This window comes from Takifugu rubripes, chromosome 6 (assembly GCF_901000725.2).
Source record: "Takifugu rubripes chromosome 6, fTakRub1.2, whole genome shotgun sequence".
NCBI lineage: Eukaryota > Metazoa > Chordata > Actinopteri > Tetraodontiformes > Tetraodontidae > Takifugu > Takifugu rubripes.
Window position 1 is genome coordinate 1,653,026 of NC_042290.1, and position 111,488 is coordinate 1,764,513.

At 45.6% G+C, this 111,488-nt stretch overlaps 15 protein-coding genes and 1 long non-coding RNA gene across 24 annotated transcripts in view; 7 read left to right on the forward strand and 9 right to left on the reverse strand.

Moving 5' to 3' along the window:
* Window positions 1–2,388: 2,388 nt before the first annotated feature.
* Window positions 2,389–5,078, reverse strand: lyz (lysozyme). Its single transcript, NM_001032742.1, has 4 exons — window positions 4,952–5,078; window positions 3,744–3,902; window positions 2,551–2,629; window positions 2,389–2,455 (listed from the first exon to the last, which is right to left on the reverse strand). The coding sequence occupies exons 1-4, from the start codon at window positions 5,076–5,078 to the stop codon at window positions 2,389–2,391; spliced, it is 432 nt and encodes a 143-aa protein (NP_001027914.1).
* A 12,844-nt stretch (window positions 5,079–17,922) lies between these two features.
* mbd2 (methyl-CpG binding domain protein 2) lies at window positions 17,923–24,538 on the reverse strand. 2 transcript variants are annotated; one of them, XM_003965067.3, is made up of 7 exons: window positions 24,398–24,538; window positions 23,040–23,199; window positions 22,664–22,804; window positions 22,182–22,272; window positions 21,920–22,097; window positions 21,560–21,693; window positions 17,923–18,399 (listed from the first exon to the last, which is right to left on the reverse strand). In XM_003965067.3, exons 1-6 carry the CDS (start codon window positions 24,505–24,507, stop codon window positions 21,576–21,578), a joined length of 798 nt encoding a protein of 265 aa, XP_003965116.1. In that variant the 5' UTR covers window positions 24,508–24,538; the 3' UTR covers window positions 17,923–18,399; window positions 21,560–21,575. The 2 variants fall into 2 exon arrangements, with proteins under 2 accessions (XP_003965116.1, XP_011602696.1); XM_011604394.2 differs by lacking the exon at window positions 17,923–18,399 and adding an exon at window positions 19,090–19,713.
* Window positions 24,539–24,693: 155 nt separating this feature from the next.
* Window positions 24,694–30,192, forward strand: c6h18orf54 (chromosome 6 C18orf54 homolog). Of its 5 annotated transcripts, none has more exons than XM_029837658.1 (16): window positions 24,694–24,830; window positions 26,057–26,198; window positions 26,270–26,417; window positions 26,625–26,781; window positions 26,936–27,103; window positions 27,197–27,332; window positions 27,492–27,507; window positions 27,592–27,790; window positions 28,107–28,186; window positions 28,335–28,443; window positions 28,528–28,650; window positions 28,874–28,943; window positions 29,034–29,085; window positions 29,189–29,356; window positions 29,431–29,474; window positions 29,639–30,192. In XM_029837658.1, the coding sequence occupies exons 3-16, from the start codon at window positions 26,283–26,285 to the stop codon at window positions 29,781–29,783; spliced, it is 1,602 nt and encodes a 533-aa protein (XP_029693518.1). In that variant the 5' UTR covers window positions 24,694–24,830; window positions 26,057–26,198; window positions 26,270–26,282; the 3' UTR covers window positions 29,784–30,192. The 5 variants fall into 5 exon arrangements, with proteins under 5 accessions (XP_029693518.1, XP_029693519.1, XP_029693515.1 ...); XM_029837659.1 differs by lacking the exon at window positions 24,694–24,830 and adding an exon at window positions 25,114–25,247 and having other exon boundaries at window positions 28,877–28,943; XM_029837655.1 differs by lacking the exon at window positions 24,694–24,830 and adding an exon at window positions 25,115–25,247.
* A 1,418-nt stretch (window positions 30,193–31,610) lies between these two features.
* On the forward strand, window positions 31,611–35,522 carry pdzph1 (PDZ and pleckstrin homology domains 1). Its single transcript, XM_029838026.1, has 9 exons — window positions 31,611–31,863; window positions 32,197–33,903; window positions 33,975–34,121; window positions 34,320–34,475; window positions 34,594–34,695; window positions 34,794–34,904; window positions 34,986–35,164; window positions 35,232–35,389; window positions 35,468–35,522. Exons 1-9 carry the CDS (start codon window positions 31,809–31,811, stop codon window positions 35,520–35,522), a joined length of 2,670 nt encoding a protein of 889 aa, XP_029693886.1. The 5' UTR covers window positions 31,611–31,808.
* Window positions 35,523–35,748: 226 nt separating this feature from the next.
* Window positions 35,749–37,135, forward strand: LOC115250163 (uncharacterized). Its single transcript, XR_003888732.1, has 3 exons — window positions 35,749–35,932; window positions 36,006–36,141; window positions 36,285–37,135. It is a non-coding gene; the product is annotated as an uncharacterized lncRNA (long non-coding RNA).
* A 168-nt stretch (window positions 37,136–37,303) lies between these two features.
* Window positions 37,304–40,735, reverse strand: macir (macrophage immunometabolism regulator). The gene is made up of 4 exons (XM_011604402.2): window positions 40,518–40,735; window positions 39,873–39,933; window positions 39,590–39,660; window positions 37,304–38,849 (listed from the first exon to the last, which is right to left on the reverse strand). Exon 4 carries the CDS (start codon window positions 38,837–38,839, stop codon window positions 38,231–38,233), a length of 609 nt encoding a protein of 202 aa, XP_011602704.1. The 5' UTR covers window positions 38,840–38,849; window positions 39,590–39,660; window positions 39,873–39,933; window positions 40,518–40,735; the 3' UTR covers window positions 37,304–38,230.
* Window positions 40,736–40,840: 105 nt separating this feature from the next.
* ythdc2 (YTH domain containing 2) lies at window positions 40,841–56,294 on the reverse strand. Of its 2 annotated transcripts, none has more exons than XM_029837589.1 (31): window positions 56,163–56,294; window positions 54,991–55,153; window positions 54,805–54,895; window positions 53,891–54,087; window positions 53,617–53,819; window positions 53,132–53,298; window positions 52,324–52,426; window positions 52,059–52,215; window positions 51,517–51,624; window positions 51,284–51,429; window positions 49,703–49,838; window positions 49,239–49,365; window positions 49,100–49,165; window positions 48,684–48,853; window positions 48,508–48,604; window positions 48,162–48,249; window positions 47,957–48,037; window positions 47,760–47,842; window positions 47,580–47,685; window positions 46,995–47,114; window positions 46,143–46,415; window positions 45,742–45,868; window positions 45,354–45,559; window positions 44,787–44,976; window positions 44,496–44,593; window positions 44,244–44,363; window positions 43,997–44,160; window positions 42,822–42,903; window positions 42,531–42,737; window positions 42,251–42,433; window positions 40,841–41,340 (listed from the first exon to the last, which is right to left on the reverse strand). In XM_029837589.1, exons 2-31 carry the CDS (start codon window positions 55,145–55,147, stop codon window positions 41,269–41,271), a joined length of 4,125 nt encoding a protein of 1,374 aa, XP_029693449.1. In that variant the 5' UTR covers window positions 55,148–55,153; window positions 56,163–56,294; the 3' UTR covers window positions 40,841–41,268. The 2 variants fall into 2 exon arrangements, with proteins under 2 accessions (XP_029693449.1, XP_029693450.1); XM_029837590.1 differs by lacking the exon at window positions 56,163–56,294 and adding an exon at window positions 55,232–56,124.
* Window positions 56,295–56,561: 267 nt separating this feature from the next.
* On the reverse strand, window positions 56,562–58,649 carry cenpa (histone H3-like centromeric protein A). 3 transcript variants are annotated; one of them, XM_011604404.2, is made up of 6 exons: window positions 58,487–58,649; window positions 58,102–58,188; window positions 57,787–57,919; window positions 57,396–57,514; window positions 56,996–57,070; window positions 56,562–56,864 (listed from the first exon to the last, which is right to left on the reverse strand). In XM_011604404.2, the coding sequence occupies exons 2-6, from the start codon at window positions 58,180–58,182 to the stop codon at window positions 56,736–56,738; spliced, it is 537 nt and encodes a 178-aa protein (XP_011602706.1). In that variant the 5' UTR covers window positions 58,183–58,188; window positions 58,487–58,649; the 3' UTR covers window positions 56,562–56,735. The 3 variants fall into 3 exon arrangements, with proteins under 3 accessions (XP_011602706.1, XP_003965120.1, XP_011602708.1); XM_003965071.3 differs by lacking the exon at window positions 58,102–58,188 and having other exon boundaries at window positions 58,487–58,647; XM_011604406.2 differs by lacking the exons at window positions 58,102–58,188; window positions 58,487–58,649 and adding an exon at window positions 58,296–58,450.
* A 2,209-nt stretch (window positions 58,650–60,858) lies between these two features.
* On the reverse strand, window positions 60,859–63,713 carry psmb10 (proteasome 20S subunit beta 10). Its single transcript, XM_003965045.3, has 8 exons — window positions 63,561–63,713; window positions 62,919–63,012; window positions 62,554–62,651; window positions 62,280–62,420; window positions 62,094–62,209; window positions 61,666–61,724; window positions 61,210–61,361; window positions 60,859–61,076 (listed from the first exon to the last, which is right to left on the reverse strand). Exons 1-8 carry the CDS (start codon window positions 63,623–63,625, stop codon window positions 60,965–60,967), a joined length of 837 nt encoding a protein of 278 aa, XP_003965094.1. The 5' UTR covers window positions 63,626–63,713; the 3' UTR covers window positions 60,859–60,964.
* Window positions 63,714–64,452: 739 nt separating this feature from the next.
* Window positions 64,453–69,773, forward strand: LOC101061942 (very long-chain acyl-CoA synthetase). Its single transcript, XM_003965072.3, has 10 exons — window positions 64,453–65,084; window positions 65,303–65,503; window positions 66,006–66,164; window positions 66,643–66,767; window positions 66,979–67,173; window positions 67,687–67,777; window positions 68,115–68,313; window positions 68,533–68,630; window positions 69,064–69,194; window positions 69,268–69,773. The coding sequence occupies exons 1-10, from the start codon at window positions 64,601–64,603 to the stop codon at window positions 69,442–69,444; spliced, it is 1,860 nt and encodes a 619-aa protein (XP_003965121.1). The 5' UTR covers window positions 64,453–64,600; the 3' UTR covers window positions 69,445–69,773.
* Window positions 69,774–69,841: 68 nt separating this feature from the next.
* prrc1 (proline-rich coiled-coil 1) lies at window positions 69,842–74,088 on the forward strand. The gene is made up of 9 exons (XM_003965046.3): window positions 69,842–69,903; window positions 70,458–70,579; window positions 70,828–71,199; window positions 71,550–71,695; window positions 71,776–71,878; window positions 71,958–72,121; window positions 72,220–72,323; window positions 72,514–72,616; window positions 72,820–74,088. Exons 2-9 carry the CDS (start codon window positions 70,495–70,497, stop codon window positions 73,027–73,029), a joined length of 1,287 nt encoding a protein of 428 aa, XP_003965095.1. The 5' UTR covers window positions 69,842–69,903; window positions 70,458–70,494; the 3' UTR covers window positions 73,030–74,088.
* A 1,440-nt stretch (window positions 74,089–75,528) lies between these two features.
* LOC101075365 (stromelysin-3-like) lies at window positions 75,529–82,874 on the forward strand. The gene is made up of 8 exons (XM_003965047.3): window positions 75,529–75,712; window positions 78,569–78,789; window positions 79,056–79,199; window positions 79,381–79,514; window positions 80,467–80,681; window positions 80,770–80,974; window positions 81,142–81,402; window positions 81,599–82,874. The coding sequence occupies exons 1-8, from the start codon at window positions 75,596–75,598 to the stop codon at window positions 81,724–81,726; spliced, it is 1,425 nt and encodes a 474-aa protein (XP_003965096.2). The 5' UTR covers window positions 75,529–75,595; the 3' UTR covers window positions 81,727–82,874.
* Window positions 82,875–85,292: 2,418 nt separating this feature from the next.
* fpgs (folylpolyglutamate synthase) lies at window positions 85,293–91,490 on the reverse strand. The gene is made up of 15 exons (XM_011604407.2): window positions 91,324–91,490; window positions 90,248–90,376; window positions 90,096–90,149; window positions 89,892–89,956; window positions 88,900–89,014; window positions 88,484–88,561; window positions 88,352–88,413; window positions 88,151–88,253; window positions 87,933–88,010; window positions 87,686–87,833; window positions 87,521–87,601; window positions 87,287–87,437; window positions 86,979–87,054; window positions 86,438–86,504; window positions 85,293–86,312 (listed from the first exon to the last, which is right to left on the reverse strand). Exons 1-15 carry the CDS (start codon window positions 91,468–91,470, stop codon window positions 85,948–85,950), a joined length of 1,719 nt encoding a protein of 572 aa, XP_011602709.2. The 5' UTR covers window positions 91,471–91,490; the 3' UTR covers window positions 85,293–85,947.
* A 3,600-nt stretch (window positions 91,491–95,090) lies between these two features.
* Window positions 95,091–98,469, forward strand: cdk9 (cyclin-dependent kinase 9 (CDC2-related kinase)). The gene is made up of 8 exons (XM_003965048.3): window positions 95,091–95,243; window positions 95,374–95,487; window positions 95,625–95,706; window positions 96,189–96,279; window positions 96,357–96,523; window positions 96,740–96,911; window positions 97,247–97,395; window positions 97,464–98,469. The coding sequence occupies exons 1-8, from the start codon at window positions 95,203–95,205 to the stop codon at window positions 97,824–97,826; spliced, it is 1,179 nt and encodes a 392-aa protein (XP_003965097.1). The 5' UTR covers window positions 95,091–95,202; the 3' UTR covers window positions 97,827–98,469.
* Window positions 98,470–107,535: 9,066 nt separating this feature from the next.
* On the reverse strand, window positions 107,536–110,840 carry LOC101062394 (LIM domain transcription factor LMO4.1-like). Its single transcript, XM_029837606.1, has 5 exons — window positions 110,686–110,840; window positions 109,206–109,447; window positions 108,638–108,734; window positions 108,408–108,566; window positions 107,536–108,319 (listed from the first exon to the last, which is right to left on the reverse strand). The coding sequence occupies exons 2-5, from the start codon at window positions 109,439–109,441 to the stop codon at window positions 108,311–108,313; spliced, it is 501 nt and encodes a 166-aa protein (XP_029693466.1). The 5' UTR covers window positions 109,442–109,447; window positions 110,686–110,840; the 3' UTR covers window positions 107,536–108,310.
* Window positions 110,841–111,478: 638 nt separating this feature from the next.
* pam (peptidylglycine alpha-amidating monooxygenase) overlaps window positions 111,479–111,488 on the reverse strand; it is a 19,568-nt gene continuing 19,558 nt past the window's right edge. Inside the window, exon 27 of the mRNA XM_029837562.1 lies at window positions 111,479–111,488. This exon is cut by the window's right edge and continues 1,223 nt beyond it. The gene's annotated coding sequence lies outside the window, so the exon portion shown is untranslated.

Below are 111,488 nucleotides of genomic sequence, written 5' to 3' on the forward strand. Positions count from 1 at the left end.
AATAAAAGGGATTAGACCTAACATAGATCAAGAAATGTGCTAAAAATTACACAAGGAATGAAGCTAAAATGAGGGGTCAAAAACCCAAAATGAGGGCAGAGAATGTTGAGACAGCAAAGTTAAACGTGCTGCTGCACCATTGGACCAAATTTTGATTTAAAAGCAGGAGCCTGATTACACTCAATACAAAGAGCGATTCTTAAATTTACACTATGGATCGTGCAGAAAGGCCCCCGGACTGCTCAGCTAAGCAGCAACTTCCTGTTTGCAGGACTGGAAAAATAACAGGACAAAAAGATGTGATTTCTTGAACACAGCTGTAGGAGACGTTAACTGAATTTAAGCTGTTTAACTGCTGCCTGGCCAATAAAAAAGCGAGCAGGCCAGAAGCTCCTGTTGGATAATTACTGATGGTTTGATGATCTTTCAACTGGCATCAAGTTATTTAAGCCCAACTGATGCAACGAGCGGCTTCTCATTTCTTAAACAACCGTGTCAAAGACTCATTTTGTGGTCCCAGAGAAGCTAATCAGTTTGTGAAGGAGCAAATTATTGTCCTTCATCCAGGAGAGGAAACATCTAAGGAGATTAAAGAAACTACCAACACTGGGTCCAGAACCAGCCAACATTTTTTGGAAACTGGAAGAATAATGAGGACCCCCATCTTAGAGGAAAGGGAGAGGAGAGGAAAACAAATCCCGATTGAGTAAGAAGATTTGCACACACAGAAGTGAAAGAAGTGATGGGTCTGAACAGCTGTGAGCCTTCAGAAACCCACTAATCAGGGAGGCAGATGGGGGGAAAGGATTCAGTTTGCTCCGGAGCAATGGAAGAAGCTCATGTGGTCTCATGAGTCCAGATTTACCCAGAGTGATGGGGCATCAGGGCAGAAAGAAGTGATGCACTCAGACATGCACACAGAAGAACACAGAAGGTGCAGAGCGACCTTTAACAATGGTGTGAGTGGTGATCAGGCTGCAAGCAGCTAATCGTGGTTCACTGCTGCCGTCACCTGTTTGCTCATATTTCTTTGTGAAGGATTGTCCAACAGTGTTTTACTTTGCAGTGGATCTTTGAAATATATACAAAGTTTATGCCTCAAATAAACATTTACTCTACATAATAGACCATATAGCTTTATTTATTATTTATTATTTCATCCTTTAAGAGCATGTTCCTCTTTTACAATAGATATATTTCCTGATTAATTAGTGGCCATTTCTGCGAAGGTTCTCACAGATTTCTAACTTTAAGTTGCTGAGACTGAACCTAAATGGACTTTGGTTCATTTCTCAAAGATGTTTGAAATTTTTAAACCAGAAAATTTAACCAACAGTTTTTCCATGACGGGGGCCTTTTGCAAATGTAGGCATTATCCATGTGATAAATATGAAAATATATATTATTTTGGGGTGAAAGCTCAGTCTGTAGGGGGCTGGGTTCTTTGTTGAAAATGTTATGGTCCTGTGTTTGGTGGGTTGCTTTTGGCATTTGTTTTCATGTGTTTTTTCTGTGCTTTCCCTAGGGGGCGTGCTTGAGCCTCTCTTTTTGTTCAACCCCAGCCCCATTTTATCTGCCAGACCAAAGGGTGTGGCTGTCCGCAAAGGCCCTTCCTCTACAAGTGGACTCACAAAAATTGGCTCAGGGCTTCATTAGGCCCTTAGAGATGAAGTGGATTGGACCCCCCCCCCCCCCCCCCCCCCTTAAGTTGCCCTCTTCTCTCAAGATGCATACCACCTTCCATGTGACCCTGAAGCCACTTTCCTAGTCAGATGTGTTCCTGCTTCCAAGCCCCCCATGTTCTTGAGCCACACTGGCAACCACCACACCTACAGCTGATCAGGTCCTTTGAGCAGCTGACAACGGCTCACCAGCATCAGATCGTTTCCATCTCTACCAGCGGTTTCATTAGACTGAAAATGTTACTGTTCATTTCAATTAACTCCTGCTTGTTTTTTCTTCCTTTCCTGCCAAGGTCACCACATCTCCCCATGGAAGAACACCATTTTCGTTTTTGCTTCTTTGGCTCGCTGGTCTTCACAGCTCATTTGAGTCACACCTGCACCTTTTTGCTCTTCTGTGTAAATAAACTTTTTACCCCGTGTTCTGTCTCCTTTCTGCATTTCCAGGTCCCATCTTGTGTTTTTGATTGAATCCTAACTGAAAATCTCTTGTAGCCAAAACTTGGGAGGTGTTCTGGTCGTAGTCGCAGTACCCTTGAGCATGCTAAAAGTGTTGAAATCAAAGGAGATGATTTTAACTGTAACATCTTTAATGGGATGTTTATTAGGTGTGCAGGGATTTCCTGGGCAAAACAGGTTTAAACCACTTCAGGAGAAGACAGGAGAAGGTTACTGTGCTGGCACCAGTTGAGTTCTCCTGCACTGATCAAAGACCACATCCTGCAATGTAGGCACTCAGATCACGGTTTTGGCAGTGTCGATTCCAGGCAACCCTGCAGTCAACAAGACAGATATAAATCATCCCTCCAAAATGTCATAGTTTGTGTAATGAATTTATCTCTGCATCAGCCACAAGATCAGATTTTACCAGGCCCGGATGCCTTGAGGGTCACTGACAACACGTTTTGCACAATTGATCGCCACGGTGACATCATCAGTCTGAAGTGCTGTCAAGGCACAAAAGCAGAGTTTATGACAGAAACTTTGACACAAGGGTACTAAAAGTCTGTTAGGTCTCCTGAGATATCTATCTATCTATCTATCTATCTATCTATCTATCTATCTATCTATCTATCTATCTATCTATCTATCTATCTATCTATCTATCTATCTATCTATCTATCTATCTATCTATCTATCTATCTATCTATCTATCTATCCATCCATCCATCCATCCATCCATCCATCCATCCATCCCTCTGTCGGTCCATACGTCCGTCTGTCTGTCTGTCTGGCTACATGACTGTTTTTTTATGTGAGCAATGTCTTTTTGAGTGAGCTGTTTGCTAAAGTTTTCTAATTAAACTGAAAATGGGTGTAAATATAAGCAGTGCATGTTGCCCCTCTTTGCTTGTTGGGACCTAAACTCAGGACGGTGGTATGCAGAAGCATCCATCGTGAACCTTATCTAGGTAGGAAATGTCTTCACGTTGCCAAGAGGCTAAACAGAAGTATCACCAGGCATTAAGGAATTCATCATCTTTTTGATGCACTTATTGATCTTTTCTGTTGGATCCTGAATATTGGCTGTGATACTCGTGAGTCTTCGGTCCTCCCTCTTACCATTTCCTTGTTGCCGAAAGGTGCTGTACTTGGGGTGGAATCCCCAATGAATTGAGAGGAAACTGCTTGTTCTTATAACAGTGACCTGTATCTCCACCTTTTGCCATTTTATTTTACCAGTATCATATCTAATGACAGGCAAGTCAAAGGTTTTTATTACATGGGCACTGGTTCCTTCCTTTCAGTAGCTATGTTCTTGATACCTGTAATGTTCCCATCGTGCAGTCTATCTCCTTCAGTCCTGACCACCTGTCCTCTCTTTGTTACCATTCTAACACACTTGTTAAGAACAAATAGCATTCCATTATAATTGCTGTAGACTGTGGCGGTGAGGCACAGATAAACAGTGTAATAAGATTATTGGACCCCAGGCGAGAGTAGTGATGGGAAAGTTGGCAAGAAGTCCTCCCTAATAATGTCCTATTGATTAACAAAAGCCATTGATGCCTGTAGGTGTGTTGGAAGAGTTTGTGTGTGTTACGTTAAGTCAAGACTGACCACTACACTTGATGTTGCATGCATTGCGCGTCGGGATGCGATCATCGTTGCACCACCAGCGGCTATTGATCTGAAAGATGCCATAGTCAGTGGAACCATCGGTGTTGTGGTTGATCGCATTGGTGTTGTATTGTGACTCCCACTTGGACAGACAGACCCCTGCAGAGAAAGAAACAGTAGACCCACATTTTAGGGTAAGTATACCTACGGCATGCAGTATCGTCCATTGTGTTCGACAGTTCTATTAGGGACTTTTTGTTTGAACCATTCACCAACCAGGTTGTTATGAATGACGGGTGTACCATTTTTTGTACAAACTAGACAGCATTGATGAATACAAATGGAGCCTTTTATTACCCTCAGAGGATTGTCAAGATTAGTGTTCTATATTAAAAGTGTCTAAGAGTATTTTAAGGCTGTAAATCAGTGGGTCTGGTTCAAGTTTGGACCTTTAGCCTGAGCATTTGTTTGACCATTTCTCTGTGCGCTGTTCATTTGGTCAATGCTCCCCTGTGGAAATGGTCAGAAATAAAAGCAATGATATTTGATTTTATTTCAATAACATTTTTATTAGTGGCACTAGTAGTAGCACAGGTAGTATTAGTAGTGGTATTAGTACATATTATTATTTTTACTATCTACATTTCCCAATCAGGGAATTTTCAGGATTTATATTTACTGTCAGATGATGCCACTTCAGATAAAGTGGTTAATTCATTAAAAAAAAGAAAAATGAATACTGGTCAAAAACATGAGCTTTCTGGGGTTCTTTGGTTCTTGAGTGGACCAGGAGAAGAGCTTTTTGCTCTTTGGCAGAACTTTCTTTGACTAAGGGAGAGTGAAAGTGATGAAGCAAATGTCTTAAAATGAGACAACTTCACTTCAACAATGATTATTTAATATAGAAACACAATTAAAAGGGTGAGTTGGAAAAAAAGAGGATGAAGAAATCATATTAGAAGTTAAAGCTGGCAAAATGACCCACTTGCAGCCAGCATAAAGGAAGTTGTGTCTCACATTTAAAGTCATTTTAAAGTGAAGGAGCTGAGGGCTGTATGTTGGTCAGTCATTGATATTCACACTTGTTGAGGAACAAAAATTTAACAGTAAAACTGTAAAGTAAACAGTAAAAACAAAGAATAACACAAGATGTAGAATTTTAAATGTAACGTTAAACAGCATTAAACAGTATTGGCCAACAAACTCACAGTCAGCCAGGCTAATTCCACGATAGCCGTCCATCCCGCGTGCCTTCAGCACTCGAGCCCATTCACAGCGCTGGAAGACTTTAGCGTTGGCCAAAGCCAAAAGAAGCAGAAACACTGGAATCTTCATAGTAAAAGAATGTTTCCCTGCAGCTGCTAAGATGTTTCTTATAGACCCCAAACTTTCTGCAACTGTTTATAGGTGCTGTTCATGGAGATTTATGCAAATGCAGGTTTGTTGATTTGAACTTTCTGCTTTATCAGACTGATAAGCAGAAATCTAAACTGTTGGGTAATAAACTAACAACCACAGATGTGATCCCAGATTATCTCAAACCATTGCCCTTTAGTCCTCCATTATCTGGGTGAATAAAATAGGCACACTTGGTTCTTTGCAATAGAAAGTTACATTATTTATCACAACTTGTAATAGTAACAAAATATGTTTATTTTTGGATAGGTTTTAAAATTCTGTCCCAAACTCTAAAATCTGTCTATTTAGCATCCTTCTACAAGTGAGTCCCTCAACCAGAAGTTGGAACACAATGTTCTGGTCAACAGGATCAAAGGCCTTTGAAAAATCAATAAAAGTGATGCACAATGTTGTTTCTTGTGCCACAGAAATGGCATGTGCTACCTTTGTTGCAGCAGCGATTTAAGCACTGCTTTACCTGCTCAATCATAAGAGATGTAAGATTTTTAGCTAGTGCCAATAAATTGGGTGTTGGTCTATAAAATGGCTGCATCACTCCCTTTATATACAGGATTTACAAAAAACTAGACTCCCAAACAATATTCGGATTTGAAAGACGAGCGTTTGTTTCTTAATTGTCTGTAAAGAAGCCAATCAGAGGGCACATCTACCCTCTTACCCTGTTTCGCTGTCTGTTTACCATCTCCATAAGACCATCCTTCAAGTATGTCCAAGGTTTTACATCAGAGATCAGGACAATTCTTTTCCAATCAAAGTTAGACAAATCATAGTGACGGGCTGGTTCGCTAAAGTGTTTAAGTTCCCTCAAATGCTACATTAAGACTAGAATTGACTTCAAATGCAAAAATTGACGGACACATACAGTTGGGAGAGAAAAACAGAAAACACAGACTTCCAGCAGACTTCCCCCTCCCCAAACACTTCCTCCAGCTCTTCGGGGATTATTCCAAGGCGTTCCGAGGCCAGCTGAGAGACGTAGTCTCTTCAGTGTGTCAGAGAAGAGAGAATATAGCTCAAACTCTTCTTTAGTGTCCTGAAGCAGCTTCTGAGCTCTCAGTGACCAGATCTTGGTTTTCATTCTGCCCAGAGACAAAGTAATACTGAAAAGACAAACAGGCTAGATGATTCTGTTGGGTCCAAGGTTAGCATCTTCTGTTTGGGCTAGCTAGCTAAAGACAGACTGGCTCCATCCATGGATGATGCTAGCCAGGAACCTTCCATCTGCCTGATGAACCTCTGGGTATGACTGCCTCACCAGAACTGGTGCTGGTGCTGCATGATGACCTGTTGCGGTGTTGTTGTCACTTCCCCTCATTTCAACACAAGTCTCAACCTGAGTCTCCTGTGTGTAACTTCCACAACCTCCAGAATGTCCACAACAATAAGGGGTAGGACCGTAAAAAAAGATTTCCCTTCTCCCTGCCCTTTTTTATTGAATATTTAATTTTACTTTGTTAGATTTTTCTTTATTTGTGAAAATTGAATAAATAAATCAAATCATTTTATTTATTCAAACATCTTTTTACCGCTTGTAGACTAAGAAACCATAGGAGTCAGGTTGGTGTAGACTAGAGCCAATCCATCAGATGTCCATCACTTGTATTAGGTAGATCTTCCTACCGATCCCTCTCCTCCTCCTCCATGGCATCATCTTACAGCAGTAAAGTCTGAAAACGTGCACTGCCATCTCCTTCAATTCTCAGACATTTTATCATACCAAGCTGTAATCACCCTCATGATGCAGCTACAGGATTTACTGCTCCACGTCTTCAATCCCTCACTCCTCATCAGAACACCCTTACTCACTTTCCTCTTCTCTCCCAGCCTCATCCCAGCCCTGAGGCACAGGCAGGGATCCCAATTAATCATCTGGAGGAGTGAGGACATGTCGATCAATTAAGATGTAGGAGGGGAGAGATGATAAAGCATCTGTCCCAGTCTGAGAGGGGCTGGTATGATGAGACACTGACATGACGGGAGTGTAAACTGTGTCGTTGCTGTTAAATGAAGAGATTGATCCATAATCAAATCTAGGTTTGATTGGTTTTGTTTATTTTCAAGGTTTTTACACTCAGCTCTAGCATCACCTCAGAGATGTCGATGATAAACTCTAGCAGTCAAACTAACATTTCTACTTAACTACTAATAATTATCATATTTTTATAATAAAGGTTGTTTAATATTAGTATTTAAAACTCTACTTACTGCATGAAAGAGGTGATCATTAATATCATTGTGAATCTGAAGGCCTCACAGTCATCATGCAGATGTTTAATGATAAAAATGTGAAACCAACAATTCAACCTTTCTAACATTTAAAATTAAACCCACTGACTGAGCAGGTAATAGCACATGTGACAAGCTGTTAGGTTCAAACTGTTCATATAACAATGCTGTAACTACTTATTATCCTTCCTGACCAGAACCCTGACCTACTTTAGCTGATGTTTTGATCACCTCGGGATAGCAGGGGACAACCTGAACATCCTGTGACACTCCATCCCCCATTTTCTTATATGTTCCTTTTGTATATCATGCTTTATTTTATCATGTGATGCTTACGCTTTATCATATGACGCTTACACTTCCGCTTATTGTAATCTTACATGTTTGTGTGCTAGTATAAGAATAAACCTCACCAGGGCCCACACTTGTAGCCCACACTGCAGACGTGTGGTTTCCCTTGCAGCAAGTAAACTGAAGCTTCCGTCTCATTCCTCTGATGGCAACAGCACGGGAAGAAAACTGATCACTTTCTCCCCAACACAAGCCATGAATGGGTAAATTACTCAACCTTGAGACGTTACACTGACCTCTGCTGGAGAGGTTCAAGGCTGCGTGTGCGCGCGCACACGTGCACACGAACATTGAGGTACATTTGAGGCTCAATGAATAAGGCTGATTAGCAGTTTTTGGATTTAGTTAAGTTCCTTTACTTTTCTGACAATCTCTGCACATTTCAAACCCACTCCTGGTGTCTCCAAACATGAAGCTTCTCCTGCTGGTTTAAACAGATAAGGGCACAGCTTCTGCTGGTTCAGCCATTACGCCAGTAGGGCTTCTCTCCTATGCAGTGGTGGACCAGTCAAGCAGAATCCCTTCCCCCTTGCCACAAGAGCATCTCTGTCCAGTTTCCAAAAGGGTCCCATGGGAAACGTGAGATCTTCGGTTCCGGAACTTTCAGTTAGTATTTCTTTTGTCCTGCATGTCATTAATGAAGTCGTTATTACATGAGGAGGATGGAGGAAGAGTTGATGGTGCTGCTTGGGCTGATGTGAAGAGCTGACCCTCTGCAGGTGTGTCCAGTGGTCTGTTGGATCCAGCAGTGTTGGAGCAGGGTCACTGTTGCCTGATGCAGCAGCTGTTTCACACCTCTAAGGACAGAGGTCTCATGTCTGTCCACCCCCATTGACGGCCTCCCAAGTTCCCGTTAGTGTCCACCTCCTGCTGGTTTGGACTACTTTTGTACATCATGTCACATATGTGAGCATCACAAGCTAAAGAGCATGTTACTGTCAGAGCAGCATTTGTCCAGAGAACTTCACAGAACAGGTTCTGGTTGTGGTTAGTTAATGTGAGCTAGTTCTTTAAAGCCGCTACAACTCAGTAAGAGTGTGCATGTGGACCTCAGACAGTCCTCCCAGAAGAAAAAAAATCAGAAGAGTCCTGTAGCCACTCATTCAATATGAAATCATGGTTAGAAAACCATTTATTTAACTGGGACTGTGTTTGGTTTCCAACACAAATCAGCATCTCCATGAATTCAATGGACAGAAGTATGAAATGATGCAGTGTCTCTAACAAGATGCCGATCAAATGAGGGATGTTGCTCCTCCAAGTTGCAGGTCCCTCTAAGTCAGAGTTTGGGGCTCTATCTAGCATCATCACAGACAATGAGGGCACCCTTTTAGTGAGTGTGCATCTACACTCATGGGCGTACAATCACAACACCTGCAGAACCAGTAGGGCTGTGCAGCACTGGGAAGCCCAAAGGACAGGAAATAATGGAAAATCAAGGTGAAACAGAGATGTTCTGCTGTTTCCCAGGCAACTGGAATCAGCTACAGGCATCAGGCTTCTAGGGGAAGCTGTAGTAGTAGCAGTAGTAGCAGCAACAGCAGCAGCATCAGTAGTTGCAACAGTAGCAGCAGTAGTAGTAGTTGCAGCAGCTGTAACAGCAGCAGCAGAAGTAGCAGCAACAGCAGCTGTAGCAGCAGCAGCAGAAATAGCAGCAGCATCAGTAGTTGCAACAGTAGCAGCAGTAGTAGTAGTAGCAGCAGCAGCATCAGTAGTTGCAGCAGTAGCAGCAGTAGTAGTAGTAGCAGCAGCTGTAGCAGTAGCAGCAGCAGAAGTAGCAACAGCAGCAGCAGTAATATCAGCAGCAACAGTACTAGCAGCAACAGTAGTAGCAGCAGCAGCATCAGTAGTTGCAGCAGTATCAGCAGCAGTAGTAGTAGCAGCTGTAGCAGCAGTAACAGCAGCAGCAGAAGTAGCAGCAACAGCATCAGTAGTTGCAACAGTAGCAGCAGTAGTAGTAGCAGCAGCAGCAGAAGTAGCAACAGCAGCAGTAGTAGCAGCAGCAGCATCAGTAGTTGCAACAGTAGCAGCAGTAGTAGTAGCAGCAGCAGCAGAAGTAGCAACAGCAGCAGCAGTAGTAGCAGCAGCAGCATCAGTAGTGGCAGCAGCAGCAGCAACAGCAGCAGCAGCAGCAGCAGCAGCAGTAGTGGCAGCAGTAGTAGTAGCAGCAGCAACAGTAGTAGCAGCAGCAGCAGCAACAGCAGTAGCAGTAGCAGCAGCAGCAGCAGCAGCAGCAGTAGCAGCAACAGCAACAGTAGTAGTAGCAGCAGCAGTAACGGAGGAAGAGGTGGAAAACATTCTTGCAGTGTTTTCCAGGTGTTTGGACTCATTTCTGCATCCGTCCGTTCGGCTGTTGAGGTCAGAGACCTGACAACAACCTTATAAACACTCATTTCCTTTGATCAAAACTTCCTCCGCTCCAAACACACGCAGCCCCACAGTTGTGAGTGTGAATGCTAATTCTGGGGCAGGTGCCCGCAAGTCTTGAGCTGAATACATATCAGATCATTTGTATTTGAAATAATATTTCTTCCTGGTGTTGTGATCCAAGGATCCAATTTATGACCCAAGCTGATCTCCACCGTTCGGTTCATTTTAATGCTGAGAAAAGATTCTGCAGCAAATTTTGTGGTCATAAATAGTTTGCAAATACACAATTTAGCCCAACTATAGGCAACAGGAGGAGCTGCTCTTTTTCTGTTTTCCTGTTTTACACGTATGCCTTTGGTTGAAGTTGTTTTTTATAAAAAAGTTCAGTTTGTCTCATATCTCATTGTTCAGCATTCTAGTTTATTCCCAGTTGTTTTCCACCTCTGGGTGATGCTCACACATGACTTATCGGATACATAAACTGGATTTCCTATCAGGGGATATGTTCTGTAAATGCACACTGCCAGGTGTTTTTATTTATTCAGATCATGTTGAAAAAACATGCAGAAAAATCCCAAACCTGCCTCCTCGGTGCTGCCCCCTGTTGGACAGTTGAGTGTGATGCAGCCGAACTGAGCTGGCTGCCTGAACCAGCATGAGGGAGGAAGGTTGAGACAGGAGCTTCGCATTAATCTTCATTAAGAGTTTGGACAATGTGGCAACAGTCAGCATCCCAACGCTGTGTGTGTGTGTGTGTGTGTGTGTGTGTGTGTGTGTGTGTGTGTGTGTGTGTGTGTGTGTGTGTGTGTGCGTGTGTGCGTGTGTGCGTGTGTGCGTGTGTGTGTGGTCTGTTGGTAGCAATCAAACACACACCCAGTCCTCCAATCCAGTTCAGTTCTGCCCCCCCTCAATCTCTCTGAGGAGCTATTCATGACACTGTGTGTGTGCGTGTGTGTGTGTGTGTGTGTGCGTGTGTGTGTGTGTGTGTGTGTGTGTGTGTGTGTGTGTGTGTGTGTGAGCACAAAGCTGTTTCCTACTGTCACTTTGATGCTCTCCTCTTAGCTCTCTTGGTGATCTGGAGTCCACCTAAATAATGTCATTTACATTATACAATTAATTCATCTGTAAATGAAGGTCTGAGCTGCAGCTTGAGCTCTTGTTAACATTGACGATGCAATAATTATCAAGGTCGATCTAATGGACTTTTTTGTGTTGCCTTCAGCCCTTTTCCCCAGGCACCTCTGTCCTAACCTAGCTGCAGTTCCATAATTTAGTTCATAATTATATTTATTCCATAAATAATATATTTTAAAAGGACACCACTAAAGCATGAAACAGGGAATAACAGGGAAATGAAACAAGAGTTCTGACTGAAAATAAGGACTGTGTAGCGTTTAAAAGAGCCTTGTTCACGTTATGTAATGAATAATCCCCTTTTTGGTGTATTTCCTATTTCACTGTGTTATGGCATCGAACCATCTGCATATTGTGCAATGAAAACTAAATAAGGAAGTCAAGAACTGGAACCAACCTTCACAATAAAAGATGTACGTTTTGAAGCAAAATAAATGAAAATGCACCACAAAATCATCAACATCACTCATAAATGATAATAATATTTTGGCTATGGTGATATTTTAGCTATAGTAGCACAACTGAGAAGGATTCTCGGGGAGTTTCGCAATCAGAGCAATGATCTAGTGTCTGATACAACCAAATCTGTCTCTAGGAGCTTTGAAGGAACCCACACACACCCCCTCCAACAAGCTACAGTGGCAGGAAGAGAAAGAAACCTTAGTTAGTAGAGGTAAAGCATGTGAAATCTGTTACAATGAGCAAAAAGATGCTTAGAAATTAGAACAATAATTCAGTCACTGTCTAGTGGGACCTGGAGTCTGCTGCGTTGAGGTAAAGACTGACAGCAGGTTCCAGGCTACAGCCCTCAGACCACTGAAGTTCATGTCGTGGTCCTGGTCTTCTGTGGTTCCGGTGTTGTCCCTCTCCTTTTGTCCCCATTAGGCTCACCTGGGCAGGTGATTGGTGGAACACCTGAACCAGCTGCAACAGTCAGCTCTCCTTAAAGGACTGCCCCCAAGCTGCCCCCTCAGGGCAAGATAATTCCACATTAGTGTGAGCCAGCCCCAGAGCAGCATCTCCTGTTAGGTCTCTGTGTGTTTTCTCTATTGAGGGTCAATGCGTTCATCTCCTGTTTTCTCTCTCTTCCCTCCATGAGAACCACTGTCATAGCTATTTGGATTTCTTCTCTTGACCCTGGAGTTTTGGAGTTTTTCATTTTACATTTATTTCAGCCCGTGAACTTACCTCACTGATGAGTTTTATTTTTTCAAATGGACTCAACCAACCACCAGAACATGAGGGAAACTATAATGGAGAACACATCATGGCTCAGGGCCTTTCAGGATGTCCCTGGCTACTGACAGGCTGACGTCCGCCACTGTCCTGCCCTGGTGTCCGGCACTTTGGACATCCTTTAGGTCTGGTCAGCAGCAGAGCTCAGTGCTGGAAGAAGACTTTCCAGCTCAGCTGTCATGACTGAACACAAGGAAGATGACAGATGTATTTAACAAAGCACTGCTCCTGCATTCATGTAATCCGGAAATAAACATCCTGAATTATTAACATCTTTGTTAGTAGCTAAAAATGATGTAATGCTGTTAAAACAGTAGTCAGAAAATGCCTTGATTGCTGTTCAGGCCTGTTCAGAACAGCTGGCAGCGGTGTACACCGACATCTTCAGCTCCTCTCTCTTACAGTCCCACAGGCCTTGAAGTCATCTGTACCCACAGTGAATGATTTCAGACCTGTGGCTCTCACAGTCCTGATGCTTGGCTTCTACTTTGGGATTACAGCTCCATCTTCAACACAATCAAGACAATAAAGCTGAGCACAATGCCGGTAGACTCAGGTGTACCAACACCCAGGTGTGTTGCAGCAGCACGTGCCTTGATGACGACCAGAAGGCAGCAGCCCATCACACCCATTTTAAACTCTTTGTTGTTCCTTGTGCAGAGTTTAAGGTTCTTTTACCAATTTTTAAGTGTCTTAAAAGTCTTGGGTCTTATTGCTCTGACCTATATTTATAGTACGAACCCCCGTAGACCCTGAGGTCCTTTGCTTCCTGCCTATTAATTATTACACATTTGGACAAAAACCCACAGTTGCCTGCCAGAGAGTCTGAGGCCCACAGAGAGTCGAGGCTTCTTAAAAAAGGCCTCAAATCTAACCTAGTTAATCTAAATGAGCCTTTACATTTCTTAAATTATCAGTGGTGTTTTCATCAACATCATCATCATCATCATCATCCTCTTCCGCCGCTTATCCGGGGTCGGGTCGCGGGGGGATCCCCAGGCATTCCCAGACCAGCCGAGAGACATACTGTAATTTCCAGACTACAGAGCACACCTGATTAAAAGCCGCATAATCTAATTTTAGAAAGAAAATCAATTTTGTGCTTATACAAGCCGAACCGGATTTTAAGCCGCAGGTATCCCACATAGTAATATGAAAAATTAGATCAAAAACATTCAGTACCGGTAGATGTTTTTATTACCGTAAGAGACGAGTCACTGACAAGAGACAAACAGACAGGTCAGAAACAACAGCCACTCTTTTCACTTGTATGTTTATACAGAGACCCTGACAGACCGGAGGCTCCACACCAAGGCACAGAGCCGTCCACGGGACAGCACCCCCAGCGGTAGACCGGAAACATCTCCCAGCCTGTATTGTAACGTGTCAATAAACTCTATTAACTGATGGTGTCTTCATTCTTAGTGTTCAGTTTTTAGATTGTCACATGGATCTTTTGACTCAGAAATATTAAATAAATGTTGTGTACAGATTCAGCATTGTTTTAGGAACATATTAACATCTCAACATCTACTATTTAAATTAGGTGCAGGTCAGCTGATACAACATGTGTTACATCAGCAACAGCTGCCAGAATCATTAAATACAGTCTCACAAACTCCTTGGGTCTCTCATCATCGTGGACTTTGTTGCTAGTCTTCCCCCAACACAAGGTTAAGGTCGTGGATAGCTTCTCTAAGTCTGTACGTTGTGTTGCTCTGCTCACAGCATGTCTGACATCCCAGTGAGCCACAGTGAGCCTGTGGTTACCATCCACAGGCAACCAGTCAAATGGAAGGAGCCAACCTAGACCTGGAGGCAGCTCTTTGCTCTGTTGGTTCCATCATCCATCACCCTGGAGTTCACAGCTACATTGGATTGCTTGTCCAGTACCTCCACAGGTACCTTCCCTGCTCTGGAGGATGAGGCCCCCGTTCCCAGGCCACCTTTTAACCATGCAGGGAAAAGGTTTCAAAGAGCAACATTTGACAAATAAACACATTTTCCTTTCAGTTATGATGTGTGGACTCCACCAGTCACACTCCTATAACAACTATAATTCTTCCAGTCCAACAAGAACCTAATGTAGTAATTATTTAATATTTAAAAGAATTCCTAAATAATCCAGACATGGGTTAGGATCAGATGGTCCATGATTACATTAGAAACATAAACATCTTCCTCCAGAAATGAATGAACACAGTAAAAATTTCACCATTTCCAAATATCAAACACCGGTTGGAGAACATTGGTCCTCTCTCCCCTGCCTTCATCTCCATCTCTTCCACCACTCCTCCATCTCATCCACCCATCATCCTGTCGTCTTCCTCTCCACCACGTCCTTCGTCTCCACCTCTTAGCTTGTGTGGGTCTCAGCTAACTGGACACATAGATGAAAATAAAGCAACATACGTGATAATCCACTAAAATGTTCTTCTCAGCGGGAGTCAGCGGGATAAACGGGGTCCTCAGGGATGTATCTGGCCATGCTGTTGCCTGATTTAATTTGGGGTTCTGAGGGAGTTAGCAGAAACCGAGTTCACAAGTATGACAGGAAGATTTTTAGTGAGATTAGTGTTTGACATTCATTCATTTCATCTGCATATCGATAATGCTCCTTTTTATTTCAAGTATCCCCATTTTCTTTTACTTTTTGAGCTGATACTGTGGCATTGGCTGAGGATAAATCCAATAAGTTGGACCTTCTAACCACAGATCATTCATGTAAATATATTTTGACAAAAAATTATAATTGTGTGGGAAAAGTAGCATCAGTTTCTTGAGTTTTTTATGTAGGACATAATTTCCTCTCAAGAATAAGTCTTTTAACTACCGTTTATATTTTTTAATCATTCCACTTCATAGTGTTCAAACAAACAAACAAACTAAAAGTGATATTTTAAATTCAAAAAACACTAAGCTCTTAACAGTTATTTGGTATTCCCATGCTCGCTTTAAATTATGCAAAGTGATTCAAAATTCTTTGAAAGCAGCAGTTTGAAGTCTGATTACCAGGACTGGCATCGGTCAGAGATCTGTCATAACAATTAACTCATGGCCAGCAGCAGCTTCAGGCCACGAGCTTAACCTCAACTGCTCCTTTGTGATGCGACACATGACATGATTAGTGCAGCTATGATGGACTGGAAGTGTGAATCTCTGGATGAGGGTTTGGAGGGGCATCAGAAAGCTGGCTTCATGCAGCCATTAGCTAATGCAAATTAGAGCAGAGCTGGCAGGATGCTGGGTCTCCAAGTGCTCACAAAGTCACACAACTGACACGTCCAACATCTGAGCCCAGAGCTGGTTTGTGCCAAATATCCGGCTTAAAAGAGAAGACTTAGATATTCTTGGAATTGTCAGAGCAGTCAAGATATAAATGAAAGTAATATAGAAGTTATGAGGTCACTTATGAGGTTCATCTCCTGCAGAATCAATAACTGATGTGACAGTTTGGACAAGCTGTCCATCTTATCTGTATTGACAATGATCTCTCTCTCTCCTCTCGTCTTTTTAACCGTGTTATCTCTTTCAGGGTCACGGGGAGGGGGCACGTATGGGCAAATGCAGGTCCACCAGTTCATCGCAGGGCCCTATGTGAACCTCCCCTACTACCAGAACACCTTCCATGTTTTGTCTGCACTGGGGGTCAAACCAAGAACCCTCCGCAGCTCAGCCTGTTGGGAACTGGGCTGAGCGGCCACCACCCACTCATAGCAAATAAGTTCACAAATTAGTTCTCTAGTGCTTGTTTGGTGAAGCAGTGGTAGAGTGAAAAACGTTGGATACTTCGATGTGAAGTCCAGGATATTATCTGTATCTTTAATCACCACACATCATGACCAAAATAAGCAACCATCATGGACATGAAAAGACCCCCTAAGTATGATCATTTGTCTGTCTATGATAATAACTGGAACTACAGAATTAGTAACAATAAGCTTTTTCAAAGAGGTAGGTTTTAAGCCTTGTGAATATATTAGTGATTATACACTTGTGATTATATTAGTGATAGCACTTAATTAATCAATCAATCAATCTTTATTTATATAGGTCTGTTACAATCAGAATTGTTTCAAGGCGCTTTCCAGAATCCCAGGCCCTAACCCCAGACAAGCAACAGTGGCAGGAAAAACTCCCCTTTAACAGGATAAGGAGAATAGGTAAAACACAGAAATACATTATAATAATTAAAATAAGCTGCCGGTAGAGTCGGGTTGGGTGGGTCAGCGGGGTCGGAGGTCAGGGAATATATTAGTGACAGCACTTGTGAATATAGTAGTGATTATGCACTTGTGATTATATTAGTGATAGCACTTGTGCTACACTAGGAATTATGCTTCTGCCAGACACAGCTGAGGCCTCAGCATAGAGAAGACAAGAGTTTTGTGTAGTCTGATAACTAAAGCTTGTACCAGAGATGTTACATCAAAGAGCCGTTTGGCCCCTCGCCTCCAAACCCAATCCTGCCCTCTGATTGGCTGAAACACCTTGTAGTGGTTTTCGGAGCAGGTAGGTTCATGCCCGTCTGTTTGTTTCTCAGAGTCTACACGGACAGTAGAGGGCGACAGTGAGCAGAGTCCTCTCACCTGTTACTGAGGACGGCCCCAGACACTGATCATCAACACGTTCCTCTCCTTTTGTCTCATCTGAGTCCTGACATGTGTGAGACTCCGGAGTCTTTGGTTAAAATGTCGCTACACATGTACAGTTCGAGCGTTTCAAAGATGTTCGTGTCTGCACAGGTTGAAACAGGCTGGGTTCATTAAGAAATCATGGTTTCGCATTTACTTTTTTGGTGGAGCATTTGTAAATTTGAATCTATTATTTACCTATATTTTTGAACCCTCCTCTTCTTTTCCTCATAATTTTTGGTAGTTTTTTGGGAAGGCATCATTTGACTTTTATCTGTTTATTTTATCCAGATGTGCTGTGACAAACCATACTTGAAGGCATCGTTTTGCTCCTCTTTGTCCCCAGAACTCATTTATTAGCTGAAAACAAGTCAGTTCGTGTGGATCTGATCCAGATCAAAGCTTTCTGCAGGCCTGAGTAACAGAAGAACGCCACTGTTGCTCTCCACAACCCTAATCCTCAAACCCACAACCTTCTTGCTGTGAGCCAGCGGTTGTAACCCCTCCACCACCGTGCTGCCAACAGCTGTCTCAGTTTTCAGGCTTTGCTCTCTACAACTGCTACATCTGAACTTATTCATGCTGATTTCATCCCAAGATCAATCAATCAATCAGACAAGAGTTTCTGACTGTCTTGGGTTTGTCTAATGACTGTCACGTGTAACATGTTCAACACTAAAACAATAGCATCTCATCAAGATGTTTCGCAGAAAGATTTGACTTTTTATCAATATTTTTGTTTATATTGCTGCACAAAGACAATATCAGAGAGATCAGCCTTTCATCATCAAATAAAAACAACCAGTATGTGTAAATATAATATTTCATTTATTGAAGTTCAGAAAATGTACACATTCTTTCAAGGTATAAAATTTTGCCTTATATAAGCAATTGTTACATTTCATAATTATTTAAATTATTATTGAAAACCCCTGAAGAACCTTCATGGAATCTGATGACAAAAACCACCAACATCAAAGAGCTCATTAGAGTTAAAGTTAGCAAAAGCCGCCCAGCAGTTTGCAATTTTTACTTTAATATTGTCGTTAAAACTCTCCCAATCATGTGTAAAAGTGAAACAGGAGCGAGGAGAGAGGAAGGCTTTGGTTGCACTGGTCATTGCATTGTTAGACGTTGCTGAGTATTGCTGCTGTCAGAGCTCCTGTTGATGCTTCACTGTCCACGTGGTGACGAAATCCTGAGAAGAGCTTTTAGAAGGCTGAGCATGGTCTGTTCACGTTCTGGCGGATGAGGAAGGGAAAACGGACACGGATGGACAGATGGACCTTGGACAGAGGGACAGAGGCACATTCGAACATTACAACTCGCTTTACATATTTACTGCTCATGCTACAAAGCTAGCAAATACTGGACAAGAGGTAAAACCTTTATAGCAAAGCTGGCCATCAGCAGCTCCTGTACAAGGATATTAGCATGCAGTGATCCAGGAACCCACTGGTCCACATCACCAGGATCTACCGCAGTGAAACCAGGAAGAAGTTCTCACTAGAAGGCATTCAACTACCAGAAGGAAGATAGCAGCAGTCCGGTACCCTGAGACACTAAGAGAATGGATGGAGGCCAAGCTCCAAGGCTTTCAGAACCATTATCCAAGATTAACAAACAGAAGATCCAAGAGAGGCCTTCAGATGAGGGGATGCAGCAAAGGATGAGAGTGAGATCTTGGTAGAAGGACAGACCCCAAAAATCCATCCCAAGACGGTAACATGGAAGGAAGCGGAGAAGCTCCAGGAACAGGAGGGATGTGAGGAGGAGCCAGGGGAGGTGTTGGGAGAGAACAAACAGACTCAAAACCACTTGTGAAATGAAAAAAACTGAGCAACAAACTTCCGCTTTAACATCTAAAAAGGAGAAAAAATGTCAACGCCTTCCTTCTCTGGTGATACAAAAATGATGTAAAATGTTTTCTCAAACCAAAATGAACATTTTATCAATTACTGAGATGCCAAAATAACTTTTTTTTGAGAATTTGAGATATGTTTATTTTAAAACAACAAACCCTGAGCCAGAGCAGAGTAGAACATTAGAATATTAACAGAATCTTCATCAAACAGCTTCTTTGCTCCGTGGCAGGAGGGAACATTAACATTTGTAATTACTACAGAAGCCTTCAGCCTAATAGTTAGCACCTCCATTAATCCCTGGACTCCTCATCCTCCCCCCAGCATTAATGAGGGAGGAGCAGCTCCTGGGTGGAACACTAAACATTTCATTTATGCACGAGACGCAATGAAGGACAATAGCATCTCCCCCTCTTATTCCTCCCCCTCCTTCCTCCTCTTCCTTGTCTAGCCCCCCACCACCACCATGAAGAAGAGGTTCTACATTAATAAAATAGTGCGGATAATGTGCTGGATATGAGAAGTCTTTTAAGCGTATGCACTCCAACGATGTGGTTGGGAATTGTTGCGGTGATGAATCCATCAGTCCAAAAAGGCTGTTTCATCATGTTGTTGTCAGTGTTTTAATGTCTCTGAGGGTCTGAATGCTCCTTTTCAGTTCCACATCTTCCTGTTTTATTCTCCTAATCCTCCATTAGTGCTTCATAATTACAAACCCCAGATAATCTGCTGTTCAATCTGGAACACACACACACACACACACACACACACACACACACAGACACTTATCAGCTATATGAATAACTTGGCAGAAGACAATTATCTGTGCCTGAACATTAATTAACAGCAGCGGAAAATGAGTCTGAAACAGCCCCTTTGGAAATTTCAATATATGGAGGAAATAATCACACACACACACCCACCCACACACCTAGACAAACACACACACACTTTTGTCTGGATCAGATAAAACTTGCAGTCTGAATATTTAAAGAGCCAAAGCATCCACGGAAGCTTCATCCTACTGGAATAAAAGGGCAGTGCTGGTTTAAATCCAGGGCTAAATAGATTCCAGCTTCTAGAAGACGGTGCAGTGGGGCTCCTTCATCAAGCTAACGAGTGTCCCACACGTCACTTTGAACAAAGCTGCACAAACCCAAAGGAGAATTCTGCCCCTGTGATGTGCTCTTCAAATCAGCATGATTCCAGGTACAACCATCACATCTTAGACGAAAACTTCCTTGTTTCCCCCGGTGTGGTTTATTTTACACCAGCATTCATCCTGGTGATTCCTCCTAGAAACATTATTTTGTGTCTTTATTAGGCTGCCCATCACAGATCTGGCATCCTGGCTAAAGTATTTAAAATGCAATAAATAGTTGTAAAGAGCAGCTGTAAAGAGCCTGCGTGTGCATGCACGCTCATTTCCCTCCGTCCAGCTGTAAACATCCTTGACTCTTTTCATCCAAATCACTCTCATTCAGCCAATCTGCATAAATCTACATTAATGGCTGATTTAGCCTCAAAGGACATCAAATGTGTTCTTACGAGCTCGTCTTGTGACTCAGAGGAAGAGACAACCACACTACTGAGGAGGGCCACTTTAAGGCAGGACGGGAACAACAAGCACTGATGACGTTTGGAGCTGCAGCTTTCAGATTTCAGCTTTTACACGATACATCCGTCAAGCTGCCACCAGAGGGTGATGAGACACCACTGCCCGAGGCTCTGCTCCTCAGCCTGTCTGGTGCTGCAGAAACATTAAAGACCTTTTCACCTGCTTACACACCCATCATGGGACTCTAGTCCAGGGGAAGCAACTCTGACTTCCTCTCCTAGCTTTTATTCTTAAAGGTTCTGTCTTTGTGGCACATTGCTGTCTGCTGACACAGCAGTGCTGCTCATTGTTTGGTCATTTAGAAACACTTACAGCTGTAGTTGTCATTGACAGCATCTCATGTTCACACTCATGGACTTTTATACTGTTACTGTTAGCAATTATTTTGCTTTTTCTTAAATCATCCTGTGCGATAAAGATAAAAAAATTACCGGTTAAACCAATTAAACGGGTTAGGGTTACGTAAAAAAGTGATTCGTAAACGTACATGTGCGTGCCGAACAAACGGCCTTCAAACACACAGCTAAACAGCTACTGTTAAAACTCATGAGGAATCAAAGTCTGCAGCGCTGCACCTTTGCCTTAATGCTTCTGAAGCCTGAAGCTTTGGACCTGCGTTCTGAAGCTAATCATTATTTGTTTTCAACTATCTGCAAACACTCATTTCTTTTGAATTATTTCAGCATAAACTAGAGCAGGGCAGTGACGGTCATGCAGTCATGTTGTCTGAACACTTACAAGGCATATCACAATGATTTGATCTCATTTTAATGCCGTCATTTGATTGATCGAAGCAGAACTATAGGTTTCCTGTGTTTCCTGAGCTTTCTGCACTGCCGCCTTCAGCCACCAGGGGTCGTGATCCGCCCTCATCAGCCTCAGTTTTACAGTATTTATTTTGAGATGCACCAATGATATTCTTGACTACCCAGAAGAGCCCTGCTCTTCATGAAGAACCCTCCTAACCTGGTTCGTGTGTTCATCAGGCCATCTGACCCTCAAGCAGTGCCTGAGTGTTTTCAGCCATCCTCGCCATGCTGTCAGCTGTCAGGGCCTCCTCCAAACTCCTCCTGGCCTGGTACACTTTCAGTTCCTGTTCCCTGCACACATCAGCAGAGAGGAGTCACACACATGGCATTAACAGTAATGGTATTACACATTAATAACAACAACTCCACCAATAACATGACATATTTCCTCAACTGATCTGACTGGACCACTTCAATAAAGAAAGGATAGCTCTTTAGAAAAGAAGGAGACCATCCATCCACCCATCCAACATCCACCCATCCATCCATCCACACACAGAGGATGTGTGTGTCTCACCGAATGTGCTCCTCAGTCACCGTGAAGGCCTTGCACAGTGGCTGGCATGTGTTTAGCCAGATGACTGGGTTCTTCTCAGCAGCAACTGAAGTCTGTCCTGTGACGGGTGCAGACGTCATGTGCAGAGCGCTGGCGATGGACGAGAGCAAAGTCTCATTGCTGATGTCTGGACCAACGCCTGCAGGAGACACAAGAAGGAGCCGAGTCAGACCTGCAGCAGCAGGCCTCTGGAGCTTCTGGAAGTGTCAGGATGGAGACTCACTCTGAAGTCCTTTCGGTAAGTCCATGGTCCGCAGGACTTGCTCTGTGACATCCAAGGAGTGCAGACCTTTTAAGCGCCTCTCCCAAAACAGCTGTGAGCACACAGAGCAGAGATTAGTTCAAACACATACACACTGACTTTTTAGCAATAAACTGATTTGTTTGGGTTTTGTGCTTCAAATTGGACCCTGGAGTTGACTGAAGAGGAGACAAAAGGAGCTTCTGGGAGCAGAGGTGCAGCCCATCGGCTCACATGAAGCTCAGACGAGATCAAGATGTTAGCCACAGCAAGTAGAGCTGTCAGCAGATGTTGTGCAGCTACTCTACGTGACCTGCTGTTCCCTACACATCCAATGTGTTTACATGGTGCATCAGCGCCACCTGCCGGCCGATTCCATCATGACTACATAGTGGTTCGTAACCGGCCTGATCACGTGGTCGAGCTTCACCCCTCCCCCCCCTTGACATGTGTGACTTTCTCACCTGTTTGGGCTGGTCAAAGGCTCTTTGGGAGTCCATCTTCACCTTGTTGCCCGGGTGACTCGTAACCTTGGTAACAGGCTGTTTAAAGATGGAGGCGGTCTGTCTAATTGGCAGAGCTGTGTTAAGGTCCGGTTTACCTCCCTGAGCGGGACAGAAAGAAGATGTGTGACGGTCTTTCCTTACTCTGCTGGGGTAAATGAGCCTGTGTGGATTAAGATGTTCTGATCGCTGCATTTACGTGATGTTTTACTCAGATTCAGGCGTATTTTATGCAGATTATATGTCCATGTACGCACAGCTTGTGTCTTCTTGTCTGTTCATTGTCTCTCTCACACACACACACACACACACACACACACACAGAGACCAGCGTCACCTTGGCCAGGCTGAGGGGATCATGTCTGAACCGCTGTTTGTTCTTCTGCAATTTCCCTGGCATCATTTTCCCTGTGCGGAAGTCGAAACATCCCAAATCCACTGCGTTTCCAAGGTAACGGGAAAGCTGAGGTTTACTCCTGAACTTCTTTCCTGAAGGGCTGAACAAATCATACCAGTCAGTCTTTATCTAGAGTTTAAGAAATTTAAAATATTTATCCAGCCATCCATCCTTCTTCCACTGCTTCTCCCTCAACAGGGTCATGGTGGCCTCCAGGTCCCGGACTCCCCGGACACCAAGGACACAAGCAGCTCCTCGCAGGGCTAACACACTCACATTCACACCTAGGGTCAATTTAAATTCAGCAAAATGAAAACTCTAACTTGCAGCTTTTTAATGGGTGGTCCTGGTAGATTACTGCAATCTGCCCCCTCACAGCTGGGAGCAGATCATGGCTCAACATGTCTGTGGAACATCTAAGCAAAGCTCCTGAGTATTTGGAAGGTGCAAAGATGGCAGCCGCTAGAGAGCATTAGCACTGTTGCAGTGAGTACGGTAAACGTGCTCTTCTTCCTAGAAACGATGACTCAGACAGTAAAACCCTGCGCTGATCTCTCGGGCTCTTCCGTGTTCAGGATGTGACAAGGCTCAAATGCTTCTGACTCTGAGCTGTTAATCTTATTGAGACACTGAGCAACAGGAAGTGAGATCAGCCTTTGAATACAGACGGCCGCTCTGCAGCATCAGCCTCACCACAGACGTGCACCTATAGCACGACATTTCCTCTACCCGGTCCAACAGAGGCAAAGATCTACAAAAGTGCAAGCTAATCACAAGCTAAAAGGAATGTGAAAGTATCTTAGGAAGAGGAAAGAAGGCAGCTAAGCAACCAGGCTTTACTGCCCTCTTGTTGTGGGCAGAACCCCCAGAGAACCAACTGTTGCTGCTACACAACCGGCTGCAGACTGATGCATCTGCAGTATCTACAGGCTCAGAGCTGTTCTGCTGACTGATGATTGACGGACCCAAGAACCCTTTCAAAGGAGTCATTTCAGCCAAAGGGGACTGTGTCCCAGAGGACAGTGTGTCCCCCCGGGTCCCTCGGGATCTTTATTTAAAGAGTCAGACAAGCTGAACTCTGCTGTTGCTCTGTAGTAATATCACTTTCTTCTCCAAAGACACATTAAAATAAGGTTATTTGCGTCCAGTTCCCATTCGTACCACCCAAGTTCAATCAACCGTGTCCCTGAGGCATCTTTACTGGTTTGAGACCGATGGGCTGCAGAAACCGTTCCCCTCTGTTCCCAGTCAGTGTTGGTGCTGGTGTACAGGTCATAGTGGGCCAACAAGTGTTCTACCTGTAGTAGTAGACGTCGCTCTTTCCAGCACTGAGTCCGGACTTCCTGATCACTTCTTCTTTCTTCCAACCGGGCGGCAGAGCGGGACAGTCCGACTTCTTTCTCTCCATCACTTTACACTTATCGAGACCGGGTCAGGGGGCGCGGATCCGTTCTAAGGCTGACTGGTAACCGCGGCGCACAGCCAGCAGAGCCCGGTGGATCAGAGTGGCGGGGCGGTCTGGGAGGACCGACCGACCGACCGACGACCGTCGCCTTTCAGCAGCTCCCGCCTGGGTCCAGGCTGCTTCCGGTGTCTGCGATAGTCTGGCCCGGCTCAGAATGTGATCAGGACGTCCAGGGTTAAGGTCCCAAACTAACCCGCTTCGGTGCTGGAGAGAGAAAAGAAACTAACTGATCTTAACTGGACCGACGTCAGGGTGTGACGTCTACGGTACAACACCCGCGCGCGTCAACACACACGCACGCACGCTTACGGAAGCCGAGAGCTGCCTAGTTTGTTTTGGTTAATGACTAAACTTGTCACTTTAGTAATAAACAGTCTATTACACGTGCTGTTTGTCCTGTATAAATGTGATTACGACTAGACTCGAACGAAATAGGGGCGCATTACTAAAACACGTGATCACGAGTGACCCCCTTTGGTTCGGGCCAGATTGATTAGAAAAGTGCATTAACGATCAACAGGTTCTGTGCGAATGTTTCACTGGATCCGCTCAGCCGTGACGTCACGAATCGGGTCGAATCCAGTTCCGTGATTTTAGCTCGACTCTGGCTGGAGTTTTGGAAGGGACTTCCAGCAGACGCGTCTCACCAAAGATGTGATTTTGTGTGGATTTCAACACAAATCGTGAATATAATTTTACTTTATTGCATGTGTGCACGAAACGACTCAACTTTCTGTAGAAATTTACTGTTGTAAAGTTGGACTTAACGCTGTGTATAACGTGGACACCGAATAGTTAACTTTAACTACTATAGCTAAACGTAATTGTTATTGACGAGAATCTAGCGGTTTAAAGATGGTGTATGGAAAGCTGTAAACATCTGATATTTGAATATAACCGTAGAAGACTATTCTAAAGTGCTCTGGTTTGCTTAGGCTTGGTAGTTTAGCTACTTAGCAGTTAGCTAAAGCCAGACGTTCAACATGGGGTTCGTAGGCCTCTCGATATTAAAACAAGTTGATCGGTGATGAATAATTCTATTAAAATACGGAGCGATCAACTCGGAATGGGTTAGAAACCATAACAACTCGAGAGTTTGTAGGGTGGTTGTTGGCGTCTGTGCCCGATCTGAACGCGGAAACCGCTCTGTTAACGCTTCTAACCTTTGCGCATGCGCAGATTTTATACGGCTTGGTTCCTTCCTGGAGTCAAAGAAGAATACGACAAAAACAAATAGCTAGAAGCTAGATAGAAAGGGAAAATATAAATGAATATCGCATCAAGATTCAATTTCGGGGGAGGCTTAGTTATTCATAAAAGACTGCCTTCATCAAGTCATAAAGGACATCAAAGGATTTAGCCTCGCCCCCTCCCTTTTATCTCATCAAAGTGTCTTGGCTTTCATCAAAGTGTTCATGGCATCAGTTAATAATTGCAAATGCAGCTTTGATCCTCATGAATTTGATCATTTCAATAATAGTTCCTCTACTAGGCAGCATGAAGAGCCACCTGGCGTGACAAGACCCAGAGATACGCAGCTGCTCTGCTCCCAAAGACGCAGGATGTGTGGTCCGAAGGTGAAAACTTGAGGTTACTGGGGACCGGTTCTGCACCCAACAGCCTCTTACCACAGTGTAAGTAGGAGAGGCTCGTGAACATGTATTGGCCCACAGTTGTTTGTTGCAACCCGTCTTTCTTTCTGCAGCTTTAACAACAGCATGGAGTCCAGCAGCTTGGATGGTGCCTTTTTGTCTCCAGAGTCAACAGTAACCTCCCTGCTTTCAAGCTCAGGTCACCTCAGAAGCTGTCTGGAGGTTCCTGAACACAACACCACCTTCAGATACAAATATAAGGTCAAGCTCTCATCTTTAGACACAGAAACCATAAATGTCAAAATGTTTACTTCTTTCTGGATTCCTCAAAGCTTTAAGGAAACCAAATTACATTTATCAGAAGCAAAGCACTGTACATGCTCTTCACATACATTCTTTTGAGAAATCTTCGTACAGACAAGGTGCTCACTGTCAGTGTTTTCTGTGGTTTGTGTCTGATGGTTGCAGCTCTATGACTCAGCTTCTGCAGCGTTGAACGCTTACATTGCAGACTTTAACAACAGTCATCTGAAAGAGAAGCTGCTAACAGGAAACCTCAATGCGTCGCATCATTTTCCCTCCACGGCCAGCAGACCCAGGGTGGCCAGGCTCAAGAACCATGATGGTTAGTCCCAACACAGCCACTCAAAACCTGTCAAAACCCTTTAATGAATTACTGCTATATTTACTTTTCTACCCCTAACACTCTGTGCGTGTGTGCGTGCATGTGTGTGTACTGTATATATAATATGAGATTTGTGTCTGTTCCCTCTCCATAGTTCTCAGGGAACATTTGACGGACAGAGAGCTGGACTTCCTGCGCCTGCCTGACAACTCCCATCTTCAAAGTGTCAACCAAGACAGAGTCTCCATGACAACAGATGAGCTGCTTTCTATACCATACGATGGCTCTATGCCTGTGACCCACACGTCTGCCTTCATTCAAGGTCTTTGAACGCATCGTTCTGAGTCTGTTTCAATGAGGAGTAACCTGAGAAGAGTCTTGTGACCGTTCCCCTCTGACCTGTTGTGTAATCCAGGCCTCTTCTCCCAGTTGCTGGACAGCCAGCCCAGCGCCTCCTCCAGACCAGCAAACAGAAGCTGGAACAGATCCCACAGCATGCCCACCGTTCCAGAGCTGAGCCAACAACACGCGTCTCCAACCAGAAGCTTCAGGTCAGCAACCGTAGAGAAAACAGCACGATCTTTAAATAGAGTTCTTCACGGTGTCCTGCAGTTCTATTAAAATGACGGGTGGTGTCGAATGTCCCATGTCTGAACACATTAATGGTTATTTTGAAAAAGAAAAACTAAGAGCATTGTTTGTCTCCCCAGGAGTAGAAGACCACAGGTGAGCTTCAGTGGGGGTTCTCCCTCCAGTAGCTTCTCTATGGACACTCTAAGCTGCATCTGCCTTACTGGTTTTCTTTCTCAGTCTCCCCACGTGGTGGCGAGGTCAGACAGGATGGAGCCATCTTCGTCTCTTCATCTTCCTCACTGGCTCACCAGCAATAACTCTGACATGGACTCTTCTGAAGTCAGTGTGCCGAGGCTGAAATATCCACCCTGGATCCAGTGCTGCGATGTCAGCGAGCCGGCCGGAGCCTCAGAGGCGGAGCTCTGGGACCGCCACGGTACAGCCATCCCATACTACTGTGTTATGCTGCATCCAACAATAGAAGCGTTTTAATGGTGAACATGTTTTTAGAATCAGCTTTTATTGTGAGTTATTAAACCATCCAGATCTGCAGTGGAGGGCTGCTCATCTTTTTCTTGTCTGAGATCACAAAAACCACTGAGGGACATGTCAGCTTGGCACTGGCTAACTGGTTATTTAGCAGATGCGTTCATGCTGTCTGAAGGGGGCAGACGCCTCCACGGTTGTTCAGAGGTTTGAGCTTTGCTCTGCTGAGCTCTTAGTGTTTGACAAGAAGGAGTGTTGATGTTCAGCTGCAGCTTCAAGACTTCAAGCTCCGTCCTGGGTGGCAGAGCTGGAGGATGAAGAGGATCCGGACGGCACAATCTCACAGGTAACGGCTTTCGTTGAGACTCCTGAGATGTTCGTCCGGGCTGTGAGGGCTGAGCATCCACCACCGATGCGTCATCATCAGATTCACAGTTGCTGCTCACCCGTTTGTTCTTGCCAAGTTCCATTCGTTTGGGCGTCTGTGTTTTTAGGTCAATGGTCAGCAGACCCTCAGAAATCTGAGGCTCCAGTTTGCTGAACAGATTTCTCTACTTGCTGCGGAGAGAAGCAGCTCCAGCATGAAGGAGACACTTTTGAGAGGTTGTGAAGCATCTGCGAGCGTGTTATGAGGTCAGCCGAGGCGGTCGTTGAGGACTCCTGTTTGAGCCGCGTCTCTTCTGTCAGACAACAGGATGGAGCTTCTCATTCAGAAGGCTGATCAGGTGTTGAACTCTCTGTCTCGGGGTTGTGGAGCAGCAGAACGTCCTCCTGATCCAGCTGACACGAGCACTCAGCCCTTCACACAAGGTTTACATACTTTAGAGTGTTGAAGTATTTTGCAAAACGTCAACATCCAATGATAAAAAGATAGGAAGTACAAAGATAAGAGATTGTTGGGAGAGTTTAGTCCTGACTACACAGGTGTGACACCTGGCTTCAAAAATACAACATCTACTAATGGATTAATAGGAGAATCATTAAATAATGTCCCCGGTAAGATTTGGTGGTTTTCTTTGATGTTGTGTTGCAGCAGACGTTCCTCCACCAGACACACACCCGCCGCTGTGCTTTTCTTCATCACATTGCCAACAAGATTCTTCGTAAGACATTTCAAATCTCCCTTCTCTTTGACTGCCTGCGATCAGTGTCTACACACCGTTTATATCAGGTTAAGCATGGTCAACTTACAGGGAGGTGGCAGCAGGGGGCACCACGACACCTCTGGAGGTCAGAGAACTTCAGGTACTTACTGCATCCTGAGCCCTTTAATACTCAGCACTGATCTAGCAATGGCCAGTAAATAAAACATATGTCTATACTTGGTGCTCTCTCCTGTCCTACCCAGGCCCAACCACACTACAGTCACCATGGAAACAATCTTCTGAAGCAGCCTGGTCCAGCAGAGGCCTTAAAGCAGGTCCTCTTCAGGCTGCAGGCTGTGGAAGCAGAGCTCCAGCATCACCAGCGGCCAAAGGCATCCTTGTCTCCGTCTGTTGACGGTCCGCTGCAGCAGGTGGGGATCAAGAGTAACAGCAGCATCAGCAACAACAGCCTCAACCTTTAAATGTGGCTGTTTTGATCTTGCAGGAGGCTGAACCAGAGCCCAGACCTGATGGACTGTCGCTGCAGAGGTAACTACACCGCAGTCAGTCGTCCTTCCATTCACACTGGGACTCAGATACAATTAACTCTCCATTAGCTCTAGAAATGACTCCAAATTTTTAGAAGTTTCTCCTGATTTTGGTCTCCTGTATTATTTTAATGAGGGTTTTCTCACCAAACCTTCCATCCTCAGAGCTCTGCATCATTTGACCCACTTGAAAGCTCTGGTGGAGGAACCCAGAAAGGAACCTGGGAAGAATGACAAGGAGGAAGTGGAGAAGGATGAAGATGAGGGTCGCTACTCCTCTTTATCCACTGATGGCTTCAGATGTATTTAGCAGGAATATTTGTGATCATTCTACCACATTCACAGTTTGCCTTTAGTCTCTCTTATTCTCTTATTATTACAACGGGCATCTGAGGAGCATAAAGATGCTGTCTCAGTGTCTCTAGCCTGAGTCCAGCTCCTTGTCCAGGACCATCAGTCCACTCTACATCTGCATCTTCAGCGAGTTTCTCAGTTTAACAGTATTTTAAATATATTCCTTGAAAGAAAGCCAGTTTTTACATCTTTGCCTGTTCCAGTTTCTAAGTTTATTTCACTCTGACGCAGAGCTACAGTAGAATCTTTCTGATTGCTGCACTCAACTAACTTGCTTAAATATTTTTATTATTATATTCTACTCATATTGTTGTATTTAACAGAGAATAAAGAGTAACAGAAGCCGTCGGTTTTATAAAATACCATTTTTGCATCCTCATATGTCTAATTTCACATGGATACACTGATATTGAGATTAAATGTCTCTTTCATTGCCAGATATTAAGATTAAGATGTACTTTATTCATCCCCGTGAGGAAATTGAATTGTAGTAGCAACCTATACAAAGTATAGAAACAGAATAAGTAATACAGATAAGATTAGAACGTTATAAGCATATATACAGCATATATTATAAGCATATATATATAATATATACACATAAGCATATATGCATAAATATAGAATAAAATAGAAATAAAATTACAACATAAATGTTGCTAATATTGCTGAAATGACACCACATCACACCCACCTCTGCTGCCCTGACCAGGCCTGCCCACAGGGACCCTCAACCCTGGTGGACACCCCCACTGGCCCGTGACTTGTAGCCAGAAGCAAAAGATGTCTCTGGATCTCCCACTGCTGGATGATTCCACAGCACCAGCATCCACCAGCGTGCTGGGGCTTCCTCATTTAGCGAGTCTTTTTTTTTGTCCCAGCCCCCAGCACAGCTCAAGCACAGTAGCAGCATGCATCAGGAGTGACTGCCGGGGAATTCAATACCAGCCCTAATCTAAATTTGGATTGTCTTCCTCAACCAGCTCCTCACCACAGCCTTCGCTCCATAGGCATGAACCCAGCTGGACATGGAGACCAGCCCACCCCCTCCTAAACTTCCCCCAGACTGCAACAATCTTTCTTCCTTTGAAGGACACGTTTGGCCACCTCCTCCAGTGCTGCCTATCCCAGCAGAGTCCATGTGGTTAAACTGTTCCGCCAAAACTGGATTAGGATTGGTGGGCAGTTCATGTCCAGCAATAATAATCCCATCAGCAATTCAAACCATTAAAACCCGACTGAAGAAGACAAACGGAGTCAGATGCCGGTTTTAGTAATGAGACTGTAGCGGAGAAGGAGAGGAGGGAAGAGGAGGAGGGAATGAGGGAAGAGGAGGGGAGAGGACAGGGACACATTAGGGGGACCGGGGTTAGGAGCGACCAGTTACCCCATTGTTAGGAGATGTTCAGGTTGATGATGCTGGATTAAAAGGTTTGTTTCTCTGTTCAACAATTATCACAATATTTGAGAATTCCGTGAAGGAAACTGAATGGGAGACCAACGTGTCTCTGAACTGTTGTAACTGAGTTATACAGAGAAGAGTTTGATCTATTGGGCTTCCAAAGAATCGGAGGAAAAACCTTTTGATTGAGCGGGAATGGCGGGCACATCCACACACACTTTAGCTGGTGCACCTGTGAACCTCAGGCCTTTGGCCCTCAGCTCACTTCACACAGGCTTCACACCTGTTTCACACTCGCTTCACGTGGCTCAAGAGATTAGAGGAAATAAGCTGCTTAACTTTGAGAATAGAAACAATAAGAAGCAGAGCTGCCCTGACAAGGAGAGTATGTGGAACACCAACATCTCCCAGGCTGTTCGCTGCTCATCTTCATAGCTTCAGCTATTCGGTTATTGATTTATTTATGGGAACACTGGACTGAAGGCAAGGCCCTCAGTTCTGCCTCTCGTATCTTTAAAGAAGAAAAGAGTGCTTTTAGTTGCATTTCGTTGTCTGACAGTTTTTGTGAGAGACGTAAGGATGAGTAAGAGAGGAAGGAGGAGAAGCAGCAAGAGGAGGAAGAGCTCCGGCTCCAGTAAGTTTTCCCACAGCTGCGCCTTAAATGTTGGTCTAAAACGATTTACATTAGAAACATGACCGTGTGTGTGCGTGCGTGCGTGCGTGCGTGCGTGCGTGCGCGTTGTTGTTGATTTGTGATTTGGATTCGTATTTGTATGTTTACATTTGATTCTTGTTTAGAAGTGACGTGAGCTGTTTTACCGTCAGTCCGCCACTAGATATCAGGCTTTAACCAATACTCGCAAGGTTCATGAATGAATGAATGAATGAATGAATGAATGAACGAATGTTGTGTGATTTTGAGTGTATTTGTACTAAAAATTAAGAAAGATCTTGTATCTTTGTTTAGAGAGCACCTCACCGTACAACCAGCAGGAAAATCGAAGCTGCAGTTATAAAGATGAAATGAAGAAGGACCAAAATGTTTTATCAGCTTCGGAGAACGGGAGGAAATGCAAAAGTGAGCAAGAAGAAGGTCATACCAACCTATCGCCCAACCCAAATGTTGTTTACATGAAAACAACAGAGGACAAAGAGAAGGGAATGAAGATAACCACATCTGTGTCAGTCAGTGACATGAAGCATTCATTTCCAAAGATCACCTTTCAGCTGTCACATGAACTCTTAGCAGAAAATCCGTCACTTTCTGAGATGAAGAAAAGGAAGAGCTTCAGGTTTAATCTGAAACTTGAAATGAAGGAAGGGGCAGAGCTGAATAATCCGGCAGTGAAGAGCAACTTTCATTTCATATATGGAGAGGACTGCAAGTACCCTCCTCCAGATGTTGAATCACCTGAGGGGCCTTCACAGCACCCCTGGACTTCCAGGGAATCTCACAGCACCAATCAGACTCAGGAACAAACATCAACCATGTGGGAGAGTCCCAATGTTTCTCAGTACTACAGTCAACACCACAGACATCATCCGGTGGTGAACATCAGCCCTCTCACGATGAGGAAACACATTCAGAGAAATGTTGATCCTGAGAAATGTCAGAATGTTGCACCCACCGAACAACATTCCGCCCCTGTGAGCCCCCTCAGATCAGCCATGCTGGGTGAGCTGGCCTTCTCCAGGATAACTCAAAGACTGTTCCATCCAGCACCAAACATCACCCCCAAAACTGACGGTGGAACCACCTTTTCTGGTGCACCTTTATTCTCAGGGAGTGAGCAGCATCCAGGGGACATCAGCCTAGTGGAAGATCACAGCTGTCCAAAGAGAAAGTCCTGGATCCAGAACAAGGATGCAGAGAAGCGAGGTTGCTTTTTCCCCATCAAGAGATGCAACACATTTCCTGGGATGTCAGAGGCTCTTGGAATGACCCGAGAAGTGCTGGTGTCCCCCTATCATGGGTGTGTTTGGTCTTTGATCATGAATTCACTCCCTTTCAACACAGTGAGGCTGGGAAATCTTCATCAGCAGAAGATCCATCTTTCTTCATTTGGGAGCAGAAAATGTCAATGTCCACAGAGCAGGCAGAGTTCTACCTCCGTCCCAGAAATCCCAAAATACCCCCAGGATATGAAGATCGGCCGCCTTCAACCATGCGGACGACAAACTGTCAGTAGATGCCCTCGTGAAAATGTCGAACTGGACCGAGATGATCCTGAAGGCAAGATCAGTGAAGAAGCAGACAGCGGGTTCTGTCCAGAACTAGAGGGAGAACATCTCAGCCCAGAGCAGCTCCCAGAGGAGCTTCACCCACCCCAGCGTCACTCACACACACCGATGTTGTGTCAGCCCGTAGAGGCTGGAGGGGAGCAGGACGGAGCCTCCTTGATTCCTCACGTCACCGCTGCCAGTGATCTGACTTCAGGACCGGTGGACAGCACCTGTGGACAGCACCTTATTCCAATCACCGTAGAACCTCCACACACGTTCCCTTCAGCAACATCAGCTCTGTCCAACCAATGGAGTGAGGAAACAAATGACCTGCTGCTGGACACAGAGAAAAGGGAAGCGGAGGAGAAACACAAAGCTGACATAAGTTCTGCTCAGGACTCTACAGACAAGCTCGACCAGAAGCTCCCCAAGGTGGACGAGACGCCCAGATGTAAGTTACACTTGTGCTGTGGTAGAATTTACAGGAACGATCCAGCTGACTGACGTGGAGCCTTTGTGCAGTTTCCTTAGACAACAGCCACCACCTGAGGCCTGTGGACAGCAGCGTCTCCGACCACTGGGCCGCCAAACGCAAACTCTTCAAGGAGAACAAGCAGTGGAGCTCTGCTGGAGGAAGCTCCATCGCCAGTGACATGACAGAGGAACAAGGTTCGGTCCAACCAACCACACTTATGTTAGGTTTGGTTAAGAAGCAGATTACAAATTACAAAGCAAACATTCTAAACGGTGATGTTCTTTTTGATGAGCATGATTAGAACGGTCACACAAGGGCAGCCGAAAATAACACAAGTAGAAAAAAAGGTTCTACCATGCTGAGAAGAATGTCCCCCCTGTCTTTCTGCGTAGCATGTGAGGATTGTCCTCCTGTGGACATGGCAGCTCAAGATGAAGACAGGGGCTTCTATGCTGAAACCTTCTACTCTTCAGCGTGGGTTTACCAGGGAGACGATAGTCCAGGGACAGTTCCTCCCAGCCTCAACAGCAGAACAAGAGCCGTCTCAAGTCAGTCCACTTCTGATTTCATCAGGAAGACGCATGCGGGGAGCTTGTGTTTGGGCCGAGGGTTCCTGGATCTGCTCTTTACTCACTACTGAACTACAAATGTTCTCCTTCTCTGTAGTTCGTGAGAGGACTGTGAAGATCAGCAAAGGAACCGGAGAGTATCCGTGGGGCTTTAGAATCCAGTTTTCCAAACCCATTGTGGTGACAGAGGTTGACACAAGTGAGTGAAACGCAGCCTCATGCCTGCATGTGTAATGGTGGAAGGCCTGTGGAGGCCTTGCTGAGGCTGCCATCATCCACCGAGGTTCTGGGTTTCAGATGGAGCAGCTGAGGAGGCTGGCCTGATTGTCGGAGACTCTGTATTAGCTGTCAACGGAACTGATGTCACAAGTATTCCCCATTCTGAGGCGGCTAACCTAGCTAGACAAGGTAGAGTTTACCAGTCTGATGTTATTAGAGGGACGTCAACAGACGGAGGGCTGCTAAAATATCATTTTATTGATGTTGCAGGTCCAGATCTTCTGACATTGACCATTGGGTCAGATATAGCTCGGTATCCCAGCAGCCCCAGACCAGCGTGCCGTGGCTACCTCTACAAGAGGACGCAGTCCGGCTTGATTAAAGGCTGGAGAAAGAGGTGGTTTGTGCTCACACACGAGTGCTGCCTGTGTTACTACAGACATCGACGGGTGAGTAGCAGCACCAGCACCACTTTACCTCGAGAGCCCGATGCAAAAAGACTGTTGATGCTTACAGGACGAAGGCAGGCAGAGGCCTCTGCATGCAGTCAGGCTAGAGGGGGCTGAGGTGAGGCCACATACATCCCTGGGAAGACCCTTTGTCTTCAAGTGCTGCCCTCAGGCTGGTTCTCGAGTGTTCTTCTTCTGTGCCACCTCCAGCCAGGAGATGAAGAGGTGAGACCCCTCAGAACAGCGTGTGGACGACATGCACATCAAACACCTGCAAGATTCACTCCACTCATTTCCTTCTAGGTGGCTGGAAGCGATGGAGAAAGCCATCCGTCCTGTCACACAGGTAACACCTTGACCCGCTCCTACCTTGTAGATTTCTAGGGTCTCTCTACTTGTGGCATTTAGTTCTCCTCCAAATGAAATCATCTCTCTGCTGATGCTGTCTTTATACTCCATCATATCTTGTCTGGATCAGAGGAGGAACATCTTTACTGGGCAGTGCTCAAGTATTGATGCCTGATCCACTTCATGACTCTCGCACGTATTTGAAATTTTACATTTGTCCGACGGCCCAGCAGACTCACGTGTGGGAGGACGTGACCAGACACAACTGCAGCCTCCCTCCACTGGCCGTCAAAAGCCCTGAGTGTCTGGGACTGCTGCACAAACTGGACAGAAGCAAGGACACATGGGTTCAACACTATTGCATCCTGAAGGACGGCTGCCTCTCCTTCTACAGCGGGATCCGTGCAACTCATGCCCAAGGTAAGAATGTGTAAGAATGTGCTTAAAATGATGAATGACAGATTAATAAAATACCATCGTCGTCTGTGTTCAGGTGGGATCTACCTGCAGGGATACATGGTGAGAGAGCAACCTTATGGCTCCAAGAAGTCCAGCATCGAGCTGAAACCTCCCTCTGACGAATTCAAGACCTTCTACTTCTGTGCCGAGAACGCAACCGAGAATAAACGGTGAGGAATCTTTGAGCGTCAGAGTGTGCAGCTGGAGAACAAGACCAAAAGTGGTCAGAGAGACAGACTGTCCTGATGTCCAGAGTCCGCCTGAGCCCTGGCCAACGGCTGTGTGGTTCTCAGATGTCTGCTCTTCATCGCAGGTGGATTCTCGCGCTCCAAGCCTCTGTGAAGAAGTGGCTGCCTCTTCATCAGGCCCTGCAGGACTACATGGATCAACCCCCTGAAGAGACACGAATGTGACACCCATCCTGTCCTTTGGACCACAGAGATGGTGGCAGATGCTCGCACATATGCGGGCATAACCTGAAGACCCCGCTTCAAGTGCCCTTTGGGTTTTGGTGCGTGCTGAAGGACATTTAAACCACGTGGGCCCCAGATAAACCAACGACGTTCACCAGAACGGCACCTTACACCTGTGGTCGAGCACCATCGGTCACTAATCTTGTGGTTGGTGGTTTGTAAGACTTTATTTGCTTCCATTTAGGTTTCAGCACTTTTTAAACTTAAAGTCATCCTCAGATCCCTTAATCAGCCATTTTGTTTGGATCTCAGATGTTGGGATTCACTGGGATCAGAGACAGTTCTAACGTACGCAGCACAGACCAGGAACCTTTGATCTGAAGGAACCTTCTTTGGTCTTCTACCCCTTTATGTTTCTCATTAACCCAAATTAACAACCTCAATAAAGGATTTGTTGTCAGAGGATGACAGTTAATGTTGATAATCATGGGAGATTCTAAAGATCCAAAAAGAGGTGGGACAAACCGCTTCAATAAAGCTGCCTTGCTCATAGTGATCATTTACCCTCCAAATCACCTTCAGGCATCTAAATAGTTCACCCCAAGTTTTGAAACGAGATCAGTGATGCAGGACTGCCTGTGTGTGTGTGTGTGTGTGTGAGTGAGAGAGGGAGAGAGAACGAGAGAGAGAAGAGGAGAGAGCGAGAGACAATGGTACGCAGGGGTCTGCTGTTCTTTCACATGAAGAGGTTGGACTTTGTAAATCTCCCAGTTTGGACTCCTGGATCATCCCAGTGGGTCACTGGTCACGTGGTCCCGGCCAGGGTTGAGTTCTGCATCACAGAAAGGTTCTACCCATTTCTACCTAAAGAGATTTGATGTCTTTTTATAAACCAGTTCCAGAATGAGAGGATTCCTGAGAGCTGCTGTGCTGTAATTGACATTTTATTTTAAATACAGTTTGAATAAATAACAATAAAAACAAGACAGTGACTCGGTGTCGTCTTTGCAGAAATAAATGACAGCTGAAATGTGAGATTAACAACAGAATAATAAAAGATCATTTTACAAATTAGCTTTTATCTCATCTCGCAGTATCAAACAACTAAATGGAACCAAAAGGGACACAAAGACGTCTATTAAAGGTCTGATGTAACCTGAACCATCAGGGTTTACTGGTTTACCCACTTCCAACTGGGATTATTTAGTGAGAGTAGTAGTGCCTGGATTCATGTGTGTGTCCAGGAAGTGCAGAGTTTTAGAGTGTTTAAGAGGTTGTGTTTGGTGAGTTCATTTGCCACAGCGCACACGCCATTTCTACAGGTGAAAACCATTTCCACCAGTCACCACTGGTGAAACCTGCTGATGTCCACCACTGAGACATCTGTGAAGACGGAAGGACGCACGACGCTCGTCCACGTACGAGGCAGGACGGGTCCTGATCCGACTCTGGTGTGCAGCAGAACATATGCACATCAAGTCTGGCCTGAAACACAGCTGACCAGTCTGTAGTTGGTCCTCACTTAGTTCTGACCAGTCTGGATTTAATTCTGACCAGTCTGTAGTTGGTTCTAACTAGTCTGTAGTTGGTTCTGATTAGTCTATATTTAATTCTTACTAGTCTGTAGTTGGTTCTGACCAGTCTGAAGTTGGTTCTGACCAGTCTGTAGTTGGTTCTGACCAGTCTATAGTAGGTAGTTAGTTCTGAACTAACTTTTAAAAGGCATCAGCTCATATGTAGGAATTTAAAAATCTATTTAAAAACTCGATCAGGACCGTCTCCACAAAGAAGCGGTTCCTACCTAAGAAGAGGAGCTAGAAGCAGGTGCCAGTCAGAGCAGGTCCGTTTATGTCTGGTTGCTGCACACACACTCGTTCCGCAGGGTCAGGTGCTGCAGCTGGTGCTGTAGCACCTCTGTGTCTGGAGACTCTTTGATTCGGATTTTGTCCAGATTCAGGTAGTCCAGAGACTTGGACTGGGCCCTGGTGCCTTTGAGCAGACACAGCGGCAGCGACGAATGCAGACCCGGTTCGGATTGACCTGGGGCCGGGGACCTGAGGGTGTCGCTGGAGCTGGGCATGCGCCTGCGTCTGCGCCCACCAGCCACTGGAATGTCATACGGTTGGTAATAGCGATGTTTGCCTTTGAAGGTGCGAGAAGACCTGTGAGCACCCACGTTCACAGCCTTCGGAACCACGGGGCTGGTGCCGGGACTCTTCTCCGAGGGGCCTTCTGACCACTTCTGGGCCAACTTTAGCAGCTCCTCACCAGTGGTGAAGCCTACCAGGTAGTTGGCATCCATGTGGAGAATCTGGTATCCTGCAACCAGGCCTCTGATGGGGGAACACGGGGTGCTGGAACAGCGAGGTTTCTCTGCTTCAGGTTTTAATGTAGCCATGATCTCAGCTGCAGGCAGAATGGACACGTGTGTTCCAGGACCTCCACGGACATCCATAGTGTGAACCCTAAAATGAAAGAAAAGGTCCTCTGAGAGCCTTACAAGTAAAGGTGAAGTACAGTTTCATCAGTCACATCATGGTTCGGGAGGACACACCTCCAGCCTGTCTTCTGCTGACCCGGGTCAGTGCTGGAGAAGCAGCACTTTCAGATAATACCCTCCCAGCTCCTGAAGAACATTAAAGACTCCAGAGCTAAGATGCCTGATGGCGTCCTCCCAGTGTGTCCTGGGTCTCACTGATGACTTAACCACAACCTCAGACCTGTCCAGGCTGAGCTGAAGGTCACTGGTTGCTGAGCGTAGTGGAGTTGCTGCTGCTTCCCAGCAACCCGGCTGTGGTTTCTAACTTATAACTTCTTCACTAAGGTTTCATTTTTATGAAATAAATGAACCTTACAGAGGTAGTGTTGGATTAACTTAATCTTTAGTGCTGTTAAAAACCAGCTGACTTGTTTTGTTCTGGTTTAAAGGGTTCACAGGTGCTTGGGAGACTAGGCCACTGCGACCTCTGACCTCTAAACAGGACTCTTATGACTTTCTCATAAGGACAGAATTTCTGGGGGAACCTGACTTTAAGTTTCTGTACTTGCTTTGTGCAGATAATAGGGTCGGGGGGAGGGGAGGAGCTTGAATGCCCAACGCTGGACATTTGGCTTGGTGAAGGTGCTGCTGTTGGAGCAGCCCTCTGCCGCATGTATTGAGCAAGGCACCTGAAAAACCAGGGTAGTGAACCAAGTGAAAACACACCTCAGATGCAGAACGATGATGTTGGTCCCGAGAGAGCTTCTGCAGGAAGAGCCGCATGAATCAGAGGAAACCTGCAAAGACAAAAGCAGATCCAGATGAGGTCCAGATGTGCTGGGAAGTCTCCCTGTTCAGCTCCACACCTCTGTGATGGACAGACCCCAAAGAGCTGGGTTACACTGATGGAGGAGGACAGCTGGATGACCCAGCAGATGTTCTTAAGCTTCAGCCTCACGCCCACAGATCAGGTCTGGTGGCACCAGGAGCTGAGGTTTATATTATTTACCTGGAATCATTCAAGGACTCAAATCTACTCGGCGGATCTTCAAATCCTGAATCCTGATGCACTGAAACAAGAAAATGACAAAACATCTTTCAAAATGATTCAACAGCAACCTGGGCAACAGAAAGAACGAATAAAAATGAAATATTTCACTCGGTTAAATCCCTTCATACAGAGGAAAAACGCTGCAGTGAATTTTGCCTGGAAGTCTGAGGAGGACACCCGAGGGTGTGGACATGTCCAACCCTGTCTGACAGCAGACGTTCAGCTTCTACAGCAGGACCATCATCAGATTCCTCTCAAACACACCAACCAGCCAGAGCTGGACAGAGTGTGAGTGTGTGTGTGTGTGTGGCCCGATGCCAGCCTGTCAGTGATGTAAGGCTTGTAAGCTAGTTGCTGGCGGTAGTTTTAGCTGAAGAGGACGCGGACGGGGCAGCCGAGAAACCGAGGACAGCAGCAGAAAGCTGCTCAGCCTTCATGTGTGTGTAGGCCACCATCCACGGCCCAGATACCGTCATCTCACATTGCCCATCAACAAAGGTTGGTGTGATGGCCGACAGTAGCCATGAAAACATTTCCGCTTATTTAATGCGCTGTTCTACATCAGTATTACAGTGGACAGAATTAAAGGAATTATGTACAAACTTGATCGGCAGCATGAAATCCCCGATGTTCCACCACCCAGGCTGGATGATAACCGGTCTCCGACGCAACGATGCTCACCGGAAGTGAGGACGACACTTCCTGCTTTCCTTTCAGAGCAAAGGCATCAATAATTACCGGTCCTCCGTTTCCTGGAAACCACTTGGCCTGACCTGTCGGTGCCTCTTTAGTTTGGATTTCTTCTGTTTTCTAACAAACAGTTCCAGGTTGACAGCAAATATCTGGGAAATTCCTATAAAGTTGTAGTTACAACAATTAATCAACAGCAGTGTTGGTGATGGTGGTGCTAAAAAGACCAAATCAATACAACTTATAAGGATTTTTATTAATATTGATGATCAAGTAAGATCCCTAAACTGTGTGACACATGTAATAATGTCTGAATGAACATGTTTGCACATGTTCATCCAGACTGATGGATGAATGATTAGATGAGCCAAGAACGAGACGGTTACACCTTGTGTTACGGCAAAAACAGTCCCCGTCCTTTAAGAACTGGGACCTATGCTTTAGAATATGGTGACTCTCTGCTGACATGCACCATAGAAGAAAACCAACATTCAACATTTTCAAACCAGGAAAGGCCACATTCCAATGGAAATGTTTATAGGACAGCAATTCTCTGACATCAGGAACACAAGTAAACAAAACACAACATTGCAGCAACGATTTCATCTGGAAGCGTCTGTGTTTAGTCCCTCAGAACACGTAGAACAGGAACCGATGCGCTGTCTTATTCCACCTGCTTCACAGAGTTTCTGTCCCACAGAGACAAGAGCTGAGCAGCTGCCTGAGGCTCCAATTCCTGAACCAGACACAACATTTAGAAAAAAGGAGTAAATAATGCCATTATGCTGAAGGACACCAACAAATAAACAACTAAAGCAAGAGGTTGAGGAAACACTGTTAACGCCACAGCTCTGATCAGCAGCAGAGACAGTCCTGTAAACTGATCTTGTGTGCATTGATGAGGGTTGTCTGTCCTCAGCACCCTGAACCTCCCTGCCAGGGGACAGCTGGGGTGGGGGGGGTTAGAGGTTTTAGGTGTGTTAGAGACTCTAGATCCTTCCTTTGTTCCACAGATGTTTAGACTCTCGTTGGATCAGTGGCAGAAGACGATCAGACAATTCTCCTGAGGATTGTCAGAGCTCCCCTGGAGGTCCATGGACACACCCAGGAACCTGAAGCTGGCCTCCCCCTGCTCACCCTCCCCATTGATGCAGAATGGTTGCAGGTCAGACACTGGAACTAAATCAGGGAACTGTCCAACAGCATCATCGCAGCTTTGGCTGAACCAAATCCAGTGTGTGGACATCCCAAATCCAGGATGTCCACTCGAAGCCCACAGAGGAACAAGCTGTGGAGGTTTGGACTTCAGGGTGAGGATGATGTTCTTGATGAGGGCGACACACGTCTCTGCTCTCCGGGATATTGTGACGGAATGAATGTTTACCCACCCACCCAGGTTAGTCCAGAATGCCCACGGGGGTACAGATACATCCTGGGGTCCATGAGACAGCAGGTCCTCCAAATCTGGGCTTCAGGAGCACATGCAGCAGCCTCCGGACCAGCAGTGAGGCCGAGGCAGAGAAGCACAGCCCGGGAAAGGAGTTAGATGCTCTTTGAGTGGGTGATCAACAGGCAACAGGAAAAGGAACAAATGTCTGTCTCACAGGCAAAAGTCACTCTCATGAAAACAGGAAGCAGGCTCTCACCTGTCCGTCCCTGCTGATCTGGACCTTCTTGTTGTCATTCCACGGGTTCAGGATATGCTGGGTGCAGTGAAAAGGAAGACTCTCCTTCTGGATCCACTCAACGCTGAAGACTCCTCCTAATCCCAGGAAATCCCAGTCCTGGCAGCTCTCCTGGCTGATGACAGACGTCATGCGAGCGTAACCCTGTAAAATCCATCTTTCAGCTATGGGCGGGTTTATGTTGCACATTTACACATGTTTGACATAAAGATGAAGGTCAGATCATTGTGGGGTTTGTTACCTGGAAGTGACCTGAACCCTGGACGGAGAAGATAAGGATGATGAGGTGGTCATCCGTGAAGGCCTTGGAGAGCTTGGTCTCATTACTTGGTGTTGTGGACCAGATGCCCCTCTGCTGGGATATTTTTATACTCCCAATGTTGCTACTTTTCATGATGAAGTAGTGCGCTGATGAAAAGCTTGGTGGACAAACTGGCTTTGGGACAAACTGTCAAAAACAAATTTAGTGGAGCCTTTAATAGAGCAAACAGTCAAGAGAAGAACTCCTGGAGATTTGAGAGCCTTCACAAACCTGGTCTAAGGGCTGGGGAGTCTCTTCTCTGTTCCCAGGCTTCCACTGAACCTGGCCTGAAGCTGCTGGCATCTTCCCAGAACTGAGAACGAGTAGAGAGATGAAAGGGTGAATAACCTGACTGACTGCAACAGTGTCTGAGTATCACTCATCACTATTAGTGCCACAGGCGGCAGAGTAGCCCAGCTTGAGCTCAGCTGGGGCAGCAGGCGCTCCTGTTGCCCACGTGGTGAAGAGCTCCAGTCTGCTGTCAGATAATGGCTGAACCTGAGCGTGAATGCTGGCTTGTTTTTTAAAGCACTTTAAGTGTTACAGATGAACAAAAAAGGTGCTGTAGAAATACACTCAGCACATTATTTTATTAACTGGTCACTGTATTATAGAGTTATATAGTTATGGTAGTGGTGTTCTCATGATTAAGGTTCCTGTTCTTATGTCTGTGCCTCAGGCCTGACTCCAAACATTAATAGTTAGTATTGATTTGGAATTGTCCTCTAGGTTTTGTTCAGCATAAAGTTGCATATGGAACAAAAGGACAGCAGGGGAAGTAAATATTTCAATAATACTATAATTAAATAATAACATAAGTGATTCTTCAACATCATATTTAATGAACAAAAACTCCCAAATTAATTCTGCCCAGAGATTACAATTATAAATAAACAATATTTGACTCTGATATATCTGAGACCAGCTTCTACACCTTCATTACCTTCATTCTCCCACATTCTTTCACTCCTGACTCTTTTCTCCTCCTGTTCCAAACTTCACATTTCTTCACCTCTTTTCCACAGTCTCCATTGTTGTGGACCATTGACTCTAAGGACTCTAAGTCCTCCACCTTCTTCACGTCGCCTCCCAGTACCTTCACCTCCACCTGGGTTCCTCTCATCTACACATTTTCTGTCTTACTTCAACTACCCTTCACTCCTCTCCTCTCCATGCACACCTCCACCTCTGTAGATCTGAGCTGATGTGGTCCTTCGTCCACCTTGACCTCCACTCTCACACCTCCAGGACACCTCACCACTGTCCTACAGCTGCTATCAGGATCATTTATCCTCTTGTCCCAAAGACAACTGTCAGTACTATTATATTTCATAATATTCTGTTTGTATGTAAATATGTAATATTATGTTACATCCAGACATGAGTGTGTTTGAGGATATGGACACCTGTCCCGTAGTGGTGAGTAGCTCGGAGCAGCAGCCGGTAGGTGGGGGGTGCTCTTTGAGCTCTTTGCAGACGAGTGGTCTTCTTCCATTGCCATGGGCCGGGGTCTCTGGCCAATGCCTGTAGGTTGCTGCAGACCTGCAGCATGCTCTTCTGCTGCGAGGACCTGCCACAGGCAGAAGAGGAGGAAGGTGTTTAAAGGTGCTAACATGTTAGCAACAGGTGTGATCATGCTGCACTGAAACCCACAGAAACCACAGCGTGGATGATGGCCTCATCTTGTTGGGACCATGGCTTGGATGGAAAACGCATCTTCTTGATGAACAGGTTTTGCCACTTATGTCTCATTTCATAGACCAGCCGAGCAGCCTGGCGACAAAATAAACACATGAAATATGAGTACAAAAAAAGGGTTAAAAGCATTAATATAGAACAGCGTCCAGACTAAACTAAGACAGTGGTTCTAACTCCGGTTGAATGAAAGAGTTGTTGTTCACTCACATTTCTGTCCATCTGGAAAATGAGCCAATCGTTGATCTTAAAATCAATCTGGTCCTCTGTGTCACTGTCACTGTCACTGGTGCCGTCCAGCTGCGTCCCTGCACACACACACCCACACAGCAGCATTTATCTCCATCAACAGGACAGCAAGTTACCGTGGAAACAGGAACGTGTAGGAATACGGCTTTAGAATTATTTATTATTTACTATACATTTAAATGTACACTTGTTATGGCTAATCGCAGATCTTGGAGGGTGCTGGGGAATCCTAGATCACTGTGACAGATTTACCAGCAGATCTTGGCTCAGCTGCTTCTTGGAGGGCAGGAAAGGGCAGTTTTGCACAACCGGCAAATATGGCGGCAGTGATGGGAGTGACCATCGAGCAACAGCGGATGATGACCATTCTGTGGCCTCTGCTCATCTCATCGTACACCAGCCACTCTGTGGGATACTTCTGGGGTGTCTTGGCAGGGTTGCCCTGTATATTCACAGGTAAAGGAAGGGTGTAAATAAGCTGTCCACCAGCAGCTGTGGCCATACCTGTCCTCCTGAGACAGAGAAACTCAAAATCCCTTGTTAAGACTCATACTAGTGCACTGGTTCAACGTTAGGGTTAGGGTAAATATGGCTATGACACAATAAAATATACCTGCTGAATATCACTAACAAAGTTAAGGATTGTCCCATCGCCACTGTGATGACGGCACAAATGTTACCTGAGTCTTGGTGCTCATAAAGCTCTTTATTCCCTGACTGACTTAAAAGCCCAAACCCCCTACATATATGGATGATTCTGAGCTCTCTGGGGTGAAGAGCAGTGCTGACAGCTACATATGGAGGAAATGGCTGTCGTACCTCTTTGAGCTGGGACTGGTTCAGAACAGATGTGGGGTGAAAATGCAACTTCTTCTTCCTGCTGCTGGAAAGCAGGGCAGTTTCTTGATCCACGTGGGCCAAGTTGGGATACATCCCAGCCACCAGTGCTGCTTTCACTACAGCCCAGTTCTCGGAATTCTGATTGACGTCACGGATATCACTGCCCCCGTGAGCCCGCACGAAACCTGAAGGGATGGATCGAAGAGTAAAAAGATCAATCTTTTTGTTCTGTTAGCTACTTTCTGCCAGCATCAACAGCTTCCTCTCACAACATTTTATCCAGCATAGACCACAGATGTTCATTAAACAAAGAACAGAGGCAGAAGGTGTTCTAGCTGCCTTAGGAATACGTAATGCTGGGACTGACCAATCGCCCGGAGCTGGCCCAACAGCTGAGTCCTCATGCCAAGGATCATATTCATGGTGGCCTGGGACAGGAAGTATTTCTCACAAAATGCTCTTTCCCAGCCATCGCTGCGAGCTTTCTGCCATGCCTGAAAACAAGCAGGACACCCAGAAGAATCGGCCTCAACTAGTTGGAAATAGCAGCTAATGTCATCACAACAATAACTTATACAGCAGGACGGGTGGAAAAATACAGGCCGCTGTTGTCATTTGTTAGCGACTGCATGGTAACCCAAACTCAAGAACTGCAAATCTCAGAAGCCAAATTATTCAGAACACTAAAAGACTAAAACCTCTTGTCATTCTGTGATTGTCCAGACAGCAGCATCAACAGTTCAGGCAGAAAAACACGCTATTGCTCACCTGAAACGCTCTCAGCAGAGCCATGTGGTCACTAAAACTACTAGACGCAAAATGTTTGCGACAGTGCAGAGCTGCCTTTTTTTTAGAGCCCTCAGCAGGAAGGATGAAGGGGTCACGATAGGCCAGGGTGCAGGCAATGGTTAGAATTGGGTCCAGACACTTAAGAACCACAGCACACAACACCATCTTGCCCAGGTGGGGCTCCACAGGAAGGTCAGCCAGGTGGAAGCCAAGATCAGTCAGGTCTTCATGTTGCTCCATAGCATCTATTGACTGAAGCAGACGGTTAGTGAGAGAGACAGGCAGGCACACAGGTGATCAGACAGACAGTCAGACAAATGGTCAAACATACGGTCAGACAGGTTGTCAGACAGACGGATTGCCAGACAGGCTGTCCGTCAAATCTCCAGACACAATATTTGAACCCTCCCACATGACGTTCTAAGACTAAAGGAAACACTTGACAGGGGGGCAGTAATGTGGAACGTTCCACAACAGTCCAGGACCTCCTCATCATGTCTATGATCCCCAGAAGTATGTTTATAACAACTGAATGCTCTATTCATCAAGTTCTTTAGCTTCAGCTTCTGTAACTCCAAAAATTATAGCCTCAGTTCTTTTTTGCCTCGTGCACAATGTAGACAAAAGAGAGTCCAACTCTTTTCAGGTGGAACACAAGGCATCTTGGGAATTTAATCACACTAAAGCCTGTTTTAGTTTACCTCCCATCAGGGAACAAAGTAGTAGAGGACAGATGGATTCTAGTTCCAGGGGCTACACACAATACATAGAAAGTTTATTTAAATTCAGTTTTCTGAACAACAACATAGCAGCAGACTGGACAAATGCTACCTTCAGTATCTGTAGAGCGTTCTTGATTGCGTGTGCTGGAGGAGGCTGAGGAGCTTTAGCCAAGAACTCAGCTACCTGACAGGAAGCTGGGGCCAGTAGTTTGGTCTGCAGACACAGTTCCTGAGACACATGACAACATTATTCATGAAGTGTGCTGGAATATCTGATAAACAAGGCTGACCAGAGGCGTCAGGAAGCTTGTAAAATGTTGGTGAACCCTCGCAGCCTTCCATATCCAAGAAAAATCTATTGCTTAAAAGCTCAACTGGACTTCTTTTGGTACAGAAGTTTTAATCCTTCAGAACTGAATAAGTCTGTTGGATAAGAGGTGAAATATCTTCAAAAACTAAAGATCCTCATTTAGTTTTTAAGCTACAGTGAAAATGTGCTGTGGCTCCTTTTGTCATAACTATTTTACTTTTCTGGCATATTTTTCAACAGATTTTTAAATTGCTGTTATAATTAATTTAACAGGTCCTTGTTAAAACCCCTAAACACGTTTGTCAATCCTGGACATGTAGGTTTATTTTCATTTTTGTCCCATAAATGTGAAGATATTTGTGTGTGTGTGTGTGTGTTCACTACCTGCAGAGGCATACGCAGAAGCTGTGGAACCTGGAATTCCAGCATGTTGTCAAACCTGAGGCGACTGAAGAGGTGGAAGCAGTACCCTGGTTTACAACGCCCAGCCCTGCACACCAGAGGGTTATTAGCTCTACACCAGGCTCAGCACAGAGAAGAATACAGCGAGAACTTTAGAGTCACCTTCCCTTCCTCTGCAGGACGCTAGCTTTAGAAATCCAAATTGTCTTTAACATGGAAACACGACTGAGAGTGTCGTAGGATTTCTTCAGTGAAAAAGGACATTTATTTAGTGTTTGAGTGATCAATACGTCTGAATGATGAATTATTGTTGGATTTGATGTGATTGTGATTGTTTAACTAAACAGAATTGACTGCACCTCTTTGACCTTCCCTGAATCAATGACAAAGACCACATCACTGATTGTGATACTGGTCTCAGCGATGTTGGTAGAAAGAATCTGAAAGATAAAGGTGAATATTTATGAACTGGCTTGACAGAGAAAAGCTGTATTTACATGAAGATAGAGTTTACAGTATATCTATCATTTGTAACAGGTCTCCCATCTGTAAACAGGAACTCACTATTTTTCTAACACCACTTGGGGGGGTCTTCAAGGCCTTCTTCTGGTCCAGAGTCTGCATTTCAGAATGCAGGATGAACAGCTGGTACCTACAGGACACGTTATACAGTAAGATGAGGCTGTCTAGCTGTCAGTCAGTCAGTCAGTCAGTCAGTCAGACAGTCAGTCAGTCAGTCAGTCAGTCAGTCAGACAGACAGACAGACAGACAGACAGACAGACAGACAGACAGACAGACAGACAGACAGACAGACAGACAGACAGACAGACAGACAGACAGACAGACAGACAGACAGACAGACAGACAGATAGATAGATAGATAGATAGATAGATAGATAGATAGATAACCTCTCAGCCTGAACAGAGAATCTGCTGTCATTATAAAGGATTCGATCCCTCATCGCCACTATTTCATCATATCCAGGAAGAAAAATTAAGATGGCACCTAAGAAGAGACAGATAAAACACCTGTATAGTGTTCTACACAGGGAAACACATCTGATGATAGTATCCAGATCATTCACCATCACTGCTGGTGGAGCAGATGTAATGGAGAAGGTCCATGATAAGGTCCAGGTCAACCAGTTCATCATCAAAGCTCTGGTGGTAGAGTTTCAGCAGTTCCTCCTCTTTATTGCTGCTCTCTACAGTGACCTGCTGCTCCACTGTGGACCCATCAGGACTGCATACCTCTCTCAAAGCCACCACAGAGACAGAAACAGAGATTTAGCACCTCAGCTTGGTTATAGCAGCCACTATGCACTGCTGAAAACAGAAGCAAGCCATTTCTTTGGTCAATTTGGATTCAGCACGATGCTGAATATGTTTTAAAAGGAGAAGATTTTTCCTCCTGAAAAAATGCTGATAGCGAAGTTGAAATACTATTAAAAAATTGGCCCAAAGTGCAACAACGTAAGGAAGCACGTGTGTGTGCACTCACAGAAAAGATTTGAGCAGCTCCAGGGATTCACTCTGATGGAAGTGTTTAGCAAAGTCTGCAGCCGTCCTGAAAGAAGGTGAAAACCAGACAGTCTGGAGTTTTCAAAGTTCTGTAATCATGAAGGCTGTGGAGACCTCACCATCCATTAGAAGCCTTTATGTTGACATCAGCACCCATGTGAAGCAGCTGCTCCATCTGGGTGAGAAAGCCTTGACCTGCTGTCACCATCAGAGCTGTGGTCCCTGTTTCACTGTGCCTGTAGTTCACTAAATAAAGGAGATACGTGTAGGTACAGATACGTGTAGGTACAGATGTTCAGTGATGCCCCTAAACACATCTGTACAAAGTATGAATGCAGGCTGTATAATGGCTAGCTATACATTGATGAGAATAAATGATCAGTCTGCCTGAAAAATCATTGAACTCAACCAATCAGGAAGCACAAGCGTAACTCTGATCTGGTGCAAAACTATAAACTCTTCAAACATGATGGGAATTTTCATGATTAACAAACTACAAAGGAAATCTTTAGTGATATTATATCAACTGAATAGCAGGTAATTAAGGTAATAAAAACAATGAGACCAATGGCCAGGGTCATACCATTCATGTTTTCATAGAGGATGAGGTTGAAAAGCTGAATAAAAGCATCCTGGTCTTCATTCAGGAAGATGTTGGAAATGCAGGAGTCCATTTCTCTCACCAGCCATGGTTCCAACTGTTCCGGGTTGTTCTCAGGCTGGAAACACACAGATCGATCAATCAATTAATAGGCTGCATTTACAATCATATAGTGAGCTTGAAAAATAGAATGTAAAGAACTGGCAAAAAATGTAATGCATCTTACAAGAATGTGGTCATTTGTGTAGCTGCGATGAGAGTAAAACAGAACAAAGGTTTGTCCCAATGTGGTGTAGTGTAGTGTGGTGTAGTGTACTGTGGTGTGGTGTAGTGTACTGCTCTGTAGTGTAGTGTAGCGTGATGTAGTGTAGTGTACTTTGATGCAGTGTACTGTTCTGTAGTGTAATATAGTGTGATGTAGTCTAGTGTACTGTGGTGTAGTGTAGTGTGATGTAGTGTAGTGTAATGTACTGTAGTGTAATGTACTGTGGTGAAGTGTAGTGTGGTGTAGTGTACTGTTCTGTAGTGTAGTGTACTGTTCTGTAGTGTAGTGTAGTGTGATGTAGTGTACTGTACTGTGGTGAAGTGTGGTGTAGTGTACTGTTCTGTAGTGTAGTGTGATGTAGTGTAGTGTACTGTGGTGAAGTGTGGTGTAGTGTACTGTTCTGTAGTGTAGTGTGATGTAGTGTACTGTACTGTGGTGAAGTGTGGTGTAGTGTACTGTTCTGTAGTGTAGTGTGATGTAGTGTAGTGTACTGTGGTGAAGTGTAGTGTAGTGTACTGTTCTGTAGTGTAGTGTGATGTAGTGTAGTGTACTGTGGTGAAGTGTAGTGTAGTGTACTGTTCTGTAGTGTAGTGTAGTGTGATGTAGTGTAGTGTACTGTGGTGAAGTGTGGTGTAGTGTACTGTTCTGTAGTGTAGTGTGATGTAGTGTAGTGTACTGTTCTGTAGTGTAGTGTGATGTAGTGTAGTGTACTGTGGTGAAGTGTAGTGTAGTGTACTGTTCTGTAGTGTAGTGTAGTGTGATGTAGTGTAGTGTACTGTGGTGAAGTGTGGTGTAGTGTACTGTTCTGTAGTGTAGTGTGATGTAGTGTAGTGTACTGTGGTGAAGTGTGGTGTAGTGTACTGTTCTGTAGTGTAGTGTGGTGAAGTGTGGTGTAGTGTACTGTACTGTGGTGAAGTGTGGTGTAGTGTACTGTTCTGTAGTGTAGTGTACTGTGGTGAAGTGTGGTGTAGTGTACTGTACTGTGGTGAAGTGTGGTGTAGTGTACTGTTCTGTAGTGTAGTGTGATGTAGTGTAGTGTACTGTGGTGAAGTGTGGTGTAGTGTACTGTTCTGTAGTGTAGTGTGATGTAGTGTACTGTACTGTGGTGTAGTGTAGTGTACTGTGGTGTATTGTACTATGATGTAGTGTACTGTGCTGTAGTGAAGTGTACTGTGCAGTAGTGTAGTGTACTGTGCTGTAGTGTAATACATAGTAGTCTGTAGTCTAAAGATATATGAAACTTTGATTTCATGACACGTGTTCAGATGTGCTCAACAGTGTGTCGTGTGTTACTCTACCAGACTGTTGAGGGCCCCGTCCTCTCCATCCAAGACACTGCTGTCCTCAGGGACACGACTCAGCACCGATGTCCCTTCTTCCTCTTCAACAGAAGTGTTCTTCAGTGTCTCACACCACTCTGTCAAACTTTTCTGCTTATTCTTGGCTGAGAGTCAGATTATGGAATGAGCACAGACGAAAATCAATGAAAACTGGAGGGAACATTTAGGGACCCACTGACAAAAGCTCATACTTTCATGTGCCTCGGCATTGTGATTCATTATCTCCTTCTTTTTAAAGCCAGTCAGCTTCAGAATGTCCTCCAAAAAGAATTCCTTCACGTCAAACAGTCTTCCTTTGACTGTAAAAAGAAAGTAGAAGAAAAGACACTTACTGCTAATATGTGCTTCTCAACATCAACAGATTGTACATACGGACACATTAACATACCCTCCATCTTATTGTATGGTTTATTGTATCTTATTAACGTATTTGTAAATGTGTCAGCTGTTGCACGGATTAAACAGCAGATTATGGACAATCTATGTGCTGATAATGGAAAAAAGTATGTTGAAATTATAATACGATACAATCAATCATTACTTGTTTATGCACAATATGCCTTTGAAGAGGAGCATGACTGAAGATAAAACCTGAATGTAAAAATGTTGCTCATGAAACGACGTCTAACAACTTTAGAGAAACAAATAAGACCAATAATCTAATCAGCAACACCTCCTGGAGTTCATATGTGGTCTGATCATTGGAGTAATTAAGTAAAGATGGGGGACTTACGATTGATGACAGGACAGGAGCCAAAGTACTGACGGAAAAGTTCTGTGTCCAGAGCTGCACTGCAGAGGATCAGTTTCAGTGAGGGAAACTTCGGAAGCACATCTCGCAGTTTTGTGAGCAAGAAGTCAGTCAAGCCATCACGTTCATGCACCTCATCCTGTTTACACACAGCAAGTCCATTTTCTTACAGATGGAAGAAAGAAGTGGTACTCTTGGCTTGATCTCCACAGTTTCCCACTATCCAGAATGTGAAATATCTGCGTACCACAATCACATGTGTGACAGTTGTCAGGCTAGCATCTCCAGCCATCAGCGTTCTGAGGAACACTCCGCTGGTGCAGAAGGTCAGCACCGTCTTGGGAGAGACCCTGCGGTTACAGGTACGTTAGCAGTTAGCAGTTGTCTTTGGTTAAAGGCCAAGTCCCCACAAATACATATAACAAGTGGGTGAAGATAGTTCACACATATTTATGGGGTTGTTTTTCAGTGCAGCTTTACTGAATGAGAAATTGTTTATTATAATTAAATATATAACTGGCCCTGCGTGCATGTTGGGTTTTGTATATTTCTAAACATGAACACATTTGTAGAACCGAGTGTTCCAGAACTGTTACTTTACTGATGGGTTTTAACTCTGGCAACTTTCTTAGGGCATTCCTATGTATAAACAAGCCTTTGCGAAGACACCATCAATTTAACATGTCACAACTGTGCAGCCTCCGAGGTAAACAATGGTTGTGATTTTGGACTCTATGGTAAATTGATGATTCCTTTTATATCTCTTCTTTGTGAATGGCTTCACAAAGAAGAGCAGGAGGAGCAGTTAAAAAGATGCCTGTTGGTCCTGGTTTTGAATGAACACAGAGACCAGCAGCAGACCTCTTACTGCCTCAGGACCCCCCACCCCCCAGCTCAGACACTACCATGTGCCCTAAACAGGATGTATAATAACTCCTCCATGAGAATCAGCCACATCTTCTTGCTTCCAGCTGTGCTTCCCACCACAAAACTGAACAGACATGGAGCAGAAGTAACAACAGCCAAAACACAAGACTTCAGATCACAATATTTACCTGCTCTCAAGTCTGATGTGATAACCTACAGTTTTGCCAACATTCTCTCCTCTTTCTGCTGCTACCCTGTCAGCAACTGTGATGGTAGCCAGGCGCCTGGGCTGAGTGCAGAAAATCCTACAGGGCTCATGGTTCTTGTGACATTCATCCAGCAGGAACTGTGGGATCTGGACAATACAGGGTGACACACCTTTATTGTTGGAACAGGAATGTCCTCAGGTCTGTTGCATGTTAGTAAAACTCCTCAGAACCTTTCATGGCAGCAAAACATGTGCACACCAGCAGTAACTTCACCACACTGTCGCACGCATATCCAGTCATCAAAATCAAACTATCTCCCAGAACAGAACTAACTGGGAATAACTCTCATTTAACTGGTCTGCGATCTACTCTGAAGGGGGTGAGAGAGTCATAGTTTGTGGATTCCTGTCTGCACGTTCACTGTGTGCCTGAGGTCCACCCCCCGGTTCACCAAAGTGACCCACCTGGGTAGTCTTCCCAGAGCCAGTTGCTCCAACCACCAGCACCACCCTGTTTTCTCTGATGAGTTTGATGATTTCCTGCTTGTGTTCCTGTACAGGCAGGGAGCATCGAAAAGCGTCATGTTCGGAGGAACCCCTCTGTGGAGGCACCACAGGTATGCCTTTGTTTAGCCGCCCGCTGGCCTTGTTTTTGTCCAAGGCATTTTCTGAAAGAAGAACATTACTTAACAAAGAAAACCCAAGCTAGAGTTCGGCAGGCGTTACGACGGAAACTCACCAGCCTCTGACACCAAAGAAGCCGCACTTCTGGTGCTAAGCTGCATGTCCACACGTTCCTTATTACTGATGGGAAACCGTTCCAGCAGGTTGTGGATGACAAATAATGTATTATGGGATGGATTGAGGAGCATGCTGTGCTGAGGTTTGTCTGGACCATCCTTCTTTGTGACAGTGAGGAAGCGATTTGGTCCCTTCCTGAAAGGCAGAAATATGTCTAGTTTTATTGACCCAACGAACAGTCTGTCTGAACTCCTCAGAAACTGACTGGGTGTTCAAGTCCTCATTTTTTCTGCAGAACTGTGAAATCTATAATCCATAAAACAAGGGTGAGGATTCGCAGCCTGAGACAAGCCTGAGAGGTTTAGAAGAAATGGAGGTGATTGACTCTCAGATTTCTGGTTGATGTGTAGGAGCTTTGCAGCACTGAGCTCAATTAAGGACACAGGTGGTGAACCTGTAGAACCTGATCAATGACACTTTTTTATAAATATTGACTGTTAATAGCACTATCTTTTTTATAACAATATTTTCTAATTAAGAATTAAATCAATTAGTTTACATGGCTCCTTTACATGTTGGCTGACTGGTGTAAAGTCCTCACATGCTTATCAGGAATAACTACGTACTCGGCAACTTAAGGACAGACTTAGAGGATCTGTGACTTGTTGAAGAACACTAGGACATGTGCTGGAAGAAACCAAGCATCTTATAACACCAGAACAACCATAGTATCTGTCCAGGGCAGCTGTGGCTCAGGAGGCAGACAGACGCTCGGATCCACTAACACACATTGCAGGTTTTAACAATATCGAGGCCTGACTGGAAATATAATTCAGACTGACACCATTCAAATTGGCAGAATGAATGAAGAAAGACATGCAGATAAAACGTGTAGGTGTGGGCAGAATTTACCCTTTGCTCTTAGAACTGTAACCCAGAGACTGTGCCGCTCGATGAAGGAAAGCCCTCTCATTACTGGACAACGAGGAGGGAAATTCCATCACTGTTGAGGAATTGAAGTGGAGCATGTGGGTTAAAATCAGAACAAAAATGTGTTTTATAAAATGTTAAAGGATGCAAAACAATCTGAAAACAGACCTTTCTGGTCACTGTAATAAAACCTTTCTAAAGAGAGGTTCAGTGCTATCTTGACCTCTTCATCGATGTGAATTTTCCTGAGGGCATTTGGGATGGAACGGAGCCGTGCCTTCTGGCTCTTGCCTGGCTTTTTTGCAGATGCAACAGCACGCAGCATGATGAGCTGTAACAACACAATAGGTTAGCTCAATAGTCACGGGGATAATCGGCAGAAGAAATCACACCAGTAGTGAGCACATACAACTCAAGATGAGCAGTGAGCAGCAGGGGTTTGGTTGCCTTGCTCAAGGGGCCCCCAGCTCATGACCCATCCCAGGATTTGAACCAGCAACCCTCCAGTTACAAGACCAATTTCTTCCCCCTGACTCTCTTGGTGTGAGACTAGACTTCAGATGTTAAGGGATTGATATGACTCGGAGCACCGCAACCTTTCTGGTGCTCTTTCCATTCTAAATTTGATTTGAAAGACCTGTTCCTTCTTCCCTTTAAATACGTCATGTCATTAACTCAACTTGAATATTCTGATTCTTTGAAGGGTATAGTCAGAATTTTTCTGAACGTTAGAAATCACCTAACCTATTAGGGTCGAATTTAAACAAAACCGCGGTTGAAAATGTGAGGGTTTTTTTATGTTTTGACCGCGTTAGCCTTCCGTAGCGCTGTACCGTTATACCAGAAATAGACGAGCATTAGAAATTGTGTTGACGGCTAGCGTGGACGTGGTCTTGCTAACAACGGCTCAATTGGCCGTGGTCACACACTCAGAAAGACAGGACACATAATTCCACTACATAATGTTGGGATTTAGCTTCTACGAATAAAAAAAACTAGGTTATATACCCATATAACATGAAGCATCAGAACCTTTTGCGGCTGTTACCGTACTGTACACAATATTATTACCGCTAAAACTTTACTTCTGGTATCCAAAAGAGGCTTTCTTCAACAAACGACTATCAAGGAAACTGACCTATCATCACATTCTATTTACACATCCCTATCACATTACTGTTAAAAACTGTACAGAGTAGATGTAATTTGTTTTCACCAGCAAACAAGTCCACATAATAATTTGTTAGCTGGACAAATTAAATGACGTAAATGATTAGCTGTGACATTAGCAGACAATTTAAAATGTCGTCTGAAACACGGGTAGATAAATAGATCCTTACTGTGTCTTAACTGGAGCTATTTTCTGAGACAATTTCTATCTGGGACTATTTAGTGGGCTGTGCTTTCAAACAACGTCATGTGGTTGTTCTTGGTTCTGTCGCCGATGTCGTCGCTCACGCGAAACTACATCCGGGAAAATACTTTCACAATAAAACACCCGACAGGCAGAATAAGACACATCTACTACCTATTCTACTAATATTAATAACGCTGTGTAGCCAAAAGCAGCCACATTACAGCACAACCCTTCTGAGTCAGCTCTGGTAAAGCTATTTTGCTTTACATAGTTGGAGACAGAGGTGAACATTTTCAGGTCTTTAAATACACTGTATATGAGCCACTGGAACACAGACAAGACACTAATGGACAAGATGAGGGTAGATAAAGGCCAAACAAAACACGTTTAAAATATATTTATATAAGAAATTTAGGAAGCAAATCGACTAAAATTTTAAAAAAAATAACAAGTTTACAACAGACTTTGAGATTTCAACATTTCAAATGCCAGTATTAGCAAATTCAACATTTCCTGCAAAATTGGCATGAGCAAGTAGCTTTGAACAGTGGCAGGATTACATGTCATCGACCCCGCGGATCCTTCTGGCCAACTGCAAGTCGCGGGGAAACAGGGTGACCCTCTTAGCATGGATGGCACAGAGGTTTGCATCTGAAAACAACATCACAAGGAATGCTTCTGCAGCCTGGTGGGGTAGAAAAAGAACATTAGCACTTGGCTTTTGTTAAACATTCAAAATAGCAAAAGGCTGTTTATTGGAGTGTCATGTAAACAGACCGAGTCACTCATGTGTAGTCATCAAACAGCACGTTTTACCTCCTGGATGGCCATAAGGGCATAGACCTGCCACCTCAGTTGAAGCACAGAGAACTTCTGGCACACCTCCCGGACCTGGAACAAGACGACAAGTGGTGTGTTAAAATCGGCCAGAGCTGAAGAATGAGGCTATTTGGAAGGTTTAAGCTTAGATTTCTTGATTTTGCACAGTTGTCAACTGAACAGTGTAAAATAGGTTTTACTGATTGTGATTATTTTAATCATTACAATTTCAAAATGTTTGTATGTTTTTCTTTTTTCCTAGACACACTTTTATTATTATTTGGACTAGAAGATTTCTAACCATGACTAAAATCTGAAGGTAACGCATCAATAGATTAGATTAGACCACAGATCAGATCTGGACTAAGCCAGATGCAGAGGGCACTGCTAAACTTACAAGGCGTGAGAAGGGTCTTTTCCTGAGTAACAAGTTGGTGTTCTTCTGGTACTTGCGAATCTCCATTAGGGCCCTAGTTCCTGGTCGAAACCTCCTCTTCCGGGGAGACGCAGGAGCCTCTGCAAACAGATAAATGAGTTGCTTTTAAACAACAACTGTTTCCCAAACTGAAGAAACGGGAGGAGACCTGAAAGGTCTCCATCAAGCATGGAAGGGGGGACCTGACATAGTTTCTTTCTGCTTTTCAGGAGACAAAAAAAGAGTTTTTGGTTTTTATTTACAGCATAAATGTTTGAATCTTGTAAATGATCACCAACAAAGCTAATCTTGATACACTGTTAAATAATGACTTTTTTAAATGATGGAAGGCCACTAAATAAGCCATTCTCACTTGAGACTTGACTTTTTTTCGGGGTCTGGGGAGACTTGCTTAGCACCGGGGGGCGACGTGTTGGGGTTTTGTCCTTCCGTCGGCTGGAAGATGGACCGGGGCGCATCGTGTCCCACAAACTGCAAGTCGACCTCTGGAAGCGATCCGGGACAAGAATAAGATTAAATTCACCCAACCCTTCCTCATTTCTAAAGTCCAGGGGGTTCTTTGCTAGCGGACAGGCACCGCTGTTGCCATTGAGACCGGTGGGACAGAAAACCCCACTGGACTGCCACCCTCGTCGGACTGGATGGCCTGGTTTAGCAACAGAACTACCTTAAACCCCTGTTTAAAAAGCTCTCTGCATTCAGAATGTAAAGACATCAAACAGCAGATGGAGAAAGAAGAGTGCATCATGGTTTCCTGTCAACAACAAAAGAAAACAAGGATCGACAATCGAATAGTGTGCAGCACACCACAATAACAACCAAAAAAATGAACTCAAAATATGAATGAGCTTTTATACACACCGTATGCAAGATAATTTTACCAAGGGTTTGGAGAAAGTATTGTGAAATACAAGTATTCCATCCACAACTGTTCTTATAAGATCCCGGGCCTGTTTACCATGCTAAACATTACAACATGATAGATCGACGTGGCTAACAGCAACGTTCAGCGAGCATCATTAGAAACACACTCTAAAGCTGTAAAAACCCACCTGCAGAGCTGATAAACACGCAAAAACTCAGAGCATGATTTAATACTTTGAAATATTAAAGTTTGCAAAGCACTAAATCACGAAGTGTACAAACGACGAATATTCAAAAGATTCGTCTCCACCCGCTCAGCCAATGAACTGCGAGCATGTGAACGGGGAAAGTGTTTGGAGGCGCTTGGTGATACTTACCGAGGTTCGCCGAGCGGGTGGAGACTGAACTAGTGGTGCTGTGTGTGTGTGTGTGTGTGTGTGTGTGTGTGTGTGTGTGTGTGTGTGTGTGTGTGTGTGTGTGTGTGTGTGTGTGTGTGTGTGTGTAAAAAATCTCTTCCTCGTCCTGCTGGGCGGTGGCTCCTTCAGACTCGGGTCCTCTGTGCAGGATCTTAGCTGTTCCTAGGACTGAGACAGAGATCTCTGATGTGGTTCCTGGTAACTGTTGGAGCCATCTAATTAGCTCGGGGGTTACTGATTACTGACAGAGCGTGGGTGTTTATGGCCTGGATCTTATGTTGACCATGCTGACTTTTCAGGACCTGTCTTAACTTCTGTAGGTATCTAGCTGTGGATGAACTTCTAGCTGCCTCCTCATGGTTACCATTTGCTTGGGGGATCCCCAGGTATTTGTAACTGTCCTGCACATCTGTGATGTTCCCTTCAGGTAGTTCAACCCCATCAGTTGCGATCACTTTTCCCCTTCTAGATATCATTCGCCCACATTTATCTAGTCCAAATAACATCTCGATGCCTTTGCAGTAGATCCTATTGAGGTGAATCAGGGAGTCAATGTCACGCTCAATATTAGCATCCATGTAGAGGAGGTGGCTGATGGCTGTTCCACTTTGGAACTTGTACCACTCTTTGTGATGATCTGGCAGAGGGGGTTTAGCCGCTATGATGCCTGATAGGAGCTTCCATGTGGTGCTGAGGCAGGTTATGGGCCGGCAGTTGGACAGTATTGTGCCCTTCTGGGGGTCCTTCATTATGAGGACTGTCCGGCCTTGGGTTAGCCACTCTGGGTGGTTCCCTGATGTTAGCAGCTGGTTCATTTGTGGTGCCAGGCGTTCATGGAGTGTAGTCAACTTATTAAGCCAGTAGGCATGGATCTTATCAGGCCCTGGTGCTGTCCAGCTCTTCATTTTGGACACTCTTCTTTAGATGTCGGCTAAGGTGATGACTACTGGGTCTTGTTCTGGAAGTTGACTGGGCTCTGTCTGTAGGTCTTACAACCATTGGGCATTAGTATTGTGCATCGCCTCTTTCTACCAGATACTCTTCGAGTATTGTTCAGTCTCACCTGGATTTAGCTGGACTGTTTATTTTCCTTGCCTCCACTTCTCTTGGGTAGCCAGGGCTGTGAGCCTTTGCTTAGCAGTCTCCAGTGCCTCAGTTGTCAACAGTTTGTTATATTTCTTGGGCAGCTCTGTCCTTAGATTCACACCACTACTCAGCTCTGTTAGAAGGATGACTTCTCTCCATGCCACCATAAAGGCCTCTAGCCTTCTCCTCCATGGGGCAGTTAGCTCCTTCTGGCTGTTCATGCTGTTCATCTGGTAGCCAAGCCTCTGTAGGATTACTGTTGCCACTGCATACATCAGCTGATTGGTCTCAGTGATGGTGGTGGTAGGGATCGTTGGCAGTGCCGTGTTCATGTCCTCCAGTAGATATTCGTCTGGTACTTTGTTTGTTATCCTTGGCAGGGAGGTAGCTAAGTTCTCCAGGACTTCATGATTCTCTCTCTCGGGTCAGCTGCCCTTGTGTTGAATCCATCTGTCATTGGGGCTTTGTACCCAATCTTGATATTTGAGGGTTATAATGAAACCACCACCGAGCTGGCCTGATGTCCTGGCTCCCCCTTGCAGTAGCATATTTGTACTGTGGATGAAGTACAATGCTGTACCTCATCAATCTCTTGCTGTGATAGCAACTTCTTATTATAAACTTAGTTAGTGTCTTGGATTCTGTAAAGAGCAAGTGTCTGCTTGTTTTCTGTCATAAAAAGTTCATTTTAAAACACTCACAAATGTCCACATTTATTGAGTGTGTGATTTGCGTGCTTGTATGCATGTGACCATGCTCAGACACAACTCTTCAACGTGGTGCCATAAGGGAAACATGTTTGGGCAGCATATGATACCCCTACAGGTGTCTTTGTGAAGGCCGTTGAACCACCAACTGTTGTGTCTGAATCAGTTGCACCACCAGCAAGACCACCAGACTTTGATGCTTTTTATTTTCAATTTGTTGTTTTGTTGCTGCTGCTAAGGGTAGTAAAGCCAGATCCTGAATGCGTCCACCTTTTGACCAGTTAGAGTGGAGCCTTTGACTGGTCCAGGACCAGTGCTGCAGACAGGCAGGCAGGCAGGCAAAGAAACACAATAGTTTCAGGAACTTTAATAACAATGATTCTTCAACAGTGAAAACTCGTCTTTACACAAGTGCCTTTATGCTCCAGTTTCTTGGACATCAGGAACACGGTGTGTTTTATTCGGTGTCCATGACCTGGACAGACTGGCTGACCGTGTCCACAGACAGGGGGGTGACAGTTTTGGTGAGGACAGCCGTGGTGCCGGGCTTGTACCTGTACTGACCCACTCTGCAACAAATCCGAGAGCACACAGAGAAATGATGAAATGCTCCTCAAACAAGAATCATCTGGGCAGATGTGTAGCCCAGAGAGTATTGACCTTCATCTCTCTCAGCTGACATTAAAAGCTACAGAAAGTCACCTCTTTGCTTGGGCTGTGGGCTGGTCGAAGCCTCGCAGAAACTCCGCCCCAGCTTGTGTGATAATGCACAGGTCCACGTTGCTGCCTGATCCCAGGTCAGTAAGGATCCCTGCAGCAATGGTGTCACGCATCAGGTTCTTGGCTTCCTCCAGCTGAGAAGAGGGACACACCAGGAGAACGTTAGTAACAGCTACCAGAAACAGGTGAGCCCATTCAGCCTCAGCCTGACGTCAGGAACCGCTCTCTTCTGTGAATGTTAGAGTCATTTTCATGACTTTATTTTAAAGAAATGTAGATTCGTAGCTTTGGATGAGCTCATATCATTGTTACATGAACAAACAAGCCACTGAAATCTGCTGCAGTCCAACATCAGGTAGCCATTGATGGATGGGGCCAACACCAACCGTAGCCCCACTGCAACTGTAACATCTGTGTGAGTCATTTGGAGTTTCTTACCTCCATGTTTGGTTTGTATCTGTCCTCCAGCACGGAAATGGCTGCTGCAGCCCCGGAACCTGAATATACAGAGGTTATTACTGCCGCTGGACCATCCCAGGACAACATCTGTTTGAGCATGAGGACACTTTCTCTGTCTTCCAGTTCAGTAATGTCCTGTATATACAGCCTGGGTGCCATTGATAAAGGCAGCTGTGCTCTTGAGACCTGACTTTGACTCAAACAGCTGCTTCCCTGCATGCTAACGCTCTCTGTTGCATTTAACTGATGTTTACAGTCAGTGGGTCAAACGTTCCAACATTAAGAAATCCACTTCTAAAGGGCCCGACCATCTCTGATCACATGACCTAGCCTTGCCAGGTTGTCCGTGTGCTCATGCCCGACTCTCCAGCATTACATTAAGGCTATTTTCAAACAGGAACAGGTACCCATTGTGAGGTAGGGCAGCTTGTCGTAGGAGCCATGTGGGTAAACGCTGTAGAGGTGAGCCCCTGTCACATCGGTCCCCCCAATGATCAGAGACGAGCCCACGTGACCCTGGTACCTAAAACACAGCCCCTGTCAATTCAAGCTCAGATGGTTCGGATTTGGCATCTTTTGTGTCTCCAGCTTACCTGAACAGCATCTGTTTCAGCTGCCTGGTTACCGTGGCAACAAGTGGGGGCCGGCCAGTGTTGAGCATGTGCAGTTCTACGTTAGAGGCCATGATTTGGGTGGTTACCTCTGCATCTGCAGCCACGCCAGCGCCACAGCAGCTACAAAACACCCAAAGGTCAGAGCTTCCTTCCTTCCAAGCAGGAACCCTAAATTTTTTTAGTCTAATCATTGATAGGATTTAACCTGGTCTATTCAAACAGACCGAGGCTAGTCCTGCACCGGTTTACTCACTAGATCTTTGGAGCGATGTAGTGAATCTTAATGCAGTTCTTGTCAGCCACCACCATGTCGTCTGTGGCCCGTGTGTCTGAACCAAGGATCACCCCATCCTGAGGAACAAGCACAGCCAGAGTGGGGATCAAGAGTCGACACTCCGGTTACAACCTCTAATGTGACGGCTCTCACAAGGCCTCTGCAGCCCTCCTGGACTCAACCTTTTCAACATTCTCAGGCCAGACCGGGGCCTGGAGCTTACCAACTGCACATCTGAACCAGAAGCGTAGGGCTGGAGTTGGCTGGGTAGTTAAAGGAACACCAGCAGGACATAGTTTTTGCCACTGCTTGCTGTTTTGACCAGACAGCGTTGTGGTACTAACCTTGTAAACCATCCCGGCGATGGTGGTTCCTGTCTTCCTGGCATTGGGGGCTTTGTAGCCATATTCTGAGAAATTGGACTCCAACACGGCATTCCTAAAAAATGACTGTGTTATTGCTTGATAAATGGTCTTCTATGTTTATATATCACCCAGTTCTTAAATCTTTTTTTCATTTCAAAACTGGACTCATGATGAACATTTCCAAGTGTCTAGAAGGTTGAACCAGAACCCGAAAAACAATATCATTAACAGCCGGCAGCACCTCAAAGAAAAGGTGTAAATCAGAGAAATACAGTGAAGAAGCCCTGGAGCCGCACATGAAGGAACGTGCAGTTTTAAAATGAGTTTGTCCAGATGTGCGGAGTTTGACCTAATAGTACCTTCAGTAGTTTGTCTTCTGAATAGTTTCACATCACCACATTCATATTTATCTAGCTTAATCATGAATTTAGCCAAGTTGTTCCCTCTGACACAACCAGCTCCTCCAGTAATGGCTGACTTGGTCCACATCAGATATGTAACAAACATGTAGCCTCGTGGTTTCCCTTCATTTCTCACGAGAGCGCGCGTCCCTGTAGCAACACTGGACACGGTCGAGGACCTGTCACTTTGAGACAAAGACACGTTGAAGATGATCTTTACCTGTGACTGTTCTCAAAGCAAAAGCCGCCGTTCTGCAGCTCACAGGCCTTCAAACTGTGAAACATCTTCAGGTTGAAGAGAAAAAGCTCTAAACTCAACAGCTTCTTTCCTTTTCCTTTTACTTTCACTTTAACTGAAGCCAAGCCTCACAGCTCTGCACTGTAAAACAGCAGTGGCTTGGTTTTTATTGCAGAATTCTTCCTCTTTTCTCTTTTCTAAAGCCGAAATCTTGCATTTGTGTCACAGAATGAATAAATCTGGCTGTTGATGTTGCATGAACAGCTTTCTCAGTTTGCCTCATGAGGGACTTGAACCAGTGAGTTGGCAGCATTTATGAAGGTGCAGTTTTAACAGTGTCAGAAGAAGCCGCCTCATCATGTTCCTTCTTCCTTAAACTCAAGCGCTTCTACAGTAAAGCTCCCACAACAAATGCAAGACTCCAGAGATTCCTTTAAAACCTTCAACGGAATCATAATTCTGTTCTTTACTGACTTATTTTTGCGAATAAAATTTGGTCAGGTCAACATTTTATTGGTCACAAAGTGTTTTTGAAATTCTGTTTGAACTTATGTTACTTATTATGTAACTTATGTTACTTATGTTACTACTTATGTTATGTTTTAAAGCTTCTATGTGCAGCTTGAAAGTTACCTGACATGACTTGGATACCCAAAGTGCGCATGATCAGGCAGGTAACCCAAGCAACCAGGAATCTATCCTGTAGTTTTCCTCGACTGTTTCCATGTGTCAGAGGTGTGTAGAAGCGTTTATATACTTCATAAAACTATAAACCACACAGACGCAGCTTTACGCTTTAACCTGTATATATTCAAACAGACGGCGCCACCTAGCGACCACCAGCAGTACTGAGCCGAACACCGGTGCTGTTTGTGATTGGAAGGCACGGAAGTCGTTGTTGTGCTCCCAGTTTGTGACTGGGCGGGCTGGTGTCCCTGCTCGAAGCTGATTGGGTTCAGCTTTGTGCGGACACGCACGATCGCGCTTAAAGATCTTCAGCAGAACTTCTTCTCCCGGGGTCCATGGAGATGATCGCTACGGTGCTAACGAGCGTGTTCGGGGGGCTGCTGGCGCTCCTCCTCTACCAGAGGGCCTACTTTACTCTGTGGTGGAAGGATCTGCTTTACTACTTCAAACTTCGGCAGCACAAAAAGCGCCTCCAGGCTCGTCTGCAGCTCGGCATTGTCACGTACCTCGACTGTTTCCTCCAGCAGACGAGGAAGACGCCCAGCAAGCCGTTCATCATCTTCGAGGACCAGGTCCTGACTTACCAGGACGTGGACAGGAGAAGCAACAGGTTCGCTAACGTGCTCAGGAGGGAGACCCAAGTCACACCAGGCGCCATGGTGGCTCTTTGGATGTTCAACCATCCGGATTTCATATGTGTGTGGCTGGGACTCTGCAAGCTGGGCTGCCAGGCTGCTTTCCTCAACACCAACATCAAACCCAAGACTTTGGCTCACTGTATGCACAGCTGCGGAGCCCAGCTGCTGCTGGTCTGCGCAGGTAACTTGTAGTTTCCTCCCTCGCTAGTCTCCAACTTTCCTAGTCTTCTGCATTCTTAGCCTCCCACCAGCCTGCTATTTCCCAAGTCTCCTATTTACCTAGTCACTTCCTCCCTCACTAGCTTCCTTCTGTCCTAGTCTCCTCTTCCCTCATTAGCCTACTGCTGTCCTAGTCACCTCCCTTCCTTTGACCTTTGACCCTGATTGTGTGTGTTTCAGAGCTGCTCCACTTGGTGGAGGAAGCCCTGCCTGACCTGGGGGACGGAGTGTCGGTCTGTGTGGTGGATCACACGTCGGCCGCGGGTGGATTCGTCACTTTGTCAGATAAACTGGAGCAAGTTTCCGAAGCAGCCTTGGAACCACCCCCCAGAGTTGACCTCCACACAGACTTCCTCATTATTTTCACTTCAGGCACCACAGGTACGGCAGCAGCATGGCTGCTTCGCACATCTTCTGCTAACATCAGCCAATGTGGACCAAGAACACAACCCCTTCCAGACATTATTGTTCTATTTCAGGTAGAAACGCTGATGGAGGAAGTTCTGGTCCATGAACAGGCAGAGCAGTCACAGTTAAAGCCAGTTATACAGGGTGCACTCGTACACTGACGCTCGCATCAAGACAGATATCTGAAGACGATTTCCAATAAAGCTGAATCCTCTGAGCTCTGACATGTTGGTAACCAGTAACAAGTGTAGCTGCATCATGGCTGGAAGAAGAGGGTGATAAAAGAGATGATAAATGAGTGAATGAATTCATCTGGGGTTTATCTTCAGCCTCTCATTTAATGAAGGAACCTGTAGAACCAGTCCAAGTAGAGCCTGCTCTGAGCAGGTCGTGTTTGAGGCACGTTTGCTTCCGCCAAGAGCAGTGCTGGAATCGTGGACTGGTCCCACATTGAGACATCTGTCCTGTGTTGCAGGTTTGTCCAAGGCGGCTCGTGTGGCTCACTTAAAAGCCATCAGCAGTATGATCTTCTTCCAGATGTGTGGAGCCACATCTCAGGACATCATCTACATCACCCTTCCACTTTACCACATGTCTGCTTCTCTGCTGGGGATTGGAGGATGCATCCAGCTGGGTAAGATCAGCTTGACCTCTGCCTGACCTCAGGCCTCACCAAAAGTCAGCAGAGGTTGCATGTCCTGTCTTCTTCTGGTTTCTCCTGTTGTTGTCCTGACTGAATGAGGTAAACAGCTGTTGGCTCAGTTGTGTTCACACGACGGGGGTCAGATGCTGCGTTTGGTCTTGACTGTAACAATAAAGAAGCTTTTTGATGTCACTGTCCAATGGTTGTAGCGGGACCTCACACGGCTAGCTGGAGACTCAGTCCAACCCAATAAGTAACACTCAAAACATGTTAAACGGCATCAAAATCAGAAGGGGGTCGAGCCCGGACGGTTTCCCAGCCTTTCCTGTCCATCCCAGCTCAGACGGCCCTTTTATCGGATCCGACCTCCTTTACAAGCATTAAAACAACAACTTTCTCACTAAACTGATTGGTTTTCCACACCTGCGCATGAACACATGTGTTTGTTTTCTTTGTGCGATGGTCTCAGGTGCCACGTGTGTGCTGAAGAGGAAGTTCTCTGCCAGTCAGTTCTGGAAAGACTGCGTGAAATATAACGTGACGGTCATTGAGTACATCGGAGAGCTCTGTCGATACCTGGTCAACCATCCCTCAGTAAGCACAGATACACGCCCTCGTACTCTCCCCTACAGGTGCGCTGACACTGACAACACTCCTGGTGAGGAAGCTCTGGGGGTGGGGGGGGGGTCATCCCTGACTGAAACACACGTCCGTCTGGAACCTTCTCCTCATTCATTGTGTGCTTCAGGTCACATGGTTAACTCTCCATTCTGAGTTCCTATAACCAGCTTCTATCTTACTTTAGGTCCCAGAAGAGAAAGCTCACAAAGTTCATCTTGCTGCAGGAAGTGGTTTGAGGTCAGATGTTTGGAAGGAGTTCCGCCATCGGTTTGGAAAGATCACAATCAGAGAAGGGTACGGACTGACCGAGGCCAGCATCGGCTTCCTCAACTACACCGATGAAGTGGGACCCATTGGGAGAGCCAGCTGTTTGAACAAGGCAGGAAACACACACACAGATATCACTGAGGTTCATTTGAACTCCTCTGGGTCCAGTCTCTGACAAGCGTCCTCACACTTTTACAGCTTATACAGCAACCCTTGAAGTGAGCGGCGTTAAATGTTCTATGTTCTAAATGCAAGAAGAGTCCATGAAGAGTGCTGCTCCATATTTCTAACTGACCTGCAGGTTGATCAAGGTTCACAGGGAGCACTGATCTCCCCTCGGGACCTTTGAGATCGCAGTCCTGATCTAAAGCAAACTAGAATCAAGGTGGATAGAGCACGTGTCCAGAGGAGTTGGACCACCTTCATCTGTGACCGTCAGATAAAGAAACTGTGTTAACAGCAGCCGATTTTCAAAATAAGATGAACTGAAAGTGAAAAGAGCTGTGAGGAATCAAGGCTGCTGTTTCTGGGTGTTAGGAAGATTTGCCCCGTTTGGAACGATCAGATAGCAAAATCCTAAATGTTTAATAGTCTCTCTAACAATCACTTCTTTTCTTTATTTCAGCTCTTTATGCCCTTTGAGCTCCTCAGGTTTGATCCTCAAACATATGAGCCAGTCCGAACCGTCGCTGGACGATGCCTCCGAGCTCAGAGAGGTAAACCCATCCTCTTCCCTGAAGTGTGAAGGAGTGATATAGGTCAGCTCCACACGCCAGAGTCTGCTCGGGTCAGAAGACTTTCCTGAGAGTTTTGTGTTGTGGCTGGTAGCAGGAGCTTCATTTGGAGTTGTGATGCAGCCTGTCAGGTTCAGCCTGTCAGGTTCAGCCTTCTGCCAGTTTAGACCCGAGTGGCTGTTGCAGTGATGTGCACGTTTCCCAGAGAGCCCAGAGGTGGATCAGAGTTAGATCACCGCTAAGAAACGATCAGATCAGTGCAAGAACCAAGAACCTCAGCAGCGTGAATCCAAAGTTATCATGTCTGTTGTGTCCATAGGAGAAGCAGGGATACTGGTGGCTCCACTGGTGGCTGTCAGCCAGTTTCTGGGCTATGCTGGGGACAAGGCCCAGTCTGAGAAGAAGCTGCTGCGGGACGTGCTGAAAGCTGGGGACATCTATTTCAACACAGGAGACCTGTTGTTTCTGGACAAAAGAGGCTTTCTGTACTTCCATGACCGCGTCGGCGACACCTTCAGGTACCTTCTGTTATAAACGAGGCTGCTGAGCTGCACCAGCCAGACTGGTGACCTATGTGACCAGTAAACAGGCTGATTTAAGCAAACATAATTTTGCTATTTGTCAGTGGTCTTGCTGAATTAGGTGAAATGTTATATTTAGAGCATGTGATCACTTTTTTCTCTAATTTGAGTATATCTAATGATAAAGTAAGTAAACTCTAAGTTTGTGTTAAACAGGTGGAAAGGAGAAAATGTTTCCACCACAGAGGTGTCAGAGGTTTTAGGGCTTCTGGAGTTCATCCAGGAGGCTAACGTCTATGGAGTCACCATCCCAGGTCTGTCCACTCAGACATTTCAGATTATTGTTATTAATATTCAAAACAAGATCTCAAGTCACATTTATGTAAATGCAGGCATCTCCCTGAAGGATACAGTTGTGGAATAGAAGGTTATAGATTCCAGGAGCGAGCTGTAGATAATGCTCTATTCTGATTTTGCTGCCCCCAGCAGCAGCTAGTCTGTGATAAAGGATGTGCTTATATATATATATATATATATATATATATATATATATATATATATATATATATATATATATATATATATATATATATATATATATATATATATATATATATATATATATATATATATATATATATATATATATATATATATATATATATATATATATATATATATATATATATATATATATATATAAACGTTTGTAAGGCTGGATTCACTGTGACTCTTGGCTCTGTGCAGGGTGTGAAGGTCGTGCAGGAATGGCTGCTGTTGTTCTAAAACAGGATCATCATCTTGATGGAAAACGGCTCCACAAACATTTAGTTAAAACTCTTCCTGCGTATGCGTGGCCGCGGTTTCTGAGGATACAGGTCAGTCATATATGCACGGGCACATGTGTCCCTACAGCCGCGCTGTGCATCTGAACTCTTCCTTTGTCTCCAGAATTCTCTGGACATCACTGAAACCTTCAAGCAACAGAAAACCAAGCTGGTGCAGGAGGCTTTTAACCCTTGTGTCATCCAGGATCCTCTCTATTTCCTCCATGCTCCTCAGGAGGATTTTATTCCCCTGACTGCATCCCTGTATCACAGCATCGTGTCTGGGGAGATTCTCTTATAATCTCAAATTAAGGATAAATTAACCAACCACAATATTTTGCAAGAAAGACTAATACTTTGATTTTTCTATTTAAAAAAAACAACGTAATATAATGGTGCACGTATTTACTGTTATAACTATGATAATCTGTAAGTGTAAAATAAGGAATTTTTTGCTGTTTCAAGGAGACATTTATATATTGTACATCACTCACACCTGATCCCAATATAACGCGATGCTTTAGTTAATAAGATTAAGATGTACTTTATTCATCCCCGTGGGGAAATTGAAATTGAAATGTAATCAGTTAAAAATATATCATTAAATACGAACAACCTTTGTTAATGGAAGACAACTAAGATGTCTCTTTGTTTAATATTTATTTATTATATATTATATCAAACCCGCTGGACGAGTGACGTGGCGCTCCGTGACGTCATCAACGTGAGCCGGTGGCTTCAGAGTGTTTGCAGCTAGCAGGTCGGTAAAGTATTATTTTTCTGTAATATTACAGGAGGACGTCCACGTCCTGGTGTGTTAATTTAGTGAGCAATGAGAAGAGGATAAGTGTGTTTTACCACCGTTCCCTTGTGTGTTTGTACAGTTCCTTGTGTACACGTGTCAGCTAAGTTAGAGCAGCGGAAGCTAACGATGTTACTGAGGATGTGTCCACACACAAACTTACAGTTTTCTCTCTTAGCTTTAGCACATTTAGCTTTATATCATATCGCCTACTTAAATTCTGTGTGTTTTACCCTGCTAAAGCGCAACACTTGGTTAGCTCACAGTTCCTGCGTTCTTCTGCAGTTTCGGACAACACAAACATCAAATAATGCCGCTGAAATGTTTTAACAGTGTAACAAAGAGAAGAACAAGCCGTTTTTAATTGTTATTCTCGGTGGGCCAGTTTAGCCTCCAGTCCTCCGGACCTGCCTGACTTACCTCAGCAGGGGATCCTTTATAGCATCATAGAAGAAGAGACGCGTAACAGCCCAGCTGTGTACAGGTGTAAAACATGTTTTCATGTTCTTCAGCTTTCATCTGGGCTAAAGTGTCCTTAAATCTGAAAAAATGATGGAAGAAAGTGGTATTGAGACCACCCCCCCAGTCAGCCCCACACCAGCCTCCACAGCCTGCTCCCCAGCACTCAGCACAGGTGAAACACACGCTTTCACAGTACTGTCAACCACTGTTTACATATTATACAATAACAAGCACCTAATTTACTAATTGTAGTGATCATAAATTGATAATGAAAAGAATGTTTGGAGGAACCTAGAGCCAGATATTTGTCTTAATGCGCCTCATGGTTGGATCATTTGGCCCGTAGTCCTGCTTGAGATGATGGGCTGTGCTCCCTGGGTCCAGTATTCCTGTCTCCTAAACAGAACATGTGTCTTTCAGGTGTGTCCAGCCCTATGTCCCTCCAGGGGTCCAATTCCATCCCAGTCCATAACTCCTCCATGTCCCCCAGTCTCCCTCCTCTCCCTCCCACCTCTGGTTTCCTCAACCAGATGGGCACTCCCTCCCAGTTTCCTCCCCCCGCCACACTCGCCCCTTTCACCAGCCTTCCTCCCTTCCCTCCATCCAGCTCCTCTGCTGTGCCCACTTTTGTCTCACCTCCCCCATCAGCTCCTATGATGTCCACCCCTCCTGCCGGCCCCCCCATGTCCACCTTCCCTGTGAGTGCAGGACACGACATCACCAAGGGCCATGCTGGTCGGACTCCCCAGACACCACTCATCCCCACATTTTCCAGCCCTCTTCCTGGTCCAGGTGAGCCTGAACCCCCTCCTGCTGCTGGGTCACTGGATCTGCTGCATGTGGCTCCAGATGTTTCAGTAGTTCTACTAAACCGGCTTCATTTTTTATAAAGCTCACAAGAGTCCAAAGTCCACACCCCTCCAGGGTTAGTTTCTAACAGTCAGACCACATTTTTGCTGCCTATGTTTTTAAATCTAGAAGGAGACATTTTCAAATATAATATTCTGATGAAATTGCAACGATGATTAAGATTGAGAGTAATTTAGTCATTCATCTTTATGTAATTCATCTGTAACGACAGTAGAAAGTCATAGCCTGAGCGTCCACCCACCCCTCAGCCCCTCCTCTGCTATGTCTCTCAGGCGTAGTATCAAACCCCCTCAACCAGCAGCCAGTCATGTCAGCAGGACTGGTTTCTGGATCTCCCATCACCTTCCCAGAGGAGCAGGAAGATCCCAGAGTGTCTGCAGATGTCAACAGTGGGGGGGGTATCTGGGGCTTCTTCAAGGTCAGTGAGAACGTGTCACGTGCATGTCAGGCTGTGAACAGTGGCTGATACTTACAGTCAAAGCTCTTGTGGGTTCCCAGGGAGTAGCAGGCAACCATGTCGTCAAGACGGTCCTTGACAAAACCAAGTACTCTGTGGAGTCCATGATCACCACTCTGGATCCTGGCATGGCTCCATACATCAGTAAGTCTGAGCTGCTTCCTCACCGCCTTCTGGCAAGAGAAGCCACCTGCAAGCCTTTACCACGTCTGTGTTTGTCCAGAATCTGGGGGGGATGTGGACATTGTGGTGACCTCTGATAAGGAGATGGCTGTGGGGGCCGTTCGGGATGCCTTTCAGGAGGTCTTTGGACTGGCCATGGTGAGCGGAGAGCCGGGTCAGTCCAACATAGCTCCCCAGCCCGTGGGGTACGCAGCTGGGCTCAAGGTCAGTCTGGTTTATATAAACCGCTCCTCCTCCTTCAGGATGTTTAGGATGCAAGTAATGATGACACGTCCTGTTTGTGTGCACGCTCGTCCGTGTAGGGGGCTCAGGAGCGCATTGATGGTTTACGCCGTGTTGGCACGATCCACGAGAACCAGCCAGTGGTTTCTATGGAGAATTTCATCGCTGAGCTCTTTCCTGATAAGTACGCTTCATTATTGAGATGTTATAGTTCTCACTGGTTTGAGTGTTTAGAGTGTTCTAGTCATCTGAATAAAATAAAAAAAAAAAAAGGTCTGTAGCTATTCAGCTGTTATTAAGCTCTTATTCAGCTCTTTTTCAGCTGTTAGAGGGGTAGGGAAAAGCTTCAGGGAAATGTTTTTCTGTTTTCGTAGGTGGTTTGACATTGGCTGTTTGATCTTGGAGGACCCGGTTCACAGCATCCACATCGAGGTGTTCACCCAGGCGACACCACTGACTCTCGATGTGATCCAGCAGGTACTTTAAAAGCCTTTGGTGTTCCTCAGCACCCTGAATACCTTGTTGCTCCAAGGGTTCAGTAACTAAGAGAGATGAGTTTGTTGTGCTGCAGACGTCGGTGATGCCTGAACTAAACCAGCCCAGATGACAACAGACGTTTTTTTAAAATTCTGTAACATCACTGATTTAGTGGCAGCTGCTCATCAGACTCTTTTGTGCAGGCTCAGGCCCTGACACCTCCAAACTACAGCCTCCGCTGGTCAGGTCTGATGGTCCCAGTGGGGGAAGTCCTGGAGCGCAGCCTTCCCAACATCAGCAGGTCGGACTGGCATCAGGCTCTGACTGGCACCAGCCAGCGTCACATGATCCAGAGTGCAGCCAAAGCTCTGGCTGGGATCTATAAACTCAAGATGCCTTCCAGGACTTTGTGAGGCTGAAGGCCTCTTCTTCTGTCCCCTACTGGTGGCTCAGCCTGGGTCCACACAGCTCTTGCCACTCTTTTCTAAAGTCAACTGAATCTTTGTTTTACTGCTTTTATTGAATGACCATCAACTATCAAATCAATATTTATTCATTATCCAGATGTTAAAGAAAGGCCATTAACTTTGCGTTTGAGCTGTTGGAACCATTTAACACGCGGTGGTGTTTGAATATCTACAGCCTTAAAACAAACTTTTTTAATATTTTCCTTTTCTTTTGCTCGGTGAATGTTTGGAGTTCTTCCCTCCATTTCTGATTGTTTCACTTCTATTCTGAGTGGAACATTTGAAAATGAAAAGCAGCAGCTGTCTAACGCTGGGCTCAGGCAGCCGTTCGCCTCTTTCAGCTCAGGACCAGAACCTGCTGGAGGGACAGCGTTATTAAAAGTGTCTTCCCCGATCTTCTCTAACCTTCATCACATGAATGAAGCTAGGGGAGGCTTCAGGGAACAGCAGCTAACTCGTCTGCTCAGAGACACAAAGGGGCCTGGGAACATGCGTGGATGTGTCCCAGTAAACCCAACATCCCCCCAGTATGGCCTGTGTTCACGTGGGCTAACATTCCCCGTTTAGATTCTTGCAGAATCCTGATCTGTATGAAGCCAAAGAGCTGAAATTGTTCAGGTGTTTTTAAAGTCTTTATTATCAGAAGTTGCCATGACAACCGTGTTTGTCTCTGAGATAAATGTGTGTTGGCTGAATCATTGACAGATGGGTCACTGATGTCCAGCTCATTTGTAAATCTATTAATTTAACACTTGTCTGAATTCAGCCATGTTTCTTTCATTCTAAATTAATGTCCCTCTGTTAGTTATTACAGTTATTACAGTGGAATTGGAACTGAAACCTGCTCCAGGGGACGTTCTTTCTGTGTATCAGATGTCTGCTTCTGTCTGTCATCTTTTACTGAGCTGATATGTTTTTTCTTTATTCGGGCCCCTGTTGATTTGAATCTTCAGACTTTCCATCTTTGTAAAGGGAATAATAATAAGAATACCTTTTGGACCTTGATGTGTCTTGTGTCTCAATGTTCTATTGTGGTCCTCCAACCTGACCAGTAAACACACCAGATAATGAGATGATAGTTCAGACTCACTTACAGCTCAGTTTTACCTTGATGCAGAGAATAGAATAAGAAACAGACTGGCAATATAAAGTCACAGATCCATAAGTTGACCCACACTGAACCAAAACAGAGACCCCAATAACCCCTGCCGGGCACAACAGACATGAGGGCCAACCAGTCCGTGGACCACCACTATCCCATACCCAGGGCGGAACAGCAAAGGGGGGCCGCCGAAGGGAGGGCCCATGCCGCTAAAGGCACCAATACCAGGCGATGACGGGCAACACCCCCCACCCCCGGACACAGGACAAACCAGGTGTCCGCCATCCTCACAAGCTCAAGTGCCCGCACCCCACTGACCCAGGGTACTGCCATATATCAGAGCGACCCAAGCACCCATAGACCACGACCCCTAGGAGAGCACCAGGCAACTCAGAGCCTGGTCCACACTCATAATCACACCCATTCACAAGACACTCACGTGCATCCTCACACAGCACCATCACCCTGCATCTCTTTCTCTCTCTCTCTCACACACACACACACACATACACACAAATAAATGCATCACCCACACACAACTGGGCACCAGCCAATTTGGTCTAAAGTGGACAGTTTATGTGGGCACTCAGGTCAAGGACCCCCACACCTCACGCGTCATGTGTACACCAAACAAGATGGTTTTTCCTCCTCGCCACAAGCGGAACCAGCCCTGCTCCAGGGAGGACAGCCACTATGGGTTCCTCAACTGCTCTGACCTCAGGTCTGAGGACAAACACATCAGCAGCAGAGGCGAAGCCCCTCGGAGCTGATCCCACGACTGTAACTGCTGCCAACATCCTTTTTCCAAAAGGTGGATTAGTTAGTGTGTGTGTAGAACACACACAGACACACACACACACACACACACACACACACATACTCTCTTCTTAAAGGAGCAGGTCCCCAGTTGGTGCTTATAAAACCAGTGGAAGTTACAAAACTTGAAATCCTGTGGTTCATTTTTTTAGCCTCTGTTTATGAGCTCATGTGTTCATACTACTAAAATCTTTACTTCAGACACATCATAGCCACAATAATCTGTCCAGGACCTCTGAACATGCTGAATCCACCTGAGCCCGACAGCCACTGAGCTCTGCTGGAAACTCCTTTATTTCACCTTCTTTCTCTTCTGTATCCGGATCTTTTCAAGTCTTAAACTTCCAGTTTTAAACTTACGCTACTCCTCTTTTGGCTACATGCTCAGTTTCCTCACCTGAAACTATTATACATTGTATGTTTCCTTCTTTGGGACAGAAAACAGCTTTCAGAGCCGGCAGGAGAGAAGCCCTGGTGTCAGAGGGGTTAAGTCACATGTCAGTGAGTTGATCATTTAAGCAGCACAAAGAACCGTGCGCGCTCATTTATTCACGCCGCTCATCCTCGCAGCAGCTCGGCAGCTCGGCTCTGTCGATGGATGACAGGATTATGCCAACGCTGCTCTTTATCTGCAGCATCCTGCACTTTTTCCACGGCTTTAATGCAGCTTCACTGCTGAGCGACAGAAGCTCTGCCAACAACTATTTACAGGTCAGTCATGTTGCTCCTGCCAGTACGGCTGTTGTGTCCTCGTTATTGCTGTTTTGGTTGTTAGGATGGTCCCATAAACATTCACCTGGCTGTGCATTAGGGAACACGTCACCTACCTACCTTATTATTCTTTATGCCCTTATTTAACATGGTCCTTAAAGGTGAATGTCCGTTCCATTATCTAAAGTGGGACCAACCAAGAATTCATTTATATGAATATTTATAGCTCTTATAATAATTATAACTATTCTGATCATTATGGCCCATAATGACCATGATTCTAATTATTATTATTATTATTATTATTATTATTATTATTATTATGGCATCAGTTTACCAATAAAAATGCAACATGTCAAAGTCAGATTAGGCCAGTTGGTCAGGAGCCACATGTGTGGTGGTGTTGTAGGTCCAGCAGCAGTTCTTCAGGTCCAGTTGCAGGTCTTCAGGTTCAGCAGCAGGTCTTCAGGTTCAGCAGCAGGTCTACAGGTCCAGCTGCAGGTCTTCAGGTCCAGCTGCAGGTCTACAGGTCCAGTTGCAGGTCTTCAGGTCCAGTAGCAGGTCTACAGGTCCAGCTGCAGGTCTTCAGGTCCAGTAGCAGGTCTACAGGTCCAGCTGCAGGTCTTCAGGTCCAGTAGCAGGTCTACAGGTCCAGCTGCAGGTCTACAGGTCCAGTAGCAGGTCTACAGGTCCAGCTGCAGGTCTTCAGGTCCAGTAGCAGGTCTACAGGTCCAGCTGCAGGTCTTCAGGTCCAGTAGCAGGTCTGCAGTGTCTGTCAACGCTGAGAATGTGGGACTGCAGGCAGAAACAAGTTGCTGCCGGAGCAGCTTCCTTGCTAATTCAGGGGAAAACAGCACTTATTTAAAGATTAACCAGACAGTTGGGAAGCTGCTGCCGGGATGTCTAGTCCCTCCAGTATAATACTGGGATCCAGAAAGACCAATATCCATTTACATGTTCCCTCTATTTCAGATACTGTTGATCAGTCCATGGTGGGAATTATTATTATTATTATTGTTGTTGTTGTTAACTGAGTGATGTTATTGATTTGTGGTGGGGAGGTAGTGAATTGTGGAGGATGATGCCCAAACCTTTGACCTAAGGGGAGGAGGGGACTGTAGAATGGAAATCTTTTATAACTGTTTCAATTTAAGGAAGTTTGAGAAGGAAACCAGATCTATTTCATTCAAGCAGGACCTGAGGAAGGAATTTGGTTTGCTCGACAGGTAGAGATGGGTATCATCGGCAAAACAGTGGAAGTTGTTAAATTTACAGAATCTTGCTGAAGGGGAGAGGGTAAGTGATGAAGAGCAGGGGCACCATGACAGAGCCTTGAGGTATACCTGTAGGGACTGGAGAGCGGTTGATTTCAGTGATGTTTGGTGGATCAACTGTATGTGGCCTGTGAGATATGAAGATGGATGTGGAAAGACAGTCTTTAACAGTTGAGGACACGGGAAGCCTGTTGTGGAGACACTGCAGGTGAACCAAAGCCTTGACTCAGGGGGGATTTCCAGACATCTGCTGCTGCTGGTGTTGGTGGAGTTTGATCCAGCTGGAGGATGTGTGATGCTCTCTTACTCAGCACTGCAGGTTCTTACTCGTCCGCTGACATTGTGCTTCACGTCTGTGTGAGATGAATGGTCCTCCGAGTGTTACAGAAGCAGAAGTTAAACAACAATGCTCCGCTTCAGCACATATTTGGGATCAGAGCTCAGGCGTGTTAATGTAGCTGAGATGCAGACGTGCAGGGGCAGGTTCTCTGGGATCTCCCCAGCAGGACACCTTCTCACATCTGCTGCTGTGGTTTTATGTGTGAAGCAGTTTAATGAACACCTGAAACCTGCACAAATGATCTGTTTACATGCTTATTAGAACAAATTATTAAAAAGCTGTTTAAGTATAAATATGGCCCCAAACAGTCAGGTCCCTGGTGTTTTCCATCCCCCCCCACGGCCCGAAGGCTGTTACACTTACACCCTTGTTTTTTGGTGTTGCACAGACTTGTTTGCCTGATTGAGGTTACATGCTTTGGAGCTTAAGCTGACCTCAATCTCAGCAAGAGACATTAATCCTGTTTATTATTCCACTATTAATGATAGGAGTCAGGATTCAAATGAAGGAAAACAGCACAAACACATCTCCTGACCCATATTGGGGGGCTTAAGTTCAGGGAATATCTGCAAACATGGTGAATCAATCAGAAGCAGAACTTTGTTATAGGTGTTTATACTGTATTCTTTAAGGACAACAGGAGTGTAAATATATCCCATAATTAAAAACATTTGTTTTTAGGTTAACTTTAATTTGTAAAGAGAAGACAAAAATAACAAGAGCTTTGAAGTGGACTAAAAAAAAAAGCTGCTGTAAACTTGTTTAACCGTGCAGGAAAACAGTCAGAATGCTGGGAAAGCGAAAAAGGCCTGAAGGGATCTGAGCGGGGTGTAAAAATCAAACAACAAAACATTGAAATATGGTCGTTTCCATGATTCTAGCTGATGATAGCAGACCACAGGTGGGAACAACTGCTGTTCTACAGAGTAAAGACTAACATCTGTCGCCCCCCACTTCCTTCCTTTCTTTGATTCATTGGTTCCTTTGTTGCTGGAACTAATGTTTTGTGATTTAAACCAATCTAAACTAAACTGATCTGAACTAAACTGATCTGAACTAAACCGATCTGAACCACACTGTATTAAAGTACGGTAAGCTAAACTAAGAGCCAGAATGAAGATCAACAGTGTTGAAAGATGTCAGACATCAGAGGCAGGGCTGGAATTAGACTGGCTGGAATCAGGGGGTTTGTAATGTGGCTTTTTTAATGTGCGGGGGATGGGGGGGTGTCTTCCTTTGCAGGGGTGGCCTCGGAGCAAGGCTGGCAGTCTGGAAAAAAGAGCAGGAACTGAACTGGAATCCCACACGATTAATCCATGGAAGCGACCTCGCTGTGGCGTCCCAGACTACCCGTCCGTAACAGAGTCCGAGCTAAAGCTGCAGAGGAACCGCCTGAGAAGAGAACGGAGAAAGAGGTTCACTGTGTTCGGGGGCCGCTGGGAGAAGACTGACCTCACCTACAAGTAAGAAAACAGATTCTTAACTCAGTGAAGGCTGCAGAGTCAGGTCCATCCTGTTCTAGATGGGCTTCATGGGAAATGGTGTTTTTTTAATAGATAAAAACTTGTGGTCAACAGTTCCTCTTTTGGTGTTTAAGTTTAGATGGATCATTCCTTTCTTTTGTCTCCAGAAACTTCATCTGTTGACCATCTAGAACAGAACCGGTCTAATATTTCCTTGTTTCCAGTTCCAGTTTCCTTTTTTTAGTCTTTTACTTGCTGTCCGACAGGATTGTCCACTTCCCCTGGCAGATGAGTGAGGCCAAAGTTCAGCATGTTCTCCAGGAGGCTTTTGGGGTGTGGAGCGCAGTGACTCCTCTGAGGTTTCATGAGGTCACCAGTGACAAAGCTGACATCATCATTGACTTCAACAGGTACAGACAGAACTGCTTCTGCTTGGCGTCATCTGAAGAGCCCCTTCAGAGACAGTTTATAGAGTTTAATTTATGTTTAATTGTATCTGTTCTAAAAAGGTGAATGAATCTGAAAATGCTGTTTACACACGAGTAAGTGTTTGTGTTAGCCCGTTAGCTCAGTTATGCTACGCTTGTACAGGTACTGGCATGGTGACAACTTACCCTTCGATGGTCCTGGAGGGATCCTTGCCCACGCTTTCTTCCCCAGGACCCACAGACAGGGAGAAGTCCACTTTGACTATGACGAGCACTGGACAGTCGGCAACGACGTGGGTGCGTACCCCCACCGTCGGTCTCCACAGTGAACCCTCCTCCTCCATCTCCTGTCATCTCACACAGCAGCTACCTTCATGTCTTCCTTAATAGCTCTTCTCAGATCTTCCTCTGGACCTCCTGTCCACCCTCAGCATCCTTCTACCAACACACTGACTGTCCCTCCTCTGGACATGTCCAAACGATCTAATGTGTGCTGTTCTTCTGATGGCCTCATGCCTGGTCCTCTCCATCCTGGTTCCTCCCAGAGAGAACCTCCTCACCTTTGTCTCTGCCTCCTCCAGCTCTGCCTCCTGTCTTCTTCTCAGTGTCTCAAAACACCATCTCTGGTCTGAGACCAGTTTCTACACCTTCATTAGCTTCATTCTCGCAGATACTCTTTCTTCACTGCTGACTCTTTTCTCCTCCTGTTCCAAACGTCACACTTCTTCACCTCTTTTCCACAGCCTCCATTGTTGTGGACAGTAAGTCCTCCGCCTCTCTAGATCTGAGCTGATGCAGTCCTTCCTCCACCTTGACCTCCACTCTCACACCTCCAGGACACGTCACCACTGTCCTACAGGACAGAATCCCAGCAGCTCTCTGACCTTCTCTGTACGTCTCCATCAACAACATCTAACTGTCGTCTTGAAGCCATCCTGCTGCTCACAAATATTCACTTCTGTCCTCAGTCAGGCTTCCTCTACTCTTTTCTATACCTTCACCGTATGACTCGGCAAGTTTTTTGCTCTGTGTGAAAGATGATCTGCATCATGTTTTGATGATGAGTGTAAATAATCCAATGGATCCTTGTAGACAAGGTTGATGTCTTCGCATCAATACACTGGGCTCCTCATGTTTTGGTTGGTTTATAGTGTCAGTAGAAGCTCCAGTGATAACCACCAGTAAGAACTGTGATGGCCACCAACACGACTGCAACACCCTGTTGACCTGTAACCTCTGGTTTGTGAAGGTATGGATCTTCTACAGGTGGCAGCTCATGAGTTTGGCCATGTGCTGGGCTTGCAGCATTCCCTGGAGCCTGGTGCTGTAATGTCTCCTTTCTACAGTGATTCCTATCCTCCACAACTTAGTGAGGATGATAAGAGGGGTATCCAGTATCTGTACGGGCTCCCTCTGAACGTAGAACCACAGATGACTGAGACAAACGAGATAGACATCGGAATAGTAAGGCATTTACTGGCTAGGTGTTCTTCTATCATATGGTGTTATTCCATAGTTGAGATGTCCTCCTCTGTCTGTGCTTATGTTCTAGCCAGATGCCTGCAGAACAAACTTTGATGCTGTGTCCATGATCAGGGGGGAACTTTTCTTCTTTAAGTCTCAATACGTGTGGCGTCTCCGTGAACGTCAGCTGCAGATAGGCTACCCTGCCTTGGCGTCGCGTCACTGGAAGAGCTTTCCCGATCACGTGGATGCTGCGTATGAAGACAAGTCTGGAAACATCTGGTTCTTTCAAGGTTGGCAAAAAAAAATTCAATCTGGTCTGTGGAGAACACAGAAATGTGGTATCCGAGTGAGCATCTTTGGGTACAAATAAATTAAAAAAGCCATTTGTTTGGAACCCAAGTTGTTTGGTAGAATAAGCTCTGAATGTGCTTCTCATTGATGTTTTTGGTGGGGACAGGTGACCAATACTGGGTATTTGATGCTGAGAGAAAGATTACAGGCCCGGATTCAGTGTGGAACCTAGGACTTCCTGTAACTGGCATCCAGGCAGCTCTGAAGTGGCACCAGAATGGCATTGAGAAAGTCTACCTAATGAAGTCCTCCTCTTATTGGTCCCTCAACCCCCAGGAGAATCGGGTGGATAATACATATCCTCAAAGCATGTGGGAATGGGAAGGAGTGCCCAGTCACATAGATGCAGCCTTCCGGGACAGACATGGTGAGACCACACCCTGATGTCAGGCTGCATTGGTAACACACTGTTGTGGTCTTCCTGGTGAACACACCAAGGTCCCAGACTATTGATGATGACCAGATCTTCCAAGATCTGTGCTGATTTGACAACACTTGCTTCTTCCCAACCCTAACCATCAGAAAGAAAGTGGCTAACATGTTGATCTTCTCCTTTGCTCTAGGCTATGCTAACTTCCTGAGTGGGCATCACTACTGGAGGTTTGACCCAGAAAACAAGAAGGTGTTGGAAGGTTACCCCCGCAGCATTGGCACAGATTTCTTTGGCTGTGCTTCCTTTCCGTCTAACTAACGACATACCTGATGAGCAGTGGGTCCAAATGGAGCTCAGTCAAAGACCAGCCGTTCACTGTGACTGCCCGCGCAACTTGCCGCTGCCAAAACACCACAGACACTCTCACACTGTGGAATGTTATCTGCATATCAACATGGATTATACGACTATTATTTCAAATTTTCAGAAATGTATGTTCCATTATGCCAGAAGTGTTGGTTTATCATGTCAGAGGTATTTTCGGAAAAGTTATTCAGTTAGTTCCAGCTTGTCCTGCCTCGAGACACCTCTGAGCGCTTCTACACACAGCCAGACTGGTGATCTGTAGACGTGCACGTGATCAAAAAGATGATGAGCGAAACACGCTCGAGGTTCCAATAAAATAGATTTGCATGCTGAATACAGTTTTCTTTTTTTATGCGTAAACAAAGTGAAACTTTTCATAATTATGTCTTTGTGTTTCTGTAATCACATCCGGTATAAACAGGAAATAAACAGTGAAAGTAGCTGATCTCTACATGTAGTCATGTTAGTTCCGTTTTCATTTAAAAGCAGTCAACAACGATCTCATAAATCTGAAAGATTAGATAGATTTTATCTTGAGTTTAAAGTCTCAACTTTGATTTCTTTCATTTCAAAATTCTGAACTGAAGGGTGAACAGAGTGTATATATATCACTTTTCATGGTGGTCCTTGCCCACTCAAAGCTGTGCTCCTGTTTGTTCACTCCTATTTGTTCACTCCTGTGTGTGTTCAATCATTCCCACTGATGGCAGTGATGAACTCCTCAGAGGACCATGGGAGTTTCTTTATTTCTGAACTTTAAATCATGATCCATGCGGCTCTGCTAGGGGTCATTAACCGAAGTGGTAGAAACCTTTGTAAGCCACTGGCAGGCACCAGTGTCCAGCAGCTAGCTCGTTATCTATGCTCACAACTTGCATCTAGACATGATTCTTGTTTGGCTGTGTTCTCACTCAGGTGAGCCAGTACCTCAGTTATTAGTTCTTGCTCTCTTTTTTTTTTAACAGCCATCTGATAATGTTGATGAGCCTTCGTCCATTGTGTGATTGTTACTGTGATGTGATCTGGAGTTGATGCTGTATCATTCCCAAAACACCGATTTGATTCTGAGATTAATGAAATAAAACATTACCGTTGTCTGATTTGGTGTTTGTTTTTGATGTCGTATTGGGTTGGACCCTTGAAGGGAAACTGTGGCCTTTCAGTCTGGACAGGAAATACTGACATTTGTCAAGAACACCCCTCAAAGCTTCGGGTTTATGTGCTAGGACCAAATGGGCCATTCAGCTTCTGGTGACACTTGACTTACTGAGTGGTCCTAGAGCAGGAGGTCCATGACTTTATTTGAGGAGGGACACCATGCTGGTCTTCAGATTCTTTGTGTGCTTTGTTCTCCAACACTTTAGAGATTCAACCCATGGCTTTCTGTGCACAGTGGAAACTTTCAGATACCTTCTCTAGAATGTAGCTACATCCGTCCTCATAGATTAAGGCTTATCTTGATTGCTTTTGTTTGTAGTAGGGCCAAAATAACCACAGATGGCACCTGATAGCTGAACAGGAGGCTACAACTCTACCTGCTGTATCTGCTCCCTTCCTCCTGCATGGATCTGATTCAAAATTTTAAACACAGAGAACCCTTCTGCCCTCAGGCCACCAAAGTCGTGAGACATTATTGCCCCAGCCCAGTGTTTACATGCAGGGCGTATGGCCGATGGGGCTGAGGAGGGAAACCAAGGGCTTAATCCACTGGGGGCTCTGGCCCACAGCTTATCTGCTCCTGGTCACGCATGTTAGATAGTTACCGCCGTAACATCTCCAGACCATTCCACTCAATGTAGCTGCTGCTAAATGAAGCTGTTTTAGTTAAATGGGAGAGATACCCTCTCCTCTGGAAGAACATCCTAGTCCACTGGGGTCAGAGCTCTGCCTGCTCCTCAGATGTCCCCGTCTAAAGTAAGATTATCTCACCCTTTGAAGAACGTCCCAGCACCAGCCAGCATGAGAGATCAGTATCCTCAAAGGCAAAGACCTTTTCATTGTCCCAATCCTCCTACTCACCCCCCGTGTCCACTTTTACCTCTGGAATGGAGGATAAACCAGCATGCTGGTAACTCACTTGTCATCACCATCTTCCACAAGGCTGGAAATACCACACACTCACTGTCTCTGTTTGTTCCCTAGACTTGTTGCACATCTCTGGGGGTGGGGAGCAGCAGCTTCATAATCGCTGGTTTCCAGTTACGTGCGTGTTGGTGTTCTCGGTCATCTGGGTGATAATGGCTTCAGAAGAGCTCCAGACTGGGCACAACAGGAAGGCTGGTAAAGAAATGGCCCTCCACAAAAGGTTCAGCCAGCTTGGAAAGAAGCATACAGAAAAGTCCTCCAGTATTCATCCCACCTCTGATGAATCAGCTGTTCCATCCACGTGGTACCGAGTTAATTTCTATGCCGACAAAGGCGAATCTACGAGGGCCGAAACATTGGTTGGTACATCAAATGTGCAACAGTTGCTGCATCTCACTCGACAGTTCCTTTAAGGCCAGTTCCGATCAAGTATTAAAGGAAGTTTTAGCTTTAATCAGCCCTGTAATATGAACTGGATGGATTTAAATTTAGTCAGGGCTCTATACTGCAGGCGACAAAAGGTCATAAGCTGTAGACCCCGGTCCGTGGACAATTACAGAACCATAGACAACCTTCAAGGTATTCAGAAGTACTTAAAAAGCTGCGGCTAATCGGTTTTATGATCAGATAAATAGGAAATGTTGGTTTGGGTTGATGACAATGAAGATAGACTGAACTGAAAGGACAGCGCACCTTGCAGGTTTGACCGGCAGGGGGAGACAGAGACAACATTCATCAACCACGTCATCAGTGAGCGAAAGAAGAGGCCCAGAAACGAGCACGAAAGCTAAACAAAGGTTTATTCCAACATTCAAAGGTGTAATGTGCCGCTGCTGCTGTAGCACATTACACATGCAGACAGTAGTTCAGGACAAGAGTCTGTCTCTGTGAAGCCTGGGCAGCAGTTCTAACCCATCAGGCTAGCACAGGGTCTCCGTGCTCAACTGGGACTCTCCCATTAATTTACTGGAACAACTCACTGTTTAAAGAACAGGACTCTTGGTTTATGGCTACATTTCAAAACCATGCTACCAATGAAAAGGAAAAAATGGATCAATAAAAGCGCAGATGATGGTCTGTTTGCATACAGCTCCACCGTTGACTCTAGGCTGACAGGACCGCTCACTGGGGTCAGAGGTCAGTATGCAGCTATGGCATAAATAGGTTTGCATGTATGTATTTATCTTTATAGAGCATCTGTTTCGATTCTAGTCAGAGCCTGACCCCCAACAAGCAACAGCAAGAGGAAAAGCTCCCTTTAAGGAAGAAACCTTGAGCAGAACCAGGCCGATATGGTGAGGGGGCTCCTGCTGAAGGACGGAGGGTGTAAAGGAGGAAGCTCATAGCCACAAACACTGAATACGGACACCTACTGAGGCAGTGGCGTTCAATCCCTGGAGAGAGACCGTGTTTTGATTCCAGACAAAAAACTATTTGAAGGTTAAGAGTTCCTTTTTATGATTCAAGTTAAGGTTTAATTAAGATGTTGAGTGTGTGTGACAGACACAGAGAGAGAGAGAGAGAGAGAGAGAGAGAGAGAAGGCCACAATTAGAAGGTTAAAAACACATAACCATGGTTCCAGGGGTCACTAGGTGACTCAACAATGTGCACTTTTAAATGTACTGTTGCAGATTTACAGACAGGTGATACAAATAGCATCCAGGACATTTTAAACATCACCACAGCTTTTTAGAATTAAATAGGTGATTTAAATGGGATTAATATGTTAATTGAATTACTACACACTGGATAAATCCTGTGTGAAATTAATTTCATTTCGAAGCTTCGAAGCTCAATAAGATCACTTGTTGTCAGGCCCTTTGTTGAGAGGTACTGCGTGCAGTTCATGTAAACATGTGCAGTCTGTAAGACTAGAGGACCCGGGCCTGATCTGCGGTCAGCAGCCGTCCCAGTCCAGACACGTGCTCAAAAAAGAGCAATAATGCAACAACAGCATCATAACAAGCTCATTTTCAGCTAATGCTTTTCTGATAGAGGCCTAAAATTATCACCGAAAAAGCTCCAGGCAGACAGAGGAGAGACACTAATCAACCAAGGAAGTCGCCAAACCATTAAACCTGATCCAGTTACTTAGAGGAAGTCTGATCAAAGTGTTTGAGGACTCCTCCAACCAGGTGGAGGCTCCCTGTGATAAGGACGTGGATTTCTGCTGCATTCCGGAGCAGAGCAGCTTTGGCCACGATGCTGGATTTAACCGGTAAGATGACTTCCGTGGACTGGGCCAGTACCGAGTTCCTGCCCTGAGCGATCCACTGGAGGGCGCTGAGGATGCAGGGGAACACCACAGTGTCGGCCTTCTTCTCCGGCCCCAGAGACGGGCTGTCCTCGATCAGCAGCCCTGGACCTTTGCTGGAGTGGAGCTGCCAGCTCCTCTGGTTGTCCAGACAGCGCGTCAACATGTTCTCCACCGACACATTGAAGTTCTGCTGGTCTGAAAGGTGTGGAGAAAAGAATAAAGCAGTTGCTACGGCGCCTGTTTCCACAGCGTCAGTCATCTCAAACTTCATGAAAAGAACGGAGGAATGGCTGGACAGGACGGAGGGACTCTGATCTTACCTGCGTTGCAGGAGGCCGCAGCTTCAGTGATGTTTGGACAGAACACAGCAAAGTCAAAATGACATGGCTGCAAACACAGAAGACAGTTGACCTCATTGGAACATCTCACAGAGAGCCAGTCATAACAGTCCTTCTATAAATGGGATCAACTACTGTCGATTAATTACAAATACCAAAGTTAGACAGCGGAACATAAATAAGTCACTGAATCCTGATGTCCCAGGCTGGACCAGTGATCTGAGGACTTTAAAGGAATTAATAAAGTTAGACCTGCACTCTGTAACACCACCAACAATGCTGAGATCGATGGTTCTAGTCCTTCAGCATGTTTCTGATGAAGTGACCAAGTCCACTAAAATAGATCCTGACAGGGAGGACATCACTGATGCATCCAAAAATAATCCTCCACTATTAGCTATTATTTACCGTTAGCTGTGGTCAGGTCACATTTGGATCAGAGGTGCACAAGCTTCTGGGAAGCTTCTCAAGAAGCTAAAGTTGCTCACTGATGGAAGCCCAGTATTGATGTAGAGATACTGACCACCAGCAGCTTCAGCATGGCTGCAGAATCTCTCTCTCCGGTGGCGTTGAACAGCAGAACTCTGGCCACGGGTCCACTGAAACACATCAGTACCGTAGAGCTGATCTTTTAGATGACGCCAAACTACAGGCAACAGTTTAGGCACGCTGTCCGTGCGCGGCTACCAATCACATACGCATCATCAGGCTGGACGATCAGTCGTCTAAAGAGCTCCAGGCTAGATGTTATCGTCGAACCTTCTCATCCTAACATCTAACCTGGTCTACAAATGTAAAGGGGCCATTCCTTAAAGGTGTGGAGATGTTCACCTGGCGTTCCTTTCATGCTGGGCTGCAGCCTCCACGAACCAGTCGACACAGGCCTGCATACTACGCATGGTATGAGCTCCATCCAGGAAATAAGTGAGGGCGCCGTGCTTCAGGGTCTGATTCCTCCCAGGCCACTCTGTGTCTGACAGGGCTGAGAGCAGATCGACACGTCACACTTCACTTTAGAAACAAGGCTGCAGTGTATCGACAGCACACTGCTTCTCCAGCACTGACCTTTGACCGTGATGGGGCTGGGACAGACCTGAGGTGCCTGGGACAGACCTGAGAGCTCAGCAGGGGAGGGACTGCTCTGATCTGTTAGGGTCAGCGACACGGACAGACACAGCTACATAAATAAAGGTGCTGTTTGAATGAGGAGCAGCGGCTGGAAGACTCCACCTGGACGACATCGTCTCTGCAGCCAGGTGTGGCTCAGCTGGATGGCCAGGGAGGCGTTGGAGTGCTGGTGCTGCCCTGCCAGGCCCAGACGCAGAGGTCCACAGTGTTTTTGGTAGTCGTCCAGCTCTGGACACACCCGCAGAGGACACTGGGACAGTTAAGACAGGAGTAAACTCAAACGCAACAAGCAGTTCAAGATAAAACCTGATCAAATTAAAACGGGTAGAAATAAGGAGCAGACACTCACTCCAGTTTCCCTGGCCCTGTCTCTGAGGACCACCATGGCATCCTCTGGTTGTTTGACAGTAAAGGCAGGAACTCCTGGCTGAACACAGAAGCACATGATTCAAATGATTGTATGAATGAGAACCTGACCTAAGAACAGCTTTCACACCTTTCTGACCAGACTCATTCATTCTAACCCCGCATGCTTCGTTCAGACACTTAACACAATGTTAAACCCACCTTGAAGATCCCTCCCTTTTGCCAGGCAATCTTTTCAATGGTGTCTCCAAGAATCTGAGTGTGGTCAATCCCCAGAGAGGAGATACCACAAACCCATGGCCTCCTGCAGAGCATCAGCAGAGACAGACAGAATTTATTTGAACACTACTGTAGTTGTCATCTATAATACTACATCCTATAATATCTGATAAATATTCCTACCGTATAATATTGGTGCAGTCATACGCTCCACCAATACCAACTTCAATTACAGCTAAATCCACCTATAAAACAAATATGATGTTTTTCTGTGTTGAATTTGACGTGTCTGAATGCTCATCCGGGCGACCACACCTCCTCCTGAAGGAACACGTGAAAGGCCAAGATGGTGAGGAAACGGAAGTACGCTGGCATCGTCCCCCCGTGGGCGTCCTGTCGAGGACAACAAACATTATGACAATCAGGAAGCTCACAAGAAGACACAGAAAACAGCCCCAGAATGACCTCCGGATAAATAAATAATAGTCATGAGAAAATGGGGGTTATGGTCAGGTCAGTGTGTTTATGACACTGGAGGAAAAAGACAACTTGAGTTACAGAATGTTCCATAATCTGATGCTGCACCGTTCACTGTACAAGTTTAACCTGTTTTAGGTAGACAATATGATAAGTGAGGGCGATGGTGCACGGCTGAGGGAATCCCAGCAGGAACCAAAGCAAAGTTCCCGCAGTGGCGGTGAAGGTCACCACAGCTGTTCCGACTCACCCACCTTTGATTTCTCGAGCCGTCCATAAACCTGCCAGAAGTATTTGGTGAAAAGCTCTTTTCCGATGGGCTGTCCGTTGATCCGAATTCTCTCCCTGACCTGGACCAGATGGGGGGAACTAGGAGACAAAGTCCAGGTGCTTTTCAATGTGCGGGTACGCAGAAATGAGGGGAGCAAAGTGCATTGATCAATATCCCTGATATTCATGTACTGGTGCATCAAACCATCAGTGACGCGTCTCAAAAATGACGTGATCGACACAACTTCTGAATTTTAAAGTAATAGTAAAGATTCCCTCGATCACCTCAGTTTTCCTTTCATGTGTTTCTTTTTGTTGGCTGCACCTCCAAAGGCTCAAACTTATGTTCTTTAAATAATTCTGCATTGTCTTGAATGTTAACAGACACCTGGAGCAAACAACGGAATACTGGTGAGTCCAGAGTCCGACGGTGCAGAAGCCAAACCGGTGCTGTGATCACATCCACCTCTTTGGTGGGTGGAATCATGTGGCTGGAGTGTGTCAGCAGTTCCTAGATGAGGAAGGTTCTGATGGCGTTAACTGACAACCGAGAACCTGTGGGACAGCAACTATTGCTGCATTCAGCACCATCACATCCCACCACAGACAGCCCAGGATGTGCCATCACACAGAGGTGACGGACAGGACAGGACAGGACAGACAGACAGACAGACGCACGCTGGACAGCCTGTGGACTCATCTGTCCTCGGAGACTTTGGCAGTTCCAACTTGGTTCATGGTTTGGGTTTCCCATGACCTCTTTTGCTATATTTAAACAGGATGACATCAATATTTTATTAATGCAGTACTGACTCTAAGTGTTTGTGTGTGCGTGTTTATTTTTGGACTACACCTCAACAATAAGGTTAATACTTTAAAGTGGGTCAGTGATCAGTGAAGTTTGCAATCATAAGGAAGTGATGAGTCCCTGCAGCCCAAACAGGGTCCCTCAGTCATAAAACCAACTGCATCTCACCTGTAGAAGCCTGTACGGAAGCCGTGACTTCTCAAAATCTGCTCAGTGAACGCGCACGTTGAGCCCTGACAGATAAAAGCAATCAGCAGGAGAAGTAGTAAACATGGCTGCACAACCTTTTCAGGAGTTTGCAGTTCAAATGCATCAGAGCCAGACGAGCTGTCAAATGGCCTTTAAGAGCGTAGCAGGTTCAGCACTGATCACCTTGCCCTTGGTTCCTGTTACATGAATGATATTGAGATGATCCAGCGCCTCCACCTGTGATATAAAACAGATAAGGAGAAAGGAAATAACATCAACTTTATAAAGGCCGGTAATCCTAAACGCAACCTCTGTACTATTGAGCTGTTACTCACTGTCAGACCGGTTCTTTCCAGAAATGCTTTCATGGCCTGGAGCTGCAGCTGAGGGTGGCTCCGGCCCCGCCGTACCTGCTCCAAACAGCTGGCATTGGTCTGAAGCGTGTTCAGAGTACAGATGGCATCCTGTGGCACAAGCAAAGACTGACATCTTCACATCACCTTTCAGGTCAGTGGCCTCAGTGCTCCTTCAGTGTTTCCCAAAAGAGCATCCTTATGAAGTCTGTTCAGGTAACCATGGCAGCCAGAATGATGATAAACTGACAGACATATGCAGACTACAAGTACCAGCATGTCAGTCAGATATTTAATCCAACATAAATGACAAAACAGACAGGCAGCAACAAAGATGAGCAAAGCTCATTTTGGTGCCACCGCCCTAACTCATGAATCAAGAATATAATTGATCATTTTAATGTGCAGTAAAAACTAAAATTCAACATTTATAGAAAAATGCTGATATTTGTGAGGAAAGTTCTGATGGTTCATTGTTGCAAACACCAGAAGAGACCGGATGATTAAATGGATCCATAATATTCGACCATTTACGAACTCAAGTAGTGGCCAAAGTGTTTGTCCTGGAAGTGCTGGGATAGGATCCAACCAGGATCCATAAGTCGGGTAGAACGCTCCGTCATTTCTGGCGTTCTGCGGCTCATTTCCTGACAACAGTGGTGTTATCGGAACCTGAGCTGATCTCTCCTCAAACACCAGCAGAGCAAAGGTTCGACAGCACTGTGACGTCAGTCCTGCCAAAACCTTCAAAATGGCACGAGGTTTGACGCACGTGTCCGCGCGCGCTACCGTTCAATCGTCAATAACTGATAACGGGGCTGATAGAGCTCCGTCTCCAGATGGACGAGCACCAACTTTCCGGGAAGTTGCTCCTGGCCGTCTGTGTCCGCCTCGGTTCTTGGGCCACCAGGCCGGCCAGATGAATGCGCGGACCTTCTGTCAGCCATATTTTATTCCACATCAAAACAGAACCGCTGAGCCAAAAACTTCAGATCGAGCACGAGAGCTAGCTAACGCGTTAGCAGAGCGGGATAAAAGCAGGCTTTCAGACAGCCTACCTGGTACTCCATGCCGGGTATATGAGGGGCCGTCTTGGTACTGGAGTTCCGCACTGTCAACCCGGTCGAACCGCACAAAGCGGAGCTGTTTCGGAACTGCGCGGCTACCGCGGGGCGCCGCAGCCACGCGCGCAACATGCAAACCATGATGTCCTGATGTCACGAGGCGGCACCACCGCGCGGTGACGTCACGACACGCCCCCTCCCTCTTAACTCCGGGTTTTACGTTAACGCGCTTTATTTGTGTTTTACTGAATGAATGACCGAAAACACTTTATCTTGTTTTTTCTTTTAACGTATTACCGTTTAAAAGTAGTATTGTATAGTGAGACTTGAAAATCTCTCGTTATATTTATATAAGAAAAATTGTAATATTGCAATACTTTTTAAGATGGGGTTTACAAAACATTTCATAAGCTTTATGTGCTCAAATTTGTAATTAAATTATTTTACGACACATCCTGCAATTTTTTTCAGAGAATTTTATATGAAAATTACAGGAGATCTGTGATTATTGTATTATTGAATTGTAAAACATTTTAAAGTCGTTAAAAGGAGAGAACATGAGAACAACCAGTCAGACTTAATTGACCATGACAGTAAGCTCTCTAAGAGCATACTGGAGTTGAATTCATTTCAGTCTTGGGTCATGCTGTAACCATGCCTCAGCTTTGGTCAAAGTGGAACTTTGTTTTAGTATTGAAATAATGGAGGAGCCAGAAGTCACCCTGGGAAAGTTTGTTGCAAAAGATTTGAAAAGGGAAAACCAGTTCCACTGAGAAATAGCTTTCCTTAACCAGAGCGTTGACAGATTAGATAAGTTGCTGTTGGACAAAAATAATTTTATGTATTTACACGCCCCCTCCTTTTTTATGTTTTAACATATATTATGGCACATATTGGATTGTACTGATATAATTGTGTCTCCTCAGTGCTGACAGATGATGATATCCTGGAGTTGCAGAGTATTGGCCCGGATGAACAGTGATATGGAGGAACAGATCGCTTTGTTTGATTAAGCACTCAGGGATCTGTCACCATATGAACTGCAAATGAAATGTGGGGACATTTTCACATTTGGAAATACTTTCCCCCAGATTGCTGGGCAGATGTTACCTGGGGACTAACTGTCTCCAAATGAGTTTCACTGACCATTAGCCACCCTAAGCACTCAATAAGCTAATAGAGTGGCTGTGATTTGGAGCCAATAGAACCTAGCAAAGGTAAAATGAGAGGCCCAACTTGCTGCAGCACAAATCTCCTGGATGGATTTCCCTTTGAAAAGGGCCCACAACTGGAAAAGGCCTGTGGAAGAAAGTGAATGCAGTCCACCTTCCCCAAGCGGTTCTATGCTCAGGACATAAAAAGCAAGTTATTCTTCCTGAAATTCATGGTGTTTGTCAATTTTCATTTGAGGAGAATAGCAGGGGATAGAAAAAATAACAGGTCAATTGAATAGCATGGCCTTAACACTTCAGACATACAAGCGAGGTTGGATTGGCCCTAGGGTCACCCCGGTGTTCCCTGTAGAGAACCTCTACATGTTAATCTGATGTGTCATGGCCACTTGGCTCAGAATGACAACATAAAAGGGGAGACCACGCATGTTTTAAAAGATTTTAACAAAATGGGATTTATTTAATAACTAAAGTGCAAAGTCAGGTGAACTGAAGAATGTAATGCAGTATCAGCAAGGGGAAAGAGTAAAGTGCAAAAAGGTCTAACGAAATTCCAAACAAAGGGGGAAGCCAACGAGGCTTTAGCAACGAGACTGGCACTCTCAAGTTGACCCTCGCTCCGATCAGCTCCAGACAGCTCTACCTGCAGGCCATACACAACACAAGACCAAGCGCAGCCAAAAACACCATTTCCAAATATTGACCCAGACGTGAGGCCACCTAGTGGGCCGTCACAGATGCAAATGACAATAACAAAGCTATCTTTAAAGTCACCATTTTCAAGTGAGTCTGATCCAATGGTTCAAAAGGTGTAACCAAAAGACTATACAACATAGTGGGAAGGTCCCAGGATGATGTCGGTGTTTTAGAAACTGGGAGTTTACAGCATGTGCCCTTCATTGGTTGGACACTGAGGTCGTGGAGGAGTACAAATACCTGGGTGTTCATCTCAACAATAAACTGGATTGAACTCATAACACAGACATACAAGTAGGGCCAAAGTCGTCTTCATCTGTTGAGGAGACTGAGGTCATTTGGAGTGTGCAGGACACTGCTGAGGACTTTTTATGACTCTGTGGTGGCATCGGTGATCTTCTACGCTGTGGTCTGCTGGAGCTGTGGGAGCTCAGAGAGGGACAGGAAGAGACTCAACAAACTGGTCAGAAGAGCTGACTCACTCCTGGACTGCTCTCTGGACTCCATTGAGGAGGTGGGTGAGAGGAGGATGTTAGCCAAGCTGACATCAATTCTGGACACCCCCTCTCACCCCCTACACGAGACTGTGGGGGCCTTAAGCAGCTCCTTCAGCAGCAGACTGTTACACCCACGATATAAAAGGGAACGTTAGCGCAGGTCATTTATCCCAACTGCAGTCAGATTGTACAACATTCACAACTCTTAATGTAGCACCTATAACCCAAGGTTGGCATGTTTCTCTGCACTAACTAATCATCCTACCTCTGGAATGTCTTATTTGCACATCTTATTTGCACCTTCATTGTTCTTCATACTGTCTGACATTCCTTCTGTACATAATATTTAATTTCTGTATATACTGTACAATGTACATAGTAATGTACATAATATAAGAGTCTTTTTTTTTCTTTTAGTACTATTCTGTATTGTACACCACGGGCTACCGCTGTAACGTGTAATTTCCCCGATGTGGGATCAATAAAGTTTTTTATCCTTATCCTCATCCTTATAAAGTGGCAAGGTATGCTGCCACATGTCCTTCCCCTCAAGACCAACATGGCATGCAGAGGTAACTGCCAGGTATACTTAGATGGTGAAAAAAATCCTTTATCTTGTCCACGTCTCCTGTAAGAAAGCCAGGATTATAGACAGAACACTGGAAGGAGATTTTCTGCATGTCGGAACATCACTTTTCAAACACTGGCAATTTCCTCTTATAAAGCGACCTTACTGAGGGGCTCCAGCATGTTGAATAGCCTCAATAGTCTTCTTAAGTTGAATCACTCAGCACATAGGCCAAGCCAGAACATACAGATCCAGCCTCTCTGGGTTGAAAGGAAATATCTCTCCCTGCCCCTGAGACAGCAGGTCCCTGTGTATTGCCAGAGGCCATCGTTCCTGGTACAGGAGCTGGGTATAAGAAGTCAGACCAGCTAAAGTACCAGTGTCAGATTCCAGTAGGGCACTGGTCGGCATTAAACATGACCAGTCAGTGGAGAGAGCACATATGCTGCAAGGAATAAAGAGAACAGGGGTAGAGGCCAACTTCATTTGGGTCACAGCCCATATAGGAGTTGAGAGCAATGACCTGGCGGAGAGGTGGCAAGAGTGCAACAAGAAAAGAACAAATATCAATGGTTGTAACATTGAATAGAGCTGAGATTAAAAGTATAGATGAGTCAGAGATGAAGAAGTAGCAAAAGCATTGGGGAAAAAGAGAGTAAAGGTCAACGCTTTAATATACAAAGAATGGTGGAGTAAATACAGTAAACCATAAGGGCAACATGGAATATCACACCATTTCAGGCTTTTAGGCTGTTAAATGAAATAAAATTCCAGACCAGAAGGTGGCGGTAAATCTCACGTACGTTGTTTGCCAACCGCCGAAAAGGGACAGAAGAAGAACTAGAAGAGCAGAAGAAGAAGAACAAGCAGACGAAGTAGCAGAACCACCGCTACCAGTCGGTGGTTCTGCTCTTTTAAGTTACACAACGGGAAAACAAAGATGCAGCGAGAGAAAAGTAGCAACGCCGGTGGGGCTGAAAAGTAAGAAATAATATATCTACACCTTTGTTGGGCATTTTGGCGTTAAGCTGTGGAAATCGGACGAAAATAATTAGGCATTGCACGCGTCCAAGCGTAAAATGCTCTAACGTCTTTGAAATGTGTTCTTCAGGCCCGACCGGGAGGCCGCCATAATGTCGAAATACTACGACGGAGTCGAATTCCCTTTCTGTGACGAGTTCTCTAAATATGAAAAGATGGCTAAAATAGGACAGGGGACGTTCGGGTGAGTAGCACAAGTGTTCTCTGGGAGGGAGAGTCGGTGATGTGATGTGCTAACATTGCTGCGCTGCTAGCTACCTCACGCAGCTAACCTTGTTTACATCCCAAATGTTGGTGAGATCTCCTGCTTTCTCCTTCCAGGGAGGTTTTCAAAGCAAAGCACAGACAGACCGGGAAGAAGGTGGCCCTGAAAAAGGTTTTGATGGAAAATGAGAAAGAAGGGGTGAGGAATGTCGATCTGAATTAGCACGTTTTACTTTGCGGTGTTTCATGTGTGCACACGAGTTGGGTGGACAGGTTTGCTCGCCCCAGTGCTGCTCAGTAGCAGCCTGCGAGCGTCAAACTTTGGAACGCTGGTGCTGTTGTCTGCTGTCTAAAGATGCGTCTTAGTTCTACAGCAGTTAACAGGCAGCCAGGCATCTAAACAGACGTTAATCCCAGAAACAGGTGGATCAGAAAGTTCCACTGCTGAACCCACCTGCTTCAGTAAAACAGGCTTCAGACCTCCCCTCTCTAGTTTCAGCACTGTCGTTTCTTCTGTCAATACTTTCATCGGGGTAAATGTAGACCTGTAGAAGAAGGTTCTGTCTGCTCCTAAGTTTCTGGATGAGATTGCCTGATTTAAAATGATCTCTAATATCTGTCTGAAGAAGATTTTTACTTTTATTTTCAAGAAATGAGCAGAAGCATGTTGTGTGTGTTCAGTTCCCCATCACGGCTCTGAGAGAGATCAAGATCCTACAGCTGCTCAAACATGAGAACGTGGTCAACCTGATAGAGATCTGCAGAACCAAAGGTTGGTCCAGCAAATACACGTGTCACCAGATGAAGCTTGTGCCGGTTGGTTGCTCATTGCCTCTCACTGCTTTGAAGCCACACTGTACAATCGCTACAAGGGCAGCATCTACCTGGTGTTTGACTTCTGTGAGCACGACCTGGCCGGTCTCTTGAGCAATTCTAATGTCAAGTTCACCCTGGCGGAGATCAAGAAGGTCATGCAGATGCTGCTCAACGGCTTGTACTACATCCACAGAAACAAGGTGCAGCTTCAGCCTTACGTCTCACCCTTACACCATCCCTTTAGATCAACCTGTTGCTTGTGTGGGTTGATGCCACTTGGTTCCCATGTTAATTTGCATTACAGTCAGCATATCTCAACATGGGTGTAATTTCATTCTTCTGGTGGCCAACCTGGGTTGAATGACTGGTTGGGCAGTATGGGAGCGTGATTGTAACGGTCGGTGCCTGTTGAACAGATTCTTCACAGAGACATGAAAGCAGCCAATGTGCTCATCACCAGAGACGGCGTGTTGAAGCTGGCTGACTTTGGACTGGCTCGAGCGTTCAGCCTGGCTAAAAACAGCCAGGGGAACCGCTACACCAACCGGGTGGTCACGCTGTGGTACCGACCTCCAGAGCTGCTGCTGGGTAAGAGCGCCACCGAGTGGTTGGACTGCTGCCTTCAGACTGACTGGAGAGCAGACCAGTAAACCCAGTCCCGTTTATTTCCCATAAAGTTCTTTTTAGAGCAGGTGAACCATCCACAGGTGGTCTTTAATGGGAAGGTGATGAGAGTATTCTTCAGTGTTTTAACATAAGGCAGCAAAAACAAATGTAAACAATGTGACGACTTTCCAACCAAACCCAACCTGCAGCTGTAATCAAGCAAAATGGTGATTGACGCGCTGATGTTTCCATGGCGACGCCGGCGCCTCTGTCACATGTCCACCACGTTGATGTCAGCTGGCGCGTCTCATTGCCAGGTGAGCGAGACTACGGCCCCCCTATCGACCTGTGGGGAGCCGGCTGCATCATGGCAGAGATGTGGACCCGGAGTCCCATCATGCAGGGCAACACCGAGCAGCACCAGCTGACTCTGATCAGCCAGCTCTGCGGTTCCATCACCACTGAGGTGAGCTCACGACCTCTCAGAAAGGAAGGCTACACCCGTCTGCTCTAACCCTCCCTTTGTGCTCTCAGGTGTGGCCTGGTGTGGATAAGTATGAACTCTATCAGAAGATGGAGCTGCCCAAAGGACAGAAGAGGAAGGTGAAGGATCGTCTGAAAGCCTACGTCAAAGATCCTTACGCCTTGGACCTGATAGATAAGCTGCTGGTACTAGACCCAGCACAGCGCACCGACAGCGACGACGCGCTCAATCATGACTTCTTCTGGACCGACCCCATGCCCTCAGACCTCAAGAACATGCTGTCCACCCACAACACGTCTATGTTTGAGTATCTGGCCCCGCCCAGGAGGAGGGGCCACATGCCCCAGCAACCCCCCAATCAGAACCGGAACCCTGCCACCACCAGCCAGACAGAGTTCGATCGGGTATTTTAGCCCCGGGGTTCTGATGGACACCGACGCCGTTTACGGGCTGTGGGGTCGATTGTACCAGGAGGATCGCTGCAGGTCCTGTTTCCACAGGAACGTCTGCAGCGGGCCTTCCTTTTTTAAAAGCTCTTTTGTATCATCAAACTCTAAAATTGTGCTTAAATTAAGGTTGTTGTTTTTTTTTTTGAAGAAAGGGACATTCCAGTAAATCTCATTTTTAAACCTGTTGTTTTAGCGGAGACAGTAGAAGAGTTCCTGGAGCTTCAGTCCTGCTTCCATGTTGACCAAAATACGCAACAGAATCAGCAAAAGCTCAAGTTATTGAAGCTGAACTTTCAATAAATTCATGTGTTTGATGTTGGAATACTGTTGGGAAAGGAGGCACCAGAGGGCAATTTAATAATGTGCAGTTTACTGAGGTGGTTTACAGATGTTGAGGAACCATCATGGTCAAACTCTGGAAAAGAAGATATTAAACATGCAGGTAATGTCAATGGTCCAGTTGTTGGAAATGCTGGCAGGAACAAATATCAGGTGCCTTTTGTGTTGTGGAGGTGTTCTGTGGACAAGGACAAGTGTCCCTGCTGAAGAAACCTTTCACCAATAAACAGGTTTTAGTTTCCTTAATAAAAGCTGTGGTAACATCAAACACCGAGTCATTACTGATTAGAGGACTTATTACTAATGAGTGAATTTTAGTTTCAAAGGCACAAAAAGCTTTGACGTTTTCTGTTTACACGCCCGGAAGTCACACGTCTGCACTACTGTTTGCACCCTGCAGGTGGCAGCATTCAAAAGGGAATCTCCTGTGAACTTCACACTCAAAAGTGACGCTAATATAACGAGAAACACGTGATCAAGCCAAGCAGCTCATTTCCCCTCATGCTGTGTTTTACACCCCTCATGCGAAATATAGGCGGGAGAGAGACAAGGTTACAAAATGACAAATGCTTTGATCACACTTTGGTCTTTGGAAGAAAAAAAGGCTTAAATTGTTCAGGAATTCAGAGCATCATCAGAGTGTAATGGAATTTTCCCTGGTCCATTATCAACAGAACAGTGCAACATCCACACAACAAAACCATCCAGTAGCTTTTGTCTCAGTGGTTCAGAGATCATTTATGGATGGAGTAAATCCCAACATTTAAGGTGTTGAATGTCTTCCCACTTCTTAATTTAGTTGGCCTTGGCCCTCAAACATACAAGAACAGACCCCCCTGCAACACACACACAGACACACACACAGACACACACATGCGTGCAGGAGGCCCTCATGAATATTTATGCTGTCCCCTGATCTGAATACATTTATGTAGAATCACCTCAGGCTCATCGTTTCATTGTTGTCAAACAGATTCAGCCAGATGATGGATTACTGCTCGAGTTCTAGTTCCTGCTGCACTTCTGCTGTGTGTGTGTGTGTGTGTGTGTGTGTGTGTGTGTGTGTGTGTGTGCACAGCAGGTAAGTAGCTTCTCTCCGGTCATTGATGATGATGAGAACATCTCAGATAATTTAGGCAGCTCTGTCAGACAGATGGCCCTCTGACTGCAGCTGCTTGTGTTGTCATGGAAACATCAGCATCCCAGTAGGAGCAGTGATGATCTGTATGATTGTGAGGTCAGTATGAACAAGGTGTGGGAGGATGTGAAGGTCTGATTCCATCACATGTCACCTGTTTCCCCCTGAGGTTGACTCCTGCTCAACAGGCTTCCACTCAGGTTCTGGTTCAGAGGTCACACAGGTCGGACCAGGTGAGGCTGGTCTCAGGGGACGTCACCAGTCCTGGGTCAGCTTAAAGAACTGTTCAGAGTTCCCTCCATATATTAACGGACTGCTTCTATCAGTCACGCAGCACGTTTGTCGCTTCATCTCAAGAGGAAGAGAGGAAGCATCACTTTCTTCCACCTCTCTGGGCTCATTTTCCTCCTCCGTCATCACTTCTTCCAGCCAGAGGCAGTCGCGGCTGAAGGCGTCCGGAGTGCAGGGCGGCTCACACCAGAGGGGTCCTGTCACTCACTGGAGGCGGCCATATGTGAGCCTGCTCAAGCTCTGGACCAACTCTGCCACAGGACATTAGAGAAGCAGCAGGGCAGCGTCACAGCAGCTCCATGATGGATTAACCAGAAGACACGAACACACACACACACACACACACACACACACACACACACACAGAGTGATGTGAGGTGAGGTGGTGATAGAGCCCCCTGCAGACGCGAGGCTGTAATTGCATTAGCAGCACAGTGGGGGGATGATGAGCTCGACTGGCTGAGATGGAAGCAGCAGCTCTTGTGATGCAGGAGCTGATGAGATGATGCAGAATGTTTCTGTGGGACAAGAGATGTACTGAAAGCACAGCAGTAGTAGCAGCTGTAGTAGGAGTAGTAGTAGGAGTAGGAGTAGGAGTAGGAGTAGGAGTAGGAGTAGTAGGAGTAGTAGTTGAAGTAGTAGTAGGAGTAGGAGTAGTAGGAGTAGTAGTTGAAGTAATAGTAGGAGTAGTAGTAGTAGTAGGAGTAGGAGTAGGAGTAGTAGTAGGAGTAGGAGTAGGAGTAGGTGTAGGAGTAGGAGTAGGAGTAGGAGTAGGAGTAGGAGTAGGAGTAGGAGTAGGAGTAGTAGGAGTAGGAATAGGAGTAGTAGTTGAAGTAGTAGTAGGAGTAGTAGTAGCAGCAGTAGTAGTAACATTAGTAATAGTAGTAACAGTAGTAGTAGTAGTAGTAACAGTAGTAGGAGTAGTAGTAGTAGCAGCAGCAGTAGTAGTAACATTAGTAATAGTAGTAACAGTAGCAGTAGTAGCAGCTGTAGTAGTAGTAGTAGTTGTAGTAGTAGTAGTAGTTGTAGGAGTAGTAGCAGTAGTAGTAGTAGCAGTAGTAGTAGTAACATTACTAATAGTAGTAACAGTAGTAGTAGTAACAGTAGCAGTAGTAGCAGCAGCAGTAGTAGTAACAGTAGTAGTAGTAGTAGTAACAGTAGTAGTAATAGTAGTAACAGTAGTAGTAGTAGTAGTAGTAGTAACAGTAGTAGTAGTAACAGTAGTAGTAGTAACAGTAGTAGTAGTAGTAGTAGTAGTAGTAGTAGTAACATTAGTAAGAGTAGTAACAGTAGTAGCAGTAGTAGTAACAGTAGTAGCAGTAGTAGTAACAGTAGTAGCAGTAGTAGCAGTAGTAGTAGTAACAGTAGTAGCAGTAGTAGTAGTAACAGTAGTAGCAGCAGCAGCAGCAGCAGTGGTAGTAGTAATATTAGTAATAGTAGTAACAGTAGTAGTAGTAGTAGTAACATTAGTAATAGTAGTAACAGTAGTAGTAGTAGTAGCACGTGTGGCCAGGGAAGTCCACAGGTGACGTCCGTCAGAGACTCTCTCTGACTGTTAATATCAGGTTAAAAAGTCTGTCTCACTCAGGTGAAATCAGCAGATTTGGCACTTTTCTAGATTAAACCCACATTGTGTCAGAGATTAAGGCTGTAAAGGAAATTTTATTTGCTCTTTTTCTGTTTGGTGCATTGACCCTCAGGATATTTCAACATTCGCGTGATGTCTCGGGAACTTTATCATTTTCTAAAGAGCAGCTAGATGGCTGATCTCTATCAGAGATCATCGGGTCTTCTTCACAGCTCTTGCATGTTCCTCATCATCTCTTCTTTTACGGGATAAGCTGAATCGCGTGTCCTCGGGAGGCCACCATGAATGAATATCTTAAGATAAAATAGCTCTTTGATGCGTCTCGGGGAAGGAAAGGGAAATGTCAGAGCAGATGTCTATCAGAGGCCCTCACTGCTGCCACCAGAACCCTTTTCATGCCAAGGAAACATTCAGCTCCATAATAACCTTTCTGTGCTGCTTAAACAGCAGATGTGTTCTGTGAGTAATGATGATTTTATGGTATCTGGAATTCAAATTGTCCAAGTCAGAAGAACCGAATCGGATCTGCCGTACTGTCTGAACTTTCAGCCAAGACCAGACGAACCAGACGAAGGCCGTTCAGATGCCAGAACTATTCAAAGGAGGGACATGGTTGAGCTGGTCCAGACCTGCAGGAACTAACAGACAGAGAGTGGAGGTCCTCCACAGATCTACTGGAGAGCAGGACATGGACAGGATGCATCCCTGCAGCAGATCCTGGAGAAGATGGAACAGCAGAAGGTCAAATGGGACATTTCATCTCCGTGGACCTTCCCCATCACTGATAATCCAGATATGCCTCATCATCATTAACATTAGACTGAAGGGCACTGATGGAAACAGTGATCCACTTCACCATGTTCAGACATCCTGAGGCTCAGATGCCGGCTGCTCCGCCACTTCCTGTTTTGATCCAGATAACCGGAGTCTTTGTAGCTCTGAGGTCTCCAGAGTCAGGGGCTGCTCGGTATCAGGCGGAAGACCAACAACTGCAGAAGCACCTTATCAAGTGACCTTTACTCATCCCACACAGCAACTCACAGGACCAACAGGAGTTCCTCCTCCTGACACGCATGTCTTCACGGCTCATAGACATTTGTATTCGTGACACATAAACGAAACAGTGGACAGAGAACTTATCAGCACCCTTCTCCAAAAAATCGTCACATGTCTACTACATCATCCATCCATCCATCCATCCATCCATCCATCCATCCACCCATCCATCCATCCATCCATCCATCCATCCATCCATCCATCCATCCATCCATCCATCCATCCACCCATCCATCCATCCATCCATCCATCCATCCATCCATCCATCTTCTGCGTTATCGAGGTCCAGGATGGGGAGCAGCAGTCTTTGCTGGAGCACCCAGACTCCAAGGAGACTCCACCAAGTTGCTGCACACTTGGCCTGCCGATACCTGTCAGCTGCCTCAGGAGTCACCTGAGCCTGATGGGACCTTGGTTTGGTGGCCAACAAGGGATCTGTTGAAAGCTCTCCCTGAGGTGGGAGTTATAGACCTCTTTGATGGAGGTTTTGTCCAGACTTTCCCATAATATGTCAGTTGAAGCACCACCGGGTGGTGATCAGCTTAGAGCTCATTCGCTCTCTTTACCCAAGTGTCCAAAACATATGGCCTAAATGCAGATGACACAACCACAAAGCCGATCATTGACCTCCAGTCTAGGGCGTCCTGATGCCAAGTGCAATGATGGACACCCTTATGCTTGAACAAGGAGCTTGGGATTGACAAACTGTGACTAGCATAGAAGTCCAGTAATAAAGCCCCACTTGGGTTCAGATCGGGAAGGCCATTCCTCCCAGTCACGTCCTACTGTCACTGCCCACGAGAGTGTTGAAGTCCTCCAGTAGGACTTTGTAGTCCCCAGTCTGGGACTAGTTCAGTTCCAGCACCCCTCCCAGGGCCTCCAAAGGCCGTCTGCACTGCATTGCCGCTCGGTCTGTAACCCAAAACAACCTGCACACCTGCTCAGACTATTTTCCCCAGCAAGGTGGCATTCCAGAGTCCAAGGATTGAATCGCCTAGGACCACCACCCAAATCATACCGGCTCCTTCTGAACCCTCCTGCGAGTGATGAGTCTATGGGAGGGTCAGCCGATGTTGCTCATTTGGGCTGCACCACTGGGAGCCCCAACCTCAGGTCTGGCTCCAGGGTGGGGCCCCAGTGTCGCCAGTCCATGCAATGCTAACTGCCTTGTTGCATCATTATTCATATGGGGTTTGGAGCTACAATCCGTCTGACCCATCACCTAGGACCTGTTTGCCTTGGGAGACATAACCAGGGGCTTTAAGTCCCTGAAAATATTGTTGTTAGGATCCTTTAGGTACTCAAACCCCTCCACCAATCCTAAGAATGATGACCTTCCCTCCTGTTAGCATGTTAGCAGTTCAAAAATTCAAACATTTTTAATTGTTATACAGAAAAGGATTGAGATGCCGTTTCTCTTCTCTCAAACATAAAAACAGCAATCAACAGAATAAATAAATAAACCCAGAGAAAAACACACTGACTCTAGAAGAGCACAGTTCAGAAGAGTCGAGTCCAAAATGGTTATTCCCCCAAAACAGCCAAAGGAAGTACTGAAAACCAGTGCTTGTGTCTCACCTTTTATACCCTAAAACATGCGCGTGAGCGTTAGGAGTTCTCCCGAGTCCCCCTCCCCTTCCGTTTCCTGTCAGTCCTCTGTGTGTCCATCTCCAGGCTGGGCGGGGCTGCTTCCTGGTTCACGCCCATCATACCAATTACACACCTGCCTCCTGCTTTAAAGGACTGGTTCACACTCCCATCACCAACCAGTTTGGTGTTTACCTCTCTGTGGTAACGGCTCGGCTCAGGACTTTTGTGACTTGTCTGTTCGGTTGTTCCTGTTCTCCTGCTCATGCTGCCTGTACTGCAGGTCTCCAACTCTGATCCTGGTCTCACCCAGCCTGCTCCAACTTCACCATGGACACTTTCTGGTCTTTGTCTCCCTTGCCAGTGGATGGTTACAGCGGATTAAGTCATGTGTGTGTGTGTGTGTGTGTGTGTGTGTGTGTGTGTGTGTGTGTGTGTGCGTGACTGACTGACTGACTGACATCAATGTTTAAAGAAATAAGAGTCGGGTAAATTAAAGCACGATGGAAGATAGTCGGGAACACAAATCTGTTAATGAAACTTTGCAGACTACATGCAGACGCGTCTCCTATATTAACCCAAGTCATTGAAGTTAATGTGACAGCCAGCACGCGTTTTCTACTGGGTGCAGGGTGATTACACAGATACTTAAATCAGATACTTCAAGCTGAGGAGAAAAAAACATGTTTCATTCACACAGTGCAAAATTCCGCAGCACATGACGTGATGGCAGCAGCTCTGTGTGCAACAAGAGCAACGTTTATGTGCCAAGAGGTCATAAGGGTCTCAGTCAGAGGCTGCAATAGCTGAGGTGATTCCATGTATGTGCATATATGTGGATTATAGTCCAGGACAAGGGGGCCAAAGGGGGGTAGGTAGTGTAAGTGTATAGTGATCAGAGCCGCTACCGTCTTCATGAAGCCAGAAGGCTGTGATTTTAAGGGGTGGTAGGCGTGACCCACCATGTTGAGGAGGTACATTTGGGCCTTCTTGGCCAGTGACTTGCTGCTGATGGTCCAGGAGAGGTCCTCAGAAATGGGCATCTCCAGGAAGTAAAGAAGGTATTGGATCAGAAATTACCCTGCACTCTCTACTGTTCCCTAGTCTCACCATGCTTTCTGTGCTGAGGTTGGCGGTAACACCCACAAAACATTGACCACCCTTCAGTAACATCAGGCTTTGGTGTCTGTGCCTGTATGGTTGGTTATTATCCATGGAGAAGAGCCAGCTTATAGTTATCCTTCTCACTCCTGGAGCTGATGTCCAACGCTCTGTTTTCTCCCTGGTTGTGCCTTGACAATTGTTAGTGTTGAAGCAGGTTTTCGTTCCGAGTGTAGGAACCGAGGGAGGAACCTTGTTCCGCTGAGTGAGGAGGAACCAACCCGTGTTTAAATGACTTGACTCTTGTTTCTGTGACCAGGCACGTGGAGCCGCTCTGAGGTGGCCTTTATGGGGGGGGGGGGGGGGGGCATCCACCTTCGTGTGAACTAGGTAATAAACCACAACCTTTCAAATAAGACAACCAGAACTCAGGTTGTGGATTCTCAAGCAGCAGTCTTACAGCGAGACAGAGGTCTGACTGGAGGTCGTCTCCTCGGCACCTTCCACACGTTTGGTCCAAAAGCAACTGTGTGTGATGAGCGTAGCCCCCAGCTGCAGCTCCTGACTCTGACGCTGGTCCCAGCAGGGCCTCATTAAAACATTCCTAAACGTGCCCCCCTCATAAAACGTGTCTAATTAGGGTTTCGGGCCTCAACTTTGACTCAGGCTTGTGTGTCAGTTTAATGAGGCAATTAGGGCTGGAACTGATATTGTATCTGAGCCGTCAGGAGTCTGAAGGGGAAGCGGCTGTAGTGGTGGCTGTGGGGGCACTGGGAGGACAGGGTGTCGAGTTGCACACATGTTCGCACAGCCTTCAGAAAGGAGCAGCTGTAAAATCACGATAATAAATGTATATTTCAAACAGGAAACAGCTGCTTGTTCCTCTGTTTGAGAGAACTGTTTAGTCCGATATTTAAATGCTATATAAAATGTGGGTTTTCGCTCTCGTACATGTTTAGGATTTAAGTGCAGAAAATGTCCAGTGAGACATCAAAGCTAAACTTGAGTGGGTAAAAAGATAAATAGGCCCTCAATATGTCATATGTAAAATTCATTTCATACAAGTCACAGATGAAGAAATTCTTTAGACAATGTTAGCACCTGTGGCTAACATTAGCATCTGTGGCTAACAAAAGGCTGCCAGACCAGCATCAAGGTTCTCAGACCACTGACTCAGGACCAGTTCCACGGAACCATGTCCAAACTGTGAGAGACCGACCTCACAGCGGGCGTCAACGGCTAACAAGTCCAGGACGATACAAAAAAGGATCCTTATATTTGATGAGAAACACAAGTTGCTGGATCCGTTAACGCTGGATCGGTTGTAGCTCTAGATTTAGTCTTTCTAAATGAAAATAGCACTTTAACAGATCCCAGTACTCTATTTTTATCCCACTTAAACAGGTGTTCCTCTGCATGTGTGACAGAAGCAAATCTTCTGTTTTCCGGCTGTTTTTGCTGTAATCCTCAGTCCTGTTTATTGGTTTACAGATTTAATTAGCTGGATGCAGCTCCCGCTGTTATGAAAGCAGAGAGGGGGAGAATGTTGCCAGCACTACAGGACTTTTTAATTACAACTCTCCATCCCTGCTTGCTGACGTCTGGGGAACCAGTTAATTAAAATCCTCATTATTTTACTTTTAATTAGTCCCCCCGCTTTTGTTTCCCTGCACCATATGGCAATGTTCTGTGGTCAAATCAACATAATTGAGCTAATTAAGTTGATGAGTTTAATTATTTAAGGTCTTCTGATTGGATGACGTTGCCGCCCCTCCCCCGTCTGCTGGTGTCTCAGATCAAATCTTCCTCAGAGATTCAGAGAAACCAGCGACTCTTCATCTTGTCTGAGCTCCATTATTGCAGGTCATGTGGTCAGAAGTGGCCAATCTGGAGTCTGAAGTTTTGTAGGACGACTGTGGAGACGACTCGCTGACCGGGAATTCTCCACCAATCAGTCAGAAATTCCAGCCTCTCTTAAACAGCCTGGACTCTTTCACTACAGTTTTCCTGGTTCTTTATGGTGTAACATTAAATAGAACATCTCAGCGAGCCTCAGGAGCCCCTGAGCTGAGAGCATGATGCTCACAGATTGCTGCAAAGCCACCAGTGAAACATTTATACGGTCACATTTATACACAAAGTCGTGACCTTTAGACAAAATCAGCCGCAGCCACACAAGCCAGATGTGACGAAGAGGTTTGGACGTGTTTTAGTGCTGACGGGAATCGATTCTCTGCTTCATGTCTGTGATCCTGACGAGCATAAGACAAACTCATTAATTCATGCAAATGACTTTCGTTGCAATCATCTCCATGTCTGGATGAGGAAAAGGGGGAGTAAAACTAATCAAGTCTCATCTGCATCTCATTAATTAGCCTGAAGAAGGATTCAAGAGGCAATTAGCAAGAGCGAAGACACAGGAGGAGCTTAGAAACACATCCAACGTCCACCCTTCCTCTGTGGAAACAACAGGGTGGAATCATTACTCTCACCATGGTGGACCTTCTTGGACCATGTTGGATCTTCAGCAGCATTTCAGGATTTCAGGGTTGGGAGGGAAACACAAACCAGCGTTGATGGTGTTATATCACTTTTACTGTTAATCTGAGGTTACAGCAACAGAAAACCATGACAGAGTCCTCCTCCCAGTCCAGAGTCCCCCTCCCTGTCCAGACTCCTCCTCCCAGTCCAGTTTTAGTGCATTTGTAATTGTTGTGTATAAAAGCTGCTAAAATGATCTACAATAACCTTGTTGAGCAGCAGGAGCCAGTAGGAAACCACCATCTGTCCTGATTAAAACATCGTTGAAGTCTTGTATATGCAGACGCTGATGGGGTAACCACGACAACACACTATCCCAGTACCACCCATCTGGCCATCAGCTCCTCGTGTCTCCACACCAGCCAGCGAACTGTTGCTGCTGGAGGTGGTGGGAAGATCAGAGCAGTCAGCTGTTGAGTTTGTGTAAATACTGAAGTAAAAATATGAGTTTCACACAGGAAAACATCAAAGAAGATCATCCATCACGAAACGAAGGCCGATGAAGTCAGACTCACACTTTTGTAGCAGGAACGTTAACAAACAATGTTAATAATAAGACATTAAACAGTCCATTTGTCTCTCAGAGGTGTCCAACATCAACACGGCCGTTTGTTGTGAACCCAAAGTTCTGGTGATGCTGACGGTCTGAAGGGATCTGCTCAGGCTGCTGTCGGAGCCGTGTGCACCAGGTCAGAGTTCTTTGGTGTCCTCGGGAGCAGCTGAGCAGCGGCAGGAACGTCGGTCCAGGCTGGAGCCACAGCTGAGCACGGCAGCATCCACGTGGAGCAGAAGGATGGTGGTGGCTTCTCAGCACACCTGTAGACAGAGAGCAGCTGTAGGCCGCTGACCTTCACCCTCCTACCTGCGTTCAGTTCTGCTGTCCACGTCTCTAGCGACGCCTCACCTTCTGCTCGGACATCCTGCCGCTGGCCTGAAGAGGAGCTGTGTGTCCACCATGCAGCTCTGGTCCTGGATGGTCGTGTTCACAGAAGATGGAGCCGTTGATGTAGTGGAAGCGGTCACCAGGCACCAGGCGGTTCCTGCATGTGGCACAGGTGAAACACTAGAAGGAAAAATCAGGTCAGCACCAATCTCTACCGGGACAGACGCGCTGACGCTGAGGTGGGGACTCACTTTCAGGTGGTAAACGCTTCCCTGAGCTCGCATCACCATCTCACTGGGAGGGATGGTCTGTCCACATGCACTGCAGGCTCCAGTGTGTCCAAACAGTCTGCAAAACCATCCATTCAGGCCGTCAAGGCACCATTTAACCACGACATTTGATTCAAGAAGATGAACATGCAGAAAATAACCACTGAGGAGACATCGGGTCTCTGTCATTCTCACTGAGATGTTCACCGGGGTAACTAACTGAAGCTGCCGAAAGCAGCCAGCAGGTAGCCCAAAACAGGTCCCACAGGTGCATCTCAAGGGTCTCTACAATCTACCCTGGTCTCCTTCCATCAGCTCTGAAGATCCAAACGTGACAATGTTTGCACCAACACACAACATTTGCCAGGGGACCTGGAAAATGTGGCTAAATGACTCCTCCCCCCAGCTGATGAAGACATGAGGAGGACCGTCAATACCCGAAGAAGACGAAGACATTTTGACCACAGCAGAGCTGTTAGCTACCCCCTAAACAGGTCCTCAGATACCACAGATTTCCTCCCAGCCTCTGACCCGGCATGGGGGGTGTCACCTGATGTAGTCGTCCTTGCAGAGGATCATCCCTCCTCTGCTGTAGCAGCTCCTGCTGAACTCTCCCAGCTCCGCGTGGCAGCAGGAGCATCTCAGGCAGCGCGTGTGCCAGTACCGCTCCATGGAGAACAGCAGGAAGCGGTCCGTGATCCGACCTCCGCACCCTGCGCACGACCTGGCCCCGCTGCACCCCCCCACCACTGACACTGCAGGTAACTCCAGCCTGCTGTTCACCATGGCAACCTACAGACAGACAGACAGACCAGAGAGGTGAAGGTTATTGTTCCACATCTGCACATTTGGATAGATATGAAGGGGTGTGTGTGTGTGTGTGTGTGTGTGTGCACGGCTGCTACCAGCTGGTAATGAAACAGCCTCTGTAGAGGCAGCAGATCAGGTTGGATGTTTGATGGTTGCCAACAGCAACATGACTGACTCCAGTGTAACACGCCTGTGAGCAGCATTTCATCCTCCACCATCTGTCTCCAGATGGACGAGTTTCTGCTGCCACCAGTGAGTTGAGGTCTTCCTGGCTCTAATCACCCCCAGAACCATGTGAACTACCCCCCTCCTCCCCCACAGGAGGTAGCTCCTTCATGAGGTTGTCCTTCCAAACATGTTTCATTCACACAGGAATTTGTGAATGAAACCACCTGAAAGCTGCTCTCATTGAGGACAACACACAGCTAGATGGATGCGGAACTTCAAACCTGCCTTATCTATAAAGCACGAACATCTTCACACGTGCACGTGATGTCTGTCCTCATGTCTTTTGCTGTAACATGGAGCAGGATAAAAGCACACACACTCCTGATGCTGTAGGTCACTCTCTGGTGAAGCTCTCCAGCTGTGCTGAAGTTACAGAAACGACCTTGGCAGAGGTCACCAGGTTCAGCGCCACCGCACACGCTGACTTCAGTTCACGAGGCAAAACTCTGAGGAGCCGAAGACTGAAGCAAGACGACAGCAGCCCAAGCTGAAGGAGGAGCGGGTCTGCACCGCTCATGATACACCAGTCCTAACAACCTCGGTCAACAACAACAACAACAACGCAGACAGCATAAGAGACACCAACAGTAAACAATGTCTAAACTAAACAATCTCACAACAAAGCTGAAGTTGAGCTTCTCACACAGTTTGCTGCTGATGCTCCGATGCTAACTTCATCCATCATCCATCCATCCATCCATCCATCCATCCATCCATCCATCCACAGCAAAGTAAGACACAGGTTGATAAAAACACACCCAGTACCTCATAAGTAAAATGCAGAGCAGAGACTGGGTAGAGACCAATTAAAGATGAAACACAATAAACAAGCACAGCATTGTTGTTCCTGATGTTGCTGTGTTGTTGTTTTGTGTGTTTTCCTTGTTCTAAAAAGGAGTAAGTCTGAAGTAGTTGCTGCTCGGTGCTGTCAAACATCTCAATGCAGACTCAGCCTAACTGCTGTGATGGAGATGCGAGGAGCTGCAGCTCACCTTCCTCCAGGCTGGAGTCTGGATCAGCCCGCAGCGGATGCGTGAGTTGCCTTCAGGTGCAGGAACAAAGCTCGTAATAACTTCAGCATCCAGGTTCCTGGAGGAACTGGCCAGGCTGCTTCAGTCTGCAGCCTTGTGTTCTCCTGGAGAAGGAGGGGCTCCTGTGGGGGCGTCGCTGCTGCCGCGTGTGTACACGCATGCATTTAAAGCTGCACATAAGTAATTAGACGATGTTTTCTGACGACAACTGCCTCGTTCCTGCAGCAGATTCTTCTCTGTCTCCTCCAGCTGTGACTTCAGCCTGTTCTCTGAGGCGCTGCAACATCTGGATTCAATGTTCTCACACTTTTTTAATATCTCTGAAACACCAAAAATGACGACTTTGTAAAAGGGAAAGATTAAATAAGGATAAAAATATTATTTTAGAAAAGATAAAATTTTGGAGAAAACAGTTTTATTGTAGATTAAAAAAAGGTAAATTACTTTTTAACTGTGAGATGTCTGCGTGGTTCGAACAAGACTGACATCTAGTGGACAAACTGTTAACTGCGCGCTAAGAACGTCTAATCGGCGTCTCTCCTCCCTCCTCCCCTCTTCTGTTTGAAAAGACATTTTCACCTTCTAAGGGGGCTGAAGGGTTGTTGGTCCTTCCACACAGCTAATTCTGTCGCAGTTCTGACTGACTGATGTAATTCTACAAGTTTATTCTAGTTAAATGTTTCATGCAAACAGCAAAAGGAGGAGTTTTAAATTGGAATTAAAATGATCTAAATGTAAAAACACAGACGATCTGATGATTTGCA

What these genes read in the sequence shown, in the direction of transcription:
- lyz (NM_001032742.1), bottom strand. Translation starts at nt 5,078, where the DNA reads ATGAAGATTCCAGTGTTTCTGCTTCTTTTGGCTTTGGCCAACGCTAAA. An exon ending in TGGAATTAGCCTGGCTGACT is followed by an intron (nt 3,903 to 4,951) that starts GTGAGTTTGTTG and finishes CTTTCTCTGCAG; the next exon opens with GGGTCTGTCTGTCCAAGTGG. An exon ending in ATGCAACATCAAGTGTAGTG is followed by an intron (nt 2,630 to 3,743) that starts GTCAGTCTTGAC and finishes GTGCCTTGACAG; the next exon opens with CACTTCAGACTGATGATGTC.
- mbd2 (XM_003965067.3), bottom strand. Translation starts at nt 24,507, where the DNA reads ATGGAGAGAAAGAAGTCGGACTGTCCCGCTCTGCCGCCCGGTTGGAAG. An exon ending in CTTACCGAAAGGACTTCAGA is followed by an intron (nt 22,098 to 22,181) that starts GTGAGTCTCCAT and finishes TGTCTCCTGCAG; the next exon opens with GCGTTGGTCCAGACATCAGC. An exon ending in GTGACTGAGGAGCACATTCG is followed by an intron (nt 21,694 to 21,919) that starts GTGAGACACACA and finishes TGATGTGTGCAG; the next exon opens with GGAACAGGAACTGAAAGTGT.
- c6h18orf54 (XM_029837658.1), top strand. Translation starts at nt 26,283, where the DNA reads ATGGAGTCCAGCAGCTTGGATGGTGCCTTTTTGTCTCCAGAGTCAACA. An exon ending in CCTTCAGATACAAATATAAG is followed by an intron (nt 26,418 to 26,624) that starts GTCAAGCTCTCA and finishes TGATGGTTGCAG; the next exon opens with CTCTATGACTCAGCTTCTGC. An exon ending in CACTCAGCCCTTCACACAAG is followed by an intron (nt 28,651 to 28,873) that starts GTTTACATACTT and finishes GTTGTGTTGCAG; the next exon opens with CAGACGTTCCTCCACCAGAC.
- pdzph1 (XM_029838026.1), top strand. Translation starts at nt 31,809, where the DNA reads ATGAGTAAGAGAGGAAGGAGGAGAAGCAGCAAGAGGAGGAAGAGCTCC. An exon ending in GAGGAAGAGCTCCGGCTCCA is followed by an intron (nt 31,864 to 32,196) that starts GTAAGTTTTCCC and finishes ATCTTTGTTTAG; the next exon opens with AGAGCACCTCACCGTACAAC. An exon ending in GTTACTACAGACATCGACGG is followed by an intron (nt 35,165 to 35,231) that starts GTGAGTAGCAGC and finishes TGATGCTTACAG; the next exon opens with GACGAAGGCAGGCAGAGGCC.
- macir (XM_011604402.2), bottom strand. Translation starts at nt 38,839, where the DNA reads ATGGATGTCCGTGGAGGTCCTGGAACACACGTGTCCATTCTGCCTGCA.
- ythdc2 (XM_029837589.1), bottom strand. Translation starts at nt 55,147, where the DNA reads ATGCTGCGTGCTGTTGCATCTGCAAAAAAGCCAGGCAAGAGCCAGAAG. An exon ending in ATAAAGGCTTCTAATGGATG is followed by an intron (nt 49,166 to 49,238) that starts GTGAGGTCTCCA and finishes ACCTTCTTTCAG; the next exon opens with GACGGCTGCAGACTTTGCTA. An exon ending in TACTCACCACTACGGGACAG is followed by an intron (nt 42,904 to 43,996) that starts GTGTCCATATCC and finishes ACTCGTTCTCAG; the next exon opens with TTCTGGGAAGATGCCAGCAG.
- cenpa (XM_011604404.2), bottom strand. Translation starts at nt 58,182, where the DNA reads ATGATGCACTCTTCTTTCTCCATCTGCTGTTTGATGTCTTTACATTCT. An exon ending in TTTTTAAACAGGGGTTTAAG is followed by an intron (nt 57,920 to 58,101) that starts GTAGTTCTGTTG and finishes GATCGCTTCCAG; the next exon opens with AGGTCGACTTGCAGTTTGTG. An exon ending in AAAGACCCTTCTCACGCCTT is followed by an intron (nt 57,071 to 57,395) that starts GTAAGTTTAGCA and finishes GTCTTGTTCCAG; the next exon opens with GTCCGGGAGGTGTGCCAGAA.
- psmb10 (XM_003965045.3), bottom strand. Translation starts at nt 63,625, where the DNA reads ATGTTTCACAGTTTGAAGGCCTGTGAGCTGCAGAACGGCGGCTTTTGC. An exon ending in CTGAAACAGATGCTGTTCAG is followed by an intron (nt 62,210 to 62,279) that starts GTAAGCTGGAGA and finishes GCTGTGTTTTAG; the next exon opens with GTACCAGGGTCACGTGGGCT. An exon ending in CCCACAGCCCAAGCAAAGAG is followed by an intron (nt 61,077 to 61,209) that starts GTGACTTTCTGT and finishes GATTTGTTGCAG; the next exon opens with AGTGGGTCAGTACAGGTACA.
- LOC101061942 (XM_003965072.3), top strand. Translation starts at nt 64,601, where the DNA reads ATGGAGATGATCGCTACGGTGCTAACGAGCGTGTTCGGGGGGCTGCTG. An exon ending in GCTGCTGCTGGTCTGCGCAG is followed by an intron (nt 65,085 to 65,302) that starts GTAACTTGTAGT and finishes TGTGTGTTTCAG; the next exon opens with AGCTGCTCCACTTGGTGGAG. An exon ending in ACCTGGTCAACCATCCCTCA is followed by an intron (nt 66,768 to 66,978) that starts GTAAGCACAGAT and finishes ATCTTACTTTAG; the next exon opens with GTCCCAGAAGAGAAAGCTCA.
- prrc1 (XM_003965046.3), top strand. Translation starts at nt 70,495, where the DNA reads ATGATGGAAGAAAGTGGTATTGAGACCACCCCCCCAGTCAGCCCCACA. An exon ending in CAGCCCTCTTCCTGGTCCAG is followed by an intron (nt 71,200 to 71,549) that starts GTGAGCCTGAAC and finishes TATGTCTCTCAG; the next exon opens with GCGTAGTATCAAACCCCCTC. An exon ending in GGTACGCAGCTGGGCTCAAG is followed by an intron (nt 72,122 to 72,219) that starts GTCAGTCTGGTT and finishes TCGTCCGTGTAG; the next exon opens with GGGGCTCAGGAGCGCATTGA.
- LOC101075365 (XM_003965047.3), top strand. Translation starts at nt 75,596, where the DNA reads ATGGATGACAGGATTATGCCAACGCTGCTCTTTATCTGCAGCATCCTG. An exon ending in ATCATCATTGACTTCAACAG is followed by an intron (nt 79,200 to 79,380) that starts GTACAGACAGAA and finishes ACGCTTGTACAG; the next exon opens with GTACTGGCATGGTGACAACT. An exon ending in AGCCTTCCGGGACAGACATG is followed by an intron (nt 81,403 to 81,598) that starts GTGAGACCACAC and finishes CCTTTGCTCTAG; the next exon opens with GCTATGCTAACTTCCTGAGT.
- fpgs (XM_011604407.2), bottom strand. Translation starts at nt 91,470, where the DNA reads ATGGTTTGCATGTTGCGCGCGTGGCTGCGGCGCCCCGCGGTAGCCGCG. An exon ending in CAGCCCCATCACGGTCAAAG is followed by an intron (nt 87,438 to 87,520) that starts GTCAGTGCTGGA and finishes ATCTGCTCTCAG; the next exon opens with CCCTGTCAGACACAGAGTGG. An exon ending in TGCGGCCTCCTGCAACGCAG is followed by an intron (nt 86,313 to 86,437) that starts GTAAGATCAGAG and finishes CACACCTTTCAG; the next exon opens with ACCAGCAGAACTTCAATGTG.
- cdk9 (XM_003965048.3), top strand. Translation starts at nt 95,203, where the DNA reads ATGCAGCGAGAGAAAAGTAGCAACGCCGGTGGGGCTGAAAA. An exon ending in TGGAAAATGAGAAAGAAGGG is followed by an intron (nt 95,707 to 96,188) that starts GTGAGGAATGTC and finishes GTGTGTGTTCAG; the next exon opens with TTCCCCATCACGGCTCTGAG. An exon ending in ACCTCCAGAGCTGCTGCTGG is followed by an intron (nt 96,912 to 97,246) that starts GTAAGAGCGCCA and finishes TCTCATTGCCAG; the next exon opens with GTGAGCGAGACTACGGCCCC.
- LOC101062394 (XM_029837606.1), bottom strand. Translation starts at nt 109,441, where the DNA reads ATGGTGAACAGCAGGCTGGAGTTACCTGCAGTGTCAGTGGTGGGGGGG. An exon ending in TGCAAGGACGACTACATCAG is followed by an intron (nt 108,735 to 109,205) that starts GTGACACCCCCC and finishes ATGGTTTTGCAG; the next exon opens with ACTGTTTGGACACACTGGAG. An exon ending in GAAGCGTTTACCACCTGAAA is followed by an intron (nt 108,567 to 108,637) that starts GTGAGTCCCCAC and finishes TTTTCCTTCTAG; the next exon opens with TGTTTCACCTGTGCCACATG.